The 135,796-nt window shown below is 44.5% G+C and overlaps 1 protein-coding gene and 2 long non-coding RNA genes across 7 annotated transcripts; all 3 read left to right on the forward strand.

Moving 5' to 3' along the window:
• The first annotated feature begins 25,063 nt into the window (after window positions 1-25,063).
• Window positions 25,064-79,136, forward strand: IGSF5 (immunoglobulin superfamily member 5). Of its 5 annotated transcripts, none has more exons than XM_070466791.1 (9): window positions 25,064-25,125; window positions 29,378-29,457; window positions 38,615-38,932; window positions 44,976-45,275; window positions 58,928-59,065; window positions 62,409-62,433; window positions 63,868-63,992; window positions 65,889-65,962; window positions 77,860-79,136. In XM_070466791.1, exons 2-9 carry the CDS (start codon window positions 29,397-29,399, stop codon window positions 77,953-77,955), a joined length of 1,137 nt encoding a protein of 378 aa, XP_070322892.1. In that variant the 5' UTR covers window positions 25,064-25,125; window positions 29,378-29,396; the 3' UTR covers window positions 77,956-79,136. The 5 variants fall into 5 exon arrangements, with proteins under 5 accessions (XP_070322892.1, XP_020724596.2, XP_020724597.2 ...); XM_020868937.2 differs by lacking the exon at window positions 25,064-25,125 and adding an exon at window positions 25,164-25,594; XM_020868938.2 differs by lacking the exons at window positions 25,064-25,125; window positions 58,928-59,065 and adding an exon at window positions 25,167-25,594.
• A 2,689-nt stretch (window positions 79,137-81,825) lies between these two features.
• LOC110121676 (uncharacterized) lies at window positions 81,826-93,565 on the forward strand. Its single transcript, XR_002309026.2, has 2 exons — window positions 81,826-83,842; window positions 93,372-93,565. It is a non-coding gene; the product is annotated as an uncharacterized lncRNA (long non-coding RNA).
• Window positions 93,566-100,699: 7,134 nt separating this feature from the next.
• LOC139034682 (uncharacterized) lies at window positions 100,700-110,336 on the forward strand. The gene is made up of 2 exons (XR_011487172.1): window positions 100,700-102,894; window positions 110,095-110,336. It is a non-coding gene; the product is annotated as an uncharacterized lncRNA (long non-coding RNA).
• The last annotated feature ends 25,460 nt before the right edge of the window (window positions 110,337-135,796 follow it).

Below are 135,796 nucleotides of genomic sequence, written 5' to 3' on the forward strand. Positions count from 1 at the left end.
TTTTTTTTTTAAAAATATGTGCTTTTGTTTTCAACTGGGCCACGTCATTCCAGCTTCCAGAAAATGTCAGTTCAAGTTATGGAAGTCCATATATGTATCTTCTCAATGTCAACCCTGCATTCATTCATTCTCCATTGAGCACTTATCTATGCCTGGTACTGTTCTAGAGGCTAACAAGACATTGGAAGCAAATAAAAAAATACATCCCTGTTCTTGTGGAGTACAAAAAATGTTCTGGCTAATTTTAGCCTGGATTATGAAAGTAGAAATACAATTTTATTCAATTCAAGAACAAAATATGGCTTGAGGATAATCATTCACAGATTTTAGAATTAGTGTTACAATCTTCTCGTATTCCAACTTTAAGGCGAGTGTTCATAGAATCACTGAGTCACCCAGTCTCAACGAATAAAATGAAGCGTGTGTGTGTGTTTATTGGGGTGGGAAAAGAACCAACCCTGGGATGTTACTAAGGTAATATTTTATATACCAGTCTTTCCATTCAGTTTATCACCCTGCAGTGCCATCTGGTGATTGAAGTGAAGAAAAACATCCCCGGGTACACTGAAATCGTTGTAGCCCAATTATTTGGTCTTTGTATCTGGAGGCTTAAGAGACCTGGGTACAATCCCTGGGTCGTGAAGATCCCCTGGAGAAGGAAATGACAACCCACTCCAGTATTCTTGCCTGGAGAATCCCATGGACAGAGGAGCCTGACGGGCTACAGTCCATGGGGTCACATAGAGTGGGACATGACTGAGCGACTAAGCATGCACAAGTACCTGAGATGAGGGCTTCAAACGTGGCACAGCAGTAAAGAGTCCGCCTGCTAATGCAGGAGGCTCGGGTTTGATTCTTGGATTGGGAAGATCTCCCAGAAAAGGAAACGGCAATCAGCTCCAGGATTCTTGCATGGAAAATCCCATGCCTGGTGAGTTACAGTCCATGTGGCCGCTAAGAGTGGGACAGGACTGAGCGTGCATGCATGCACCTGTGATGATCATAAAACTTATCATCTATATTGGGATAGTTTTGCATATAAAAGGGAAACTGTAAATAATTTCCCAGGGGCAACAGGCATATATAAGATTGTCAAAGACAAACCTGTGTATATTAGATACAAAGGTAATAATTGCAATACATCAGGCATTTATGGTATACCAATGCTTTACATGCATTATTTAATCAAACCCACATAGTAACATCATGAAGGGTAAATTCAATTACCCTCATTTTGCAGTTGAAGGCGTGGGGCTTGCAGATTTTCCAGATGATATATCAATTCAATTCAGTTGCTCAGTTGTGTCTGACTCTTTGCCACCCCATGGACTGCAGCATGCCAGGCCTCCCTGTCCGTCACCAACTCCTGGAGTTTACTCAAACTCATGTCCATTGGGTCGGTGATGCCATCCAACCATCTCATCCTCTGTCGTCCTCTTCTCCTCCTGCTCCCAATCCCTCCCAGCACCAGGGTCTCTTCAAATGAGTCAGTGTTTTGCATCAGATGGCCACAGTTTCAGCTTCACCGTCAGTCCTTCCAATGAAAATTCAGGACTGATTTCCTTTAGGATGGACCAGTTGGATCTCCCTGCAGTCCAAGGGACTCTCGAGAGTCTTCTCCAACACCACGGTTCAAAAGCATCAATCAGTTTTCTTTATAGTCCAACTCTCACATCCATACATGACTACTGGAAAGACCAGAGCCTTGACTAGACAGACCTTTGTTGACAAAGCAACATCTCTGCTTTTTAATATGCTGTCTAGGTTGGTCATAACTTTCCTTCCAAGGAGTAAGCGTCTTTTAATTTCATGGCTTCAATCACCATCTCCAGTGATTTTGGAGCCCAAGAAAATAAAGTTTGTTACTTTCCACTGTTTCCCCATCTATTTGCCATGAAGTGATGGGACCAGATGCCACCGTCTTAGTTTTCTGAATGTTGAGCTTTAAGCCAACTTTTTCACTTTCCTCTTTCACTTTCATCAAGAGGCTCTTTAGTTCTTCACGTTCTACCATAAGGGTGGTATCATCTGCATATCTGAGGTTATTGATATTTCTCCCATCAATCTTGATTCCAGCTTGTGCTTCATCCAGCCTGGCATTTGGCAGGATGTATTCTGGAAAATTCTGAAAGAGATGGGAATACCAGACCACCAGACCTGCCTCTTGAGAGACCTATATGCAGGTCAGGAAGCAACAGTTAGAGCTGGATATGGACCAACAGACTGGTTCCAAATAGGAAAAGGAGTATGTCAAGGCTGTATATTGTCACCCTGCTTATTTTACTTATATGCAGAGTACATAATGCGAAATGCTTGACTGGATGAAGCACAAGCTGGAATCAAGATTGCCGGGAGAAATATCAATAACTTCAGGTATGCAGATGACACCACCCTTATGGCAGAAAGTGAAGGAAGGAAAGTGATGACCAACCTAGACAGCATATTAAAAATCAGAGACATTACTTTGCCAACAAACGTCTGTCTAGTCAAGGCTATGGTTTTTCCAGTGGTCATGTGTGGATGTGAGAATTGGACTGTGAAGAAAGCTGAGCACTGAAGAATTGATGCTTTTGAATTGTAGTGTTGGAGAAGACTCTTGAGAGTACTTTGGACTGCAGGGAGATCCAACCAGTCCATCCTAAAGGAGATTAGTCCCAGGTGTTCATTGGAAGGACTGATGGTGAAGCTGAAATTCCAATACTTTGGCCACCTCATGCAAAGTATTGACTCATTGGAAAAGACCCTGATACTGGGAGGGGTTGGGGGCAGGAGGAGAAGGGGACAACAGAGGATGAGATGGCTGGATGTCATCACCGACTTGATGGACATGAGTTTGAGTAAACTCCGGGAGTTGGTGATGGACCGGGAGGCCTGGTGTGCTGTGATTCATGGGGTTGCAAAGAGTTGGACATGACTGAGCGACTGAACTGAACTGAACTGAACTCTGGATATGAGTTAAATAAGCAGGGTGACAATATATAGCCTTGACGTACTCCTTTTCCTATTTGGAACCAGTCTGTTGGTCCATGTCCAGTTCTAACTGTTGCTTCCTGACCTGCATGCAGATTTCCCAAGACACAGGTCAGGTGGTCTGGTATTCCCATCTCTTTCAGAATTTTCCACAGTTTGTTGTGATCCACACAGTCAAAGGCTTTGGCATAGTCAATAAAGCAGAAATAGATGTTTTTTTGGAACTCTTGCTTTTTCGATGATCCAGCGGATGTTGGAAATTTGATCTCTGGTTCCTCTGCCTTTTCTAAAACCAGCTTGAACATCTGCAAGTTCATGGTTCACATATTGCTGAAGCCTGGCTTGGAGAATTTTGAGTATTACTTTACTAGCATGTGAGATGAGTGCAATTGTGTGGTAGTTTGAGCATTATTTGGCATTGTCTTTCTTTGGAATTGGAATGAAAACTGACCTTTGAGTGGGGAGGCAAAAGTCTGTCGACTAAAAAATATAGACTGAAATGAAAGTAAATAATCATTTTATTTGTGGGAATGTTTAGGACTCTGAGCCTGGGAGACAGCATTTCAATAGCTCTGAGAAAACTGCTCCAAGAAGGCAGGAGGGGGAAGTCAGGCTATATACAAGTTTGCAACAAAGGGAGCAGGCAGTCTGGCCTTCAAAGAGCAGGTATCAAGTTAAGGAACCCTATGCATGGGAAGATGCAGCCTCTGGGCTCACTGAGTTAATTTCTTTCATTTGCTCCTTAGCAATCTGGGGGCCAGTCCTGTTTCCTTGTTCACCTTGCTTCTAGCATTTCCCCAGCTCTTCAGCAAGGAGGAATGGACAGCAAAAAGATCAAACCAGTCCATCCTAAAGGAAATCAACCCTGAATACTCATTGGAAGGACTGATACTGAAGCTCCAATACTTTGGCCACCTGATGCAAAGAGCCGACTCATTGGAAAAGACCCTGATGCTGGGAAAGATTGAAGTCGGGAAGAGAAGGGGACGACAGAAGATGAGATGGTTGGATGGCATCACCAACTCAATGGACATGAGTTTGAGCAAACTCCGGGAGATGTTGGGAAAAAGGGAAGCCTGGCGTGCTGCTGTCCATGGGGTCGCAGAGTCGAACACAACTTAGCGATCAAACAACAAAGCTCCTCAGCAATCACCATGGGGGTTGGTAGCATTTGCTGGATTGCAGTTTTGGGAGCTCTCATTCATGTTTGGAGGCCAGAAATGGCTGCTAGCTGTGACATTTCTTGGTTATTAGTGTGGCAGGAAATATTTTCTCTGTCCATGGGATTCTCCTGGCAAGAATACTGGAGTGGGTTGCCATTTCCTCCTCCAGGGGATCTTCCCGACCCAGAGATCGAACCCATGTCTCTTTTGTCTCCTGCGTTGGGAGGCAGGTTCTTTACCACTGAGCTACCAGGGAAGTCCCACAGTCACCTTAACAGAGAAGAATCTCAGTATAAAGTGGCTGATGAACTGAACTGCAGGTGGCAGCAATGCAAGCTGTAGAGGCAGACAGCTGAAATCACATCTTTCATTATGATGGCAGTTGTCCTCAGGAGGCGTGGGATTAGTGAAGCACCTTATAAACTTTATCATAAGCATCCTAATAAAAAGACAGCCCAGTAGAGAGGGAAGAGAACATGGAAACTTTGTTGTCAGAGACAGAGACAGAACTCCTGGCTTACTGATGGTGTGGCTCTTGGCAATGGAATGAAATGTCTAGAGTCTCAGTTTTAATCTCCAAAATGGGTATAATGCCCCCTCTCAGGACTGTTGGGCTGGTTAAAAGAGACCATGGAAACTGACACCAACACAGTGCTGGACCAGGGGAGGCAGTCTCACCAATCATAAGCCCCGTCAGGTGGGAATCACAGGAAAGTCACACTTGAAAGTGAAATTCTGTTTGTAAAATGTGCTTGATTGAATTAGTTTTCTTTCTAGTATGTATGCTATCTAAAACTGGAACACCAATTCAATATTTTATTGCCTGTTAACGATAATACCTGCCAATAATTGATTAAAGTCTGTTAAAAATTACACCCTCTGCAGTAAATTTCTGTATCTTTAATTCTTAACTTGGTTCACAACAGTTAATTAATTTCAAGTTTGGTATTGAAATTAGCAGTATATTACCAATTATCATGTATTCCAAATTGAAGAAATTTAAATCCACGAGGCTTTAATGTATAGTTAAAATCAGTTCAATTGCTCAGTCATGTTCAACTCTTTGGGACCCCATGGACCGCAGCATGCCAGGCCTCCCTGTCCAACAACAACTCCTGGAGTTTACTCAAACTCATGTCCATTGAGTCGGTGATGCCATTAAACCATCTCATCTTCTGTTGGCCCCTTCTCCTTCCACCTTCAATCTTTCCCAGCATCAGAGTCTTCTTCAATGAGTCAGTTCTTTGCATCAGGTGGCCAAAGTACTGGAGTTTCAGCTTCACCATCAGTCCTTCCAATGAATATTCAGGACTGATTTCCTTTAGAATAGACTGGTTGGAATTCCTTGTAGTCCAAGGGACTCTCAAGAGTCTTCTCCAACACCACGGTTCAAAAGTATCAATTCTTCGGTGCTCAGCTTTCTTCACAAGTCAACTCTCACATCCATACATGACCACTGGAAAAACCACGGCCTTGACTAGATGGACCTTTGTTGGCAAAGTAATGTCTCTGCTTTTAATATCCTGTCTAGGTCAGTCATAACATTCCTTCCAAGGAGTAAGCGTCTTTTAATTTCATGGCTGCAATCACCATCTGCAGTGAATTTGGAGCCCCCCAAAATAAAGTCTGACACTGCTTCCACTGTTTCCCCATCTATTTGCCATGAAGTGATGGGACCGGATGCCATAATCTTAGTTTTCTGAATGTTGAGCTTTAAGCCAACTTTTTCACTCTCCTCTTTCGCTTTCATCAAGAGTATCTTTAGTTCTTCACTTTCTGCCATAAGGGCAGTGTCATCGGCATATCTGATGATATTGGTATCTTGTTATTGGTATCTTATCTCCTGGCAATCTTGATTCCAGCTTGTGCTTCATCCAGTCCAGCATTTCTCATGATGCACTCTGTGTTTAAGTTAAATCAGTTCAGTTGCTTTCAGTTCAGTCGCTCTCAGTTCAGTTGCTCTGTCATGCCTGACTCTTTGCGACCCTATGAATCATAACACGTCAGGCCTCCCTGTCCATCACCAACTCCTGGTTCTTACTCAAACTCGTGTCCATTGAGTCAGTGATGCCATTAAACCATCTCATTCTCTGTCATCCCCTTTTCCTCCTGACCCCAATCCCTCCCAGCATCAGGGTCTTTTCCAATGAGTCAACTCTTTGCATGAGGTGGTCAAAGTATTGGAGTTTCAGCTTCTATATCAGTCCTTCCAATGAACACCCAGGACTGATCTCCTTTAGGTTGGACTGGTTGGATCTCCTTGTAGGCCAAGGGACTCTCAAGAGTCTTCTCCAACACCACAGTTCAAACGCATTAGTTCTTTGGTGCTCAGCTTTCTTCACAGGCCAACTCTCACATCCATACATGACCACTGGAAAAACCATGGCCTTGAGTAGACAGATGTTTGTTGGCAAAGTAATGTCTCTGCTTTTTAATATGCTATCTAGGTTGGTCATAACTTTCCTTCCAAGGAGCAAGCGTCTTTTAATTTCATGGCTGCAATCATCATCTGTAGTGATTTTGGAGCCCCCCAAAATAAAGTCTGACACTGCTTCCACTGTTTCCCCATCTATTTTCCATGAAGTGATGGGACCAGATGCCATGATCTTAGTTTTCTGAATGTTGAGCTTTAAGCCAACTTTTTCACTTTCCTCTTTCACTTTCCTCAAGGGGCTTTTTAGTTCCTCTTCACTTTCTGCCATAAGGGTGGTGTCATCTGTATACCTGAGGTTATTGGTATTTCTCCAGGCAATCTTGATTCCAGCCTGTGCTTCTTCCAGCCCAGTGTTTCTCATGATGTACTCTGCATATAAGTAAAATAAGCAGGGTGACAATATACAGCCTTGACATACTCCTTTTCCTATTTGGAACCAGTCTGTTGGTCCGTGTCCAGTTCTAACTGTTGCTTCCTGACTTGCATACAGGTTTCTAGAGGTGGGTCAGGTTGTCTGGTATTCCCATTTCTTTCAGAATTTTCCACAGTTTATTGTGATCCACACAGTCAAAATCTTTGGCATAGTCAATAAAGCAGAAATAGATGCTTTTCTGGAAATCTCTTGCTGTTTTGATGATCCAGCGGATGTTGGCAATTGCTCTCTGGTTCCTCTGCCTTTTTAAAACTAGTTTGAACATCTGGAAGTTCATGGTTCACATATTGCTGAAACCTGGCTTGGAGAATTTTAAGCATTACTTTAGTAGCATGTGAGATGAGTGCAATTGTGCGGTAGTTTGAGCATTCTTTGGCATTGCCTTTCTTTGGGATTGGAATGAAAACTGACCATTTCCAGTCCTGTGGCCACTGCTGAATTTTCCAAATTTGCTGGCAGATTGAGGGCAGCACTTTCACAACATCACCTTTCAGGATTTGAAATAGCTCAACTGGAATTCCATCACCTCCACTAGCTTTGTTCGTAGTGATGCTTTCTAAAGCCCACCTGACTTCACATTCCAGGATGTCTGGCTCTAGGTGAGTGATCACACCATCGTGATTATCTGGGTTGAGAAGATCTTTTTTTGTACAGTTCTTCTGTGTATTCTTGCCACCTCTTCTTAATATCTTCTGCTTTTCTGTTAAGTCTATACCATTTCTGTCCTTTTTTTTTTTTTTCATTTCTGTCCTTTATTGAACCCATCTTTGCATGAAGTGTTACCTTCGTATCTCTAATTTTCTTTCTTTTTTTTTTTTTTTTAAAACGCAAGAAGGAAGTTTATTGCTAGCTCGAGCTAGGGCCCCCGCTGTGTCCAACGCAGTGGCGCACAGGCTGAGAGCCCCGAGCCCGGTTTTCTACCCATATTTATAGAACATCCAATTTCAAACATAAGCAGGGGTCGTTTAGCGAAGCGGATTGGTTACATGTTCGCGGGGGTCTTTTCATTGGTCAGACATTCGCGCGCGCGGGATTCTAATTTTCTTGAAGAGATCTCTAGTCTTTTCCATTCTGTTGTTTTCCTCTATTTCTTAGCATTGATTGCTGAGGAAGGCTTTCTTATCTTTCCTTGCTAATCTTTGGAACTCTGCATTCAAATGGGAATATCTTTCCTTTTCTCCTTTACTTTTCACTTCTCTTTTTTTCACAGATATTTGTAAGGCCTCCTCAGACAACCATTTTGCCTTTTTGCATTTCTTTTCGATGAGGATGGTCTTGATCCCTGTTTCCTGTACAATGTCATGAACCTCCGTCCATAGTTCGTTAGGCATTCTGTCTATCAGATCTAGTCCTTTGAACTTCCACTCTATAGTCATAAGGGATTTGATTTAGGTCATACTTGAATGGTCTACTGGTTTTCCCTACTTTCTTCAATTTAAGTCTGAATTTGGCAATAAGGAGTTCATGATCTGAGCCACAGTCAGCTCCCGGTCTTGTTTTTGCTGACTGTATAGAGCTTCTCCATCTTTGGCTGCAAAGAATATAATCAATCTGATTTTGGTGTTGACCATCTGGTGATGTCCATGTGTAGAGTCTTCTCTTGTGTTGTTGGAAGAGGGTGTTTGCTATGACCAGTGCGTTCTCTTGGCAAAACTCTATTAGCCTTTGCCCTGCTTCATTCTGTACTCCAAGGCCAAATTTGCCTGTTACTCCAGGTATTTCTTGACTTCCTACTTTTGCATTCCAGTCCCCTATAATGAAAAGGATGTCTTTTTTGGGTATTAGTTCTAAAAGGTCTTGTAGGTCTTCATAGAACCGTTCAACTTCAGCTTCTTCAGTGTTACTGGTTGGGGCATAGGCTTGGATTACCGTGATATTAAATGGTTTGCCTTGGAAATGAACAGAGATCGTTCTGTCATTTTTGAGATTGCATCCAAATACTGCATTTTGGACTCTTTTGTTGACCATGATGGCTACTCCATTTCTTCTAAGGGATTCCTGCCCACAGTAGTAGATATAATGGTCATCTGAGTTAAATTCACCCATTCCAGTCCATTTTAGTTTGCTGATTCCTAGAATGTCGACTTTCACTCTTGCCATCTCCTGTTTGACCACTTCCAATTTGCCTTGATTCAAGGACCTAACATTCCAGGTTCCTATGCAATATTGCCCTTCACAGCATCAGACCTTGCTTCTATCACCAGTCACACCCACAACTGGGTGGTGTTTTTGCTTTGGCTCCATCCCTTTATTCTGTCTGGAGTTATTTCTCCACTGATCTCCAGTAGCGTAATGGGCACCTACCATCCTGGGGAGTTCTTCTTTCAATATCCTACCATTTTGCCTTTTCATACTGCTCATGGGGTTCTCAAGACAAGAATACTTAAGTGGTTTGCCATTCCCTTCTCCAGTGGACCACATTTTGTCAGACCTCTCCACCATGACCCATCCATCTTGGGTGGCCCCACACGGCAAGGCTTAGTTTCGGTGAGTTAGACAAGACTGTGGTCCTATGATCAGATTGGCTAGTTGTCTGTGATTGTGGTTTTAGTCTGTCTACCCTCTGATGCCCTCTCGCAACACCTACCGTCTTACTTGGGTTTCTCTTACCTTGTTCGTGGGGTCTCTCTTCACGGCTGCTCCAGCAAAGCGCAGCCGCTGCTCCTTACCTTGGACCATGGGTACTTCCTCACGGCCGCCCCTCCTAACCTTGAGTAAAATATGGTTAAAGTAATCAGGTGCTTAAACAATGGGGTGTCCTTTCCCCTACAGAATGAAGGAGGAACCAGACAGAGCTGGACTCCCTGTTAGGCCAGGCTGCGAACATTAGGCTACACACATGGCCACCCTGCCGATGGACACTGAAGTTTGTGCCCGGTGTCTACAGAAGTGGCAGACCGATGGGAAACCAGACCCCCGCACAAAAGAGCCTCAGGACTGGTACTTGGACTCTCCGTTGCCTAAAAGAATATGCTAATTATCTCTGTAACAGAACAAAGTTGTAAATTCCATTATGTTTATTGGGATATGACCACAGTCCTATTGGCAAATGTCCACTGTTTATCTAGTCTTGTGACACATGAATCATGGGTTAACTTTGATCGTCTCTCTCTTTTACCTTGTCCAGACTAGTTTCAAGGAATTTGGGGAGGTGGGTTTGAGCAAGTACACTTAGGGTATATAAGGTTTTCACAAAAACTGGTCGGAGTCCTCAGCTAAGAGGAGACTCTGCCTTGGGCCCACCGGTGTAATACACTGCACTCCGCTATCTGCATTGTCCTTCTGAGTGAGTTTGTTTCCCGGAACGCGTGGCTATAACAAGACCACACTCCTCTCCTGACAGTGTCAGGTCTGGGTCTTCCGAGGCAGCTTAAATACAAAGACTGTGTTTCTCCACTTGTTAAACCAGGTGACATACTCTTCTAGGGGAGCAGGGAAACTCACTTACAGAAAACCCTGGGAAGTGTGTTGTTCTAAGCTATTTTGTGGTAAGTTTACTACACAGAAAAATCTAACAACTACATTTCATATAAGTAAAATGAGAATAATTCACGTATAAGGACAAGTAAGGCTAACAATGCCTCCTCCAGCATATGTCGTGTGCTCAGTCGTGTCCACCGCTTTTGTGACCCCACGGACTAGAGCCCTCCAAGCGTCTCTCTCCATTGAATGTTCCAGTCAAGAATACTGGAGTAGGTTGCCATTTCCTCCTCCAGGGGATCTTTCTGTCCCAGGGACAGAACCCACATCTCTTGCATTGTCAGGCAGATTCTTCACCATAGTGCCACTTCATAGAGCAGAGTGGGTGCTGAATGAGATACTGCATAATTGCAGGTTTGACCAGGACCGAGGTTCATCTGAAGACTTGCCTGAGGAGGGATCCACTTCCAGGCTTATGTCGTGGCCAGTAGGGTTCATTTCCTTGCAGGCTGTTGGCTGGAGTCTACCCTCAGTCTCAGTTCCCTATGATAGATCTCTCCAACCTGACTGCTAGCTTTATCAAAGTGTGCCTGCTGAGAAGGTGATAGAAAGCATTGGCTAGCAAGGTGGAAGTTACCACCATCTTCAACCACAGAGGTGAAAGGTTCCTGCTGTGAGCCATGTGTTGTGCTGAGATTCATGACTTCTGGAGGAGAGGATTTCGATCTGGGGTCAGAGATGAGACTTGACTACTTGGAGCTTTTTGTGTAGCAAAGTTTTATTAAAGTATAAAAGACATAGGGAAAGCTTCTGACAAAGACATCAGAAGGCGACAGAAAGAGTGACCCCTTGCTAGTTTTTAGTAAGTTGTTTCATGTCTGTTAGAGGGCTATTAAGCAGATAAGAGGGACACCTCAAGGCTGAGGGAGTTTCACCAGGCCCGTCTCCCACAATATGCATTTTTGAGATAGGATGGCATGAGGTATGTCATCCCCTGGCCATAAAACAATTGACACAAATACTGGTTTGTTGAGCCATTATCAGCCCCGGGTTTGAGAAGAGAAAAAAAGTTAATCTTAGGAGGAACCGGTTTCATCAACAGAGAAGGGGGGAGAAAACATCTGCCACTTGCAGTTTACATCCTCCTGCTACTTGGGGACCTTAGGCCTTCCTACTTATTACCCTCTCAGAGGTGATGCCTTATCACTTTGGCTGTATCTAGTAGCTCAGACGGTAAAAGCGTCTGCCTACAATGCGGGAGACCCAGGTTCGACCCCTGGGTTGGGAAGATCTCCTGGAGAAGGAAATGGCAATCCACTCCAGTATTCTTGCCTGGAAAATCCCATGGACTGAGAATCCTGGTAGGCTACAGTCCATGGGGTCGCAAAGAGTCGGGCACAACTGAGCGACTTCATTTCACTTCACTTCACTATTGGTTAGAAGGGAGGAGCCTCAAGGTGTAGAGACTACACAAGGTCACACCAGGAAAGAAAGTGAAAGTGAAAGTTGCTCAGTCTTACCTGACTCTGTGATCCCATGGACTATACAATCCATGGAATTCTCCAGGCCAGAATACTGGGGTGGGTGGCCTTTCCCTTCATCCAGGGGATCTTCCCAACCCAGGGATCAAACCCAGGTCTCCCGCATTTGCAGGCAGATTCTTTACCAGCTGAGCCACAAGGGAAGCCCAGGACACCTGGAGGCAGGGGTTATTGAAACTATCTGGGAGCTTGCCTGCCACAAGGAGTTGTAAGTTCAGAGAAGGGACATTGCTAATACAGGGTCACATAGGAGGTAAGTCGTAAGGACCATGCTCCCCAGAAACTCCCTCACTGAGACATTACTCAAGCTACATGTGATTACAAATCAAAAAGTAGTTTGCTAAATGAGTTGTTTAGTCGTTAAGTCGTGTCTGACTCTTTTGCAACTCCATGGACTGAAGCCCAGTCATGTGTGACTCTTTGTGATCCCTTGGACTGTGGCCCACTTGGTTCCTCTGTCAATGGGATTTCCCAGGCAAGAATACTGGAGTGGGTTGTCATTGCCTTCTCCAGCAGATTTTTCTGACCTAGGCATCAAAGCCACATCTCCTGTATTGGCAGGCAGATTCTTTACCACTGAACCACCAGGGAAGCCCCACTAAGCAAGACGCAAACATGAAATTTATTCCCTAATATACATCCTTTAAAACAATGAGATCAGAAAGTTTAGACTCATTTTAAGAAAGAAATAAGCTTTTGATGGCATGTAATTATGAAACAGATTGCTTGGACCAAAGAGGACTTTGCTTCTTCAGATAAGCTGATCTTTTTCTCTCTATGCTGATAACAAAAGTCAGTGGAACTATTTCTATTCATACCTTTGTCCTAAGTCCTTTTACTTGGGCTAAGAATAGGCCCAGTTAAAAGAGTACATTTCTTTCCCTTATATGTGGAATCTAAAAGAAAATGATACAAATGAACTTACAAAACAGAAAGAGACTCACAGGCTTAGACAGTGAACTTATGGCTGCCAGGGGGATGAGACAGTTAAGGAGTTTGGGATGGTCATGTACACACTGCTCTATTTAAAATGGATAACCAAGAAGGACATATTATATAGCACAGGGAACTCTGCTCAATGTTATGTGGCAGCCTGGATGGGAGGGGAGTTTAGGGGAGAATGGATACATGAATATGTATGGCCGAGTCCCTTTGCTGTTCATCTGAAACTATTACAATATTGTTAATCAGCTATACTCCAATACAAAATAAAGAAGTTACAAAAAAGAGTACATTTCTCATCCTCCTTTGTAGGTAGAGCAGACATTTGACTAAATTCTGGCCACTGTGTTATGGGTGCCTCCTGGGACGGCGTCTCACCTGGTTAGCAGGTGTCTCAATTGAGCCAGCTAGGTGACTCAACTGCGCAGTGCCTCCTTTCTGCTGCCCCAGCCACCAGCTCAGGCTGCAGAGAAGAAAGAAGGAAGGACTCTGTGAACTGGTCCAGAATTTTTGCCTCTGGACTTTTTCCTACAATCAAAACACCTATTGCCTGAGCCCCTGTTTGCTGGGGTTTCTCTCCTGTATATTTGAAGCATACGTGGCAGCAGCTAATCCTCCCACAATAGGGAATATTTACAACCTAGGGATGTGTCATAAAGAACCAATTTGCCATCTCATCGGGTTAGCAATGAGGCAAAGTGTTCAGTAAGCCCCAGTCGGACTGTATTTTCTTTTCTGCCATATGTACCTGATTTATTGCTCATGTTTCTCCGCTCTTCCAAATAAAAAGATCAGGATTCACTTGCCTGGTGGCTTTATTGCAAAGCCTGCTTTACCTGTCTGGAATGTAAAACTCTGCTTTTGTGTGCATGTCAAGATGCTTATACATGTTTTAAATAGTATTTTTTGCAGTTATCAAACATGAGAAATGGTGACAGTTCCTAAATACTACTTGGTGATAATCATGTCAGATGTCACTAGGTTTACTCAAAAAGGAACCAGGATATTTTTTCTTTTGTTGTGTAAAGTCAAGCCCCTTTGTTCCCCAACATAAAAACCCCCAAGTGGTTTCCAGCATTTGAAAATGCTATTTCTTTCCTCTCTGCTGTGGTTGAAATAAACCTTCTAACACCCCCTAAATGTGAACCCAAAATGTGAGTTTTAAATACTTCGGTGGATCTAAAAGAAAACAACTTCCTCCTGCAGAGATAAAACAGGATTAAATATATAAAAATCTGACTTTTGGCCAGATGACCATTTTCTTAGAAGCAGTCCGTTAGATGATTCTAGGAAACACAAGCTCAATTTTAATTTTTGTAATTAGGACTTCAGTGTCAATCAGTAAAAAACATTATGAGAAAACCGTGGTCTTAATTCCACAGATATTATGATTTAGAGTGAGACTAAAGTAGGTAATGGTGTTTTAAGCTGGAAAATATTAAGTGAATGTTGACTGTGAATGTTGGCTGCCGTTTCAAAACACTCTATTCCATGGAAGGTAAAACGTGATGAGATGGCAAGAGTCTAAGGGTTCAGATGACCTGAACGGTCTCAGATTTGAGTGCAGACAAGGAGGGCCCCAGGGACTGGTCGATGCTTTAAGTCCCATCAATATATCTGAATGAAAGGAGATTAAAATGTTTAATATGAGGCTCACTTTGATAAGAGAATGATATGGGGGGGTGGTGGTTATGATTTTCCTCCACTGCATGTTATCTGCTGCCTAACTCCCTCTCATTACACTAATTTTTAACCTTACGTGTGTGAGCATGAGCATGTGTGTGTGTGTGCAAGTGCTCATGTATGTGTGCATGTTCTCAAGTGTGCCTTCAACTCAGGGGGGAGGGTTTGGTGCAGAAAGAGAACTAGAGAAACGGAGATGAAGAGGAAAGATCTTGACCTACAGGTATGGACTCTGAGAGCTTTCCCGCTCATTTAATCTGTGTGTGCATGCTAGGTCGCTTCAGTCATGTCTGACTCTTTGAGACCCTATGGACTATAGCCTGCTGTTCATGAGATTATTCAGGCAAGAATACTGGAGTGGGTTGCCATGCCCTTCTCCAGGGGATCGTCCAGACCCAGAGATTGAACCTTGAGTCTCCTGCGTTGCAGGCAGATTCTTTACCATCTGAGCCACCAGCAAATTAAAACATCAACCAAAAATTCAAAAAATTGAATGGAGACCTCTGGTGGAGATCTAGAAGATGAAGGATTGTCAGACCAGAGACGGGGTGCTCTGGACTGATTTGTGTCTCCACCTCCCCTTTCCAAAATTCATATATTGAAGCCCTGACCCCTAAAGTGATGGTCTTAGGATACAGGATCTTGGGGAGGTAACTGGGATTAGATGAGGTCATGACTGGGGATCCTCATGATGGATTAGCAGCTCATAAGGAGAGACCAGAGAGCTCTCTCTCTGTTCTGTGAGGACATAGTAAGAAGGTGACCATGTACAAGCCCATGCCTGCACTCTGAACTTCAGCCTTCAGAATGTGGGAAATACATGCTCCTTGCTCAGTCTTGATATTTTTTCCCTAATATTTTTTTTAATTGGAGTGTAGTTGCTTTCCGGTGTTGTGTTAATTTCTGCTGTACAGTAAAGCGAGTTGGCCACATGTGTACATATATCCCTTCTGTCTTGGATTTCCTTCCCATTTAGGCCGCCACAGAGCACTGCGTAGGCTCCAGGGGGTGCCAGTGGTAAAGAATGTGCCTGCGATGCAGGAGACTCTGATTCGATCCCTGGGTTTCGAAGATCCCCTGGAGGAGGAAATGGCAGCCCACTCCTGTTTTCTTGCCTGGCAGAGTCCATGGACAGAGGAACCTGGCAGGCTATAGTCGTTGGGGCTGCAGGAGTTGGATGTGACTGAACGACTAAGCACTGCACTGAACATTGAATAGAGGTCCTTGCGCTACACAGTATGTTCACCTCAGTTATATACTTTATTTATAGTGGTGCATATGTCAACCCCAGTCTCCTAATCCATCCCACCCCTCCGCCCTGCCTCGGCATCCACACCTTGGTTCTCTGTGTCTGTGTCTCTGTGCTTTGTAAGTGGTGTAGATGAACTTAGGGTGTTTTGTCATATCGGCCCCAGCAGCCAAAGACACTGGAGGCCCAAGGGAAAGGAATGTGGGTGGGCTTGGGGGAGCGGACATGCAAATCCTTGTGTCTCATGGTGATGTTCACCGAGGGTCTCTGTTGCACTACAACCAGTGAGACAGGATGACTGGTCTGCTGGGGTCAGATGGCCTCCACCCTCAGTCACCCAGTAATATGCAATGGCCCATGGGTGTAGCCAGGATGACAGGGGTGGGAGAGGTTATGCATGGCCCCCTCACCAAGGTTGACCTAGCCCCTGCCTCTGCTGAATGCTGGCTCCATTTGCCCGGGGACCAGCAGTCATTTGGTAGCAAATTGATCACATCAGTCCCTTAATTGCGCTGGGAGGTCAGTTATTCTTACTGGAGTTGACACCTAACATGGGTTTTCCTCTCCTGTTTCTGTGCTGCCAGCACCATCATTGGAGGGCTTCAGGATGAAAGATTCATCAAATAGGAACCTGCATAATGTCAGCTCAAACCAAGGAATTATTTTATGGACACAGAGGTCCGTCATGAGTGCATGACCATGGGGTTCATTGTCTCTACCAATGCATCACCCTGAAAATGACCAGCCTAAATCAACAATGAAAAGGCCAAAATGATACAAAATTGTATAGACAATAACATATTCTCTATGTAATACATAAAATGTATATGGTGGTTCAAGTAAAAGATTTCTGACAGTTAAAATATAGATGCACTTAATGTTTTGTTTAAAACTTTTTATTTTGTGTTGGTGCATAGCTGAGTAACAATGTTGTGATGGTTTCAGGTGAACAGTGAAGGGACTCAGCCATACACATATATGTATCCATTCTCCTCCAAACTCCCCTCCCATAACGTTGAGCAGACTTCCCTGTGCTGTACAGTGGGTCCTTGTTGGTTCAGTCCAGTTCAGTTCAGTCGCTCAGTCGTGTCCAACTCTTTGTGACCCCATGAACTGCAGCACGCCAGGCCTCCCTGTCCATCACCAACTCCCGGAGTCCACCCAAATCCATGTCCATCGAGTCGGTGATGCCATCCCACTATCTCATCCTCTGTCGTCCCCTTCTCCTCCTGCCCTCAATCTTTCCCAGCATCAGGTTCTTTTCAAATGAGTCAGCTCTTTGCATCAGGTGGCCAAAGTACTGGAGTTTCAGCTTCAGCATCAGTCCTTCCAATGAATACCTAGGACTGATCTCCTTTAGGATGGACTGGTTGGATCTCTTTGCAGTCCAAGGGACTCTCAAGAGTCTTCTCCAACACCACAGCTCAAAAGCACTCAGCTTTCTTTATAGTCCAACTCTCACATCCATACATGACCACTGGAAAAACCATAGCCTTGACTAGATGGACTTTTGTTGGCAAAGCAACGTCTCTGCTTTTTAATATGCTGTCTAGTTATCCATTTTAAATAGAGCAACAATTTAATGTTTAATAATCAATTATTTGAATAACTTATGGTCCACCCATTAAAGATAACACTTTTTAACTGCTTAAAATTATTTCATAGGAATGCATAAATTTATGGAAAAACATTTAACTCGTTTGGTTAAGTAGGAGTATTAGTCTCCTAGGGAAACTGTTATCAAGTACCACAGATTAGGTGCCTTGAAACAGCATACCTTCATTGCCTTACAATTCTGGAGGCTGGAGGTCTGAAATTAAGGTGGCCTCTTCCATCTCCTAACAGGTAGTCCTGGGCATTCCTTGGCTTGTAGTTGCATCTTTACCCTCTCTGCCTCTGTTATCACGTGGCCTTCCCCTGTACATTGCATAGTTTCTGGCAAACATATAATGACATGCGTTTCCTGAGATAGAACCATGCAGAGTATTTTCACTGTGTCCTAAAAATATTCTTCTCTGCTGTTCTATCCTCCCACCTGCCACTTCTCCCCGGCCACAGTCACTGATCTTTTTACTGTCTCCATAGCAGCTGTTGCCTTTTCAGACCTGATCCTAAGGAAATCATTACATGTTTATGCTCTGATCCAGCTATGATGACGTTCACCACTGTGTACAGTGGTAAAAAGCGCCAGTCATACAACATCCAACAGCAGGAATCTTGTTCAGATAAGTGATGCACCTTCCTTTCATGGGATTATGCTTTGTTATTAAACGTATGAGTATTTACAGGCTGGAGGAAGAGGCTTTTAACATGGTAAATAAGTAAAATCTGGCTTCTAAATATTAGATAAAATGAGAACATTTTAAAACCTTTTTATACATACATACGCCATGCTATTGACTACTTGTCTTTGCATGTTGGGCTGAAGAGAAATTTGTTTTAAAAATTTTCCTCATTTTCTGCTTGGGCTTCCCTTGTGGCTCAGATGATAAATAATCTGCCTGCAGTAAACGAGAACTGGATTTGATTCCTGCGTCAGGAAGATCCTCTGGAGTAGGAAATGGCTATCCATTGCAGTATTCTTGCCTGGAGAATTCCATGGACCGAGGAGCCTAGTGGGCTACAGTCCATGGGGTAGCAAAGAGCTGGACGCGACTGAGTGACTAACACTTTCACTTTCCTTTTCTGCTTACCTGAATTTTCCAATTTTTCTATGGTTAATTTACATTACCACTTCTAATGAGGAAAATAACAAACGCTATACAGTAAAAATTATGATGCTTATCTAGGGGTGATATATTCAGATGGGCTTTGTTTTCTTCTTTATATTAGCTTGAGCCTAATAGGAAGTTGTTATTTATGTAAGTGAAAAACTGTTAAATGTGGGCATTTTTGTAACAGGGAGGAACAAATCTGATTGCCTTTGGGATCTGTTTCTTTAATCTTTGTGTCGTATTGTTTTTGTTACGAGTTGATCACTAAAAGAATTTTGCCTATAGCCTGAAATATATAGGATAGTCCATTCTCAAGGCTCTGACCTTTAAAGGTATAACATTTTTCAAAAAATTCCTATAGAGATAAAAAGTTGAAGAACAGAGAAAAGCATTTGCCTTGTTACATTGTGACCAGACCTTTGTGTACAGGGGCAATAACAAAGGATTCCTACACCAAGAAGTTGACAACAACCCCACCCCCCCAGCCCTGCCTTTAGTATAAAAGATGCCTGAATTCTCACTTGGGTAAGACGGTTCTTTGGGACACTAGTCCATCATAGTCCTAGTCTGCTGGCTTTCTGAATAAAGTTGTTCTTCCTTGCCCCAGCAACTCATCTGATTTATTGACTTGTTGTATGGTAAGCAGTAGGAGTTTAGACTCAGTAAAACTTTAATGATTCGATTTGTTACTTTTAATATTTTAAAAATATTCCACAGAGATCGTGCCACTGGTTCACTTAATTTCTCAAAGGGCTGTTAAAGGGTCTAAGTTTTAGACCCTGTTAAAGGGTCTAAAATCATGGCTCTCATATGAATTGAAAAGAAACGTGTGTCCCAGATTTTATCTAACTCATTAATTAATGAGGGAATCAACAAGACATTACAACAGATCCAAAGGATGATTCAAGGGACACACATCTATGTGCCATCATGAAAGTTAAAACTTTTACAAATAGATGCAGAACTGGTCAGTAGCTGCAGGGCAAAAATCAATTGCATCTTTGGTCAAAGTTCATTTGCATTTCTAAATCTAGAATCATTTATATTACTTTCAGTTTCTTATAATTTTGTATTAGTCAGGGCCCTGCAGAAACAGCACCAATAAGTTATTTACTCATTAATCAATTATGAGAAATTGGCCCACATGATTATGGAGGCTGAAGAATCCCATGACCTTCTGTCTGTAGGATGGAGACCTGGAAGAGCTGGGGTCCAGATCTGAAACCCTGAGAACTGAAGTACTGATGGTCTAACTTCCAGTTTGAGTCTGAAGGTCTGAGACCAAGGAGGGCCAGTCTCTGAGAGCAGAAGAAGGCTGATGTCCAAGCTGAATAGTCAGACAGAGAGGAAATTCATCCTTCCTCCACTTTCTGTTCTTTTTAGGCACTCAGTCCTGATGCTGGGAAAGACTGAAGGCAGGAGGAGAAGGGAGAGACAGAGGATGAGATGGTTGGATGGCATCACTGACTCAATAGACATGAATTTGAGCAAACTCTGTGAGATAGTGAAAGACAGGGGAGGCTCATGTGCTGCATTCCATGGGGTCAGAGAGTCGGACATGGCCTAATGACGAAACAAGAACAGCGACAACAAAGTTAGATGAAGCTCAAACCTGCCTGCAATATAGGAGACCCAGGTTCAGTTCCTAGGTCAAGAAGGTGCCCTGGAGAAGGAACTGGCAACCAACTCCAGTATTCTTGCCTGGAGAATCCCATGGACAGTGGGGCCTGGTGGACCATGAAGTTGCAAAGAGTCAGATCCCACTGAGTGACTAGATTATGTGACATGATGTGACCCACAGTGGGAAGGAATCTGCTTTGCTCCAGTCTACTGATTCAAACGCCAACATCTTCCGGAGGTGCCTGCCCAGACACATGGAGAAAGATGTCTAACCAGCTATCTGTGTGCTCCCATCCAGTTGACACATAAAATTAAGAAACTTAGAGTTTCCAGAAGCTCAAAGACAGCTCAGGTCTTATTAAATCAGATAATCCCATAATCTTTTCTCTCCGTTTCAAAGTTTTCACCACTCTTCTTGATGTTTCTTTCTACATTAGACGTTAAAGACAAACCTCTTGTCTGAATCCTTGGTCTGGACCCTGCCTCTCCTCTGTGCTCATCCAAGGCCCTCCCGACCCCCTCCCCCAGCTATTTGCATTCAGGTCCCATGAGGCTCTTTAATGTCTTCAGGGTACAAGGCCTCCTGCCATTCATCCTACTGCCCAGATACACACTGATCTCTCTGTCCCAGAAGTGGTCTCCTGGGCCCTCCACCTTCCCACCCGATTCACTCCTTACACGCCTTGCCCACCACTCAACTGCGGCTGCTGCTGCTGCTAAGTCGCTCCAGCCGTGTCTGACTCTGTGCGACCCCATAGACGGCAGCCCACCAGGCTCCCCTGTCCCTGGGATTCTCCAGGCAAGAACACAACCGCATCTGAGCTCAAACCCAGAGGACCTCCCTCCCCACCCCAGCCTTCATCAAAGCTTCTTTCAGAGACTTTACCGCAATTGGAATTCCAGTGTGAATATGTTTTATGTAAATCTGAACTTTGTGATTTCAAAAGAGCACAGGCTAAAAATATTAATGAAATTTCTCTTTATGCTCAAACTTTGAAAGAATGCAAATCTTCCAAATTAAAAAAAAAAAAAAATCCCTCAGGACCACACAATTTGAGCTGCATTTCCAGTGACTGACTTGTTAGTACATTTCCGCTCTTGCCCCAGGGGAACCTCTCAGTAACAGGTGGACAGGAATACACCGGGCCAGGGGTCAGTTGAGGAGGACCCTGTATATTCCGTGGAACTTCTGACAGTGGTTATGGTCACTACATATGCAAAGGTGTTACAGCCTTTGTGGGGGACTAGAGCAGGCCAGTCCCAGAAAAACATTTATTTCTGCTTTGTTGACTATGCCAAAGCCTTTGACTGTGTGGATCACAATAAACTGTGGAAAATTCTGAAAGAGATGGGAATACCAGACCACCTGATCTGCCTCTTGAGAAACCTGTATGCAGGTCAGGAAGCAACAGTTAGAACTGGACATGGAACAATACACTGGTTCCAAATAGGAAAAGGAGTACGTCAAGGCTGTATATTGTCACCTTGCTTATTCAACTTATATGCAGAGTACATCATGAGAAATGCTGGGCTGGAAGAAGCACAAGCTGGAATCAAGATAGCTGGGAGAAATATCAATAACCTCAGATACGCAGATGATACCACCCTTATGGCAGAAAGCAAAGAGGAACTAAAAAGCCTCTTGATGAAAGTGAAAGAGGAGAGTGAAAAAGTTGGCTTAAAGCTTAACATTCAGAAAACTAAGATCATGGCATCTGGTCCCATCACTTCATGGCAAATAGATGGGGAAACAGTGGAAACAGTGTCAGACTTTATTTCTGGGGGCTCCAAAATCACTGCAGATGGTGATTGCAGCCATGAAATTAAAAGATGCTTACTCCTTGGAAGGGAAGTGATGACCAACCTAGATAGCATATTAAAAAGCAGAGACAACTGCTAACAAGTTACTTTGCCAACAAAGGTCCATCTAGTCAAGGCTATGGTTTTTCCAGTGGTCATGTATGGATGTGAGAGTTGGACTATGAAGAAAGCTGAGCACCGAAGAATTGATGCTTTTGAACTGTGGTGTTGGAGAAGACTGTTGAGAGTCCCTTGGACTGCAAGGAGATCCAACCAGTCCATCCTAAAGGAGATCAGTCCTGGGTGTTCATTGGAAGGACTGATGTAGAAGCTGAAACTCCAATACTTTGGCCACCTGATGCGAAGAGTTAACTCATTGGAAAAGAGTGATGCTGGGAGGGATTGGGGGCAGGAGGAGAAGGGGATGACAGAGGATGAGATGGCTGGATGGCATCACCGACTCAATGGACATGAGTTTGAGTAAACTCCAGGAGTTGGTGATGGACAGGGAGGCCTGGTGTGCTGCAATTCATGGGGTTGCAAAGAGTCGGACACGACTGAGTGACTGAACTGAACTGAGAGCAGGCCACCCTAAAATAGGCCTCTTTGCATATGGATTATTTTAAGTTCAAGATGATTGACAAACAGCTGTCACCAAACAAACTCCACCCTCCCCTCTTCTGTACCAGGAAGGGTAAGAGGATGGTAATCACTGGAGGCTCTTTATCAGAATCTACGGAGCAAAACTTATCATGAGAAGACTCATCTTTCTTTAGGCTCACCCATGTACTTACCTTCCCAGTTTGCCATCTCCAAACCTCAACTCCTTTTCCTGTCTCTTCTCTGGAGATTTATTTCCTTGTTAGATCCTAGACAAACCCATGTCCAAACGGCCCCTCTGAGTTACCAGGGCACTGAGTTTCTTCTGCATATGTGTGCTGCACACGTTAATAAATCCTTGCTAATCTCTTGTTTTTCTCTTGTTAATCTGTCTTTGTTAGTTTAATTTCCAGGGTCCCAGCCACCGAAGAGACTAGAGGAAATTTTTCTTCTTTCCCCTCCCCTAAACACTCTTTGTTATTATACCTTAAATTTTTCTAAGAAGCTCTAATGATATCGTACAGTAGTAGGGCTGAGGTTGAGCGTAGGGCTGGAAATGTTGGTTGATATTGTGCTCTGAGGGTTTCCCTGGTGGCTCAGTGATATAGAACCTGTCTGCCAATGCAGGAGATGCGGGTTCAATCCCTGGGTGGGAAAGATACCCTAGAGAAGGAAATGGGAACCCACTCCAGTATTCTTCCCAGGATAATTCCATGGACAGAGGAGCCCGGTGGGCTACAGTCCAGGGGGTCACAAAGAGTTGGACAACAGGGCCACACTCCCATTGTGATTTGAAGTCCAGTCCTCACAGCTCCTGGTGATTGATATTGGTTTTTTTTTAAGTTTTTATTTTGTATTGTGGTATAGCACATTAACAATGTTGTGATAGTTTCAGGTGAAAAGCAAAGGGACTCAGCCATACATACACATGTATCCATTCTCTGTGTATCTACATACATGTATCCAAGCTCCCCTCCCACTCAGGCTGCCACAAAACATTGAGCAGAATTCCTTGTGATATACAGTAGGTCCTTGTTGGTTTTCCATTTTATTTTTTAAATTTTTTGTTTCATTTCTAGTTATCCATTTTAAATACAGCAGTGTGTACACGTCCATCCCAAACTTTCTAACTATCCCTTCTCCCCAGCAACCTTGAGTTCATTCTCTAAGTCTGTGAATCTCTTTCTGTTTTGTAAGTAAGTTCATTTGCATCATTTCTTTTTAGATGCCACATATAAAGGATGCCTGGTGACTGATATTCTAAATGTCAGGATGGAAAGAAGCCAAGAAAACAAAAAAGCACATTAGGCAAAATGAGTTATGTTGGTCTTTGATTTTTTGTTCCTGTGGCTCATTGCCCTGGGATCGTTTGAGTTTTGAACTATCACAGCCCTTCAGGGTTGCAACTCCTAAATGAGATGCTTTAATCCTGCATATATTTGTGAGATATTTGACAAATATATTGATTCTCCAGGTCTACCTGTTTGTTTACCATTTTTCTGACCAGTCCCTAGCCCCAGAGCCTGGTTGAGAAGGAAAAAAAAAAAATCTTTTCTTCTATCCTCTTCTGTTCTGTCCCTGAGGCCCATGAATTAAACTGACTATAGCTGGATTAACAACAGAAAAGGTTTTGTATGCATATGGGAGCCAACAAAGGAGGTAATTGTCTCATTGTTTGGTTAAAGACTTGCATAGCTAACTTACTAGGAGAAAGGAAGCAGTTGAGAAAAGGTGCCTTAGGCAAAGAACACAGTTTTTTTTAGGATAGATGGGATTTAAGAAATTTGTGGTGACATTTGTCTACACAGGCATGAGTGGTCTTGCTGTTTTCCTTAGCATCATTAACTCCCCTGAAGACAGGATTTGGAGTAGGTTTCATTTGTGTTTTCTCTTCTGGGCATAGACCTATCCCAGAGAGAAATTTAAGGCAACCTAATTTCCCAGAAGGTGCTCTGTTTTCAATCAGAAAAGGGAAGCTCTGAGAAGGTTATTTCCACCCCCCCCTTTTTTTTGCATCTGTTGAATTTCAAGTCTTCAGCTTAAAAATAATCTTTATGCCAAAGTGGCATGTTTTGGGGTGGTGTGTTCTGAATCCCTTCATCTGGAAGGCACAGTGTTTCCCCTATATTCATTCCTTTCAGGGTCTTACTCTCAGTATAAGATCCACACCTTTGCCTTGAGTTCCATGACTGGATTAGAATGTGATGGAGACCAGCCAGAAACTCAGAAAGAACTGTTAAGAGAGTAGACAATTTGGTATGATGTTGCTCCATGATTTGGGGGGATGACCTCTTTTGGGAATTATCAATGCTCCAAAAAGCAAAGTTCCTTGATTCACTTCCAAGGGCCTGGAGCCTGGGACGTCTGTAGAAAACCTCTTAGCAGTTCTCCAATGAACCCTCCATGGGAAACAGGGCTTGACTTTTAAAGCTGGCTCTACTCCAGAGGACTTCACCCTCAGGACTTTGTTTTTTTTTTTACTTTCACAAGAGAAACCTGTTCTTGTGGACGTGGAGGAACCTGGCTGGGAGCAGGAACCGGCTTTGCCAGCCCCAGGTCTGTGCCGGAGCCCAGTGAGCAAAGTTGGCTGGCGGCCGGCCGTGTCCGCGTCCATATCTGTGTCCACGACCGTGGGCTGGAAGGGGCTGCTGTCCTCTCACTGTGGCAGGAGGGCTCGGGCCTGGCTCAGCTGGATGTGAGAAAGCTCGTGGGCGGGAACCAGGGGTGGGGGCCAGGTGGAAGGGCAGCCGTGGCCCTGAGGCGCGGCGTTGTCCGACTGACCGGCCCTCGGGCTGGCTGATGATTAACCGAGAGTCTGCTGCTCTGGGCCCGAGGCGGGAGGCCACCTCTGTGTGCACGCGCGGCCTGAGAGGTGATCCACTTCCTGGTAACAGCTGAGCACCCTACAGTTTCTCCAGTGGCCGACAGATTGGTTCCTGCGTTTGTGTGGGGAGAGCTCGGAGGCAGGGAAGAGGGGACCCAGAACCTTCGCTGAAGGCCCGAGAGGCAGATTCACCTGCCACAGGTGAGACACCCCGTGGGTCTGGTGTGTGGCCAGTGGACTCCCCGCAGGTTCCTGTTTCCCCCCGGGGAAATGGTGCTTAGCTCCTGGAGGCCCGCTCGCTGCTCTTGGGGGAAAGAGCAATCTGAGGCATATCTGTTTCCCAAATTCCACACAGTTAAAATGAAAACACTGGGCTGCCCTGTGAGTGTAGGAATTTGAGACAGTTTCTCAATTCTAGCTTCACTGGGAGCTGTTCTTGGGATGAGTTGAAAGCTGAGACTCAGCTGGAAAATTCCTAACATGCTTGTTATTCATCGGACAGACTTTAAATGATGTTTATTCTTTCCCAAGGCTTCCCCAGTGGCTCAGCAGTAAAGAATTCTTCTGCAATGCAGGAGATGCAGGAGACTCAGTCTTGATCTGTGGGTTGGGAAGATTCCCTAGAGGAGGAAATGGCAATCCACTCCATATTCTTGCCTGGAGAATACCGCAGATAGAGGAACCTGGCGGGCTACAGTCCATGGGGTTGCAAAGATTTGGACTCAATTGAGCGACTGAGCTCACACACATATCTTTCCCCAATGAGAGGTTTGAAGGAGAGGAAATTGCTCTAAATCTCTGGAAGTTCTAAGACTCCCCACATCTGGCTGGCAGAGTCAATGCCCCTATGAATGTGGGGGCGTCCTGAGCTGGGGTACTGGGTGGAGGAGGTGCCTGGGGGTGCCTTTGTCTGTGCACATAGAGGTTTGCAGACAGCCCCTTGTGTGAGAATTTAAATTCTCACTGTCTTCCTTGTTTTGGGGTTTAGAATTTATGCCGATGCCTAAAGACAGGTTGTATGCAGCCCCTGAATTTTGTGATATCAGGCTGTTTCCAAGAACCCAGCCATAACGTGTGTGTGTGTGTGTGTGTGTGTGTGTGATGGGTAAATAAACCAGATGATTGAATTCAACAATTTCCTTCCTGAGATGATGAGCTTGCTGGGGGCAGACAGGTCTGCTCAGTGATTCTGCCTTGTCTGGGCAGTAATGAGTGGTTGGCATTTAAATCCTGTCCTGGTGCAATTTAATAAGATTTAAGGCTTTTAACATTGCAGTTCTTCAACTAAAATTGTGTAACGCAAGTCTTCTGTGATAAAATGAATGAGAAGTGAGATCTCAAACTACTCCACCAAGATATGAACTTGCAAATTGCCTCGCAGAGATTTCCTTTAATTAAAGGGACTTGTCTGAGCTCAGTTACAACTTGAAATCAACCTGATCACAGTTCCTCTCCATACACACCCTTCAGATAGGGTCTGCTCACAAATCCACATCTGGGTTCCTGTAGCACTTGGGGTGTTTCTAAACCCCAGCCTGGGGGCTCCTATTGAGCTTTTAGGAATGGATTCATTCTGTCACACAGAGAATAAGTGAATTGTCATCTGGTTCTAGTTAGCAGCCCGAGTGACCCTGACCATCAGCGACTAGAAATACTTCATGGTGGGCCTTAAGCTCTTGCTGCAGTTTCAGTGATGCTGGGTCCACACTTCACATTTATTGCTTTTGGTAAAATGTGTGACTTTTATAAACTCAGCAGCTCAATTTCCCCTCCACCCTCTGCTCTGGCCTAGGTTCTAGGTGACTCGCCCAGCAACTGACTTGTCTCCTGTGTTCATCGAACCTTGAAAAAATTAGTAAATGATTTATTTGGTGCTTGGTAATTTGGGATCTCGGATCAGTCTGGGAAGCCCGTGATTTTAGCTTGTGTTCAGCTGCTGAACAACTTGGTGAAAGTGAAAGTGTGAGCTGTTCAGTCATGTCTGACTCCGTGACCACCAGGGACTGTAGCCTGCCAGGCGTCTCTGCCCACGGAATTCCCCAGGCAAGAACGCTGGAGAGGGCAGCCATGCCCTTCTCCAGGGAAGCTTGGAATCGAAGCGTATTTGCAGGGATTTGCAGAGCCTGTTTTCGATGATGGAAGAGGCTGAGGTGGGATGGTCCTGCCCCACAGGTACCACAACCCCTTCCATGACACAATTGCACACGGGCAGATGTGGTTTCTTACACAGGCGGAAATTCACTTTCCAAAGTCATCAGAAAACAGAGGTGGAAATCCCACGTTCCTTCTCGTGATCTCGTGAGCAGCCAGTGACATGCTACCATGTCAAAAGGGGGTCATGGGCCTGGGGGTCCTCAATCCTTCCCACCCCAACTCTGTTTGATTCAGCAGCTTGTATGCAGTGCCTTTCGCAGCTAGAGGTGATGCGGTTATTACCTGTGTCTATTTCAGTTCTCGAATTTCTGCTTGTGGGTGTTGTGGGGCCTGCCTCCTATGTCCTGTAAGAGAAGATAGGATGGAGCCCAGGGTGGGTGGGTCAGCTCATCACAGGACCCTGTGCAGGGTCTCTGGTGGAACCCGTTGCCTCCCAATTTGGGGGGATGGGTTGTATCCCTCAAGTGGAGGTTTGAAATCTGTGTGGATGTCAGAGTGAAAACTCCTGGCAGGTCAGGTCACTGTGCTAAGGATGGGTGAAATAAAGAGCCCCTTTCCTGGGGCTGAGGAGCTGGTGTTTCTAGAGACAACTTCAGAACACATTCAGTGGATGACTTAAGAGCTTCAAGCAGTGCTGGTGACAGTCTTGGACAGGCCTGGCCCAGGGAGAAGGAAAAAATTAAACTAAAAATGAGGGGATAGGGAGAGAGCAAGAGAAAAAAGGATGGGCCGAGATAAGTGCATGACAAGATCACCCTGTGCTGCAAGGGGCCAGCAAGGCCTCACTCGGTCTACACTGACCACTCCCCTTCCACTCACCTTCGCTCTCTGCCCAGGCCCCAGAGTCTCTCTGTGGTTCCACAAATGAACATGGAGGCACAGTCCCACCCCAGGGCCTTTGCACCTGCTGTTCAGCCTGGGAGGCCCTTCTGCACTTACCCACCTGTCTGTCACTTCACTGCCTTCCCCACTCATGGGACACCGTCTTGGGAGCCTTTCTCCAATCTCTCCTTTGAAACATCAGCCAGCACATCCCACACACCCCCTCACACACGCTCCTCTCGACTGTTTGCCTTCATACCTCTTACCACCTTCTCATAAGCTTATGATCTAGGTCTTCCTTTTGCTCTTTTTTCTTCTTATAATGTAAACTTATGGGTAGGATTGTTTTTTCTCAGTGATTAAAGCATCATAATGGAAGGGAATAACAGTAAACCCACACTCAGACCTCACAGCCAGTGATTCTGTGATTCATAGTAGAGCATAGCAGGTGTTTCCCTGATTTCTGCATGGGCTTGGGAGCTAGATCACTTAATACAGTGATTCTCAGACATTGAGCATGTACCAGAACTGGGCCCATGCTTAACGTTGGGCAGAATTCTTCCTGCTCACCCCCTAGACCTAATCCAGTAGGTCCAGGGTAGGCCTGAGAATCTGCTTTTATAAGAAGTTCCTTGGTGGCTCAGCAATAAAGAATCCGCCTGCAATGCAGGAGACCCCTGCGAGGCAGGAGATGTGGGTTTGATCCCCGGGCCAGGAAAATCCCCTGGAGAAGGCAATGGCAACCCACCCCAGTATTCTTGCCTGGAGAATCCCATGGACAGAGGAGCGTGGAGAGTTACAGCCCATGGGGTAGCAAAGTCTTGGACATGACTGAATAACTAAACCACCACCACCAGGTAATCAAACCACTGACAAGTTCCCGGGTGAGGCTGTTGCCGCTGCTGGTCAGGCTGAGAAGTGCTGATTCATCTTTCCAGGGACACGCAGAGGGTCCCTATGGGTCTCTGCAAGGAGACAGACTGTGACCTGCCTATTTTGCTTTCTCAGGTGAGGAGGAACATGTGAGATGGAGGGAGCTGCTGAGAGAGGCGTCCTGGCCATGCTGGTGGTCCTGGCTGGGCTGGCAGGTAGGGACCACGGGGCTTGGTGGGATGTTCTGGGGCATCCTCCTGGGGTGGGCGGAAGGCCCCTGGAGGAGGCCACCGGGGAGCGTGGCTGCCTGAAGATTCTTGGTCGAGCTCTTTCCACTGGGTCCCCTCCCCCCCTCCACTTCCTCCTGCCTGTGCCCGTGTGTACTCAGTCATGTCCAAGTCTTTGTGACCCCACAGACTGTAGTTCGCCAGGCTCCTCTGTCCATGGAATTCTCCAGGCAAGAATACTGGAGGGGTTGCCATGCTCTCCGCCAGGGCATCTTCCTGACCCAAGGATTGAACCCGGTCCCCTGCATTGCAGGCAGATTCTTTACCATTCAGTGGAGTCCATTGCCTGCCATGTCAACCCTACTCCAGAAGGGTCCTTCATGTGCACGTGAGCCCACAAGTCTTCCACATCCGGGTCCTCGCCTGGGGAGTCTTGCTGTGGTCCCTTCCCAAAGTCACTGCTCTTGTTAAAGCATCCCATTCTCCTGCCTGAACTTTTTCCTCCTCTGATTCTATCTGGTCTTCAGGGAAGACCTGACTCAGGCATCACCTCCTCTTCTGAAGCCTTCCTGCCCTTGCAGTTTTCAGGGCAATCATCCCAGTTCCCATTAATGGCAGAGTAATGGGCCTGTTGCCTGTGAGACCTTCTGGTCCTCCTAACAGCTCCTTCTCAGCCTGGAACTTTCCCAGGGTGTCAGTCAGAATGGACTCCAGGTGTCCCAGACAAGGGTCTCTCGGTCAGATTCTGCACTGTAGTAGATGGAGAATGCAGACCCCGGGGTGCTTAAAGTAACCAGTTTGTACTCCAGCTTTCTTTTGACTATGCCTTGTGCTGATTTCATCTCTTCTGGTGTGTTTTTCTTGTTTTCCTAGCTAGTTCTAAACTCCTCAGGGTATTCTTACTGCAGTGATCTTAAGGTGCTGTATTGAAGAATACAGAAAATTGTGCAAGTCGTAAAATTACAGCTTGATGAAATTTTACAAACTGAGCACTTTTGTGTATCAACAAGAAGCCCAAGAACACTTCACAAATGCTTCCTTCAGCCTCTCCCCCACGCCTTCCTAGAGTGACTGTTATCCTGACTTCTAGCTGTGTAGATATTTTGCTTGCTTTGTGCCACACACACCTGTGGGCTTCTCTGGTGGCTCAGGCTATAAAGAATCTGCCTGAAATACGGGAGACCCATGTTTTATCCCTGGGTTGGGAAGACCCCTGGAGGAGGGAATGGCTACTCAATCCAGTATTCTTGCCTGGGGAATCCCATGGACAGAGGCACCTGGGGTGCTACAGTCCATGGGGTTGCAAAGAATCAGACATGACTGAGTGACTAATGCTTTGACTTTGATATATACCTATAAGCTCTGTTTCAGAGGGCTAGATAATGTTGTTGTTGTGTTTTAAACTCTATCCATGACAGCAGTGAAAACACAACTAAAACAGGAATGAAACAGTATAGGGATGGTCAGAGTGTGTGAGGTGCAGTCAGGACTGTTTCATGAATTTTGGTTTCGGGTGTGTTTACACGTTAAGACAAGGGCAGCTGGCTCCGGGGTGTTAACATGTATTCGGGGACAGAGCTGTTTGGAAGCCTCTGTCTTGTGTAGGGTGTTCAGCACTTTTTTAGGTGCTTGACGTGCATTTGTCTGTAGGCTGGAAAGAAGACATTTTCTCTGCTTGTGCAGAACTTAGGGACTCATGGGGTGCAGAGCTTAAGCACGCATGGGGTTAGCAAACCAGGCTCCACCGTATTCCCAGGATATGGCTCCCACATGTCTTTCTCAGTCACAGTAGCAAAAACCTCTTGCAGTGGCTGAGCAGGAAACTGTTAAACTCCATATCTACAATTCTTCTGAGCCATTTACCCTGAAGTTCTGTTTTGAAGGCAGGATTGGCTTGGGTTGAGACTTGGGTATGGCTATTCCAAGAGGGGAGAAGTTGTTGTTCAGTCGCTAAGTCGTGTCTGTTTGTGATCCCATGAACTACAGCATGCCAAGCTCCTCTGTCCTCCACTGTTTCCCACAGTTTAATTTATTCATGTCCATTGAATCAGTGATGCCATCTAGCCATCTCATCCTCTGTAGCCCCTTCTCCTCTTGCCTTCAATCTTTCCCAGCACCAGGATCTTTCCCAGCACCAGGATCTTTCCCAATGAGTTGGCTCTTCACATCAGACGGCCAAAGTATTGGAGCTTCAACTTCAGCATCGGTCCTTCCAGTGAGGATTATGGGTTAATTCTAGAGCCCCATGGTGGGTGGGGATCCATTGCAAAATTCTGACCCCCTAGGAGGCTTGGAAAGTTTCGGGTAGAGACTCCTCCTTTCGTAGATGTAGCTTCGAGTAACTAAGGGCAGCCTCCACGTGTACCCAGAGCGCTCCTGCCAGCCCTTTCCCCTCCACCTTACCCCCAGCGTGGTGGATTATACAGAACTCGACCATCCTGTTTCTTCACTTGCTGAATATTCACTTGGGGCTCTTACGTGCCCTTCAGTTGCAGGCACAGGATGAGCAAAACCGAGCAGAGTCCCTGCTAACCAAGAGCTTAGACATCAATTGATAGAAAAATCAATATGAAATAACCACCGTGACAAGTGCTTCACTGATTCAAAACCCTGTTCTGGATAATTTGCCTTGTGTAAAGTGGTCTGGGAAGGCTTCCTGAGGGGGAGACTACTTGGCTGGGAGCAGAGGTGTAAATGAGACTGGATCTCCGGCAGTCTCTGCCTGTGCAAAGGAAGCCGGAAATAGCTGGTAAGTTTGGTAGATGAAAGATGCTCTGGTGGTCAGAGGGTGGAGTTTGGGGAACAATGAAGTGGATGTGAAACTGAGCAGGGTTTTAAGATATGATAATGTTAAGGATGATCTGGTCTATATTCTAAAGGGTGGAAATATTTTAAACAGAGTCTGGGGTGGGGGCTAGGGAAGGGTCCCTGATCATATTGGCGTGTTGAGATCTGTCCGGCTGCCACGTGGAGAGCAGTCTTGGGTGACGGTGCTGACAGTGATGCTGACACCTCCTGCTGTGTCAGCAGGACGTGGCGGGCAGCTCAGATCCACCTCCGGACCCCTTCCTCACTCCTCAGTTTCCTTCTGATGGTGCAACCCTCCTTGAGGTTTTCCTTTATTTGAAAGTCTTTTTGATGTGGACTGTTTTTAAAGTCTTTATTGAATTTGTTACAACATTGCCTCTGTTTTAGGTTTTGGGTTTTTGGCTGCGAGGCATGTGGGATCCTAGGGGCTTCCCTGGAGGCTCAGGTGGTAAAGAATCTACTACAATGTGGGAGATGGGGGTTCGATCCCTGTGCTGAGAAGATCCCCTGGAGAAGGGAATGGCAACCTGCTGTAGTATTCTTGCCTGGAGAATCCTATGGACAGAGGATCCTGGTGGGCTACAGTCCATGGGGTTGCAAAGAGTCGGACACGACTGAACAACTAACACTTTCTTTCATGTGGGATCTTAGCTCTCCAACCAGGAATCAAACCCATACTCCCTGCATTGGAGGGCAAAGTCTCAACCATTGGAACAATAGGCAAGTCCCCCACCTTGATATGCTTTGACGTCCATTTTCACCTTTGGATCTGCCTCACCAGGGCCCTTCCCTTCTACCCTCTCCACTTTATTTACCTTGCTCCATTCTACTTTTTTTTCTCTTTATTTATTTATCATTATTATTATTTTTTATTTGGCTATGTCTTGGTTGTGTCATGTGGGGTCAAGTTGACCAGGGATCGAACCTGAGCCCCTTGCATTGGGTGGACCCTTGCAGTGGGTGGACCGAGTCTTAACCACTGGACTGCCAGGGAAATCCCTCTCTTCTGCTTTTAATTGTCTGCTTTTCTATTCATTTCCAATGTTAAGTAACAGTTGACAGGAGTAGGTTAGGGGTCTACAGGTATAGGAGGGAAGCTGGAGAAGAGGTCAGTAGAAGACTAGAGGGTTTGGTTTGGGCAGACTCACTGTGCCCCCCATGGTTGGGAGACACCAGCTGCTACCTTAGGGGGCTGAGAAGAAATCATTGTAGAAGAACAGTACTCTTGTCCAGGATCTATCCATGGAGGACTGGAAGGGGCTGGGCAGCTGGCCCACGTGTACCTGTGTGAGTGATTTTAGTTTTGCAGATGTTAGTGGGGTGGCAGTTCAAGCGTGAGTTGGAAAAGAGTTTCCAGACACAGGACATTTCAGAAGGGAGTGAGTTTATTAAGAACCAAGAGCAGAGATAATGTGGGCACCGCGAGTACAGTGAGCCGGCCTCCTGATAGACCAGGGAGAGTCAACAGTTTTTGTGGGTTAGCAGTCGATTTTTACAGCCTCAAGACAAAGAAAATTCCTGCTGGAAGGTTGGTGTTAGGTGAGTAGTAGGGCACTACCGCTGAGCACTGGGTGGGTATTTTTGCCTAACGTGGGGTCAGGGAGCTGGCTGGTGATGATCAAGGGGGTTTTGGGCAATGGTTACAAAGGGGTTCAATCAGTTTTGGAGGTGACCTTGCTTCTGGCTCCACTTCTGTGGCCTTGGGGCAGGACTCCACAGTTAGGACAGAATGAGTGGAAGGGGAACTTCTCAATCCTGAGGGGCAGCCAGCCATTTACATGGAGATGCTTGGTGGAGCGGGGTTTGCAGAGCAGGAGGTGGGCAGGGCTGGAGCCCTGGATTTGGAGTTGAAGGTTGTAGATGTGACAAGCATCTAACAAGTGGGTCAACTCCTGCAGGGGAGGACTCGGTGTTGGGTGACCCCCGGAGCTGGTCACTGCAACCACCGAGTAGGTGGGGACACTGATGATTCGTCCCATGGCTCTGCCCGTGGTTTGGTCCTTTGTTCTACAAACTGAAAGAGCAAAGGGGAAGGCGAGGTTTTGCATCAAGATGGGGAGTGTTTGTTGACAATTTTCTTATGTTTGTCGTGTGTGGGGCAGGTTACACACACCACAGCTGATAGGATGCAGGTGAGGGAGCAGCGAGAATTCAGGGCCTCACGTCACCCACAATAGAGCTTCTGAGTCACAGGGCAGAGCTGGAGGGGAGTCAGTTTGTGGTGGTAGCAAAGATCACTGGCAATGATGTCAGAGGAGTCTAGTGATTAGGGTTCAGTGCCACCTGTTTAGCTTAAAAACCAAGTTCAAATGGGAAATCTCCGTTTGGCCCAGGTCCCTTCCTCGCCCTTGCTTCCCTGCACAGTAAGGTCTGGACCCTCATGCATTCTTATTCCCACCTGCAGTCTGCAGGGAATTTAAAGACTGTTTTGGAGTGAGCAGGGTTTTGGAGTGAATAACTTTCCTGGTGCCGGGCAGTGATGGGACCAGAGTTTCAGATGCTTTGCTTAATCCAGTTGGAGTGGCCTGGACTGAGATGCTGGCAGGGCAAGCCTGGGTCTCACCCACTGCCCTCCCACATTCAGCCCCTCAGGCTGTGTCCGATCTGCTCATTCGGACCAGAGTCTGAACAGGGAAGGATGCTGTTAACCATAGTGTGGAGTATGACCATGTGTCTAGTCTTTCTTTCCTTGCAGCGTAGATTTGGCCTTTTCTTTTTCTTTTGTGCTTCTTCCTAAGATGAGATTCAGGGCTCGTGGAAAGACCCAAGTTGGCACAGAGGCTGTGGCTTCCCTGGGGAATAATTTCTGACTTTCCTTCCTCAGGCTTTCAGCCACCCCCCCCCCCTTTTTTAAATCCCGTATCAGAGGGATCCTCGGATCAGAGAAGTGTGCCCACGGGTAAGGGAGAAGGCCCACTCTGAGTTATTTAGGATCTTACTTTATCTCTTTTTATCATGCCCAGAGGCAAAACAAAGAATAGTGATCATGTTTATCCCCATCTGGGATTAGTCTAGTTAAGTTTGACCTTCTCTTATTTCTGCCTCTTTGAAGCCTTGGGGGCCCCCTCCTTGACTCCACCCCACAGGCATCTGGGTCCCTGTCTCCCATCCTCTCCAATGGACCTGGCCCTGTGGTGGGCACATCCCCTGCAGGGCATACTGGGTACTTCAGTGAGTGGTGGGCAGGGAGGTTCCTCCCCAGAAATCTTTCATACAGTAATTAGATTCCTGTAGAACCTTCCTTGCAACTTGACCTTGTAAGATTGGAAAGGGGGGCGCCTACAGTTCCCGAAGGTGATAGGGACACGTAGTCTTTACTGATGGTGGCAGGCACGGCTGGGAAGAAACCAAAGGTGTGGGCTGCCAGGGGGGTCTGTTTGCCATAAACTCTGAGTGAGATCAGAGAGGAAAGAGTGGGAAGAGGGAAACTTCAGAGTGGGAAGAACTGAGTTTATGTCCCAGCAACATCTCTGTGCTCACAAGTCCCGAGATGTTGCTGGTCTTGATTTCTTCACTATTAAAACCTAAGAGGGTACTTCCTTGCTGGTCCAGTGGTTGAGAGTCTGCCTCTTAATGAGGGGGACACGGGTTCAATCCCTGGTCCAGGAAGATCCCATGTGTCTCGGAGCAACTAAGCCTGAGAGCTGCATCTACCGAGTCCACATGCTACAACTACCAAGCCCGTGTGCCCAGAGCCTGTGTTCTGCAGCAAGAGAAGCCACTGCAACGAGAAGCAAATGCACTGCAGTGAAGAGTAGTCCCTGCTTGCAGTGGTGAAGACCCAGTGCATCCAAAAAGACAAAGAAAAAAACACACACACACACAAGAGAAATCTCAAAGACTCTTGGTTGCTATGCAAGTTCTACTTTGAATTATTGCTACATACATGGGAAAGTCTAGGAAAACTCTGGCCACCACTTTGCTTTTCATGGTGATAGGAAAATCAATCTAAATGACCGAAAGATTCTTGAGTTCTTCAGGAGCAGAACACACTCCGTGTTGAGTGATTCTGCCTGAGTTCCTGTGAGCTAGACTGGTCTCGGTCCCCTCCCTGGGGAAGGCCAGTCAGGAGTTGTCATTTCAGTTAAAACCAGTGTCAGAATGCATCTGGTGAGGGAAAAGTACAATGCTGTGAAAAGTGTGATGGAAATAATTTTACTTTCCTCTATGATTTTCTTGGTTTTCTTGCGAGTCACATAATGGTGACTGCTTCCTGAATGCTTAAGTGTCATCTTAAGGGCTTTACATGGATTGTCTCATTTGGTTCTTAAAACCAATTGCTGTGGTGCTGTAAATCAGTCTTGGGTCTGTTTGCCTAGCACATAGCCAAGCCAGGCTGCTGACGCCAGGTTGTGGTGAAGGAAAATACAGCATTTATTGCAGGTGCTGAACAAGGCAAACAGGCAGCTAATGCTCAAAAGACCCAAACTCCCTGATGGCTAAAAGGCAGTGTGAAGCGGGGAGGTCGCAGAGTACATGAGCAGCTCATGGACATTCTTCTGATTGGCAAGAAAACAGGGTGGTATTTCAGGAATCAATATTATCAACCTTTTGGTTCCAACTGGTCTGCGGTCTCTGTGCTTGTGGGCAGCAAGCAGCTAACTTCTTTCACCTGGTGCGGGTTTTGGACTCTGCAGAACAACTCAAGAATTTGGCTCAGAACATTATCTAGAAGACTCTTGAGAGTCCCTTGGACTGCAAGGAGATCCAACCAGTCCATCCTAAAGGAAATAAACCCTGAATATTCATTGGAAGGACGGTTGTTGAAGCTGAAGTAACCATACTCTGGCCACCTGATGTGAAGAGCCTACTCGTTGGAAAAGACCCTGATGCTGGGAAAGATTAAGGACAGGAGGAGAAGGGGGCAACAGAGGATGAGATGGTTGGATGGTATCACCAATTCAATGGACATGAATTTGAGCACACTCTAGAAGACAGTGAAAGACAGGGAAGGCTGGCATGTTGCAGTTCATGGGGTGGCAAAGAGTCAGACATGACTTGGTGACCGAACAACAACAACAAATTATCTATAGCCCTGGAGGAGGTGCTAAGGGTCCTTGACTTTGTTTTAGGGCTAAACTATTAATATTTTGTCTTGTTTGACTGCTTTCCTTTGTGTGTGTGTTTTTTCACTTCTCTGGTTAAATCTGTTCTTTGGGACTTGGGCAAGGCCTAGGAGGCTAAAGCTTTACTACAAACAAGAGGAGGGGGTGGGGGGAGGGGAGGCCCTGTACCTGGGGGGACCCTGCAGCATCCTTCTGGGTTTAAGTCCCAGTGACCTGCCCTGGTTTACAGTGACAGGAGTGGCCAAGGAGTTTACTTGCTCCGGAGTCCATAGTCTTATGCTCTGGAACCACATGCTCACCTGCGGGAGTTTTTTTTTCTTTTTCATTTATTTTTATTAGTTGGAGGCTAATTACTTTACAATATTGTAGTGGGTTTTGTCATACATTGACATGAATCAGCTATGGATTTACATGTATTACCCATCCCTATCCCCCCCCCCACCTCAATGAGATGGATGAAACTGGAGCCCATTATACAGAGTGAAGTAAGCCAGAAAGATAAGGAACGTTACAGCATACTAACACATATATATGGAATTTAGAAAGATGGTAATGATAACCCTGCGGGAATTTTAAACCCGACACTAGCTGCTGTGAAACTCTATGAGGCTGTGAATGCCTTCCTCGAGTGTTCTCATTGAGGGATCCCGCTCTCCAACATCCTTCTGTGTATTTTTCCCCTCTGTGTCTCCCCCATGGGTCTCTTCTCATCTTTGGAAGAGACCTGCCCCAGTGACGGGTGTGTCCTAAGGATGCTGGGGGAGTGTAGTGGACCATGATCATGGCAAGCTGGGGTCTCCACCCGCTGTGCGAACAGACACTTCCTTGCACTTCCCTCTTTGAGCCTTGAAATCTCCTCAGAGGTGGAAATCATATGTCTTCCCCATTTCAATGGGAGGAAAATTCCCACTTTGTAGTGAGGCTGAAGACCTTGCCTGAAGTAACAGAACTGGGTTAGTGGTGTCTCTCTGGACAGGCTGGGGTCAGATACTTCAGGGAATGTTCCCTCTAGAGGAGGGGCATTGCTCCCCCTCATCCCCAATCTTGCCGGGATTTCCATGGACTATGGAGTTGGGAGCGAGGGGGTGTGGAAAGGAGGGCATGGACATGGCTTCCTGTCCACAGGCAGCTCCTGATCTACTGGGAGCCCTGGTGTTGGGGCCAGCAAAACACGGAGTCTGAACCATTGGATGGTCCCGACTAGTACACAGGGTACAGCTGACGTCTGTAGAGTTATCCCTTCCCCACTTGCAAAACTGGTTGTCTTTCAGCCTGTGGATCTGGCAGCGAAATCATAGAGGGTCCCAAGAACGTCACGGCCCTGAAGGGCTCGGAGGCTCGCTTCAACTGCACCATCTCCCAGGGCTGGAAGCTCATCATGTGGGCTCTGAGGGGCACGGTGGTGCTGAGCGTGACGCCTAATGGGTCCATCATCACCAGTGACCGCTTCACCTCTGCGAGCTACCAAGAGGGCGGGAACTTCATCTCCGAGATGATAATTCATGACGTGCAACTCAGCGATGCCGGGCAAGTCAAATGCAGCCTCCAGAACAGCGACCAGGATGGAGCCGCCTTCCTTTCCGTTCAAGGTGTGTATGCAGGCAACTCTGATGAGGAGCACTTAGAGTCCTCTGGGTAAAACATCAGGTTGCAAAGAACCTTCTGAAGTTCATGTCATGTGGGGACATCTAGGGTTAGTCTTCTCTTGGTACTATGCTTGGAATTATTCTGAACTGATGGATATTTAGCTGCTTATTTGTCACCTCCCTCTCTCTTTCCCTTCTTCCCTGCCTTCCTTTTTCAGTGTGTGGACTTGCCTTTGGTTGACATTATGCTTAGAATTTTTCTGAACTGACTAGTGTTTGCTGTTTTGTCTTGTGTTTATTTCTCTCCTCCCTTCCTCAATCTTTCTACTTTCTTTCTTCCTGCTTCTCTTCCTCTCCCCTTCCATCTTTCCATTCCTTTATTTTCCATTTTCTCTTATTAAGGCTATGAAAGACAGTTTTTTAAAATCACTTTCCCATCTGACCAATTTCAGCATGAACAGCTTTTCTGGACGTATATCCTGGAATTCTAAGGCCAGTTGTGGCCGTTCGTCTTTGACTTAGAGAGAGAGTTGGCAATCATTGCCCTTTTTCTAGTTTTTCATATCCTGCTTTGTTTCTTTGCCTGACATCATTTATCAGCTTTGAATCATGCTTTAACTTTTTCCTCTTTCTGGCTGAATTTTCATAATCTCTTTCCTGCCCTTAGTGATTCTTACAAAGGTGCATGTTCACTCAACCCTACCATGTCTTTTAGAGAAAATAAAACAGTAACAAAATTTATAATAATGGACAACTTATTTTTCCTTTTATCATTCATTTTCATTATAGGAAAGTTGTGGCATCAAAGGTAATTTTGAGGTGCTGAAGATTATGCTACATAGTGAACAAAATAAAAGGATACTTTACAGGGATTCAGAATATCTTTATCAGAGTTTACTCATTTTGCATTCCTTGAAAATGTAACTATGTAATATTTATAGATGTATTGGAGCTTTTAGAGTTCCTGATTTCTATGGCAGCATCTCTTTTAACAGACTACATTGTGGCTTTGAAATTTTTTCAAATTTGTTAGTTTAGGAAAAATTTCCAATGATCTGGTCTATATTTGCACTGCTATCAAATAAAATTTGATAATGTTTGGTGGAGATACAGGTCTACCTATTTCGACTTGCTTATTTTTAAATTTAGCCAAATTGTTTTATCTTTATTTTTATGTGTCTTTGATTTTGTGTGGTTTAATTAAGGGTACAATGATATTCTCTAAAGAAGTGATTGTTTGAGGCTACCTGGATTATTGGCTTAGTTTGCACGATGAAATTGTTATTCTAATAATTTGTGGTATAAAAGAAAGAACACAGGACAAGGAATCAAAGATATGAGTTCTGGTTTTGCTTCCATCCCACCTTGGTGACCCCTGAAATGGCTCGATTTCTTTATATTTAAAGTGGGGATAAGGCTCCCCCGCTCACATCACAGGTTTACTATGAGGATCAGATGAAAAACTGACTGAGGGTGGTTTGAAGACTTCCATGCTCTGTCTGTTTCAATTTACTGCATATGAAGCTGGAGGCCAGAGAGGCCTGGGGCGTGGGAGCCTGGCTACCAGGTCAAATTCCAGTTTTATCACTAACTGTGTGACCTTGAACATATTACTTAGTGACCTTGTGCCTTAGTTTCCTCATCACAGGGCAGCTGTGAGATCAGAAGAGTAGGTCTATATAAAAGCCTTTAGGACAGCACCTGATTCATAGCAATCTCCATGTAGTCATTTGCTATTATGTATTGTGTTCCCAATAGGACCACACCATTACTTTAGGCATTTAAGGAAGACTCAAAGGCAAGTGCAATAAGCCACACTCCTGTCCTCAAGAAGAGTAGATAGGGTCTTCCCCGGTGGTCCAGTGGTTAAGAATCCACCTTGTGAAAGAGAGGACTGGGGTTCACTCCCTGGTTAAGGAACTAAAATCCCACATGCCATGGAGCAACTAAGCCTGCCTGCAACAACTACAGAATCTGTGTGCCACATGACAGATCCTGCAGGCTGCAACAAAGATCCAGCAACAAGGATCCTTTGTGCGGCAACTAAGACCCAACACAGCCAAATAAATATTTACAAAAAAGAGTTGATGCCGAAGCTGAAGCCCCAATACTTTGGCCACCTGATACGAAGAGCCGACTCATTAGAAAAGACCCTGATGGTGGGAAAGATTGAAGGCAGGAGGAGAAGGGGGTTGGCAGAGGATGAGACGGTTGGATGGCATCATTGACTCAATGGACATGAGTCTGAGCAAGCTCCAGGAGATGGTGAAGGACAGAAACGCCTGGCATGCTGCAGTCCATGGGGTCACAAAGAGTCAGACATGACAGAGTGACTGAACAATAACAATAACAACAACAAAGTGGATAATGCAAGGACATAAACAGCAGTGGTGCAATGTAGATGCTGGCCAGTGCAATGAGAGGGAGGCAAGGTCAGCTTCAAATTGTGAAGGGAGATGAGGGACTCATGAAGTATTCTAGGTTGGCTCCAGGGAGCAGGTGCCATATGAGATGTGCTTTGAAGGTCTGTAGAAAACAGACAAAATGGAGAAATACCTCTGGATCAAGGAAACAGGGTCAAAGGCATGACTTACTGTTGCTATGCTTATGGCATATCAGATTCTTAAGTCCATGTGGTTTTATAGCATCTTGCCTGAAGCTATGCATCTATAAAGTTGCCTGAATACTGTAAACAAGCATTTTAAAAAAAAATATTGATAGTTACTGTAGCCTTTGGTTTTTAACACAGATGGAAGAACAAGCATCTAGAGAAGTTACAGTCTTCCCCAAGGTCGTGTGGAAGGAACCTACAGATTGAAACAGAACTCCATCCATTTACGCTGGTTGTATTGGTCTGAATGGCACTTCATTCAGGTCACTTCAGAAGACTGTTTTTTTCCCTTCTTGTGTATCCACAAGAAAAATAAAGAGAGCTCACATAACTGCATGTTGAGTCATCCAAAATCTATGAGGATGTTCTACCTATCACCTTGTGAAAAGTGTTTTTCACACCACTGGATGACCTTTGTGAAAGCCAGTGAGTGGAAAGAAGTGGATCACATATACATACCGGAAAAGAAAATGCTTCAAATTGAGTTTGTCTATTTACTGCCCAATCCACCAATTAATCACACACTGAAATCTAGACCTCAGGTGTTTTGAGGGCCACTAAGACTGGAGTACAAGATCACTAAAGCAGTGATATTCCTCTCCAGTTCCTGTCTTCTTAAACATCTCCATCATGAAACAATGAATGAAATGAAAAGAATAAGCACAAAGCACTGCAGCCTGCAGAGGGACAAATCCGTTCCTCTCTCATTATATTTACCGTAATCCTTGAGATAGCTAATGTGCTTCACTTACTCTAAGACACTATTCAAGAAAGAAATAATGGTAAATCTAACATTTCAGAGTAATAAGGGCTTTCAGAGCTGATTCCATTCAGTCAAGTCTGGAAACTCCCCAGGGTCTTCCCAGGATCTTTCAGGGTGGTTTATGAGAATACCTGTTTCCATAGTCATATTAAGATGTTATTGCCTTTCTCACGCATCGTCATGAGTATACAGGGAGCTTCCCACTGTACACTGGGAAGGTCTGCATAATTTAGTGGACTGGTATTTTCCAAGTGACTGATGTATGATACAAAATCATGCAAGGATAAAAGATCCATTCAAAGTGCCAGCTAGAGCAATGAATTCTAATGTAACAGAATGAAAGTTTATTTGTGTGGTTTCAGTTTACAGCGTGTGTGAAAGTCGCTCAGTTGTGTACGACGTTTTGCAACCCCATGGACTGTAGCTAGCCAGGTTCCTCTGTCCATGGAATTCTCCAAGTCAGAATACTAGAGTGGGTAGCTGTTCCCTTCTCCAGGGGATCTTCCCGACCCAGGGACTGAACCCAGGTCTCCTGCGTTGCAGGCAGATTCTTTAATGCCTGAGCCACCAGGGAAGCCCTCCACAATGTAACTGAACTTTAAGAAAACACTACTTGTCAAGTTTTGGAGTAGTATTAAAGAATAACCATGATGCTCCGAAAAGCCTCCTTACCACTCTAAACATACATCTGCGTGAAGTTAGATTTTCATATTTTCTTTATGTACTCCAAAGAAAACAATATATGGCAACAGATTGAAGGCAGCCACATGATATTAAAGAGATTTGAATAAATAGAAAACAATGTCATTTTTCTTACTAATTTATTTTGGGTTAAATATATTTTTTTCATAAAAATATGTTAATCCGTATTAACCAGCAAAAGTGTTAGTTGCTCAGTTGTGTCCAACTTTTTGTGATCCCTTGGACTGTAGTCCACTAGGCTCCCCTGTCCATGGAATTCTCCAGGCAAGAATACGAGAGTGGTTAGCCATTCCCTTCTCCAGGGGATCTTCCTGACCCAGTGATCAAGCCCGGGGACTTCTGCGTTGCAGGCAGATTCTTTATCTTCTGAGCCATCTGGAAGTAATGGGTTACTAATGTTATTTTAAAATATGTGTTTGAAAATAAGCAAATATTTAATTCTAATTTCACATATGGGAAATATAGATAGACCCCACCTAAACCAAAGGTCTTTGGTATCCTCTGTGGTTTTTAAGAGTAAGAAAGGTATCAAAACCAAAATGTTTGGGAACCACTGATCTAAGTTAAAACCTCTTGCTCGCCAGGTAGTAAAAAGAGAGCCTGAGAATTTCAGTGATCTCCCCAAGGTGATGACAATTTTGTGGGAAAGCCAGGATCCAGAACAGATTCTTTGATTCTTAGTCCAGTGTTTTTTCCATTATAAAATGTGAGAGGGAGATTTAGGAAATTTTAATTTGAGTGTTTCAATGTCTATGTAATTCACTATGGCTGTGTCTTTTCTGGGGCCATTCCTCAGGTTATTTGAGTAATAATAGCACATATAAGTGCCATTTTCAGATGGTTTATTTACAGTGTGAGCCCTGGCACATGCAAGGGAGTCTTTATTAAAAACTTTAAAATAATTGATCTAATATATTCTGATACAGGATTTAAGGTAGTTATTTCTATAATTAGATTAGATTTGTATCTAATTTGTACCTAGAAACATATTTTAAGGCAATATCATAGGAAATAATATTTTAAAATCTGTTGTCCCAAAATAAAGAAAAATGAATCTAATTGATCAAAGAAAGGCCAGGAGAGACTTGCTTCCATCATGAAACTCTGAGATGTGTTCTCTCTACAATGAAAAGAATGTAAAGGTTCTTTTCCTTTTCGCATTGGTTCTTAGGGCAGCCCAGGACAAGTTTGCAACTCCATTGCAGTGATCCTGTAGCCCTCAGTGGTGGGCGCATTCATCCCATCTTTCAAATGTAATTTATATTTCCCTGGATCCTGATTTTTTTTTTTTAAAGAAAATGCTAATTGTTTATTACCTGTGAAAGTTAATAAGGATATTTTCAAAAGGTAATAACAGTCAATCAGAGAAGGTTGCTTTAAGACAATTAAGAAAACCCTTAAGTGAAAAAATGAAAAAACATGGAAAGATGAGAACTACAGATCTGTTATAATTAACAACAAAATAAATGATCAGTTAACATGAAAGACAAACCCCTAAAATTTTCCAAGAATTTGGTGAAAGAATACAATTAAACAGAAATATAAATAGATAACCACTTGAAGAATGAATCCCAGGGTTTCTATATGCGTATAACAGAGATTCTAGATACATGGAATAGAACAGAAAGAGGAAATGCAATCAAAACTAATAGAAGAAAATTGTGTGTTGAAAGAGAACACAGTGTTTGAATTAAGTATGCTTCCCAAGTCCCTGGATCCTGATTTTTTATTTATTCATTTTCTCTGGAATCTATATTTTCTGGTGAGCCACCTCCCCTTCTTCTGTGAACGTGACAGGTGTAAACTAAATACACAGATCAAACCTGACTTATGGTTTCCGGATACAGACACAGTCAGTTTGGGCTGGGGAAGGCAGTGCTCATGCAATGTGATCTGGAGGACAGTTTTTGGAAAAATCTGGCCCTGAGAGGCATAATCATCCCCTCGAGCATTTCTCTTCTCTCCCTTAGTCGTGGGGCAGTTGCTCATTCCTGGAGGCAGCCTTGTAGTCACTGAGGACAATCCTTGTAACGTAACTTGCCGTGCGCTGAACTGGACCCCGCTCCCAGGTCTTTCCTGGGAGATAGGGGTTCCCGTGAGCCATTCGAGCTATTATTCCATCCCGGAGCCTGAGGACCTTCAAAGTGTAGAGAGCATCCTTGCTCTGACGCCGCAGGGGAACGGCACTGTGACTTGTGTGGCTGAGATGAAGGGGCTGGACGTCCGTGAGTCTGTAACTGTCCGTCTCACTGTGGTTCAGCCTCCCTTGGGTAAGTGAAGACTTTTTGCTTCATCTAAAGTGAATTATTATTGCATGCTTTACATTTTATATGCTGTGCTTCTTAATCAACGATGCCCAGGAAAATCGTATGGTGACCTTGATCTCAGGAAGGGATGGTGATGGAGACAAAGGACTTGTGCCAGCTTCTTGACCCTGTAATTTCACATTTAAATTCCCTCTTCAGGTATTTCTCTCTTTTCTACTTACACATGGAAATCACTGAGAACCTTGACAGCTACTTATAGAACAGCATTAAGTTTTCAGATATAAAGTCTTGAACTCAGTGCTTTTCTCTAGCTCTCACCCGTTGTTCCTGTCTGATCCCATCCCCTGTGCCAACAGGAAAGGAATTCTTCTAATTTTTGAGGAGGGTATGCATATTCTCAGGGATTCCTTCCAATCTTAATGGAATTAGGAGGGATCATTTTTTCACACAACAAATCCACACTATGTCTGAAAGTACCAGGTCTATGCATTGTTAAAAAATGTACAAAATGACAGAAGTTTAAAATCTAGGTCCAAAGAGAATCTGCTGTAGGGTCCTTGTTGTTCAGTTACTACGTCATGTCAGGCTCTTTGCAACCCCGTGACCCCATGGATGGCAGCACGCCAGGCTTCCCTGTCCTTCACTATCTCCTGGAGTTTGCTCAAGTACATGTCCATTGTGTTGATGACGCGATCATCAACAGGGCCCTTGGTAAATGCCAGACTCTGACCACATATCTTCACGGGGCCCCTCTGAGCCTGCTTGAGCTCAGAAAACACATGGGTGGGGGCTGGAGGTTTGCTTTCACACCTACACTCTAGAAAAGTGAAAGCAAAGTAGGCCCAGAGAAGGACTGCACTCTGTTCCAGGTCATATGATGATGGTGCCGAGGGATCCTGAAGCCAGGAAGAGTTCTCCCATGGTCCATAACTCTTCCTGCTATGAAAACATCTTCACTTAAGATCTTCCAAAGTTTGGAACAAAGTTACAGCCATAGCAAGATTAATAATAACAATAATACAAATAAAAAGCAGCACTACATATCACTTATTAAGTAAAGACTATTTTTTTCCAGCTCAGTGTTTCCTTTATTATTTTTTAAAAATTTTTATTGGTGTATACTGATTTAAAATATTGTGTTAGTCTCTGCTGTACAGTTAAGTGAATCAGCTATATGAACACATAAAAAGCAATGTATCTCCTCTTTAAATACACTCGTTTAGTTCAGTTCAGTTCAGTCGCTCAGTTGTGTCCGACACTCGTTTAAGTGGTTCTCAAATACTAACCAGATTAACCTGTGCAGCTTTCTCATGAGTGGATGCTGTTATATTCCTGTTGTAAAGCTGAGACAACAGGGGAGCATTGTTTGGAACGTGTCCGTCTTTATAGTAGATGGCAGAGATGGCCTTGCCAGTGTGTGTCGAATCTGCTTACCTGTCCTCTCCACTCTCCAGTCCCCTTTGCCCTCCCTCTGTGAGCAGCCCTGGTAGGTGTGTGAGTGTCCTGGGTCTGTGTAACCTCAGACTGGGTGCTTAAACAACAGGCATGGTTTCTTTCAAAGCTCTGGAGGCTGGGCATCTGAGATCAAGGTGTGGGCAGGGTTGGCTTCTTCTGAGGACCAGTCTGTTCCAGACCTCTTCCCCGGCTGTGACTGAATCCAAGCTCACTCTGCTCACCGCACAACAGCTGAATAAATCCAAGAGATGTGATATTGAGGCAAGGGATATGACTTTATTCAGAAAATCAGTTGACAGAGAAGGTGGCAGACTAATGCCTCAACATAACCATCTTACTGGGGTCTGGATGCCAGGTTGTTTTATAGAACAGAGATGGGGGGAGGTGAGGAAACAAAGTAAAGAGGCCATTAATCTTGCAAATATCTCCTAGAATGGCAATCCTCAGGCAGGGACGTGTTTATTTCTTTCATCCTGCCACCCACAGGTGGACAGGGGCCTGAACAAGGGCATTTTGGTTTAATAGTCAGGTAGAGGGGCAGGGGTTTCTGAGGCAGGCCACTTTGCATGGGCAGTGTCCTTTCAGTGAACAAAAGCAGCAGGAAGCAAAGGTTAAAGAAAGAGATCCAAATGGAGCTGTAATTGGCTCTTCCCTGTAACATAGCTTCTGGTGGTTTGCTGGCCATCTGTGGTGTCCTTTGGCTTATGGACACTGCATCACACTGATCTCTGCCTTCGTCTTCACATGATGTTCTCCCTGTATGTGTGGCTGGGTCCAAACTCCACTCCTTTCCTTTTTTAAAATAATTAAAGACACCAGTCATATCGGATCAGGGGCCACTCTATCCAGTATGACCTCATCTTAACTAAATTCCATCTTCAACAACACTGTTTCCAAACAAGGTCACATTCTGAAGTTCTAGAAGATAGGACTTTAACAAATGAATTTTGCATGTGTGCATGCTAAGTAACTGCAGTCCTTTTCAACTCTTTGCAACCCTTTGAACTGTAGCTCTCTTCTCTGTCCTTGGGATTCTCCAGGCGAAAATACTGTAGTGGGTTGCCATGCCCTCCTCCAGGGGATCTTCCAGACCCAGGGACTGAAACCAGGTGTCTTATGTCTCCTGAATTGGGAGGGGGGTCCTATACCCCTAGTGCCACCTGGGAAGCTTGGGGAGAGACAATTCACTGCACAACAGATGATGTCTCTGTGAACCTGTAAAAAGCCATATAGAGCCTAAGCGGTGTTTAGATCTTGCTATCCTGAACTTTACACTGCAGGGAATAATCCCTAATGTAGTACCAGCACAAGCCCGTGCTCTTGATGTTTGGCCCTTGTCTCCAACTCAGACATCCCCAGAGACCAGGCAGACAACAAAAATGAAAGCATGGGTGAATACACGCATCAGGTAGGAGGCAGATTGTAGGGGCTTGTTAGGAATCAGAGAGCATGCCCCATCCACACAGAGCAGGTGGACCAGCACCAACTGGTGGTTGCCAACAGAAACGGGAGCTCGGACCTGCCAGAGCTTTGACCTGCTTCTGTGAATATCTGTCTTTTTGATGGTAAATATCACAGAAATCAGTGTTCTTTGGTTTTAAGTCAGGGTTAACTTATTTCAGCTTATGAGATTCCAAAGGATTTAGCTTATTTCCTACTAAGACTGTATATGAAAAGGAAGCTAGAATTCAAACCTAACTTGCTTTTCTTACTAGTTTGGACAATTAAAAACCTTTAGAAAAGTCGCAAGAATAGTACAAGGAGTACCAATGTATCTTCACTTAGACACAGCAGATGTGAACAGCTTTTCACATTTGCTTCTCTCTCTCGGCTTTTCTTTCCCTCCCTCCCCCCTTGTCTTCCCCCTCCTTGTCTTCTGTCCATCCTTCCCTTGCTCTTTTTACAATTTTTTTTCACTCTTTTTCCTTCCTTCCTTCCCTTCTTTCCCATTCAAGATTTGCTTGGAGATTTATGACACTTTACCCCTAAATACCCCAGCATATGTATCCTAAGAACAAGGACATTTTAATTAACCCCAATGTTCTTGGAAGTCAGGAGCTTTAACATTGATACAATACTATTATACAATATTTGGTTCATATTCAAATCTCTCCCATCGTCCTTTCTAGATGTTTCTCCCCCCAAACCAGTATCCATCTAAAGACCATGTGTTACCTTTGGTTGTCATGTCTTCTTTGGTCTCCTTTAATATCCAGTGGTCCCCCCACCTTTTTTGTCTTTTCTGATAAAAAACATCTTTGAAGGATCCAGACCTTTATTGCAAGAAGCCCTTCAATATGGATTTGTCTGAGTTTTCCCAACACACTTGATGAAGATCAAATATTTTTGCCAAGATACGAGTAATGTCATTTGGCCCTGTGATGCCAGTTTTCTTGATGACTGGTAATACATTTGATCATCTGATTGAAGCAATGTCTCCCAGATTTCTCTATTGTAAAGGTACATTTTAGCTTTTATAATTAATATATAATCTACAAATACTGTGTGAATATCTGTTTCTTGACAGTCTTTCACCTAATAATATTTGCGTTCATGGATAAGTCACTGCCCAAATTGCTTATTTCTTTGGTGGTTGTAAAAGAATGATTTTCTGGTTCCAAAATTTTTCTATATTTTTCAGTTGTCATTTTTCTGTAACAGGTTTCCCAGGTAACACAGTGATAAAGAATCTGTCTGCCAGTGCAGGAGACATATGATACATGGGTTCCATCCCTGGGTTGGGAAGGTCCCCTGCGGTAGGAAACGGCAACCCACTCCAGTATTCTTGCCTGGATAATCCCATGGACAGGGAGCCTGGCAGGCTACCATCCAGGGAGTCATAAAGAGTTGGACATGACTGAACAAATGAGCACACACATTCTTCTGCAAAGAAGAAACATTGCTGTCTCTTTCTTCCTTTTCTTTCTTTCTTCTTTTTTTTTTTTTATAGTTTGGTGTGGACTCATTTTTATCCAATACATTGTAATTTACTCCCACCACTATCCGTTTTGATATTCCAATTTTGGCCAGGGGAAATCCTTTTCATCTGGCTCTAGTGTCCTTCTGACATGTCCCTCTTAGTTTCTGAGCACTTGTCTCATTAAGATGTTCCAAATTTTCTTTGCATTTCCCCTGTTCCGGCCTAGAATTGCCTATTTCTCCAAGGAGCCAACCCAGCTTGCTTTCAGGCAATTTAAATGTGACAAAGTATGGTCCAGGGTTTGAAAGGGAAGATTGGAAAAAAAAGTTCTATTAGCACCAAATGGAATGAAAGTGTTCAAACCACACACTTTATTAAGGCAATATAGCAACAGAGAGTTCTGGTCTGACTGATGATGCCTTGTAGAAATGGTACTGGAGATGAGCTTGTCTGCAAAGTTTGTCTTTTGTAGGGAAAGGGTAAGGGGCATTCAATTTCCCTTGATGGGCTTTAATTCGGCTGAATTCTTCTTAGCCCGGGACCAGAGAAGTGAGCAGGCTTAATTACGGCATCTGGAGTTCCAACAGCTTCACAGAGGAGAGCGTGATGGGTATGTTGCAATGAGTCCCATTTTATTGGACTCATTTGGAGAACTGAATTTGTTTCTAAATTATTCATCAAGATCAAGAGCAGCTGGTGGCTGGTGGTGTGTGTTTTATGCAAGTTTTAGTAGCTGAAGACCTCGTTACCACCTGGGCTAGGGGAGCTGGCTTCTGGGAGCCAAGCCATGTTTCTGAGAATGCATGAGGCTGTGCTTGATCAGATAAAAACGTCAGTCCTGTCACCCATTTCCTAAAAGTGCAAGGAGTTTGTGTTCATTTTGGGGGCAATCCTTTTGAGCCCTTGAGGAAAGTGACATTGACAGCTTAGGAAGCTTGATGAGTTCAAGCCAAAAGGTTGCATGAAGTGCTTATTGATTCTCTAAAGAAAAGCATATTGAAAGGCACATGCTGGTGTCTTTTTAAATTGATTTTCTTGATTATAGAGGTAACACAGACTTTAAGATCGCAAACGTACAGACAGTGAGAAGGTGAAAGCCCCCTTCACTCCTGCCTTGAGCCAAGCTCCCTCAACCCTCTGTCTGACTGCCTGGGTCATTTTCTCTACAAATTTACAAGTATGCAGGCTGTGGACAGTGCAAGTGAAGCCATAGTTTTAGGACACATGATTGCCTTGTAGACTGTGGTGATTCCTGGTGAGATCTGAGTTCTGTGGGACATGGTCATTTTGAGAACAGACAAGAGTGGTGGGTGTGACCATCCTTGTTGGAATTTGGGCACTAGTTTTGTGACATTGGGCAAGTCCTTGGCCTTCATGGCATAGTTTTCTTGCGGGTCAAATGAGGGGAAGGAAAGAGAATAGGACATGCATTTTCCCACCTTGGCTGCTTGTTAAGGGAGCTTTAACACATATGCTTATTCTCAGGCCCCACCGCAGATTTCTGTCTCAGTCTGTATAGAGTCTGGAAGTCAGCATTTATTATTATTTTTTTAAAAAAAGCTCCAAAATTACTGAGCAAGCAGGATTAGGAACTACTGAAATGGAGCCTTTCTAAGGCCCCACCTCCCAGCCCAGCCTCACCAGATGCTACTCTTCACAGACTTGATGCCAGACAGCATGGACTCAATTCCCAGCTTGCCTTCTTACTCACTGTGTGACATTAGGCAGGTGACTTAACCTCTCTGAGCCTCAGTTTTCTCATCTGTGAAACAGATAATAATAATAATCCCTACCATCTAGGGTGGTTGTTGGTGTGAGAAGTGGGTTAAAACATCCAGTGCCTGCACCAGAGCCTACAGGACAGGAGAGTGAGCCACAGTTCTCACTTATTTTGTGGGTTCAGTGATCTCCCATGTCCTTTCTTGTCCACATAGGAGCATATTTTGCACATTCTGGTAGTGACATTTTGCAGTCATCCTGCTGGTTTTTTTTTTTTTTTTTTTTTTTTTTTAATTTTTATTAGTTGGAGGCTAATTACTTTACATCATTACAGTAGTTTTTGTTATACATTGATATGAATTAGCCATGGATTTACATGTATTCCCCATCCCAGTCCCCCCTCCCACCTCCCTCTCCACCCGATCCCTCTGGGTCTTCCCAGTGCACCAGGCCCGAGCACTTGTCTCATGTACCCAACCTGAGCTGGTTATCCGTTTCACCCTAGATATACATGTTTCAATGCTGTTCTCCTGAAACATCCCACCCTCTCCTTCTCCCAGAGTCCACAAGTCTGTTCCATACATCTGAGTCTCTTTTTCTGTTTTGAGAAAGTCTATGTGCCCTTTTAAAACTCCGAGCACTTCTGTGTGAGCACCTGGGATCTATTTTCCTTTTCTTCACAGATGGAAAAAGGACAATCTCAGAGCTGAGATAAAAGTCACACTGTAAATTCAGTCTTGCAGTCCTTGTGTGCAGGCAGTTATAGGAGGGAGGAAGGCAGGTGGTGTTGAACTTGGAGATAACCTTACTTAGTCACTGTTTGTGCGTAACAGGTATAGTACACCCAGGGATTGAACCTGGGTCTCCTCCACTGCAGTCAGATTCTTTATCATCTGAGCCACCAGAGAAGCCCATAGTATATTCATCCTCACCCGCAAATCTGTTTTCCATCTTGAATCATTGTGCCCACACCCTTTGCTAAGACACAAATCAGGGACTGGTGTCCACTGAGAGTCCCTGATTCCTACAGGGTATGGGCTGCAACTTTCCAGGCAGGGATTTTCCAGATTAGAGACCCAACGTGGTGGAATAAAGAGTCAGAGACTCTGGGGCTTCCCTGCTCTGAGCGCCCTTGGCTTACCTTTAATGGAGCTTTATCCTGAGTGTCTTATTTGCACGACGAAGGGGTTGGGTAATGGATGAGATCATTCCAAGATTCTGTTTTCTGTCCACTGTCATGATTTTCACTTTATCAATATAGGACTATTGTTTCTCTTTCTTTCAACCCACTGTAAATGTGCTCATTTAAAAATTGTTGTTGTTTAGTTGCTCAGCAGTGTCTGACTCTTTTGAGACCCCAGTGGACTGTAGCTGGCCAGGTTCCTCTGTCCATCCAATTTTCCAGGCAAAAATACTGGAGTGGGTTGCCATTTCCTTCTCCAGGGGTCTTCCTGACCCAGGGATTGAACCATCATCTCTTGCTTTGGCAGGTGGATTCTTTACCACTGAGTCACCATGGAAGCCTTGCTCATTTAAAAATTAGCCTCATGCTAAACATAGATACCTGTGATATATATGCATGTGTGTACATATATATATATATATATATACACTATGAAATCAATTAAAAGTTATTATTAAAGTAAGAAAGGAAAGCTATGATTAACCTAGACAGCATATTAAAAAGCAGAGACATTACTTTGCCAACAAACGTCTGTCTAGTCAAGACTATGGTTTTTCCAGTGGTCACGTGTGGATGTGAGAGTTGGACTATAAAGAAAGTTGAGCACCGAAGAACTGATGTTTTTATGTGTCTTTTTTTTTTTTTTTTGAACTGATGCTTTTAAACTGTGGTGTTGGAGAAGACTGGAGAGTCCCTTGACTGCAAGGAGATCCAACCAGTCCATCCTAAAGGAAATCAGTCCTGAATATTCGTTGGAAGGACTGATGCTGAAGCTGAAACTCCAATACTTTGATCACCTGATGTGAAGAACTGAGTCACTAGAAAAGATCCTGATGCTGGGAAAGATTGAAGGTGGGAGAAGAAGGGGCCAACAGAGGATGAGATGGTTGGATGGCATCACTGACTCGATAGACATGACTTTGAGGAAGCTCCGGGAGTTGGTGATGGACAGGGAGCCCTGGTGTGCTGCAGTCCATGGGGTCACAGAGAGTCGGACATGACTGAGCGACTGAACTGAACTGAAGGAAGTTTCCTCTGTATGGCTCCAATCCTAAATTACATCTGTTTACAATGCACACCCCACACTTTTCTTGGGGTTCCCCTGGAACAGAGAGAGGGCATAAGTTTTTCTTAGGTGGGAAACTCTGTGGGAGATTTGACCCCCGGGGTAGCGAGGTCACAGCTAATAGGAAGCAAAAATCTGAGCCGTGTGGTTCCTGATGTAAGTTGCCATGTTGGTGAGAGCCTGGGGCTTTTAGGTGAGTGCAGGCAGCACTCTTTTGAACTTGGTGGTTGAATTAAGGACATGAGAGGCAGGCAGGGTGCAATATCACCCTCTCTCTTTCTTGATTCTGTCTCCCATGCCAGCGAGGTGGCCTCCCTTCCTTCAAATAGGCCCTCCCTAGAGTTATCTTTCTGTGCAAGACTGGGGGGAAGATTGTCATGCTAAGAAACAGCTGACCCAAGTTGGCATGCTGAGAGTTTTTTCCAGCAGCAAAAGAAAGCCCCTGATAGAGTGTTTGAGTAAGTCAACAGTGTGTTGACTTTTTCCAGTAAGAATTTCAAGCCTTTCTCTTGAATCTTAAACCAGACCCACCTCCGCTGGCTCCCTTCTTATAAGAGCTCTTATTCTTTTCAAACTTCAGTTTGTAAAAAGAGTTCATCAGACCGAATTTATGATGAACACTGCAATCTGGAACATGTGTGCTGGACCTCACAGCGTTTGGCACTTTGCCCATGCCTCTTGAGTTTCTGAACAGCCTGGTGGGGTGAGAATTGTTACTAACATATGAGCCCAAAGCTCAAGGGAGCGTAGGCACATGGTGGTCATGAAATTTGATTGGTTCTATTGACACGGAGCCCGAAGCACTCCAGGTCACAAGGCTTTCCAGGAGTGGATGGACTGTGAATATCCTAAAGCAGCTCTGGGTTTAATAATTTTGTCATCATATCAGTGGGAGGGAGAATATAGGGGTTCCCTGGAATGTGGCAATCTTGACTGCACTCAGGAATTCTCAAAACATGGATCACTAAACCACCCGCCTCAGAATCACCTGGGGTACCATTTCAGACCCCTGACTCGGCATCGAGGGAGCTGGCTCTGAACCCATGAGCACAGCAAGTATTTCAGGTGATGATTGGGAGTCTGCTTTCTGTGGAGCAAGGGGACGAGTCATGTTACTCTCTGGATGTGATTGACGTTAAGAGACTGGCTTGTTTTTTGACCATATACTGTATTTTATCTCATTTTTATTGTCTTAAATTGAAGAGTAGATGATTTACAATGCTGTGTTAGTTTCAGGTGTACAACACAGTGATGCAGGTATATATTCTTTTCCCGATTATCTCCCCTAAATTATTATAAAATACTGAGTATAGTTTCCTGTGCTATACTGTAGGTCCTTGTTGTTTATCTATTTTATATATAGATATACACATTTGAGTACAGAGTTCCAAAGAATAGCAAGGAGAGATAAGAAAACCTTCCTCAGTGGTCAGTGCAAAGAAATAGAGGAAAACAATGGAATGGGAAAGACTAGAGATCTTTTCAAGAAAATTAGAGATCCCAAGGGAACATTTCATGCAAAGATGGGCTCAATAGAGGACAGAAATGGTATGGACCTAACAGAAGCAGAAGATATTAGGAAGAGGTGGCAAGAATACACAGAAGAATTGTACAAAAAAATCTTCACTACCCAGATAATCACGATGATGTGATCACTCACCAAGAACCAGACATCCTGGAATGTGAAGTCAAGTGGACCTTAGGAAGCATCACCATGAACAAAGCTAGTGGAAGTGATGGAAGTCCAGTTGAGCTAGTTCAAATCCTAAAAGATGATGCTGTGAAAATGCTGCACTCAATATACCAGCAAATTTGGAAAACTCAGCAGTGGCCATAGGACTGGAAAAGATTAGTTTTCAATCCAATCCCAAAGAAAGGCAATGCCAAAGAATGCTCCAACTACTGCACAATTGCACTCATCTCACACAGTAGTAAAGTAATGCTCAAAATTCTCCAAGCCAGGCTTCAGCAATACGTGAACCATGAACTTTCAGAGGTTCGGTCTGGTTTTAGAAAAGGCAGAGGAACCAGAGATCAAATTGCTAACATCCATTGGATCATCGACAAAGCAAGAGAGTTCCAGACAAACATCTATTTCTGCTTTATTGACTATGCCAAAGCCTTTGACTGTGTGGATCGCAACAAACTGGAAAATTCTGAAAGAGGTGGGAATACCAGACCACCTGACCTGTCTCTTGAGAAATCCGCATACAGGTCAGGAAGTGACAGTTAGAATTAGACATGGAACAACAGACTGGTTCCAAATAGGAAAAGGAGTATGTCAAGGCTGTTTATTGTCACTGTGTTTATTTAACTTATATGCAGAGTATGTCATGAGAAACACTGGACTGGATGAAGCACTAGCTGGAATCAAGATTGCCAGGTGAAATATCAATAACCTCAGATATGCAGATGACACCACCCTTATGGCAGAAAGTGAAGAGTAACTGAAGAGCCTCTTGATGAAAGTGAAAGAGGAGAGGGAAAAAGTTGGCTTAAAGCTCAACATTCAGAAAACTAAGATCATGGTATCCAGTCCCATCACTTCATGGCAAATAGATGGGGAAATAGTGAAAACAGTGAGAGACTTTATTCTGAGGGCTCCAAAATCATTGTAGATGGTGACTACAGCCATGAAATTAAAATATGTTTACTCCTTGGAGGAAAAGTTATGACCAAACTAGACAGCATATTAAAAAGCAGAGACATTACTTTGCCAACAAAGGTCCATCTAGTTAAGGCTATGGGTTTTCCAGTATTCATGTATGGATGTGAGAGTTGGACTATAAAGAAAGCTGAGCGCCGAAGAGTTGATGCTTTTGAACTGTGGTGTTGGAGAAGACTCTTTTGGAGAGTCCCTTGTATTACAAGGAGATCCAATCAGCCCTGAATATTCATTGAAAGGACTGATGTTGAAGCTGAAACTCCAATACTTTGGCCACCTGATGCAAAGAGCTGACTCATTAGAAAAGATGCTGATGCTGGGAAAGATTGAAGGTGGGAGGAAAAGGGGATGACAGAGGGTGAGATGGCTGGATGGCATCACCGACTCAATGGGCATGAGTTTGAGTAAACTCCATGAGTTGGTGATGGACAGGGAAGTGTGGTGTGCTGCAGTCCATGGGGTTGCAAACAGTTGGACATGACTGAGTGACTGAACTGACTGATGTATTAATCCCAAACTCCTAATTTAAGCACTTACTTGTTTTGAAGCTCCATTTATGGGGCTAGGGAGGATGACATGTGGAGTGATAATTCTCTTACCTCCCCCTTCATTTTTGTGGGGGTAAATATTTTCTTACCTCTATCTGTCCCAGCTTATCTCAGAAGAATAGTGGCTGATGTGGAGATAGATATTAGTTGACTTTTCTAAAGTCCTATAATCCTTGTCCAAACATCTCAATATGAGGAGAAAGGTGAGTCCCAGTTTTGGCTCAGCTGCAGCTGACAGCCTAGTGTACAGATTTCTCTTCTCCATGTAGAGTCAGAAGGAAACAGTCTCTTCATCTCTCCATCCATCCTTCTATCCATCCATCGATTGATTTATTGGTTCAACATGCCCAATTTTAGTATGCCTGTTGCTTGGTGTGTAAGGAGAATAAGACACGGTCCTTGTGGGGACAAGTCTAGTTTATATATGAGCAGAAGTGTAGGAAGAATGGATCTTACAGTGGCCAATTTCACAGACATTTGAGGTGGCATTGAATACGAGATGTTAAAAAAAGAAAGAAATATAAAAAAGTTATCATAGGTAATGCAGAGAAGCTTTGCATGAAGGACAAAAGGCAAATATCTTTTTATATTATATAGTTCTTCAAAATTCAGAGTTCTCTGGATTTCAGTGCTTGCTTTGAGATAAGTCTGTGGATTATTCTGCAGTGGGATCCTTGCTCATCCAGAGGTCAGCACTCAGAGGTCAACACCAACGCATTAGCTATCATCTCTAACCATTCATGCAACTTATTCTGAGCCTTTAACTTGAAACTATGACTTCAAGGAAAACTCTAAGTAAGATCATCCAAGAAACATTTTTCAGCTCTAATCTCTGGTTCCAGAGTGTGGGGAGGCCATTGACTTACAAGAAAATCCTATTTTTCTTCATAGAAAGTCTGTTGTTTTAATATTTTTCTAATGACTTATATCTAGTAAAATAGCACACATTTACACTGAGATGCTACCCAAGCACCCAGAGTTGAGTGACAGACTTTCTTGAATAGCAATTCACACTTAAACAGATCAACTTAAACATGTTGTTATAAAATTATTTTTTAAATTTATGCCCAATTATAGGATAATTGCTTTACAATATTGTGTTGGTTTCTGCCATATATCAACATGAATCAGTCATAGGCATATGTATGTCCCCTCCCTTTTGCAACTCCTTTCTACTTCCCAAACTGTCCCACCCCTCTAGGTTGTTACAGAGCATGGGGTTTGAGCTCCCTGATTCATACAGCAAATTCCCATTCACTATCTGTTTTACATATGGTAATTTTTTAAAATTTTGTTTCCAAGCTACTCTTCCAGTTTGTCCCACCTTCTCCTTCCCCCACTAAGTCCATAAGTCTGTTCTCTATGTTGGCATCTCCATTGCTGCCCTACAAATAAAGTCATTGGTACCATCTTTCTAGAGTCCATATATATGTGTGTTGGTATGTATTTGTTTCTCTCTCTCTGACTTACTCCTGTAATAGACTCTAGGTTCACCCACCTCATAGAGCTGACTCAAATGTGTTCCTTTTCATGGCTGAGTAATATTCCTTTGTATGTAGTACCACATCTGCTCTATCCACTCATCTGTTGATAGACATTTAGTTTTCTTCCAGTCTCAGCTATTGTGGCTAGTGCTGCTGTGAACAAAGGGGTGCATGTTTCTTTTCAAATTAGAGTTTTGATCCAGCAATCCTACTCCTGGGCATGTATCTGGTCAGTAAGCATTTCTTGAGTAAGTAAATGGTATCAGGGCATGGAAACCACTGTTCCAACCTTAGGGAGTGGCCCAGCCCAGCTTATCCACCTCTTAGGAATGTTAGAGGTGTTGACCAGAGAATGTTTGGACTGTGTTACCAGGCAGTTATATATTGGTAGCAATAAATGGATGAGACAGTAATGGAAGATACTGTAGAACATTGAATATTTAATCACACTGAAGGGAACTTGGCCTTTGACATCTGGCTGTAGCAGATCCAATAGTTACAACATTGTTGGAAAATGTAATCTGATTTATAGTGTGGCAGATTCAGTGATTACATACCCTTGACAATGGCAAGCATCACTAAAATATATATTTTTTTCTCCTTTCTACCTTATAGACAGTATTGATAAACCAGGTACATCATTGCCTACCTGGGCCATAGTTCTACTTGCTGTGTCATTGTCATTGCTTTTGATCCTGATCATTGTTCTGATTATAATATTATGCTGCTGTGTCTCCAGGACAGAGAAAGAAGGTAATTTACTTTTGTTCACATAGATTTGTGTTTTCTAATTTTTGGTACAAGCATTTGTAGTTCATTAGCTCATCCACTAATCTTTCAAAAGATACATTGGCTTTTTTTGGAAAGAAGCCTGAGCCAACCCTTCAAGGGAGACAGATCTTCACACCCTGAGAAGGTTAAGAGATGGTTGTGTGTTTATTTGCAAGGTGTGTGTGCTCAGTCATGTCCAACTCTTTGAGACCCCATGGACTGCAGCCTGCCAGGCCCCTGTGTCCGTGGAATTTTCCAGGCAAGCATACTGGAGGGGATTGCCATTTCCTACTTTATTATTTGCAAGGACATAAGGCTACTTTGATGTGTCATTCAGATGCTACGCTTTTTTTTTTCTTTCTAGAATAATATCTACCTATCTGAGCACATCAAAAGATTATTTTCTATTTTGTAGGATTCTGACTCTCCTTTTCTAGGTGAATATCGATGCAGTGGTAGAAAAAAAAACATGGTCTTCTGTTAATAAAAATAGTACAAATAAAATTAATAAATATATGTACACATCTCCTAAATGAAATCTTTGAGATACTCCAAGATATGTGAAGGCAGTGGCCTTGTTTGGGGGCAGGCTCAACCTACGGGTGAGTTAATCAATGTTGGGGTGGGAGTTAGTTCATGATTTTGTAAACCACAGGCACTTTGTTGTGTGGGTTCAGGACTACCCAAGTGTTGAATGTGTGTCTATCTCTGTCTTTCTTTCTCTCCTAAAACCTCCAAATACTCCTATTTGAATATTTGAATTTTTTTTTTTTAAGTCAGAGGTTTGATGTTTGGCTACATGTCAGTTTGATTGTACTGTTAATTTTGCTAGCACGAGGTGATTTGATGAGCACTTTCTGCATGTCTGCCAGGCACCATGTTATCTACCTCTTTTACTTGGAATTGCTCTCTTAGTGAGATATTTCACGTGACGTCCATTGTCCTGCCTTCACTAGGCTACTTGCCTAGATTTAGCTCCTGCATGGGTTCAGTTTGCCCTTGGAGAATTACTTCTGTGCTATACCTTTATTCAGACTTTTGTGGTGGCTCAGTCACCTGCCAATGCAGGAGACACGGCCTCGATCTCTGGGTTGGGAAGATCCCCTGGAGAGAGAAATGGGAACCCGTTCCAGTATTCTTGCCTGGAGAAGTCGGTGGACAGAGGAGCGTGGCGGGCTACAGTCCATGGGGATGCAAAAGAGTTGGACTTAGCAACTAAACAATGACATACTTTTATTCTCTAGGAAACAGAAATGAAAAGCAGTGAACCCCTGTTGACCCATATTCGATGGAAATTTGTTTTTCCTTGGGAGTTTTCCTGTATGTCACAGATAAATTATTAATCCCACTGAATTTTAATGGAAACTATGGATAACTTTAATTTTAATTCAAAACAGACTAGGATTGCTTGTTGCCTTCAGATTATTATTTTTGACATTAGCTATTGTGGTATGGTTGAAGAACATTCTGGTTATTTGGACTTCTGCATCTCCTAGGCTTTTGTCTGCTCCGCACCAGCCTAATAAGAAGGTCTGGTCCACATGGGTTGTGTACCCAGGGATCCTCTGATTCTTAGTTTCCTCATTTACAAAATGACGATAAGTCCTATCCTAGAGATTGGTTGCTGCTGTTGTTGTTGCTGCTAAGTCGTGTCTGACTCTTTGTGACCCCATGGACTGTAGCCCACCAGGCTCCTCTGTCCGTGAGATTTCCCAAACAAAAATACTGGAGTAAGTTGCCATTTTCTCCTCCAGGCCGACTCAGGGATCGAACTCACATTTCTTGCTTTTACAGGTGGATTCTTTACCACTGAACCACCATGGAAGCCCAGAGACTGGTTAGGAGAATTAAATAAATTAACATAATAAACGTTTATGTGATCTGTCCTAGAGTTTATTGTTTATTTATCTCTGAAAAGCTGATCCACAATGGACACTACACTTCACCTTAAACATAGAGGATCCCGCAAAGTCTTGGACTTCCACATGATAATTATTTCCATGCTTAAAACTGTTAAAATTCAAGGATTTAAAAAAGTATTTTAGGGAAACTTCCCTGGTGGGTCCAGTGGTTAAGACTCCGTGCTCTCAATGCAGGTGGCACAGGTTCAATCCCTGGTTGGGGAGCTAAGATCTTGCATGCCACATGGTGTGGCCAAAAAAAAAAAATAAGTAAATAAAAACAAAAAAATATTTTCTGGTGCTCTGCTTTTTTGGTGCCTGGAGAATTCTCAGTGCTCTGCCTGGTTTCTCGGGACTGACTGAGGATGCCTGGGGACCCCACTGCATGGCCTGGAGGCTTTGGGAATCCATGCTTCTAGAGCAGTGGGGCCAGGGGTCCCTCTCCTTCAGACTGAACCTGACAGGAACACAACGGCAGCCTCTATCACCACGGGGAGACCAATCTCTCCCATTCAACTCAGATGAGATTGCTTCTGAGGTTCAATTTGAGGTGTCCATCAGCAATGTTGTTAGAACTGAAAATAAGTGAGAACATTAGCCAAAAAATAAGGAAAATGAATGTTTTTTGGATCTTGATAAAGCAAGATGCATAGAGGCACTAGAAAGGAAGGTGAAGATGCAAAGCACATTGGTTTTAGCACCAGATGGGCTGGGTCTATTGTGGGGGCTCTGTTACTCCCCATGTTGAAATGCTAGATTCCTTCCAGCCCAAGAATCCATTGACTAAAAACACTAGCAATTTAACACGAGCTTTTGAGGGGTGGGCAGAACTGTATGAATTGATACTACTGGTACATATTGACAGAAAATGTATTTTAGAATGAAGAACTATAATGCTTAAGCAATGTATTTCCTTATCTGTTAAAAACATAGTTATACTTGTGCAATAGTATCTAGTTTGTTTAAAATATGATAATGCTAGCACTCACCTCTTGGATTGTTGGAACGATTAAAGGAAATAACAGCTTGCATAGCCCTGGCATGATGTCTGGACAGGTGAGCACTGAATGACTGACAGCAGGGTCTGGGAACAGAGTCCTCATGGTGAACAAATGGAGTCTCTACAACCCCAGGAATCAGATTCAGTGCTCACTAAGTACATACTGGGCACCTACTGTATTTCAGGGACCCAGGCATCATAAATACTTCTATTTATGATAGTGAACACTGAATTCTACATTCCTTATGTTTGAGGTCATTTGATAGTTCACTGCTGGGGAACTAAATACCTATTGGATCACAAACACTCAGTATTGTGAGCACTTAAAATCAGGGGGCCTATAAAAATTGATGCGATTTTATTTTTAGATAACTACCCTGATTTTGCTAATGTAATTTTGTTCCTTTTCTTTCTCTTTTTGCAGAACCTAGTTATCAAAGTGAAATAAGGTAAGTCTACGATCACGTCAATTTCCTGAAAATAAAAACAAATGAAAACCAACCCACACACACAGCTGTGGGATTTTAGGACTATATTACGCAAAATAAGGCACTAAAGGTGGACAACTCTGAAAAACACCTATGCCAATCATCAATTCGTAGGGCGATATTAACTGTAGAATAAAATAGGTGGGTTCCTACTGCCTATGTTTGACTTGCTCACTTAGGAAAGTGGAGTAGATTTTTATTGGTGTCTGGCATTTGCCACTCTTTCCACAAGAGGACACTCTGTACCGTGACTGGTGCCCTCTTGCTTTAAGTCATGGCTGGGGATCTGAGGACCATTTGAAGAATCAGGCAGAGGTCCTACTGGAACTTCCAGGTCAGTGGAGACAGCGAGATCAGCTGGGTTGCTTAAGGCAATGAAGCTGACTAGGCAGATAGGTTAGGAGTGTTCGCTGCTCACCACCCCCCCTTCCCAGGGGGAGGGATGGAGACATTCCTGCCCTTCTCACAGCTGTCCAGATATAGCTGCAAGCATTTTTAAGGTAACTACATCAAGGACTTATAATAAACAGTTTAAATGTCTGCAATATTTACATAATTATAAATGCAGTCAAGGGAGGAATTTCTAGACAGTGGTGGTTTTGTTGGGAGTGTTAAAACCACATCTAGTTTTCAGTATCTTATTAGACAATTTTCATATGCATAATGCTGCAATTTAAAATATCTTCTGGCTACATGTGGTGAAGGAAGTTGTATGTAATCATCATTAGCTCATGAATGAACATCCTTTCAGGTAAATATTTGCACATACCCTTGCTTATTTCCCTTGCTTGATAATCAATTCTTAGTGGTAAAGCATAAATATTTAAAATCTTTGGATATCTACTGCCAAACTTCCTTCCCCTGGGACGCTGCACCAATTTTTGCTTTATTTCAGAGGCGTACTTTTTCTATGGAGGGCCAGAGAGTAAATCTCTTTGCTTTTGTGGGCCACATGTTTTTTGTCACAGCTACTCAACTCTTGCTCTAACAGGAAAGCAGCCACAGACAATATGGAAGCTGACGAATTCCAACAAAACTCTATTTATAGAAACAGATGGGGGCCCAGATTTGGTCTGTGGGTCATAGCTGGCCAACCCTGCTTTATGTAGTCACTGCTGTCTGAGAGTAGAGTATCAGCCACCTGGGGATTGGAGTCCACGGACGTGCCATGATAAAATTCCATTTCTTTCCCATGAGGGGAGCGTGCGAGCATGCAGAACTCTACACAGCCATCCTGGTGGGTATGAGAGCCCATCCTGATGCTGGGCACCCTCCCGGAGCCAGGGCCTGGACTTCAGCCTTGTGTTAAGTTCTTTGTGAATGCACTGGGTGGATAGTGAGACCCCAACATCCATTGCTGATGAACATTGGCTTTTTCAAATGGTCTAATTCTAGGAAATCTGCAACTGTGAAGACAAGCAAAGACACTCTAGGGACAAAGTTGGAAATTGGAAATGAAAACTATGGCTACCATTCAGATGAGCCAAGGACCATACATGAGTGGCTGGGTTTGGACACCGGTAAGATCTGGAAGGGAGAGTGTCAGAGGAGGACCTGGCCCACCGAACACCAGATCAGCATCTGCTTAGCTGTTGGCGGTCATTATTTGGGGTGTAATTTTTAGAAGAAGTCATTCCAGAACTAGAAATAGTCTAGGAGACAATAACAGTAAAAATCCACCTATTTATCTAAAGTTAAAAGAAATTAAGGTGAAAATTTGTTTTTAAAAATAATTTTTTTCAACATTTTCATTTTTTAAAAAAAATTCTTCTACCTTAAAGTGTGTGAGGAGGCATTTTAATACACTGAGGGTAACTTCCCCCAAACTTCAGTTAAATCTGAAACTCAGCAAGAAATCTTTCCTTTTCAATTTGACAGTCATCATAATGGGTTGTCTTTGAAGCCACTGTCACTAGTGAAGGACAGGTAGGATTTGAACCAAGATCCTTTTCAAGGAAGTTGAGAGAAAGACTGTATAAATTACCCCTGGCCCTAACAATTTGCTGGCAAAAGTTGGGGACTGGCTCTAACAATTTGCTGGCAAAACAAATTCCACAGGAAGATTTTTGGTTAATCGATTCTTGCAGAGATGCTCAAAACTGTTTTCTCCACTGAGACTGGGACTCTATTCTTGGTAGCCCTGTTCTTCGCATTCTTTTGTGTCTCCCTCCTATGTACATTCCAAATTGTATGCTTGAGATTCAAAGGAATATCACCAAGCATGGACAATTTCCTCTAACAATCCCATCATAGTCTCTTGCAAAATTTCTTGTGATAGAATATTTATTCATTAGTAGTTAGAGTGATGAATCAAGTCACTTGACCAAAATTGTGGCCCAAACTGAATCTCTTTGGCCCCTTTTCCCCACTGTGTCTATTTCCCTCCATCAGCCATTAAAGCGATGGATTTGTCTTGTTTCTGAATGAGACTAACCTCTCAAGTACAGCCACTATGGAAAACAGTGTGGAGATTTCTTAAAAAGCTGGAAATAGAACTGCCATATGACCCAGCAATCCCACTTCTGGGCATACACACCAAGGAAACCAGATCTGAAAGAGACACGTGCACCCCAATGTTCATCGCAGCACTGTTTATAATAGCCAGGACATGGAAGCAACCCAGATGCCCATCAGCAGACGAATGGATGAGGAAGCTGTGGTACATATACACCATGGAATATTACTCAGCCATTAAAAAGAATTCATTTGAATCAGTTCTAATGAGATGGATGAAACTGGAGCCCATTATACAGAGTGAAGTAAGCCAGAAAGATAAAGACCATTACAGTATACTAACACATATATATGGACTTTAGAAAGATGGTAACGATGGCCCTATATGCAGAACAGAAAAAGAGACTCAGATGTATAGAACAGACTTGTGGACTCTGGGAGAAGGCGAGGGTGGGATGTTTCAAGAGAACAGCATCGAAACATGTATATTATCTAGGGTGAAACAGATCACCAGCCCAGGCTGGGTACATTAAACAAGTGCTTGGGCCTGGTGCACTGGGAAGACCCAGAGGGATCGGGTGGAGAGGGAGGTGGGAGGGGGGATTAGGATGGGGAATACATGTAAATCCATGGCTAATTCATTTCAATGTATAACAAAAACTACTGTAATGATGTAAAGTAATTAGCCTCTAACTAATAAAAATTAAAAAAAAATTTAAAAAAAATTAAAAAAAAAAAAGAAAGGAATCAATTTTGAGTCCTTTTGCTATATTTTTATTTCACTAGAAAGATAAATCTCTAAAAGTACGTCCCATCAAGTAAACTTTAAAAAAGCCGTTTGTGGTTAGGAATGATTGATGCCAGGGGTACTACATAAAAGTATTTCTTTATGCGTCAGAGTGGTTAGAATAGGCAGTGGGGTTTGGGTCACTTCTGACTCTAAAAACATCTTTCTGTTGCAGAGCCAGCTTCCCTCCATGACAAGTCCTCTGAAGCCAGTGTTCCAGAACAACGCAGCAGTAGGCAACCTCATCAGGTGATTCAGACCTTCTCCCCCTTTTGGACTTTTTTTTTGGGGGGGGGCCATTAAACATCCTTGCCTCACAGCAGGTGATTATGTTATGTTCATGTTGGACAGATGTGGCATTTGCCCACCTCTGAGTCAACGGGACAGTGTTGGGAAACAGGGCCAGAACATGTAGTATCTCTCCCTGTGGAGCAGGTTTTTTGGGAAAAGACCAAAAGTGTAATTGGTGACTGGTAATATTGAGGAATCTGTTAGATGTCCACACAGAGATGTGGGATGTGCAGATGGTTGTGTGAGCCTGGGGCACCAGGAAGAGCATGATTTTTTTTTTTTTTTTTTCTCATATGTTTTTTAGAAATTAAATTTAACTGGAGGATAATTACTTTACAACATTGTGATGGTTTTGGCACACATCAACATGAATCAGCCACCAGTACATATGTGTCCCCCCATCTTGAACTCCCTCCCTGCTCCCTCCCCACCCTATCTCTCTGGGTTGTCCCAGAGCACCAGCTTTGAGTGTGCTGCTTCATGCCTCAAACTTGCACTGGTCATCTATTTTGCATATAGTAATATACATGTTTCAATACTGTTCTCTCAAATCATCCCACCCTCGCCTTCCCCCCACAGAGTCCAAAAGTATGTTCTCCTTTGCTACCTTGCATATAGGATCATTGTTGCCATCTTTCTAAATTCCATATATATGCATTGCTATATAGTATTTGTGTTTTTCTTTTTGACTTACTTCACTCTGTATAATTTGCTCCAGTTTCATCCACCTCATTAGAACTGACCCAGACTTGTTCCTTTTTACAGCTGAGTAGTATTCCATTCTGTATATGTACCACAACTTCATTATCCATTCGTCTGCCAATGGACACCTAGGTTGCTTGCACGTCCTAGCTATTGTAAACAGTGAGGGCAGAGCAAAACTGATTGTAGGTATGTCTGGTTGCTAGGCAACTGTTGATGGGCACTGCCCTTCCAAGGGATGTTATCATAAGGGAAACCATCCATGAGGAACCGTGGAGACACAGTTTGTCATTTTCTGACCCTGAGTCAACATTGGTTATCACTCGAATGAATTAGAGTTCATAAGCAGAATACACGGTTCTTTATATCCAAAAATCATATTAAACAAATGTGTACATGTCAATCCTAATCTCCCGATTCCTCCCACCCCCTCTTCTCTCCTTGGTGTCCATAGGTAGTTCTCTGTATCTGGATTTATATATATATATATTCTATATTTATATATATATCCTATTGATACTATGTGTAAAATAGACAACTAATGAGAACCTACTGCACAGCTCAGGGAACTCTACCCGGCACTCTGTGATGACCTAAATAGGAAGGAAGTCCAAAAAAGAGGGGGTATATGTACATGTGGGCTTCTCAGGTGGCCCAGTGATAAGAATCTGCCTGCCAATGCAGGAGACACAGGACATATGGGTTCGATCCTTGAGTTGAAAAGATCCCCAGGAGAGGGAAATGGCTACCCACTCCAGTACTCTAGCTTGGGAGATTACAGTCCATGCAACTGCAAAGAGTCAGACACGGCTGAGCAACTTAGCACACATGCATATGCATACGTATGGCTGCTTCACTTTGCTCTACAACCGCAATGAACTCAGCATTGTAAAGCAACTATACCCTACTAAAGATGACTTCAAACAACAAACAAAATGCAAATGTGTGTACAACCAGGACCGTTTTCTAACTTGTGCATCTTCAAAGGAGAAGCACTTAGAGGCGATTCTGCCCACATGTCCCCAGTGGGTGTTCTCCTCTGTTAGATTTTGGGAAAGCCAGACTCACAGACTGGGGCTCCGACAGCTTGTGGATCACACAGCCTTAGCTCTATTTGGCCTCGGAGTTGGTACCTGTGTGAGGCGCTGCTGCTGAGTGCGTGCCTTCGGAGCCCCATCCTTCTATCCTGGCGTGGATGTTCACTTCAGCTTCCAGCTGGCTGCCGGCTGTAATATCCCTCCCTGCAGTTGGGACCCAGCTCCGTACGTACATCTTGCCAGAGACATGTGCCTCCCAAGCCTGTGCAGGGAAGGGGACCTTGATAGATGCTCAGCCCCATATCGAGAGGAGCTAAATGATGCTGTTAGCAGCAACCAAGGTAGCCAGGCGGGAAGATGTATGAGGGGTTCGAGGCACAGAAGCAGATAGATCTGCGTGACAAATTGTGAGCTTCTGGTATGAGTTTGAGCTACTGCCTCAGGCTGGGTGGCAGAGAATAGAGAGGTAAAATTCTTCCCATCAAGCTGCTCCTGTGGGCACATGTATCTTTTGGTTGTAGCGATGCAACAGTTTCCCCTTCCAAAGGCCAGTCTCTTGACTTAAGAGGTGGTGGGTGAAAGGGAGCAATTGCCAGGCTGTGATGGGCCTTTCCTGTCCAGACCCCATGACTGGACCTGAGTGGGCACTGCATGCTGATGAAAGGGCTCTCCCTTGGGGTCAAGCATGGTCACCCCAAGGACACATTTAAGCCAGTCATTACTTCAGTGGCCTTTCTGGGGCTACATGGCATGTGTCTTTCCACCAGAGAAGTCGCAGTGCTCAGGTCTGGGTTGGACGACAGGGCAGGGAGGAGGAGATACAGAAGGGGGTCATGTCCCATGTCCCTGATATAAAGGAGGAGAAAGGGGGACTACGGATGTGCTTGTATACAGGAGGATGGCATTCGGAGCTCTGAGTGCACACTCAGTTCAAGGTGTTGTTTTGAAAATATACAGGGAGACATTTCATTTAGTTTGTTTTCCAATTTCTCCATCTCTTCCTTTTTTTTTTTTTTGATGTTCTTTCTCAAGCACAGTAGAAAAGTTTTTTCATACATATATAAATAGTGTGTATAATATATATCTTAGAAAACTTATGAATTTTTGGCTAAAAGATTTATGATATTTCGACTCACTTGTTTGACTTAGTATAAATGAAATGCTAGATTCCAATTAAAAAAAAATAGATGTGCAACAAGCAACAAAGGTTTACTGTATAGTAAAGGGAACTAGAGTCAATATCTTATAATAACCTACAATGGAAAATAATTGGAAAAATAATAATATGTGTATATGTATAACTGAATCACCTTGCTGTGTATCTGAAACATTGTAAGTTAATGGTACTTTGATGAAAAATATATATGATGAAAAAAATATACAGGGAGAGAAATTTAGGCTGTTTCTTCTTCTTAAACGTGTAACAAGTTGGATAATCTATTGGTTGAATAAGAACAGTGGCCATGGAGATGCTGGGCCCTGGGGGCTGTTAACACACCCCCACGCTTCTTGAAGTGTTTGTAAGGTTTCTAGGCAAGCACGGCACCTCAGCCAGAGCACCAGGTTTCTTAAGAATTAAAGAGGGTGCAAGGAAGATAAACTATTTTTGCCTGAGCTAGAAACTGACAAAAGGTTTTTAAATAGCTGGATTTTTCTAAGCAAGGAAACGTAGGACAAGCACATTTCTGAAAAGGCCCATCTTTGATCCTTAAGCAAAAGGAGCCTTGCAGGTGCGGGTCCAGGCACCGTGTCCTCGTTGCCCATTTGGGAAACCTGGATGTGAGGTGTACCGTGGGTTATGCTTCCCATGAGGCCCTTAAAGGAGGGAAGAATTGTGTTAGTCTCTCAGTCGTGTCTGACTCTTTGCGACCCCATGAACCACAGCATTCCAGGCCTCCCTGTCCAGCACCAACTCCCGGAGTCCACCCAAACCCAAGTGCATTGAGTCGGTGATGCCATCCAACCATCTCATCCTCTGTCGGCCCCTTCTCCTCCTGCCCTCAATCTTTTCCAGCATCAGGGTCTTTTCCAATGAGTCAGCTCTTCGCATCATGTGGCCAAAGTATTGGAGTTTCAGCTTCAACATCAGTCCTTCGAATGAACACCCAGGACTGATCTCCTTTAGGATGGACCGGCTGGATCTCTAGACCATTCAGGCAGTAATACTGGAGTGGTAGCTATTCCCTTCTCCAGGAACCTCCCTGGCCCAGGGATCAAATTCTGGTCTCGTGCTTTGCAGGCGATTCTCTAAAACTGAGCCAGCACAGAAACCCTTAAGGAGGGAACAGACAAATACCATGTGATACCGCAGCCATGTGGAATCTACAAAACGATGCGAATCAACTTGTTTACAAGACAGATTTGCAGACCCCGAAAATGAAACTATGGCTACTAAAGGGGAAAGTGAGAGGAGAGATAAATTAGGAGTTTGGGATTAACAGATACACACCACTCTATATAGACAACTAACAAGGACCTACTGTAGAACACAGGGAACTATATTCAATATTTCATAATAACCTATGAGGGTAAAACATTTCACACAAAGATGGGCTCAATAAAGGACAGCAATGGTATGGACCTAACATAAGCAGAAGATATTAGGAAGAGTTGGCAAGAACACAGAGAAAACTGTACAAAAAAGATCTCCATGACCCAGATAATCACAATGGTGTGATCACTCACTTAGAGCCAGACATCCTGGAATGTGAAGTCAAGTGGGCCTTAGGAAGCGTCACTACAAACAAAGCTAGTGGAGATGATGGAATTCCAGTTGAGCTATTTCAAATCCTGAAGGGTGATGCTGTGACAGTGCTGCAGTCAATCTGCCAGCAAATTTGGAAAACTCAGCAGTGGTCACAGAACTGGAAAAGGTCAGTTTTCATTCCAATCCCAAAGAAAGGCAATGCCAAAGAATGCTCAAACTACCTCACAATTGCACTCATCTCACACACTAGTAAAGTAATGCTCAAATTTCTCCAAGCCAGGCTTCAGCAATATGTGAACCATGAACTTCCAGATGTTCAAGCTGGTTTTAGAAAAGGCAGAGGAACCAGAGATCGAATTGCCAACATCCACTGGATCATCGAAAAAGCAAGAGAGTTCCAGACAAACATCTATTTCTGCTTTATTAACTGTATCAAAGCCTTTTTGTGTGGATCACAATAAACTGTGGAAAATTCTGAAAGAGATGGGAATACCAGACTACCTGACCTGCCTCTTGAGAAACCTATATGCAGGTCAGGAAGCAACAGTTAGAACTGGACATAGAACAACAGACTGGTTCCAAATAGGAAAAGGAGTATGTCAAGGCTGTATATTGTCACTCTGCTTATTTAACTTATATGCAGAGTACATCATGAGAAATGCTGGGCTGGAGGAAGCACAAGCTGGAATCAAGATTGCCAGGAGAAATATCAATAACTTCAGATATGCAGATGACACCACCCTTATGGCAGAAAGTGAAGAAGAACTGAAGACCCTCTTGATGAAAGTGAAAGAGAAGAGTGAAAAAGTTGGCTTAAAGCTCAACATTCAGAAAACTAAGATCATGGCATCTGGTCCCATCACTTCATGGCAAATAGATGAGGAAACCATGGAAATGGTGGCTGACTTTATTTTTCTGGGCTCCAAAATCACTGCAGATGGTGATTGCAGCCATGAAATTAAAAGACGCTTACTCCTTGGAAGGAAAGTTGTGGTCAATCTAGACAGCATATTGAAAAGCAGAGACATTACTTTGTCAACAAAGGTCCATCTAGTCAAGGCTATGGTTTTTCCAGTGGTCATATATGGATGTGAGAGTTGGACTATAAAGAAAGCTGAGTACTGAAGAATTGATGCTTTTGAACTGTGGTGTTGGAGAAGACTCTTGAGAGTCCCTTGGACTGCAAGGAGATCCAACAAGTCCATCCTAAAGCAGATCAGTCCTGGGTGTTCATTGGAAGGACTGATGTTGAAGCTGAAACTCCAATACTTTGGCCATCTGATGCAAAGAGCTGACTCATTGGAAAAGACCCTGATGCTGGGAAAGATTGAGGGCAGGAGGAGAAGGGGACGACAGAGGGTGAGATGGTTGGATGGCATCACAGACTCAATGGACATGGGTTTGGGTAAACTCCGGTAGTTGGTGCTGGACGGGGAGGCCTGGCGTGCTGTGATTCATGGGGTTGCAAAGAGTCGGACATGACTGAGCAGCTGAACTGAACTGAACTGATGAGGGTAAAATAATCTATGACAAGAATCTGAAAAAGTGTCTGTATAGGTGAATCACTTTGCTGGAACCTGAAACTACAGAACATTCTTATACTCCAATTTAAGCAAAAGAGGAGGAGGGCAGGAAGAAGATGGTCCATAGAGGAAAGGGCTAGGCCTTCAGTAGTTCCCTTCCATGTCCTTGTTCCAAAGAGGACACAGTCCTGCATGTGGTCATCTGGCCCCTGGAAACCCATCAGGTGGTCAAGCCACGGCTAATGGGAGCAGGTCTAGGCCACCTTTAGCGAGAGGTTCCTTTAGAACTTGCCACAGCCAGGCCTGCACCTGGTCTGTGTGGCTGCGTCTCCCACTCTGCCGGTGGTGGGGACCCTCCTCAGAACTTCTTAGGCCACAGAGCAAGGACGTGCACTCTGTGCTTCCTTGCCTTGTAACTTTTCTCCGTGTGCAGTGACCCCTGCTCCCTGGAGGGCCCAGGACAGGCAGCTGAGAGTCATTCCGAGCCCCGTCCCTTGTCCTTCTGTCCTGCCCTTCCCTCCGCGTGCCTCCCTGTGACTCAGTTTGTTCACTTTGCTGTCTGTTCTGCTGTGGGGTATTGTCACCCACCTCAGGGGTCCAGAGCAGGTGACCAGGGAGACTCCTGTCCAAGAGCTGGCTGGTTAGACTTCAGGGTGGTTGACTCTGGATGGCACAGTTTTATAGAAAATCTGAGCTAGGCTCAGGTCCTGAGAAGCCTGTGAGTTAAACGGAGAGATCTCAGGCTGTGAGTCAGCCTGCAGCAAAAGCGTGGCCTGGGCTCCTTGCCACGGAGCTGGTTGGGTCAGATGCCTGTCCCGTGGATGGAGACAGGGCGTGTGTGTGAGATCTGCTGAGGCTCCTACCCTGGGTCAGCGGGTCTCAGAGCAGAGCCATCTTGCCTTTGACTAATCCAGCATGTCATGAGTCCACCTGTGTGTGTTCTCCCTACACCACCTTCTCATCTCAGCTGGTGTCTTCCTTACCCTCCACATCTTCAGGAGGTCTTAGGTAGTGGAAGGCTGAGGGCTACATGCAGTCTGGTACAGAATTCTGGGGGCTCATTAAACACTAATTCCCTCTAGTGGAGAAAGTCCTCAAAACCCAGCATTACGCTGTTACCAGTAAAGTGACACCAGGAGCCTGAGTGCTTATAGACTGCTTACCACAAAGTGATCTCGACAAAAATACCATTTGACCGGAGTAAATGAGTATGCAATGTTTTGTTTCGGGTCCTTGAAGAAAGGTGCATGATTCCAGGTCAAATGGCCATCTTGCTCCTTTGTAATTTTGGTCCCTCAGGGTTTCTTCAAGGCTTTCTTGTTCAAAGATGATCCAGGGAAGGGGGAGCCTGAAGAATCGTGGGTGCAAGACATAGGGCAGTCATCAGTGTGGCCTTTGGGGTACCCAATTTCCTGGTCCCCCCCACCGTGGATCTCTTGGCTCAGTCCAGCTGGTGGTGGGGCAGCCTGGGCATCTCTGCACTTTAGAGCCAGTGGAGGGGTTTCTGACACGTGGCTGGATTGAAGGGTTATTGCCTAAGACGGAAATGGCCTTGTAGGTGGGGAGAGTGGGATGTTGCCAAAGATCGACTAGGCTACTTTGTCATTTCACCCTGGGCGATACTTATGATTTGCTCAGAGTCCCAAGACATTCATGCTAACTGCACTGGACTTGGATTTACTGGACTGCTCTCCAGCTGCGGTGCTGCCTGCATACCATGTGATTCCCAGGTGGCTCAGCGGTAAAGAATCCGCCTGCTAGTGCGGGAGACGCAGATTCCATCCCTGAATCGGGAAGATCCCCTGGAGAAGGAAATGGCAACTGGCTCCAGTATTCTTGTCTGGAGAATCCCATGGAAAGAGGAGCCTGGTAGGCTACAGTTCATGGGGTTTCGAAAGAGCTGACATGACTGAGCGACTACGCAGAAGCAGCAGCAGTCTTGCTGGCATCATGTGGACCCCGCCACAAGGACAGGAGGCCCTGGGGTCTGTGACCACATCCGCTCAGACTGAGCACTGGCGCCGCCGAGGAGCAAGCTGTTTGGGGAGTTACTTTCACCCTCCCTTCAGTCCCACCCAGAGTTCTACCATCTGTATCTACATCCCCAGGCTGCTGAGAGCATCCACATGCTGTGTCCTCATCGTGCATCACCAGGCGTGATTTTAATTACAACCTACGCTCAGCAGTTACCGAAACAGGAGCCTGCATCCTTAATACTTTGTGTGTGTGTGTGTTAGTCACTCAGTCATGTCCAGCTCTTTGCGACCCCATGAACTGACCCCAGGATCCTCTGTCCATGGAATTCTCCAGGCAAGAATACTGGAGTAGGTCACCATTTCCTTCTTCATGGGGTCTTCCCCAAACCAGGGATTGAACGCAGGTCTTCCACATTGCAGGCACATTCTTTACTGTCTGAGCCACCAGAGAAACCCTCTTCATACTTTGAGTGAGTGAGTGACAGTCGCTCCATCATGTCCCACTCTTTGTGACCCCATGGACTGTAGCCTGCCAGGCTCCTTTGTCCAGGAAGGGGTAAAACCCTATCTGCCGTGGCACCAGCCCCCGTAACTCTCACTCCTTCGACACTCTCCCTATTAAGGTCCAGAACACTGGAGGCCTGCACTGCCATGGGAAAGTCAGCATAGCTGTCATGGGGAACCCCTTTTTTCAGATCCCTGGCTGTCTCTGGTTCTTTCGGTGCTGACGGTCCTTGAGGACTTCAGAAGGGGTGAGGGCTCAGCTCTGGGGCACTGCCACTGGGGACAAGCCGTGGGCTGGAGGTTGCCTCTACATAAGACCAGCCACTGTGGTCTGGAGCTACCAGGGGCCATGGTTGGTGTAGGTCAGGTCTACTGTGAGTCGTAGGCTTTTAAACCAAGGGAAGTGGCCCCCGCTAGCCTCCTGGAGCACCTCCCATGCTCATCCCCACCTCTCAGCCCACTGCCCTGCCGGGTCCCCCCGAACTTGGGACTCTTTACCCAGGGTTCAGAAAGTCCTTATTACTGTCACAACTGGAAGAAATGGGGGGTATTTCTCCTGTATTCTGGGTCCCAAAGAATGCTCACTGAGCGTGGAGATGAAGCCGGCACCTAGAAACACGTTAGTCTGGGTACCAGTGGACTGAGCAGTGGTCCTCAGGACAGAGACTCACTTCGGGGGCTTGTTAAAATGCTCCCTTCTGAGTCTCTTCCAGACTTTCTGGGCCAGAATCTCTGGGAGATATGGCTGAAGAATGGACATTTTTACTGTGCTCCTGGGCAATCTGCTTGGAAGAAAATTCGTTTGTGGCTCAGTGTGAAAACATAACAGACACGCATTGCATTGTTCCTAAGGGGATGTCATCCCTGAGTTTCAGAGCTTCACTTGCATCTGTGCATTTGGAATGACCTGTGTTCATGACCCCACGCAGGGAGCTTGCTGCGGAGCACAGAGGATTCAAGATGCTTGTTGGGGGCTGTGAGGAGGGTCATATGGAAGTGTCCTGATGTTGAAATACTCCATAACCATGAGGCATCATAGTTGGGGAACACTTTTTAAATCTCCCGTGTTTTATGTGGGTCCGAAGGCACAATGTTTTCAATATGAATGAATAAAAGAGGATTTTAGGCTGTAGAAATCCCAGATCAAGCACTAAATTTTAGGAAGCCTCAGAAGGTGAAAACCTCAGAAGGTAAAAAAAAAATGCAAATTTCAAAATTTGCATTAATCAAAACATGACACTTTTCTTCCTGATTATTTCTATTCTGGTTGCATCTCCAGTTAAGATATATAACACTGGTGTTATTTTCCAGACAAGAATTTCTGTTGATGAGGTACAGTTAATGTAGGTGTCACTGTCCATTAATTCATTAGCACAAAACTGATAAAGTCAGAAATTTCTTCCTGAAAATTGCAGTCAATGAGAAAGGAAAGCTTTTTTTATTTTGATACAAAACCATGGGGTTTGCAAATATTTTGCATCATGATAAATATTTAAAACAAACAATCCTCCTTTTCCTCTCCTTGACTCACTGGCAGTCCATTTTTTTCTGGTTATTTCAGGCAATTCTGTGTCTTTCCTTCCAAGTCTGTTAGTTTTGGGGGATGAACTTATGAATAATTTGAAACCTGGGTTATGTCTTCCCTGCTTATCTCTTCCGTACTGAGACCAACAGAAATAAACTTGATAAATTTAGAAAACAACATTGGTTGGTGCAACCATGTCATGGGGAAAAGGCAAACAACAGCAAAATCCCAGGCATCATCACAACAGAAGCAACATCCTTGTGGCACGATGTAGCCCAGTCAGCCACAAGGTTCTCCTTGTGTGACCGGGAATCAATGAATTAAGACCAGGGGTCAGAGTGGTGCCATCCGCAAGACTCGCTGCCGTTCCATTGTGACGTTAATTATTCATGGTGGCTGGTTACATTATTTAAGATGTTAAATGCAGCTCCGGGGCCCTGCAGTCTGAGCCAGCATCTTCAGGATGGGCAGGAAAATACACTGCATGTAATTTATTTGTTATTTTATTTTTTAAAACCTTCTTATTTTGCATTGGTGTACGCATGTGTGCTGTCACTTCAGTCGTGTCTGACTCTTTGCAACCCTATGGACTGTAGCCCACCAGGCTCCTCTGTTCATGGGATTCTCCAGGCAAGAATACTGGAGTGGGTTACCATGCCCTTCCTTCTCCATGGGATCCTCTGGGCCCAGGGATTGAACCTGCATCTCTTACGTCTCCTGCATTGGCCACTGGGTTCTTTACCACTAGCGCTACCTGCGTAGACAATTAACTATGTAGTGATAGTCTCAGGCGAACAGGGAAGGGGCTCAGCCATACATATACATGTATCCATTCTCCCAAAACCCATCCTCCCATCCAGGCTGCCACATAACATTGAGCAGAGTTCCCTGTGCTATACAGTAGGTCCTTTTTGGTTATCCATTTTAAATATAGCAGTGTGTACATGCCCATCCCAGATGCCCTAGCTGTCCCTTCCCCCTATCTTTTCCTCTGCTACCATAAGTTTGTTCTCTAAGTCTGTGAGTGTGCTTCTGTTTTGTAAGTTCATTTGAATCATTTCTTTTAGATTCCACGTCTAAGGGATGTCTTGTGGTATTTCTCCTTCTCTGTCTGACTTATTTCACTCAGTATGACAATCTCTAGATCCATCCATGTTCCTGCAAATGGCATTATTTCATTCTTTTTAATGGCTAATATTCCATTGTATTATGTACCTCCTTCTTTATCCATTCTTCTGTCGATGGACATTTAGTTTGCTTCCATGTCTTGACTATTGTAAACAGTGCCGCAGTGAACATTGGGATGCATGTATCCTTTCAGATCATGTTTTTCTCCATGTATATACTGCATGTATTTTCTCCAGATATACTGCATGTATTCTAACAAGGAAGCACTCTTCCACAGGCATTGGCCCCTTGGAGGAGTGAGTGTTCTGCTTGGGAGCACATTTCAGAAGGGGAATGTAAGAACCAGGAAAACTGTCTGAGGAGATAGATGGGTGATCTACATGGAGTCAGCTCATCAATTTTGCTCCTTTCCTTTAGGAAGGAATGTGTTATTTAAAGAAGGTTGAAAATATTTTATATTTTCACATAATGGTGAGAATTTGGAATATTAAAAAACAAAATCATGAATTTTTGCTGTAATTTGCCTTCATACACATTCTAGATTCTTTGAATTAGATCTCTCTTTAGGCCCTGAATTTGGGAAATGTCTAGAGTGTTGTACTGAAAATCATAAAGGAAGGACACATGCTAACGTTGTATTCCTCTCTACATCCTCATTTTATCTTTGCTGATGAGTGGAGATTTCTTCTCAAATGTGCCTTTTATGGTGATCTCAAGCAACTCATTTCATCCTTTTTTTTCCTTTGTCTTCAGGAGTCTAATCACCGCCAACTGGGCCCAGCAAATCACCCACCGGTTTCCTTTAACATGGGCAGTCCTAAGAAGGTCAGGAATGTGACTTTGGTATAGTACAGACATCCCTTTGGCTTCACATGGCTCTTGACTGAGGACCTACATCTCACTGCTCACGATGTCATCATCGCTTACTGTGATGTCATCACTGCCATCACTCTAACGCTGGGCTCCCACTTTGCAGCATGACCTGGAAGAAACAGTTTTGTCATCATCAGAATGGATATTTTATTTTGAGAGGAAGGACTCCATTTTCCCAACTTCTAAAGTGGAATTTGACTTTTAAAATATTTCAAGATTTCAGCGAATTCCATAGTTACTAAGTAAAAGTTGCACATTCATTATGATAATGCTTCTCATCACTCAACACTCCTGCTTGCTAACCCAGCAAATGACAGATATGTCTACATCCCATTGTGACGTTTAAGAGGTCTTTATTATCTACAGTCTCTTGAAGATAATATTTATGATCCAACCAGTCCATCCTAAAGGAGATCAGTCCTGGGTGTTCATTGGAAGGACTGATGCTGAAGCTGAAACTCCAATACTTTGGCCACCTGATGCAAAGAGTTGACTCATTGGAAAAGACCGTGATGCTGGGAGGGATTGGGGGCAGGAGGAGAAGGGGATGACAGAGGATTAGATGGTTTAATGGTATCACCGACTCAATGGGCATGAGTTTGAGTCAACTCCGGGAGTTTGTGATGGACAGGGAGGCCTGGTGTGCTGCAATTCATGGGGTCGCAAAGAATTGGACACGACTGAGCGACTGAACTGAACTGAACTGAACTATGTGGGTATTATTGCATATTATCTGTGGAAAAAAAGAGGATTAAACATTAGGATCCATCAGATGACTGAAATTGCCCAGAAAATCCATAAGTTGTAGGTTATAACCTACATTCTAAAGCAGAAGTGCACCTTGAGAAATATCTTATTATTGGATGTTGACATGAAGACATTCATTTTTATCTGCTCCCTTATCAATCTTGTTCTCATGTCCTCAGGTGAGTTACATGTGGATTTTGCTGTTTGGGGGATGTATCTCCAGCCATGAACACACTGGATATGGGCAATAACGTTCTCTCATAAATAAAAGGGAAGACACCAAAAAATCTTTTATTGTTCTTCTTAACTCTTTACTATTTAAATGTTTAAATAATCATAGAGTTTAAGAACCAGGCATTTTCCAAGAAACAAAACAGGAGACCTCTATTAAAAATTCTTTTTTCATTTTCTATGTAGAGATTCTCAGTGCATTTTGCTGACAGCCCCATCTCTTCATATTTAATGTAGAGGTTGGCCTATGATTTGACTGAGCTCTGCACTGGCTGGTGAAGATTACTGCGATGTAGTAATTAGCAACTCCCCTGAGCCCCCCAGGCCCAACCATGCTATTGTCAAGATAGAATTTGACTTTTCAGAAGTATTAGGATTTTATGGCACCCCACTCCACTGTTCTTGCCTGGAGAATCCCATGGACAGAGGAGCCTGGTGGGCTGCCGTCTATGGGGTCACACAGAGTCAGACACGACTGAAGTGACTTAGCAGCAGCAGTGAATTCCTTAGAGTTACCTGGTAAAAGACACACATTCATTGTGATGATGATGTTTCTTATCATACATTCCTGTGTGCTAATCCATTCACAAAGAAGTCTGTACAGGCAGACCTCAGAAATGTTGTAGGGTCGGTTCCAGACCACAGTAATAGAGCAAGTCACACAATTTTTTTTTTTTTTTTTGGATTCCCAGAGCATGTGAAAGTTATATTTACATATACTGTAGTCTATTGAATGAGCCTTTGTGTTATGTCTAAAAGAACAATGCACACATCTTAATTAAAAAATATTTCTTGCTAAAAAATGCTCGCCATCATCTGAGTGGTCAGTGAGTTGCAAGCTTTCTGCAAGAGTCACATCAGAAATCACTGATCACAGGTTATCAATTGAGAAAAACTGCCCAACCTAAAAACGGAGAATTTTTTAATTTGGCAAATTTTCTAAAGCCATCAAGCCTAGAAGGCAGCCTCCTACTGAGCTCCGAGGAACTGCTCCCAAGAGGTAAGGGAGGAGACAGGATATGGAGGAGTTTTTGCAACAATGACCAGATAGTCATCAAAAGGAGACCGTTAATTAAAGAAAACCAGACATCTCAAGTTAAGCAATTCAGTGTTTTTCTATGTATGGGGAGATACAAGAGCCTGTGCTTGCTGCAATCATTCCTTTTCTGTGCATCTCAACTGTCTGGAGCCAGGATCCAGTTCTTTCCTATCCTGGGTCCCCTCAGGGCTCACCTTCAGGGCTGACTGCAGTGGCTGATGGCTTGATGGCCACAGCATCCTTTGTTTGCTGATATGGCAGGCAACAGCAAGTATAATAATAATGAAAGTTTGAAATACTGTGAGAATTACCAAACTGTGACACAGAGACAGGAAGTGAGCAAAGGCTGCTGGAAAATGGCACTGATAGACTTCTGCTGGGTGTCACGAACCTTCAGTCTGTAAATGCAATATCTATGAAGCACAATAAAGCAAAGCATAATAAAATGATGTGTATCTGTATACTAATACTTTTTTTAATCTTAAATTACAGTCAGCTCCTACCCTGGACCCTCTTCTATGAATTGATGACTAACTCAATTAGTCAGATTTGCTGGCACAACATGGAACTGTGTTCTGCTCTGTACCTGTTCTGAATGGCTGGTTCCCATATATTATCCGTTCTGATTGGTTGATGTACATACAAATATCTTCTCTGATTGGGTGGTTCCCATGCACTGTGCATTCTGATTTGCTGGTGTACCTAGACTAATTATTCTGATTGGGTGGCTTTCCTGCTTTCAGTTCAGTTCAGTTCGGTTGCTCAGTCATGTCTGACTGTGTGCAACCCCATGGACTGCAGCACGGCCATGCTTTCCTGTCCATTACCGACTCCTGGAGCTTGCTCAAACTCATGTCCATTGAGTCGGTGATGCCATCCTACCATCTCATCTTGTTATCCCCTTCTCATCCTGCCTTCAGTCTTTCAGGTTGTCAAATACTTTGAATATCACCACTACTTAGAAGATCCTGAAAAAAATACCTCTTATAAGACTGTCCCTAATGTGAGGGAATTGGTCACCTATGTTCTTGAAGGGTGAAACTAAAAGTGCAAAATTTCAGAAAGCCATGAATATTGCTATATCACTTTCCTGAGAGTCCTTTTAATGAGAAACATTAGATGGTTTTAATGAGAAACATTAATTGCCAATACAACTGCTTAAAATTGAGACTCTTGTTTATTATCAAGACTTCTTTACTTCCTGTCAACATGATTCTGTCTCCCGCCTCCATCCCTGAATGAGAAAGAAGAAAGACCAGAGTGTTCAGGAGGCCCTTTAAGCAGAGCTGTTTGATGAGTGAATTCTGTATTTTTCACTTCATGGTTTGCTTTCCTTAAATTGCCACAGAATTTGGATCCTGGGACAAGGCAAATATTATGTCATTTATGCCTTTTGTAGCCTCTACAGAATCTGGCATTCTGTAGGCATTGAATGAATACTAACATCAAATAGGTCAATATTGAAAAAGATAGTATATGGACATTTAATGAATATTTGCCATCTGTCTTCTATAAGTATCATATTCTTGTGGTTATTTTAGGAGTTGGGGGGGGGCGTTGCATGTAGAATACAATTGAACTTTAAGTTTCAAACTCTGGAGAATGATGCCAAATGATCTCCATAGAAATCTCTCCAACTTGCTACATGCTTGGTGAATCAGTCTATAATATTTTTTTCATTCATTAGATTCTTGGAAGTTTTCCTATATTATGAGTAAACAGGTTCTAACAGTAGCTTATTCCATGAGTAAGCTTTCTCAAAGGGATCTTTGGCTAGTTTATTTAAAAAAAAATATTTGTTTATTTATTTGGCTGTGTTCAGTCTTAATTGCAGCATGGGGCATCTAGTTCCCTGACTGGGAAGGAAACCCAGGTCCCCTGCATTGGGAGTATGGAGTCTCAGCCACTGGACTACCAGGGAAGTCCCCTGGCTAGTTTTTATCTTACAAGAGGAATGAACATTTTACAAATAGAACTATCTAGAGTTGACCTATCCAATACTATAGACACATGTGGCTATTTGCATTTAAATTATTTGAAATTAAATGAAATATGATTGATTTCCTCAATCCCAGTGGCCACATGTCAAGTGCTCAATACCATGTGTGGCTAGTGGCTGCTATGTTGGACATGTAGGTTACAGATTTCATTGCTGCAGAAAGCTTTTTGGATAGTGCTGACCTAGAACTATCTACTTGGAAATGACCTTGGTGTGTCAAGGATGGGCTGTTTTACACAAACACGCAGTCTGTGTTTGCTCGCAGTGTTATGTCTGTGTACTTGCCAGCTTCTATTTAGGAATCCTGCAAACCCCAGGGCAGCTCTCAACTGATAATGGGATTTTGCTGATGTGATAAACCTCTCTCACCCCTGCAATGCACAGAGCTGAAGCAGGCTTGGGGGAAGGGGTGAGGGAAGTTAAAGCATCGTGTCCAAGGACGTTTCTCTGAAAGATACATATGCCTCCCTGCCAATGAAAGACCAATGAAGCTACAGATGCATTTAAACAAGTGTCCCTCAAAGCCTTGAGTCACAAAATGAGAGCCAGGGAGACCGCACCTGCCCATCCTTTCCGGGTTCTTTGACCTTGGTTACACTGTCAGATTCCAAGCCTGCCCCAGGGAGTTAAGGATCTTCCTTTGTTTACTTAGGGCTTCCCTGGTGTCTTAGCTGGTAAAGGAGGACTCAAGTCATTCAGGAAATCAGCCTTGAATTTTCATTGGAAGGACTGATGCTGAAGTTGAAGCGCCAATATTTTGGTCAGCTGATGTGAAGAGCGGACTTATCAGAAAAGACTCTGATGCTGGGTAAGATTGAGGGCAGGAGGAGAAGGGGATGACAGAGGATGAGATGGTTGGATGGCATCACTGATTCAATGGACATGCATTTTGAGCAAACTCAGAAGAGAGCGAAGGACAGGGAAGCCTGGTGTGCTGCAGTTTGTGGGGTCACAAAGAGTCGGATATGACTTGATGACTAAACAACAACAGCAACAACAGCAACATGCCCTTTGGAAAGAACATGTGTCCTGTGCAGAGACGGAGGACAGTCCTCTTTGTGGGTGGACTGACCCAGGTGAGACCCAGATGAGAATGTGGGTTTCAGATGGAGGAAGAGATGGGCTGTTCCAGGGGAAGGGGTTCGGGGAGGTAAAATGGGATAGATGGTGGTCCAGCAGACCCTTGCAGGACATTTAGGTCACCATCCACAGGACTGACGGGGCACGAGAGGTGGCCAGGCCTGCACAGAGAAGGCCCCTGACAGTTGCTGGGCCACAGGTAGAGGGACACGGCCAAGCCATGGACAATTGGCTGGGAGGGAGTCAGGTAACAAAGACACAGTCTCCTCACTCTGCTGCTCACCAAGCCCGACCAGAGCCAGGTCTCCAGAGAGCTTGCTGATGGCATCCACGCAGGATGGAGAGGGGTGAGTGTGGCTGATGGGTGGGAGAGGCAGGGAGAAGACCCTTGATGACATTTAGGAAACAGAACTTGAGGCATCGAGAATGTGCTTGTGATGTCACAGGGAAAGATGTTGTGCCTGGCAGGGTTCCACTTCTTCTTCTTGGGGTGAATCCATTTACCCCAAGAGGACACATATCAGAGGAAAGGAATTTGGCTGCATTGAACTTTAGTGGGTTTTATCTTTGGTGATGCGTCAGTAGAACAAAGGGGTTGAACAGTGAACCCCTGAAGTCCCTTCTGGAGATGCCCACCTCCCCAGTCCTCTGACCTGTGCTCACCAGAATGGTCCACTTCTTAGGACCGAGGTCGCCCTGCTCCGAGTTGCGTGCAGACTTTCCTCATCCCTGCAGCGTTTGGAAGGAGCCTCGTTCCCCTGCAGTTGGTAAATATTTAATTCTCACCCTGCACAGCCTGTAAATCATGCCACAGGCCGCGGCCTCAGGTGAGGCTCACGCTGTAACTCTTATGAAGCAGGTGCTCTGGCTTCTCAACTTGGGAAAGGCAGAATTTGAAGAAGCAGCCTGGGTCCAGAGCTGAAACAACCCCACAATCGTCTTCTTTTGTTGAGTGAGACATGTTATTTCTAAGACTATAATGAGATTCTGACCCTGTGGGCTGGTGGGAAGATTTGTGAGAATCATCACTCACCCTATGGCTTCAGACGGAGCGGTTCGTGCCTGGCCTCATAATCATACTGGGTTGACAAAGCAGACAATTTATAAGATTCTAGTAGTGTCTATGGGGGAAATGTAGCATAGGATGTATTAATTATATTTCTCTACAGAAACCTTAAGAATGTAGGATGTTTCACAGAGTAACTGAATTTAGCAACTCTTGGTAATGCTCCAATTTCATGGCTAATAAAGTCTAAGGTAGTTCAATGAATAGCACATGATTGTCTAAATCAAAAACTAATTTAAAAAATTACAGTTGCTCTAGTTTTGTTTGTTTCACTCAGAATGGACAAACTGGACTGAACTAAAAGGCTGTGCAGTCAGCCTGGAGGCTTAGAGCAGCTTCTTCACAGTTGTGCTGTGTGTGTGTGTGTTCTGGCTTTGTGCATGTAACTGTATGACGTGTGTGTGTGCTGTGTTTGTGTGTTTATTTGTATGGTGTGTATGTATGTGTGCTGTTTTTGTATATGTGAATGTATCTGTTTGTGTTCTGTGTTTATGTATGTGAGTGTATGTGTGTGTGCTGTGTTTGTGTATTTGTATGGTGTGTATGTATATGTGCTCCTGAGTCAAGTTCAGCTGCTGCTAAGTTCTATTATGGCCCATGAACTAAGGACGGTTTTTGCATTTTTAAATGGTTGAAAAAAAGCAAAAGAAGAATAATGTTTTATGAGGTGAAAATTATGTGCAATTCAAATGTCAGTGTCCACAAGCGGGGTTTTATCAGAAGCCAGTCACTGTGGACGTGTTTTCTGGGGCTATATTCAGGCCTGAAGAAAGAGTTGAAAAGAGCTGTGACCGAGACCATTCGGCCCGCAAAGACCGACACAGTCACTCTGTGGTCCTTTGAATCAGCAGTGTGCTGACCTACCTCCACACAAGGACACTTTCCTGGGTTATGTCAGTGAGTCCTCGCTTAGTCCAGTGTGGTCCCAATGAGCCAAGTGAAGTCACAAGATACAGTCACAGACAGACCCGTGTGTCTTCTGACCCCAGGCCTTTCATACTGCAGGGTAGGTTCTCTGCCTGCGGTGTGTTCTGGGCGACTCTCCCCTGCCTCTCCATCGCTCTTAGGATGAAATTTCAAACCCTGCCATGGCCTCCGAGGCCCAGCTGGGTATTCCCCCAACCCTCCCTGGCCGGGCATCACTCTCCACACTGGTCACTGCGGTGCAGAAGGTACCACAGGGATCTATGGGTCCGCCCACCCCAGGGCCTTTGTACCTGCTTGGATCATCCACTCCCCCCTTCCTTCACTTTATGCAACTCCAGCTGATCCTTCAGCTTCTCTTTGGTGAGGCCTCTGGATGCTTCTGCACTGTTAGTTGGCTACTCTGTCTGCTGTGGTTCCGGGTGGGAGCTGGCCACACAGAAAGATGCCTGCAATTTGGGAGGCGGACATGAAGGCCCAGTGATGGTGCATGAGGAAGTCCAGGTGCCCTTGGACTTCACCCCTGCCAAGGTTGGCCTGCTGCAAGGCCTTCTGGCTTGCCCATGACCCTTTCCCCTGCTTCTCTGGGTCCTGGCAGGTGTGTGAAGCTCTGCAGGGAAGGTTGCTGGCTTCTGCAGGGCACCTGTGTCGTTGGGGTGCTCGAGCTGAGAGTAAGGCTGTGTTTCTTCCCAGGTTCTAGTTCATGTGGCTGCTGACTATCACTTCACATCTCACTCCTCTCCTGTGGCCCAACTGCAGGGGCCATGCTCACCTGGGCTTCTCAGCTTCCCCTCACAGGCCCTGCATAGGGCCTCTTTTCTGACCCTCCAACCCTCCCCTTCTGGGCCTTTCCTTCCCCAGCATGTCCTGTGATGTGGGAGGTGGAATTCTGATGATTAATCCCTTATTCTGATGTTTGAGAATCTCTTGGACTGCAAGATCAAACCAGTCTATCCTAAAGGAAATCAGTCCTGAATATTCATTGGAAGGACTGATGCTGAAGCTGAAGCTCCAATCCTTTGGCCACCTGATGCGAAGAGTTGACTAATTGGAAAAGACCCTGATGCTGGGAAAGATTGAGGGCGGGAGAAGAAGCGGGTGACAGGGTGAGATAGTTAGCATCATTGACTAAAGGGACACGAATCTGAGCAAACTCCAAAAGATAGTGAAGGACAGGGAAGCCTGGCATGCTGCAGTCCAAGGGGTCACAGAGTTGGACCCAACTGAGCGACTGAACAACAACATTCTGAAACAGAGTTTCCTGGTTCCTTGATGGAACTCTGATTCCTTCCCTGCTGGGTTAATGACTCGACACAATTAATATGTCACCTTCGCTGTCTCCTTCATTGCACTAATGATGTAATTGTGTAATTAATTACTGACTGGCTACTTGCCCATTAAATTCCATGAAGGTGGGCTGGCTCCTTACCCACCAGCTCCCTGTGGCCCTGGCATTGTTCCTATCAGGGCAGGTGTGTCCCACGTGGTGGATACACTCCTGCAAAATGAATGATTCATTTCAGAAGCAGCGTGGGCACATGGAAATGGGCTTTGCTCTTCTGCTGTGGCTCACCTTGTTTTCAGAACCTCCAGGCTCTCCAGGCCCATTTTGACTAACGCATGTTTAGTGGCCACTCTCTCTTCCTTGGCTCACCTGGTCCCGCACTATCTCCAGTCAAGGGGACACAGGCACCGAACTGTGGCTCAAAGAAATCACTGTGATTTATTTTATTTTGGGGGAGTCATTACTGAGTTAAATTTTCCCTTTTTTGGAGACTAAAAAGTGAAAGTGAAAAGTGAAGTCGCTCAGTCATGTCTGACTCTCTGCGACTACCAGGCTCCTCTCTCCATGGGATTCTCCAGGCAAGAGTACTGGAGTGGGTGCCATTTCCTTCTCCAGGGGATCATCCCAAGTCAGGAATTGAACCCGGGTCTCCTGCATTGCAGGCAGACGCTTTAACCTCTGAGCCACTAGGGAAGACTTAGAGGCCTCTAAAAGCCTGGTGCAGGGGAAAACAGCCTGCAAAGAAGCGACGGCTCGCAGCCAGCTTGCTCTGTGACCCTGGGCACATTGCCTGGCTCCTTTCAGTTGTGGCCTCTTTGGTCAAAGGTGTGACCCTTCTTCTTGGGCAGGTGCAATGCTTGAGCTTCTTAGTGACTGACATTCCTGGAGACTTTCAGTTGAAGGTGGGTTTCTAGATTTCTACAACACTAGGGAAAAGTCTGCAATATGTTCAAATGTCTCAGCAGACATTCTACATAAGTGATAAATTTGTATCTTCTACATAAGTGATAAATCTGTATCATCAAAACTCCACAAACAATGAATACTGCAGAGGGTATGGAGAGAAGGGAACCTTCCTACACTGTTGGTGGGAATGCATCCACTATGGAGAACAGTATGGAGGTGCCTTAAAAAAACGAAAATTAGAGGTTCCTTAAAAAACTAAAAATAAAGTTGCCACATGATGCAGCATTCCTGCTCCTGGGCATATATCCAGGGATTAATTTAACCTGAGCCTATTTTTCACTATAAATATCTCACAATAAATACAATCATAAAGTATATTTATCATGCATGTAAAGTACATTGACTTCTCTATAAACACAGTTATCTTGACAATCAACAGAAGATTAAAGTTGGTTTAGGGAGGAGCTTCCTCAAGACTTGTTCACCATTCTGGAAAAGTGCATCCCAATAGCACCGCTATTCTGAGTATTTGAGTTGCTCATACAGTGCCCAGGGATCCGTCTGGATTTATAGCTGCTGCATCCTGGTAATTCTCAGCATGGACTCAGGGATCTGATGACTTCATATGTCTTCTGGTTTAGTTCTGTACTTGTGTGCTCAGTCGTGTCCGATTTTTTGTGATTCTTTGGACTGTAGCCCACCAGGTTCCTCTGTCCATGGGGATTCTTCAGGCAAGAATACTGGAGTGGGTTGCCATTTCCTCCTCCAGGAGACCTTCCCAACCTAGGCACTGAACACGTGTCTCTTGCATTGCAGGCAGATTCTTTACCTGCTGAGCCATTGGGGGTCCTACTAGGCTTTATTTTGGTAGTCTTATAAATGACTTCCCTTTTATATCACCTTAGTTAAAGATTTATCTGATTAAAGTATAGTTGATTTACAGTGTTGTGTTAGTCTCTGCGATACAGCAGAGTCATTCAGTTATACATATACACACATTCTTTTCCATGTTCTTTTCCATTATGGTTTATCACAGGATATTGAATATAGTTCCCTGTGCTATACAGTAGTACCTCATTGTTTATCCATTCTATATATAACAGTTTGCATCTGCTAATCCCAAATGCCCAATCCATCCCTCCCTTCTCCTTAGTAAGCACAAGGCTGTCCTCTCCATCTGTGAGTCTATTTCATAGATTAGTTCATTTGTGTCATATTTTAGATTCCACATGTAATATCATTTGATATTTGTCTTTGACTTACTTCACTTAGTATGATAATCTCTAGGTCCACCCATGTGGCTTCAAATGGCATTATTTCATTGTTTTTTATGACTGAGTAGTATTCCATTGTACTACATACCACACCTTTATCCATTCATCTGTCGATGGACATTTAGATTGCTATCATGTCTTGGTTATTGTGAATAGTGCTGCTATGAACATAAAAGTGCATGTATCTTTTTGTTTTTTTCTTTTTAACTTATTTTTTAATTGAAGGATAATTGCCTTACAGAATTTTGTTGTTTTCTGTCAAACCTCAACATGAATCAGCCATAGGTATACATATATCCCCTCCCTTTTGAACCTCCCTCCCATCTTCCTCCCCATTCCACACTTCTAGGTTGATACAGAGCCCCTGTTTGAGTTTCCTGAGACATACAGCAAATTCCCGTTGGCTATCTATTTTACACATGGTAATGTAAGTTTCTGTGTTACTCTTTCCATACATCTCACCCTCTCCTCCCCTCTTCCCATGTCCATAAGTTTATTCTGTATGTCTGGTTCTCAATTATTGCCCTGTAAATAAATTCTTAAGTACCGTTTTCTAGATTCTGTATATGTGCATTAGAATATGATATTTATCTTTCTCTTTCTGACTTACTTCACTCTGTATAATAGGTTCTAGGTTCATCCACCTCATCAGAACTGACTCAAAGGTGTTTCTTTTTATGGCTGAGTAATATTCCATCATGTATATGTACCACAGCTGCTTTATCCATTCATCTATCTAGGTTACTTCCATGTTCTAGCTGTTGTAAATAGTGCTGCAATGAACAATGGGATACATGTGTTTTTTTCAATTTTGGTTTCCTTTTTCATAATTTTTCAGTTATGCCTAGGAGTGGGATTGCTGGGTCATATGGTGGTTTTATTTCTAGTTTTTTAAGGAATCTCCATATAGTCTTCCATAGTGGCTGTATCCATTTCATCTCTTCCCATCTGTCATTTTTCTTAACTGTTTACATCCTCCTTGGAATAATTCTGAGTGTTGGAGAATTATCAGTGATATCAGAGCCTCATGGTAATTATAGTTCTGGGCTTGATGTTTCTTGTTTGCAAAGCTTATTTCTTCTGGTGCTGAATTCAGCATTTACATGCAGCAAACACATCACTTAAAATTGGATGTGGGTCCCACTTCTGCCTAGGGTGGAGAAAGCTGGAAAGAACATCACTCAGACTTTCAGGAGAAGAAGCCAGATAAGCCACAAAGTTGTAATTTTTCCTGAACTCATCATAGGGCAATCAAGTAGCCTCAATTTCAAGGGGTGAAGTTCTTCCCTCCAGTCACAAGTACTGCCTCAGAACAGAGATGAAGTCACTCCTGTCATCAGAGTGTTCCAAAGAATTCAGCAAAATTTTTAATTAATTGCTACAAACCTAGTGTGGACTAACATGGCAGCAAAGAGACCCCTAGACTTAATGGGACTTGGACCCGCCCCCAGACTCTTTCCTATGGAACTCCATCACTCCAGGCAGATTGGGTTAGGCTGGAGAGAGCCCAGTTGGTGATGCAGGCCTGCAGACTATATTAGATACCATTGCAGGGGCAGAGTGAGGGGAGGGGAGCAGTAACCTCACCCTAGTGCCTGACCCATCACTTGAAGCCTTAAACCGATGTGTTCAGTTGCTCAGTCATGCCCAACTCATCGTGACCCCATACCATAGCTTGCCAGGCTCCTCTGTCTGCAGGGTTTTCCAGGTAAGAACACTGGAGTAGGTTGCCATTCCCTTCTCCAGATAGGAAAGGAGGCAGTGGGGTTTGTAGCCTCCGAGATGCAGATACACACCAGTTGATGCTGAAGGAAGGAAAGAAGTCAGACCCTCTACCTGGAGAGACAACTCCTCTACCTGGGAGTTGTTGTTGTTCAGTCACTAAGATGTGTCTGACTCTCTGTGGCTCTGAGGACTGCAGCAGGCCAGACTTCCCTGTCCTCCACTATCTCCAGGAGTTTGCTCAAGCTCATGTCCATTGAGATGGGTGGAGAGAGCACTGGCCCAGCATCCTACACTCACGCCACTAGCATCTCCTGTCGCTGGGGAGGGCAGGGAGCGCTCTTGTAGGACTCACTGACGATACAGAGCAGCTGGACCTTCATGGGAAGGAGGTTCAGGGATACCTGCAAAGCTCCACCCTCAAGTCCCAAGCCCAAAGGACGATCTGAGGCTGATGCTGGGCTGGGCGATGAAGACGCTCAATCACACCTGCCAGCCCAGCAGGGACAGGGAGCAGGGGAGGGAGCAAGAGCTCCCAGAAGCTCAGGAAACTCCGAGAGGCAGGTGTGCAGGGTCGGGTGAAAGCTGAGGATAGGGCCTGAGCACAGAGGTAAACCTTTCTGCACTTCAGCTCCTACCTGAGCACAGAGCATCCGAGGGATTATCAAGTCTTTGGTTCCGTGAGGGTAATGGGATCAGTCAGCTTGGACTGCCATAACAAAGTACCACCGACTTGGTGGCTTAGAACTACAGAACTTTATTTTCTCACAGATGTCAGTGGGGATGGTTTCTCCCACGACCTCCCTCCTTGGCTTGCAGATGGCTTTCTTCTGGTTGTGCCCTCAGATGGTCTTTGTTCTGTGCAGGAGCATCCCTGGCACCTCTTCTTCTTCTTCTAAGGACACCAGTCAGGTTGGATTAGAGTCCACTCTTGTGACTTCATTTAACCTTTATTACCTCTTTCAGATGCTTCCCTGGTGACTCAGATGGTAAAGAATCTGCCTGCAATGCAGGAGACATGAATTTGATCCCTGGGTCGGGAAGATCTGCTGGAGGAGGAAATGGTAACCCACTCCAGTATTCTTGCCTGAAGAATCCCATGGACAGGGGAGCCTGGTGGGCTACAGTCTGTGGGATCACAGAGTCGGACATGCATAGTGACAAGGACGCATACACACACACACACCCTGTAAAAGTCCCATCTCCAAGTGCAGTCGTGTTCTGATTTACTGGGGGTGAGGGCTTCCTTTGTAGCTCAGTCAGTAAAGACTCTCCCTGAAATGCAGGAGACCTGGGTCTGATCCCTGAGTTGGGAAGATCCCCTGGAAAAGGAAATGGCAACCCACTCCAGTATCCTTGCCTGGAAAATCTCATGGACAAAGGAACCTGGTGGGCTACAGTCCATGGGGTTTGCAGAGTCGGGCACAACTGAACGACTAACACTAGGGCTTCCTCAAATGGGTTTTTTTTTTAGGGGGGGACAAATCAGTTCATAATGGTAACAGTAACTGAGAAAACCCAAAGCCAGTTCAATCCCAGAGCTACTTGATCCTTCATCTCTTTTTAAAAAAGCACCTACCATTATAGATGTTTTTCTTGTTGCTGTATGATCTTTGAGTTGCCATGTTTAACGGCTACATAACATTTCTTTTTCTGGCTCTGTCATTCTTACGTCCTTACTATTGTTGCATATTTTAGGTTAGTTCTGTATATCTTCTTACAAGGAAAATTCTCTACATACATGTTTTCACATAATTTGGAATCATTCCTTTGGATAGATTCTGTGCTCAGTCACTTCAGCAATGTCCAACTCTTTGCAACTTGTCGGCTGTAGCAAGCCACACTCCTGTGTTCATAGGATTCTCCAGGCAAGAATACTGGAGTGGGTTGCCAGTGACCCCCTCCAGGGATAGATTCTAAAAAGATACATTATAGTATCAAAGGGCATGACGCCTCTCATGGATGAATTGTGTCTTCTTCAAAATTCTTGTGTTGGAGCCTTGACCCTAACAGGATGGTATTTGGAGGTGGGGCCTTTGGGAGCTAATTAGGGTTAAAAGAGGTTGTAGGGTAGGGCCCTAATCTGATGGATTGGTGTCCCTAGAGGAGGAGGAGACCCCAGAGAACTCTCTCACTCCGAGCACACCTGGCAGAGGAAGGGCCACGGGAGAATAGGGGGAGAAGGCAGCCGGCTGCAAGCCAGGAGGAACGGTCACCAGGAATCACATTTCCTGGCACTTTGATCTTGGACTTCTGTTACCAGTCAGGGCTCTTCACCTTTCCCAATTGATAGAAATTGACTAGAGGCCACACAAGAAATTCAGGCAGGGCTTTGCTGGGGTCTCTGCTGCAGCAGGGCAGCAGGAGAACAAACCAGTTTCCCTTGCTTGCTCTCTCCCTGGGAGGCGGGTGGCAAGCTTGTTTCTTGCACCCGGTGAGGATAGAGGTTTGTTCAGGGATCAGGCTGCAGGGGTGGCTTAGGGGTCTGCCCACTCCTTAGGTGGTGTCCAGAGCAAGGGGCACACACAGTACTTTGCTTTTGCTCTGCGCTTTTTAAAAGTAGCAGTGTGGTTTTTTGGTCTCTTTGTGTCTTTAAGGTCCAGAATTTGCCCCAACTGTGCATACACATGGCTATTTTTAATCCCAGAGAGTTTTCTTTTATTTTGTCCTCCACGAGAGGTATGTCCAGATGCAAACACTACAGCACTGATGCAAAGGGTCCCAGGTCCCAGCCTGTCTCACTTGCAGCCTCTAGAACTGGGAGAAAATAAATTTCTCTGGTAAGGGCCACCCCTTCTGTGGCCTAGTGTATGCAGACTGAGCAGACTATTACAGCCCCTTCATACACATGCACTACTTAACCTGCAAGGGTCCCAGTTCACATTAAAAGTCATCTGCTTTTATGACTATACAGAAACTTTTCTTCTGAATGAACTTTTCTGTCATCTGTAAACCTAAGATATTCAAATAAACTTTCCTCCTTTAAATAATTTTTGGAAATCTATTTCAGATCCTAACACTGATATTCCATAATTCACAATTATAAATTTTGTATCTTTAAGCTTACCAATAACAAAGTCATACCCTAATTCTGATATTTATTCCTCCCTTTGTTTTAGATTATCCCTTTTACACAGCAGGAAACAAAAAGATGGCCAGATGAATAAATAACAAAAACAAGAATCTCCAAACACCCCCAACCAAACACTCTAGAGTTATAAGAATTCATCCTTAAACTCTATAAATATCTTTTAAAATAGACATTTTCCAAAGTACATTTTTATATCTTAATAAAAAATGACTATTATTTAAATACTTGTTGCTGTGACATGAATTGTGTTCATTCAAAAAATAGGGGAAAACTTTGGTAAAACATTTTTCTGCCATGTGAATCAGCAAACATGGTAAGCAAGAGATATATAAAATTTACAAATGAATAGTTGAGAGGGGATTTACTTACCATCCCTGAGTGATCTGACTTTTGAGATAAACACTTGGCTTGCTCTTAGACTTCTCTGGGACTACAGAATTATCCCGCTAATGGAGAACCAAATTTGCTCCAGAACCTTTAATTTGCTATCTTCAATTGAAGTTGAAGAGTCAGTCAATAAGCATTCATTGATTTTTTCCAAGGCTCCTTAGGACACAAAGAATGAGATACTGTCCACATCGAATTTTCAACTCACTGGTTTGTCAAAGTCTTGTTTTAAGGTTGGCTGCTGCTTATGATGGTCTCTTTGTGGACCTGCATTTTGGCTCTCATAAGCGCTAATATTACCTAAGAGACAGAAATAGCTTTGCCTTTTGGGTCTGTCTACTTTATATTTCTTCAAAGAATGGCTATATTGCAGATGTACAGGCCAGGACTTTTCAAGGAATTAGGGAAATTTTCAGATAATCCAATATTGTCACTTAAAATTGGCTCATAAATTCAGTTAACTCATCACCCAGTTTCTTGACTACACAAAACTGATGGGGTGAAGGATAGAGTTTCAGCTTAAATCTCTTCCACAGCCAAAGAAGGTGATTCTAGGAGTCACGAGTTAGGGAGTGGGGAGAGGGAGGCGGGGGAGGGGAAGCGAATATGCAGGTATGGATGTTGCCAGGCAATGCAGGAGACCCCGGTTCACCATGTAGGGCAATGGACTGCCAATCTTATTACTTTTCATTATGCATACAGATGATTATATCATAACTGCACTGGATCTAAAACAGACCTGCCACATGGTCCTGTGAGGTTATCCTCTCAGGGTTTATTTGAAATAAACTCTGTGAACATGGGCTTCCCTGATGGTTCAGTTGGTCAAGAACCCACCTGCAATGCGGGAGACCCCAGTTTGATTCCTGAGATGGGAAGATCCGCTGGAGAAGGGATAGGCTACCCACTCCAGTATTCTTGGGCTTCCCTTGTGGCTGAGCTGGTAAAGAATCCACCTGCAACGTGGGAGACCTGGATTCGATCCCTGGGTTAGGAAGATCCCCTGGAAAAGGGAAATGCTACCCATTCCAGTATTCTGGTCTGGAGAATTCCATGGACTGTATAGTCCATGGGGTCGCCCAGTTGGACATGACTGAGCAACTTTCACTTTCACTTTCATGCATGCATGCTAAGTCACTTCAGCTGTGTCTCACTCTTTGTGACCCTATGGCCTATAGCCCTCCAGTGTCTTCTGTCCATGGGATTCTCCAGGCAAGAACACTGGAGTGGGATATTCAGGGTATCTTCCTGACCCAGGGATTGAACCTGCATCTCTTACATCGTCTGCTTTGGCAGGCAGGTTCTTTACCACTAGCTCCACCTGGAAACCCAGTCTCAACTATAAAGCCAGCCGAGGTGCTGCTGAGCTGGAAGGGCCAGACTGGGAGCTCCTTGGAGGAACCCCTGGAAAGACCCCTCTCCCTGAAGAACAGGAGGTTGCAGCTGTCATTCCCCGACTCCATCCCCATGATGAGAGGGTTAATTTTTTCCTCCTCCTCTCCCAGCTCCTCAGAAGCACAGACAGGAAAAGATAAATAGTGACTGCCTGAGTCAGGAGGAGTGGGGGCTGCGAAACACAGGATGAGTCAGAGGGCTCCCTTAAGTCCTCAGATGGGTAGACAGTGGGTTGAGGGACTGGGACGCGGGGCACTGGAAGGCATCTATATGCCAAGGAGCCGCATCTCCCTTTTCCTGTTGATTGCTTGACTTCACAATCAAAGACATGAAGATCAGGGAGGAGGAGAGGAGGAGGACTTGGAAAATCTCAGATTTGATGAATACATCTCTGATCCCCAGAGTTGAACACTAAGTCTTTCTGCTTTTTTGGCAAACTGCCGAGAAATTGTGCAGAACTTGCCGCTACTCTTTGATTGTGATAGTTCTGAGGAAACGAATGAATGAAGACGCCCCCAAGGGTATTGATGAGCATGCTTCCCTTGTCACTGAGACACAAATGGTTCTCTCCAAGGTCCGCGGGAGTAACTAGACCCAAAAATGAATGAATGAGACAGGCTTTAAACTTGCTTATCTTTTCAGGGTCAATGTGGGCAGCTGGAAGAGCCACCTGCAAAATGTAAAATGCTAATCTATTCTCTGAAAAATGCATGACTCTAAGCTTCAGTGACCAAATGGAAGACTGTGATGAGAGCTCACTGGCTACAGTTGGTCTTGTGTTGGGTTATCACCAGTGTATTCTTTTTTAAAAAATATTTATTTATTTGGCTTCTTCAGATCTTAGTTTTGGCACAGAGGATCTTTGATCTTTGTGGCATGTGGGATCTAATTCCCTGAAAGTGAAAGTGTTAGTCACTAAATAGTGTCTGATTCTTTGCGACTGCATGAACTGTAGCCCACCAGGCTCCATGTCCATGGAATTCTCCAGGCAAAAATACTGGAGTGGGTAGCCATTCCCTTTTCCAGGGGATCTTCCTGACCCTGGGATTGAACCAAGGTCTCCTGCATTGCAGGCAGATTCTTTACTGTCTGAACCACCAGGGAAGTCCCTACTAGGGATCAAACCTCCCCTAGCATTGGGAGCACAGGGTCTTGCCACTTGACCACCAGGGAAGTCCCACTACAAATCTACTCTTGAGTTTTTATTTCATCAAGATAAAAATAGTTAACATCTGTCTGAATGTGACACTACACTGCATAAAGATGTGATTGATGCTCTCTTAAAAGATTAAAACAGAACAGACTGAAGAAGTGAGAGACTAAATAATGTAGTATCTATTGTGTAAACATTTGAATGAATGTTTTAAAAAGTGAGATGTTAGCTTCATTACCAAGTAGCAAGGTTGTGAGTGAGGACAGTTGACTTTGGGAAATGGGGACTGGAAGATTTTGCTATTGTGTCAAATGGCAATAAGTGCTTTGGAAAAAAATGTATCTCAAGGGCTTTTCACATTTAGGAAGAGATAATAATCACAGCGGGGATCAAGGATGGCTGAACTGGGACTCCAAAGATGACTCAGGCATGGAACTGTGGCCAACAGTCCATCACACACGTTTTCCAGAGAACACATCATTTAAGCAATCTAGGAGAAGGCAATGGCACCCTACTCCAGTACCCTTGCCTGGAAAATCCCAAGGACAGAGGAGCCTGTTGCAGGAAGAGGAAGAAGCATTGCCCATGGACCTGGATGTGGCCCAAGAGATGCTCTGGAAGCAGACACGTGGTTTAGGATGAGCCGGTTCCTATGAGAAACAGGATAAAACTTGGCATGGACAGGGTGGGAAACGTTACCAAGGACCCACCCTTGGGCCTGGTCTTCCGTGATTTGTGGGGCATGGAGATCTTCTCAAAGCTTTTGTATGGCCAGATTCTCTTCAGGGGACATTGACCAAGAATCATCTTCCATTCTGTAATGGAAGGTGCTGAGTTTTACCTCCCATTTTCTTGGTACTAAGGTTACTCACTGGTGACCTGAGCAGAATCTGTGTGGTCAGTGTCCCTGCAGCCCCATCGAAGGGCACAGCCAGTGGTTCCTGCTGGAGGAGCTGCCTCTCCTGTGCTCATGTCTCCTTGAAATATTTAAGGAGACTTCCCCTCTCCAGACTCCTGGCCCATGGATGGAATTAGAGCTGTTTAGTCACCTTCTCCTGAAAGGCCATCAGAGATCATGTCATCGCTTCATATGTTCATCTCATTTAGATTAGCCTCCACCAGCAGGCTAAGCCTTTAGGCTGGTCTGTTTTTTCCCTGTCTGACTTGTGTCCCATAAGTTTCTTTATATCCCTTAGTAGGGTTCAGTCTCCTATCCCTTCCTTACCACTCAGAACCTTCCTCTGTGTCCTCTGGAAAAGTCTGTCATCCACAAAATTCCCTGGACCTCATCTCTTCTCAGAAAGTTTGTTTCTTTCTAAGAATGAGATCTGCTCTCCCCTGAGGAGACTGGAGCCCTTGTGGTGTCCGTTTCTTCTCCCATTCCCCATGGAGCACAGGCTGGGAGGTGGGACAGCCTCCTTTCTGCTTCTCATTGTTTCTTCCTGACCATTTTCTCCCTACTTTCTTAAAAACTTCTGGTCTTTTGAGGTAACTGCCATTACCATGTATATTAATCTTGGATTTTTCCAGAAAAGCAGAACCAATGAATATATTTGTATATTTATATCTCCTATAATAAAATGTATTATTATAACATTATATATATTCAATATTTAATGTTTTATTTAAAATATGTAGTATATATTTACTATATATATATATATACACACACACACTAAAATTTACTATATATATATATTCTAAAATACTTATGTATATTTACTATAAGGAATTTGCTCACACCATTGTGGAGGCTGAGAAGTTCCAAGATCTGCAGTAGGAGAACTGCAGACCCAGGAGAAGTGAGGGTGAAGTTCTAGTTTAAGTTCAAAGGCATGAGAACCAGGAGAGCTGCAAGATCCTGTCTGGATTCAGGCCTGAAGGTAACAGGAAATGGCTGCTCCAGCTCAAAGACAAAGAGGTGGAGGGAAGGAATTCTTTCTTACTCAGCATTTTAAGCTATTCAGATCCTCAGCAGCTTAGATGAGGCCCACCCACAGTGGGAGAGCAACTTGCTTTAGATCTAACGACTCATTCAAAATTTTTCTCACTTTCTCACATATACACTTATTTCTCCCGTCCCATTAGATATATGTGTATCAATTGAAGATTCAAGGGATTAGATCTGATAGACAGAGTGCCTGAAGAACTATAGATGGAGGTTTGTGACATTGGACAGGAGGCAGTGATCAAGACCATCCCAAAGGAAAAAGACATGCAAAAAGGCAAAATGGTTGTCTGAGGAGGCCTTGCAAATAGCTGTGAATAGAAGAGACACAAAAGGCAAAGGAGAAAAGGAAAGATATATTCATTTGAATGCAGAGTTCCAAAGAATAACAAGGAGAGATAAGAAAGCCTTCCTCAGTGATCAATGCAAAGAAATAGAAGAAAACAATGGAATGGGAAGACTAGAGATCTCTTTAAGAAAGTTAGAGATACCAAGGGAACACTTCATGCAAAGATGGGCACAATAAAGGACAGAGATGGTATGGACCTAACAGAAGCAGAAGATATTAAGAAGAGGTGGCAAGAATACATGGAAGAACTATACAAAATTATTCTTCATGACCAGATAATCACGATGGTGTGATCACTCACCTAGACCCTGGAATACATCCTGGAATGCGAAGTAACGTGGGCCTTAGGAAGCATCACTATGAACAAAGCTAGTGGAGGTGATGAAATTCCAGCTGAGCTATTTCAAATCTTAAAAGATGATGCTGTGAAAGTGCTACATTCAATATGCCAGCAAATTTGGAAAACTCAGCAGTGGCCACAAGACTGGAAAAGGTCAATTTTCATTCCAATCCCAAAGAAAGGCAATGCCAAAGAATGCTCAAACTACTGCATGATTGCATTCATCTCACATGCTAGTAAAGTAATGCTCAAAATTCTTCAAGCCAGGCTTCAACAGTAAGTGAACCGTGAACTTCCAGATGTTCAAGCTGGATTTAGAAAGGGCAGAGGAACCAGAGATAAAATTGCGAACATTCACTGTATTATCAAAAAAAAGTGAGAGAATTTAAGAAAAACATCTACTTCTGCTTTATTGACCATGCCAAAGCCTTTGACTGTGTGGATCACAACAAATTGTGGAAAACTCTGAAAGAGATGTGAATACCAGACCACCTGATCTGCCTCTGTATGCAGGTCAAGAAGCAACAGTTAGAACTGGACATGGAACAACAGACTGGTTCCAAATCAGGAAAGGAGGACGTCAAGGCTATATACTGTCACTCTGCTTATTCAACTTATATGCAGAGTACATCATGAGAAATGCTGGGCTGGAGGAAGCACAAGCTGGAATCAAGATTGCCAGGAGAAATATCAATAACCTCAGATATGCAGATGATACCACCCTTATGGCAGAAAGCGAAGGAGAACTAAAGAGCCTCTTGATGAAAAGTCAAAGAAGAGAATGAAACAGTTGGCTTAAAGCTCAATATTCAGAAAACTAAGATCAGGGCATCTAGTCCCATCACTTCATGGCAAATAGATGTGGAGACAGTGGAAACAGTGGCTGACTTTATTTTTTGGGGGCTCCAAAATCACTGCAGATGGTGACTGCAGCCATGAAATTAAAAGACGCTTGCTCCTTGGAAGAAAAGTTATGAGCAACCTAGACAGCATATTGAAAAGCAGAGACATCTGCTTTTCATCTAGTCCATCTAGATGGTCCATCTAGTCAAAGCTATGGTTTTTCCAGTAGTCATGTATGGATGTGAGAGTTGGACTATAAAGAAAACTGAGCACTGAAGAATTGATGCTTTTGGACTGTGATGTTGGAGAAGACTCTTGAGAGTCCCTTGGACAGCAAGGAGATCCAACCAGTCCATCCTAAAGGAAATCAGTCCCGAATATTCATTGGAAACACTGATGCTGAAGCTGAAACTCCAATACTTTGCCTATCTGATGAGAACTGACTCATTTGAAAAGACCCTGATGCTGGGAAAGATTCAGGGCAGGAGGAGAAGGGGATGACAGAGGATGAGATGGTTGGATGGCATCACCGACTCAATGCACATGAATTTGAGTAAGCTCTGGGAGCTGGTGATGGACAGGGAAGCCTGACATGCTGCCGTCCATGGGGTCGCAAAGAGTTGGACACGACTGAGTGACTGAATGAACTGAACTGATTAATTGAAGTAGAGTTGATTTACAGTGTTGTGTTAATTTCTGCTGTACAGCAAAATTATATATATATACATATATGTATATATATACACACATATATACACACATACACACATATATACATGTTATACATGTATAACATATATGTATATATGTTATATATATAGTTATGTTTATATATATATATATATATATAGTTGTTGTTTAGTTGCTCAGTGTCTGACTCTGCAACCCCATGGACTGTAGCCTGCCAGGCTCCTCCATCTATGGGATTTTCTGGGCAAGAATACTGGAGTAGGTTGCCATTTCCTTCTCCAGGGGATCTTCCTGACCCAGGGATTGAAACTGTGTCTCCTGCATCTCCTGGATTGAAGGTAGATTCTTTATTGCTGAGACACTGGGGAAGTCCTATATACTTAAAAAAAAATCTCATCCAGAAACTCTCTCAGAAACACACCCAGAATAATGTTTAACCAAATGTCTGAGCCAAGGGGTGCTTTATTTTATGTTGACACATAAAATCAGCCATCACACCACTCTTACTTCTCACTATCCTTCTTGTTTACTGAAGGTTTGAACACTTAGTTCTTTCTTATTATCTGGGAAACTGTAGAAAAGATATTTTTACATTTTTGTACAGAGTTTTTTGAACAAATTTCACTGAAATTTGGGACCTGTGCTAAAGATCAATGCTTGGAAGATGAATGGTGATGAGAAAGTGAAAGACTTTCCTGAGAGAGCTGCCTCCCTGGAGGGGTGTGTTTATTTCAAGGTGGGGTGAGAATTGGGACCTTTGCAGGTCCCTGGGTTCTAAAGTTGGAGACATTCACTTCCTCTCCTCCTTGGAGTCATTTATTTACATTCCAAAGAAAGAATTTAGGGCACATTCCAAGGTGAGTTTATTTCCCTAGGGAGTGACAAAGATATTCTCCTTAACCATTTTTATTCAGGCTCCTGCACCTTCTAGATCCATCTGTGCCCTTCCTTCTAGGAGCCAGTTTTGGCAAGCAACTTGCCAAGTTATTTTAACCAGAAGCCCCCTGCCTTGACATACGATCAGATTCCTCATCTTCCACTGTCCCCCAGATAATGCCTGATCACCCCAGACTGCCTTCAACAAGAGTTCTGAGAGGTTAATTTATTCAGAGCTCCCCTGGCCCCTGATGCTTCCTTTTAGTCATTATCCCTCCACTGCCTGTACCTGCTCCTCGGCTGTGACCCCCGATTGCCCATGCTGTACTTGGAGTTGAGCCTGGTACTGAGATCTCCCTTTTTGTAAAATCTGTCTTATCACTTTCCTGTCCAGCTCTTTGTTTTTCTTACAGAGGAGATGAGTTTTAGTTTTATTTTTCAAGAAAGGGAAGAAGGCTACAATGCAAGCCATCTCATTTAACTGCTTAGATGCAGATTTCCATTTGCAAATGCAGGATGTATTCAGAGACATCTGATGTAGCATTCTTTGCATCATCCCAGGGGCAAGGATGGAATGTGAGGAGAGTGTGGATATGATAGGTGAGTAAAATTAATTTGTTCTTTCTCTGAAAACTCATATCTCCCACCAACATAATATGAGCAAATATAGATATTGAACACTTCACATTGTCTTCATCTCTGACCTAGGTTCTTGTTGATTCAACATTCACATCAAATCCTTACACAAAGGCTTTTTAGCGCTTTCATTTCCTCACTGTTTACATGCAAGGTTTTCTGTTTCACCTCAGCTGCTTGCTCCTTTGGCCATTTCTAAGACCTCTGAAAATTTAATTCTAAGCATATTCCTTTCAAACACCACACTTCTTATCTTTACTTGCTTGAGTGCTATGTCCTCACAATGCTGAGTCTATACTGGGACCATCCATTTATTTGTCCTCCTTTTTCACTGAACATTAATCTTTTTTAAAAAAAACCCAGTTTAGAGTTCTTGGTCCTTAGCCATAATTACTCCCTTGTGAACACCCTCAGCTCTTGGCCCTTCTTGGCTTTGCTTGGCAAAACTCCAGCCTTGGCTAAAGTAAATTTTCTGACTCTAACACCTGCTTCCAAGCAACCAAATGTGCAAGAAACAATTGTCAGCAGTGACAACTGGTCCCGCTTTGAATTCATGACATAACCTGACTAAATCCCTCAATGCTACCCAGCTACCCTGTTACTTCCTCTGGTCAATTCTTTCACATCCAGAGAGAACTATTTCATACTTTCGCCTCCCTCCTTGAAACTGCTGATATCTTTCTGCATCAGTCAGTTTTTACTGTATAACAAGGGAGTACAAATTCCCCATGGCCCACAGCAGTAAGAATCTGTGACTGCACCTACCAATCTCTGGATCAGCTTGGTTGCTCATTCCATGTCTCTCTTTTTGTTCCAGAGGACCAGAAAACATTTTTTTCATAACAATGGAAGAAGCAAAGAGATCAGGTCCAGCTGGGCAAGGTCATTTCAATGTTCTGTTCACCTCACATTCACTCAAGTTGCATTGGCCAAGGTAAGTCACAATGTGATGGGAAAGTCTATTCCTCAGATAAGGGGCTCCCCTGGTGGCTGAGATGGTAAAGAATCCACCTGCCAATGTGGGTGACTGAGGTTTGATCCCTGAGTCAGGAAGATTCCCCTGGAGAAGGGAATGGCTACCCACTCTAGAATTCTTGCCTGGAAATTCCATGGACAGAGGAGCCTGGCAGGCTACAGCCCATGGGATCACAAAGGGTCAGACATGACTGAGGACGAACACACACACTCCTCAGATGGAGCTGTTGGGGGAAGTAAATATTTGCTGAAGGATAATCACTTCCAGTTGATGATCTTGCTTTGTTTCACAGAACAATCAAAAGAGAACTGCCTTGTATTTCCCCCAATGAGTTGCCAGCCCAGCAGTAGCCTCTGCCTGACTCACGCCCTTGGCCTTCTTTCTTGTGATAAAGGGTCTGCTGTGTCTAAACCCAGCCTCTCCAAGATGCCCTGGATCCTCTCTATTCTGGCTATGGTGGGTGGCTTCCCTGCACCATCAATTTTTCCTTTTCTCCTGGATCATCCCCAACAGCAGACATGCTGACTGGCTCCCACACTGAAACATTGTCCTGCTTTGATTGTCCCACTTTGTCTCCAGCTCAACTTGCTGATCTTTATAGCAAAACTCCTCAAAAGAGTTGCCCAAATTACAGTTCTCACTGTCTCGCTTGTTGATTCCAACAAGCTTTTATCTTCCATGTTAAGATCACAGTGGTCAAGGTCAGCAACAACCATCATCTTGTCAAATCTAATGGACACTTGCAGCCTTCACCTTGCTGGACCAGCTGGTGGGATTTGGTACATTGCTTGCTTCCTCCTTGAAGTCTCTCATTTGGTTTCCATGAGGCTCCCTTCTCGTCCTCCTGCTTTACTAACTCCTCTTCCCCTGGTGTTTCTTATTTGTTGTTTACAATTCTTCTCTTTTTGTGATGTCTAAATGTTGGTTCATTTTGGACTGAGCTTTTGATTTCCTTCTGTGTCTACAATTGCTCCCTAGGTAGTTTGCATTTCACATCGTCTTGTGGCTTTAAAAGACATGTACAAGCTGATTGTTCCACATTTTTATATTTGTCCTTGACTTTCCCCCTAAGCTTCAGACTTGTTATCCAATTTATTACCTGGCATCTCTCTTAGATATTGAATAGACACCTAAATCTACCCATCAGTACTAGATTTTTCCCTAAGCCCACTGCTTCCCATTTAAGTAAGTGATGCCACCTAGAGTCAGGCCACCTGGTTTTGGTTCTCCTCTTTACATCTCTCTGCCATTGTATTGTTGGAAATATCTTTCAACTATATCTGGAGTCCACCTATTGTGACCACCTCTGTGATTGAAAGAATAATGGCCCCTCTTCAAAGATGTCCATGCTCTAATCTCCAGAACACGTGGATGCCATCTCACATGGCAACAGGGACTGTGTAAATGTGATTAAATTTGCAGACCTTGGATGGAAGATTATTTTAGATTACCTGGCAACCCAATCTAGCCATGTGAGTCCTTACAATTGGAAGATAGAGGTAAAAGGGGGTAAGAAAGATGTGATGTGAGAAAGACTTAACCAAAGTTGATGGCTTTGAAAATGAAGAAGAGAGGCCATGAGCTGAAATATGTGGCAGCTTCTAGAAGCTGGGCACAGCCCTCATTTTACAGCCTGAAGGAAACAGAGACCTTGGTTCTTCAGCCGCAAGGAAGTAAATTCTGATGACTTAATTGAACAGGAAATAATTCTTCACTAGAGCCTGCAGAGAGGGATGAAATGCTGCTAATACCTTGGTATTAGCATCATTAGACTATATAGGACTTCTCACCTAAGGGACAGTGAGGTAATAAATTAGTGTAGTTTTAAGGCACTAAGTTTATGGTAACTTGTCACAGAAGCAGTAGAAAACTAATGTGACCTCTCCTAGAAATCTATCCAGAGAAAAACATGATCAGAAAAGATATTAATACATGCACCCCGATGTTCACTGCAGCACTGTTTATAAAAGCCAAGACATGGGAACAACCTAAATGCCCACCAACAGAAGAATGTGTAAAGAAGATGTGGTGTGTGTGCATGTTCAGTCATGTTTGACTCTTTTGTGACCTTATGGGTTGTAACCTGCCAGGTTCCTTTGTCCATGGGATTTCCCAGGCAAGAACACCGGAGTGGATTGCCATTCCAACAATAGAGTATTATTCAGTCATCAGAAAGATTGAAATAATGCCATTTGCAGCAACATGGATGGACCTGGAGATAATCATACTAAGTGAAGGAAGTCAGACAGAGAAGGAGAAGTATCATACGACATCCCTTACATGTGGAATCTAAAAAGGAATAATACAAATGAACTTATTTACAAAACAGGAAGAGACCCACAGACTTAGAAACTGGACTTAATTACGGTTGCCAGGAATAGTTATGGAGTTTGGGATGGACATGTACACACAGCCATATTTAAAACGAATAACCAACAAGAAGCTACTGTCTAGCACAGGGAACTCTGATCAATGTTATGTGATGGCCTGGGTGGGAGGGAGTTTGGGGGAGAATGCATGCATGTTTGGGTATGGCTGAGTCCCTTTGCTGTTCAGCTGAAACCATCGCAGCTTTGTTAATTGGCCATACCTCAGTACAAAATAAAAAGTTAAAAAAAAAAAGAAAACTGAGACTTTCCAGGAGTCTGGTGGTTGAGACTCTGAGTTTCCAATGCAGGGAATACAGATTTGATTCCTTGATCGGGGAACTAAGACCCCACATGCTGTGCAGTGCAGCCAAATTAAAAAAAAAAAGAAAACTAATACAACCTTTGTTACTATCACCCTATCAAAGGCACCACCATCCAGTTGCTTATATTTTGCAAAATAACCAAAGTAATATTTTAAAATAGAAACCAGGTCATGCCATTATCCTGCTCCAAAGCCATTCTTCTGCTCTAAAATCTTCTCAACACATTTAGGAAAAATCCAAATTGTTTGTCATGACATATACATCTCTACATATCTGATGCGTGTAACTTAAGAATCTTGAATTCTTTCATGCTTCTTCTTTCTCATTTTGCTCCAAACACACTCATCCTGCAGTGTTTAAAACAGACCAGGATCATCCCTGCCTCAGAGATTTTTATCCTTGCAGTAACTTTTAAATCCTTGCTCTTTTCCCTGGTATTCACCAGGTTTGTCCCTGCATTTTATCCAGTTCAGTGCTAGCACGGCACGTGCATGGGCAGGACTCTTGCTTGGTCAGATCTGTAATCATCCCATCTTCCACTCCTGCCACCTCTGTTTCTTCACCTGTTATATTCTTTTTGACAGCATTCGTTGATATTCAAAATGAGTTTTATAGTCTCATTCCTTTGCTGGTTTATTGCTTGTCTCTGCCACTAGAAAATAAACTTCACAAAGGGTCACAAAAGTTTGTCTTGCATGTTGCTGTTTTGTGCTTTGCTGGATAGAACACTTCTGGCACATAATAAAGGCTCAGCATATTTTTGTGATGACTTAGAAGGGTGGCATGGCAGGGTGGGAGGAAGCTTCAAGAGAAGGTATATGTTTATACTTATGGCTGATTCATGTTGTGCAGCAGAAACTAACACAGCATTGCAGAGCAGTTATACTCTAATAAAGATAAAACAACAAAAAAAGAAAAAAAACCTTAAAAAGAGTAAAGGGCAGATTGCAGTTAGAGCATCTGAGGCTTTGACTCAGTGAATTCATCTCATCTGCACCTCAAATGCTCAGAGACGGAATGGAGACAGAAGCTCTCAACTTCTACATGATTACTTCTTTACCAGACAGATCGGCATGTCAGTGGGCTCACTGGGTGAAGGGTCTCTGAAGAGCTTGGAAGGCAGTGGGGCTGAACTGGGCTAGCATGTTGCTTGTGTCTCAGAACAGTAGATTCAGAGCCCCAGGGAAAAGGCAAAAAGGCAGAGCATCTGATGTGACTGATCAGCTGTAGTTTCAGAATTTGGGGACTCAGTTGCAAGAAGTTATAGTATTTTGCTTGCTTCTTTAGTTTTCTGCTGAACGTACATAGTTTTTGAATATAATGATGACTTGAAGAAGGTTCTCTTCTCCTCCCACATACAGAATGATCTGCTACCATGCTGTTACAGCCTGCGGGAGAGGTCACAGAGCATGACCTGCCAACTAAGTCACACAGCTAGCATCTCTCATTTTTGATGACGTTACTGAAGTGCTGAGATATCAGAACATGTGATATTAAAAAAAGACTTACTCATAGAACAACTTCTTCATCTACAGAGATTAGTCCTTGGGTCCACCTGGCCCACAGAGCTCCTCCAAATCACCGTGTGCTTCCTCCCACCCATGTTTTAGGACCCAACTGACACAGCAGGACTCAAGCTGTAGCTCCTTCTTTTACATCATGAGTCTTCTAGTATTCTTGACCAAATGTTTCTTTTTTTTTTTTTTAACTATGATTCAAAAATAGAAATTTCCATTTTTAAAATTAAAAGATACTTTGTTCCGGTCAAGTTCCTCTGCTGGTACCCATTTCCTGGATGAAGTAACATTTTTGAGTGCAAGTTAACTTTAGAATTTCCATCTGTAGCAACCTACAGCTTAGGACTCACATGGAGCTCACAGGAACCATGCTCTGTGATGGCTAATGACACATCCTCTCATTCACTAAAGCTTACTCTGTGCCTAGCTCTGTGTGAATAATAGCACTTTATAATCATAGTCCTTCTTCCCCAGGTCTCCTTTGATCCAGTCCAGCTTCTGTCCCCAGCACAGCCAGGAAACAGCTCATGGCAAGGTCACCAATGACCCCCATCTTGTCGGGATCCAAGAGATCCACATGGGTCCCCTCACAGGTCCTCTTGGTGGTGTTAGATCCAGTTGACCACTTCATTCTCCTGAAACTCTTTCTTCCCTGGTTTCCAAAATGATTCATTCTCTTGATTTCCACCTCCCTCAAATTGCCTTCGTTAATGCTGAATTTTACCAGATGACATGTTGGCGAACTCCTCGTGGTTGGCCTTCCTTCTTCCTTCATTTGAATTTTCCCCTTAGGTGGTTTGCTATGGTCCTATGTTTTTTAAGACCATCTAAATGCTAATGACTTCCAAGTTTATGTTCATCCCTGAATTCTTCCTTGAGCTCTAGTCTCATATATGCAACTGCCCCCTTGACATCTCTATTTCAATATCTTTTAGGCTTCTAGACCAAAAATTCTGAAACAGAACTTTTGATCCCTCATTATAATAAGAAAAAAAAAAAACTAGAAGTAATCCTTGATTCTTCCCTTTCCATTATTGACACATCCAAATCCATCATCAACTCCTGCCAGATCTACCTCCATAAGGTACTTCCCCAAACTATCTACTTGGTTTGTCCCCACAGGTCCCTTGCTGGTCCAACCACTTAGTGGTCTCTTGGAGTTGATGAAGTCAAAATGAATTATAAATCATCACTATCATCTTTGAAGAAGTTGCAGATGAATAAATAAATGATCATAATAGTGTTTAGTAAGGGCTGTTTGTCATGGGCAAACACAGGGAATCTTCTTGGGCATATATTAAATCAGGTACGTCTTGGACTGTATTGCATGAGTCTAATAGAATGAGAAATGCTGGGCTGGAAGAAGCACAAGCTGGAATCAAGATTGCTGGGAGAAATATCAGTAACCTCAGAAATGCAGATGACACCACCCTATGGCAGAAAGTGAAGAGGAACTAAAAACCCTCTTGATGAAAGTGAAAGAGGAGAGTAAAAAAGTTGGCTTAAAGCTCAACATTCAGAAAACAAAGATCATGGCATCTGATCCCATCACCTCATGGGAAATAGATGGGGAGACAGTGGAAACAGTGTCAGACTTTATTTTGGGGGGCTCCAAAATCACTGCAGATGGTGACTGCAGCCATGAAATTAAAAGATGTTACTCTTTGAAAGGGAAGTTATGGCCAACCTAGATAGCATATTAAAAAGCAGAGACATTATTTTGTCAACAAAGATCTGTCTGGTCAAGGCTATTGTTTTTCCAGTGGTCATGTATGGATGTGAGGGTTGGACTGTGAAAAAAGCTGAGCACCTAAAAATTGTTGCTTTTGAACTGTGGTGTTGGAGAAGACTCTTGAGAGTCCCTTGGACTGCAAGGAGATCCAACCAGTCCATCCTGAAGGAGATAAGTCCAGGGTGTTCATTGGAAGGACTGATGCTGAAGCTGAAACTCCAATACTTTGGCCACCTCATGCAAAGAGTTGACTCATTGGAAAAGACCGTGATGCTGGGAGGGATTGGGGGCAGGAGGAGAAGAGGACGACAGAGGAGGAGATGGCTGGATGGCATCACTGACTTGATGGACATGAGTTTGAGTAAACTCTAGGAGTGTGTGATGGACAGGAAGGCCTGGTGTGCTGCAATTCATGGGGTCACAACGAGTCAGACACGACTGAGCGACTGAACTGAACTAAACTGAACTGAATAGGAGAATGTTAAATAATCACAGATGAGAACCAGAACAAAGGGTATTTGCAGTCTTCATCCTAAAGGCATCAACTTCCCATAGATTTTTCAGCTACAAAATGGTACATAAAGTGTAGCATGCACTTCACCAAGTGAACTAGAGTAGAGACTACTCAATCTAAATTTTTCTTGAGCACTTATACTGTATGCCTAATGCTGGGCTAAGGCAAGGTCAGAAAAATGCTCCTCTGATCTCCTCCATGTCTGCCTTGTATGAATGTTCACCTCCTAGTGCAGCACTGGTAAAAATATGGCATATGGCACCCATGGTGTCTGTTGCATCGCTATGGGATGGTGGTCTTTTTCATCTTTGCATATGGTACCCGTGGCTCCAGGCAGACACTACCAGCCAATAGGAGTTGGTGTTGGAAACTAAACCCATTTGCTATTTGTTTGCTTCAGGTCTCTGTGTATAGGAAATTTAGGGGGTCTATTAGTGTCTGCTGTTTGGAGGGGAGAGAAATTGGGGGATAGGGAGTGACATCAGAGAGTCTGTCCTCTTGGGCTTAGATCCTGGTGAGTCAAGACTCCTACCTCTTTTGTTTTCCTTTCTGAGTTTATAATTTCTCTGTTTTCATATTATGTTTTGAGAGTAAAAAATTCAGTGTGCTTACCCCTGAAAAGAAAAATTATTGGACGGCAGGCTTTGATTTGCTTGATGAGCTCACACATTTGTTGGCATCTTGTTCATCTTTCTATTCCAAGCTCCCTCCTGCCACAGCACCTGAGACATGAGAAGTGTTCAGAGAATGTGAGCTGGATGAACGACTGAGTTGGTAGGAGGCCAGAGTCTGGAGCCTCCCCATTTGGTGAAATAACCGATGACCAGTCAAGGAGGAAGACTCTGAGACACAATGACTCCTCTGTGGGAACCAACATGTATTCATTCAATACATATTTATCCTTTACTTTTCTATTTATTAGAAATAAATAGATTATTTATTGGATTTCTTTTCCATTGAGATCACTACAGAGCACTGAGTACAGTTCCCTGGTTGAAACTCAACATTAAAAAGACTAAGATCATGGCATCGGGTCTTACCACTTTATGGCAGACAGAAGGGAAAAAAGTGGAAACAGTGACAGATTTTATTTTCCTGGGCACCAAAATCACTGTGGATGGTGACTGAAACCATGGAATGAAAAGACACTTGCTCCTTGGAAGGAAAGCTAAGACAAACCTAGGCAGCATATTAAAAAGCAGAGATATCACAACAACAAGTATATATATGTCAATCCCAGTATCCCAATTTATCCCATCCTCCTCCTTCCCTTGGTATTCATACATTTCCCCCTCTACATCTGTGTCCCTATTTCTGCTTTGCAGATAAGTTCATCTGTATCATTTTTATAGATTTCACATATCAGCAATATTGTATGAATAAAGGTTAATCCTTTAGACTAGCAGCATGATCCCCCCCTTGGAACTTCCAGTCCAGTTGGGGAGACAAACAAACACATAATTATAAACTGATTAATCAGGAAGGATGCAGCTTCGACGGTTCCAGAATTGGCTGGTGCAGAGGTGGGTGGGGCTCTGCACTCAGTCACTCACCTTGCCATCCTCCGAGCCATGTCACAGGTGCCCGGTGGGAAGAGCCCAGGGGTGCAGTGAGCAGGTGCTCAGTAGAGTCCCTGGATTCTGAATGTAAACTCCATGAGTGAGAGACCTGCTATTTAACAGGCTCCGTTGGCACAGCCAGCGGTGAGAGTGTAGTGTGCTTTCTAACACCATGAAAATTTTATCTGCCCAGGCTTCAGTTCCAAAGAGGCAATACACTAAATATTTAAGAGTGCCCCAAATTAAAAGTGACAGACAGACCCAAAGAAGTCTCCTACTTTGTAATGATAAAAATTAGCATAACTTCTACATCATAAAAATGTACACTTACAGGCTTTATCGGTTTTCATTTTATGGTGGCTTAGCTAAATCTGAGCCCTCAGAGGTGGGGTTTTTAAAAATACTGTAAAAATAGTGACTTCATTCTCTTCTTTTTAAAGCTTTAATTTCTTTTCTCCTTCTTATGAAGTGATGGTCCAGTCTCCAAATCCTCCTAAGACTTTGGAATGCTTATTTGGTTGGATAGGCTTCCTTTCTTGAGGGTTCGTCTCTCTGCAGAATATAAAATTTGAGCCCTAAAATAAAACCCCAAAAATCAAGCAGTTAAAAAAAAACAGTTAGAACCTGTATTCTCTTTACTAACACATTCCATGTAGTATTTGGAGGATACTGCAAAGGAGACCGCATAAAGCCCTCTCTACCAATATGCACTGGAAGGACTGATGCTAAAGCTGAAGCTGCAATACTTTGGCCACTTGATGTGAAGGGCCAACACATTGGAAAAGACCCTGATGCTGGGAAAGATTGAGGACAGGAGGATAAGGGTCGACAGAGATTGAGATGGTTGGATGGCATCACCGACTCAGTGGACACGAGTTTGAGTAAACTCCAGGAGATGGTGAAGGACAGGGAAGCCTGGTGTGTTGCAGTCCATGGGGGTCACAAAGAGTCAGACACAACTTAGTGACTAAAGAACAGCAACTGTCAATAAGGATATTATAGAGACCAAAATGTTTAAAGGTTTTGTATTAGTAACCCTCTCTTCTCATGACTGTAATATTGATTTCAAAAAAGGAAATCAACATTGTTAGTTTTCCACCTGCTCTTGTATAGCCTTCTCTCGTTATTCATCCCTGATCTGTGAGTTCTGTGGCTCCTTTCCTGTGTCATTGGCTTTGAACAGTGTTTCCCAAATTTTCCTCTCGGAGTTCTCTTTGCAGAAGAGAGAGATATGTGTCTCTGAGCTTCTGGAGGATAACCCAGAAGGGCTTTCCAAAAGCACAACATTTTGGGGTAATCTCCTATTTTGTTTTATCTTGTTGCATGGCATGCAGGATCTTAGTTTCCTGACCAGGGATCAAATTTGTGCCCCTGCATTGGAAACATGGAGTCTTAACCACTAGACCACCAGGGAAGTCCCTGTAATCTATTATAGTTTCCCATCTACCCCTTTGATTTACATTCTTACCTTATTCCCACTTGTTTTACTACAAAAATGTGTATTTCCCCAAATTTGCAAGTCACATTGATGTTTTCGAATATTTTATAGAGCACACGTGCCCTACAGCTGTGTGGCTGGGAGTGGGGGTACTCAACCCGGATGAAATGCATAGTATCTGGGGATGAGTTTTAGCACCATTGAGTGCTCCATTCAACAGGGTGAGGCCCAGACCCTGGCTTTCTCTTGTCACCCCAAGAAACTAGCAACAGTTTGCCCTGGTAGTTTTTTCAGCCTCTTCCTGCATCTCCAAATACCTTATCCTTCCTGAGGTCTCCATTGTTATCCCAGTTAGAGGAAGAATCTCCCTTTCCTTCACATCCATGTGGCAAAAGCAAAACAGAACAAGATGAAAGGAGGAGACAGAATTAGATGGCAAATGATGGAACTAGGAAATCCTTATTCGGCAATTATCACTCTAATGAAATCAGGTGAAAGTCATGGGATGAAAAATTACAGGGCTATAGGATAGACACAAAGACTCAGAATAACACTCCTTGGTTATTCATTAATTGCAAGGGGAAACTTCCCTTCACATCCCTGGCATCTATCAGCGTAAGTGTCATGGGAGGAGCTGACATCATGGGCTCTTGTCCTGATGCAATAAGAAGGGCAGAGCATCAAATATTTAGCATTTCAGTTGGATTTATTTTAACCTGAATCTAACACTGGGGACACAGTCAGATTCAATCAGACTGTAGGACAGTCTGAAAAACAACTGGCCTGAACTCAAAAAAGACGCTGCAAACAAAAACCAAAAATAAAAACATAGACAAAGGCTCTGTTCTAGGTGAAGGGTGGATAGAGAGGCACAAAGATTAAATATGCTGCATAATCCTTGACAGAGTCTGGAACTCCTGAGACATTTGAATATGGATTATATATTTGATGCTATCATCAGTATTAAATTTCTTGGATGTGACAATGAGAGTCAAGTTATGAGGGAAAATATCCTTTGCTTTAGAAGAAATATTTGGGGATAAAAGATTTGGGAATGAAATATTATGAAGACTTTAACTTTTTTTTTTATGGAACAGACTTGTGGACTCTGGGAGAAGGCGAGGGTGGGATGTTTCAGGAGAACAGCATTGAAACATGTATATTATCTAGGGTGAAACGGATAACCAGCTCAGGTTGGGTACATGAGACAAGTGCTCGGGCCTGGTGCACTGGGAAGACCCAGAGGGATCGGGTGGAGAGGGAGGTGGGAGGGGGGACTGGGATGGGGAGTACATGTAAATCCATGGCTAATTCATATCAATGTATAACAAAAACTACTGTAATGATGTAAAGTAATTAGCCTCCAACTAATAAAAAAAAAAAAAAAAGCTGTTAAGTATTAACCCTATTTATTTATTTTTTTAGCTTTTTAAAAAATTTTAATTGGAGGATAATTGCTATACAATACTATGCTGGTTTCTGCCATACATCAGCATGAATCAGTCACAGGTATACATAGGGCCCCTCCTTCTTGAACCTCGCTCCCACCTCCTACCTCAACTTACTTTCAAGTGATAGATAAAGAAGTGGGGGCGGGGGGGAAGAGAAAGCAGGAGAGGAAGAGAGGGAACGCCAATGTTGGGAGGATTTAATTGGTGAAATGGAGTCCAAGGTGGTGTTGTAATCTTTGACTTTTTCTGTAAGTTTGAAGTATTTCTTGCTTCTGCAGAAACAAAAAATCCACATAGCAATGTTCATCTGTAAGTGTCGTTTGGAAATTTTAATCTTGTACTCTAGTCGTTTGTGGGTGTCCTATTGTCTCTAATGAAAAGTTGACTTTCCTAGAATGAAGACCCAACTTGTACATTCTATAGGCAACTCAGTTCAGTTCAGTTCAGTCACTCAGTTGTGTCTGACTCTTTGCGACCCCATGAATTGCAGCACGCCAGGCCTCCCTGTCCATCACCAACACTTGGAGTTTACTCAAACTCATGTACATTGAGTCGGTGATGCCATCCAGTCATCTCATCCTCTGTCATCCCCTTTCCTCCTGCCCCCAATCCCTCCCAGCATCAGGGTCTTTTCCAACAAGTCAACTCTTCGCATGAGGTGACCAAAGTACTGGAGTTTCAGCTTCAGCATCAGTCCTTCCAATGAACACCCAGGACTGATCTCCTTCAGGATGGACTGGTTGGATCTCCTTGCAGTCAAGGGACTCTCAAGAGTCTTCTCCAACACCACAGTTCAAAAGCATAAATTCTTAGGCACTCTATAGGCAACTACTGAGGCTAATTCATGGCTTTCCACACCATGTGTGTTCAGTACATATCATATCACTTACATGAACGTAGCACACTAATTCCTTGAAGACTGAATGAAAGAATGCAGCTCTCAGCCACTCATCCTAGAACAGTGCAATAGTCTCTGTTGGAGGGTTATGAAGATCTCATGAGTGCTTCCAGGATGCAAGCCCCACATTTAGGATACTAGACTTCTTGGCCTTGAAAGCCTGACCTTTATCTATACAAGATGATAAGATGTGTGTGTGTGTGTATGTCTTGTGTGAGGGAGCTGCCCAAATAATTTGAGAGCTTTGCAATAAGAATGCTTTTATGATAGAGGAGGATGGTATGCAAAGTTACAGATGATAAAGTTTTTATGAAGTGATGTTTTAAGGATATAGGTGAACAATAGAAAGGAAGTACACATTGAAGTCACACTTTCCAGATGATATATATATATATATATATATATATATATATATATATATCCAAGGTCTGGGAACACTGTGTTTTATCTCACGTTCGTTTGATTTGGGAAGCCCTGGTTTATCTTCCAGAGGGTCTCAGAATTGGGGAAGAGGGGCTGTAAGCCTTCACATGGCCCTGACCATGTTTTACTGAAGCCGTAATGGATGGAGATGCAGGCGGAGTTTCTTCACTGAAAGGTCAGGTGGATTTCAGGAGATGCTCCCTTCCCCTTAAGAGGTTGGCCTTTCTTCAGTGTGGTCCCTTCCTGAGGCTTGGATTCTGAGAGACTCCAGATTGATCTGGATGCTGGTGGAGAAGATTGCTGTTACTGAGGCCATGAGGGGAGGGTCAGCACTGTCAAGGGGGTGCACAGGAAAGCAGACTCCCCACCTCTGGTTCAGTCTGACCACCAGCCAGATGGGCAGTTGACTGCCTTCTTAGCTCACCTGTAAAGTCAGCACCCCGCCGAAGTAAGTGCTGTTTCTTCTTGGTGACAACGTAGTTGGTCTCACCCAGTGACATCACGTCACTCCTATTACAGGACCTCCTCATGGCTTCTTGCAAAAAATGAGCTCTGGCATCACCGTGCCCAAGTTTGTCTGGCTTCTTCCCAGGACCAGCTTCCATCACAGGTGCCTCCTTGCTGGCTGTGAACAAGTCTCTCTTTGCTCACAAGGAGGAGGACGCAGCTCCAGTAAGATAGTTTTACCTCCAAATCTTCCCCCGTGATTGTGCAGTGGCAGCTGCGGGGGATATAAAAAAGCGACACCATAGTCCCACACTATGTGCCACTCTTTGTTTCTGTTTTTCCATTTTGATTCCATTTTGAGCTGTTGGGACGTGGAGAGAGTGCTCCCTTCTCTGCCCACTTTGTAAACATGACGGGGAGGGGCAGATGGATGTAATTCCACAAGTCACACTGTTGTCTCTCTCATTCTGGGTCCCACTGTGTCCCAATGACTGACCTAGTTGAAAGTTTAAATTTTCCTTTATATAAATTTATTTGAACAGGAACTCCATTTGCATGACTTGAACACCAAAGTAATACAAAAGTGTACACTGACACGTCTCCACTCAACCCACCTCCTACCCACCCTGAGCCCTCCACTTGCCCTTGATGGTTGTTCTCCACCCTCTGCTCTCTGCTCAGCCTGGAGGCTGCCCATGTAGCACACTCATCAGGCTTCTCTGCTCCATTCAGCCAGCGGGAGATGGTGACACAGTCTCCTGAAATGTTGGCCCTGGTGGTTGACTTCCTCTGCTGCTTTGTTAATTGTGCCTACAGTTGGGTACACCATCTCAACAGTAAGCCCTTGTCTGTTAAACCCATCCAAGTGAACCAAGAGCTTGTGGTCAGACCCAAACTGACTGAAGGAGGAGAGGCAGGGCTCAGAGGGGTCACTTGGCTCTCTTAAAGTCACACAGTTTACTTGTGGAGCAGAGTTCTGATATGAACTGGATGTTTGTGTCCACACTTATCCCTAATTCACATGTTGAAGCCCTAACCTGTGATATGATGGTATTGGGAGGTGGGGCTTTGGGGAGGTGATTATGGTTAGAGGGCTTCCTTGGTGGTTTAGACAGTAAAGACTCTGCCTGCAATGCAGGAGACTCAGGTTCTATTCCTGGGTTGGGAAGATTCCCTGGAGAAGGCAATGGCAACCCACCAAGTATTCTTGCCTGGAGAATCCCATGGTCAGAGGAGCCTGGCCAGATACCATCCATTGTGTTACAAAGAGTTGGACATGACTGAGCCAGTACACTTTTAAGGTCATAAGAGTGAGGCTCTGTGATGGGATTCAGTTCAGTTCAGTTCAGTCGCTCAGTCGTGTCTGACTCTTTGTGACCCCATGAATCACAGCACACCAGACCTCCCTGTCCATCACCAACTCCCGGAGTTCACCCAAACCCATGTCCATTGAGTCAGTGATGCCATCCAACCATCTCATCCTCTGTTGTCCCTTTCTCCTCCTGCCCTCAATCTTTCCCAGCATCAGGGTCTTTTCCAATGAGTCAGCTCTTTGCATCAGGTGGCCAAAGTATTGGAGTTTCAGCTTCAACATCAGTCCCTCCAATGAACACCCAGGACTGATCTCCTTTAGGATGGACTGGTTGGATCTCCTTGCAGTCCATGGGACTCTCAAGAGTCTTCTCCAACACCACAGTTCAAGAGCATCAAGTCTTCAGCACTGTTTTCTTTAAGAAGAGGGAGAGACAAGAGAGTTCTCTCTCCACAGGTATGCTCTGAATAAAGGCTGTGTGAGGACTAAGAAGGTGCCCCTGCAAGCCAGGAAGCAATTCTCACCAGGCACAAATCTGCTTGCACCTGATCTGAGACTTCCAGTCTCCAGGCTGTGATGGATCAGTGTCTACTGTTTAAGCCCTCCAGTCTGTGGTGTTTTGTTATGGTGGCCACAGTGACTAAAACAATTCTGAAAGCCAGGAAGCCCTGAATTAGGAAACTCTGACTTCCTGAGAAGGGCATTGGGGTCAACAGGGGCTTGGGGTTCAACATGAGATGCTTTGGAATCAGGAAGAAGCCTGCGGCCTGGTGGTGGCTCTGTGGATATGTGAGGTCTTCGGCCAGAGGATGCAGGGCAGAGTCCTGGAGGAGGTGGCGATGGGGGAGGTGGACGGGACACTCAGGCAGCTGGCAAGGTGAGGGGGGTGCTCCACACTGAAGGACCGGCTCATGGGTGCACACATGAAGGAAGGAAGTGTCTTTGACCCCAGTGGGTGGCTGTCCTCTGGTTTCACCTTTGCAAAGCTTCCTCCTCAGTCCTTTGGTCTATAAAGCTTGAGCCCTGGGGAGTCCTCAGTTCTGTAACCTCAAAATGTGCTTTAGGTCCAGCAGAGGAGCTAAAAAATGACCTACATTGAGGTCCAGCAAGTGAAAAAGAAGTTTTTGCTATAATCGACTCAGGTTCTAATTTATTCATGGTGTGGATGGCCTCTCAGCATGTTGCCATTTGACAGGGCCCCATCAGCTTCATTGGAGAAGGCAATGGCACCCCACTCCAGTACTCTTGCCTGGAAAATCCCATGGATGGAGGAGCCTGGTAGGCTGCAGTCCATGGGGTCGCTAAGAGTCTGACACGACTGAGCGACTTCAATTTCCCTTTTCACTTTCATGCATTGGAGAAGGAAATGGCAACCCACTCCAGTGCTCTTGCCTGGAGAAACTCAGGGACAGGGGAGCCTGGTGGGCTGCCGTCTCTGGGGTCTCACAGAGTCAGACATGACTGAAGCGACTTAGCAGCAGCAGCAGCTTCATAGGAGGGACTGGAAGTCTTTGACCTCTGTCTCCCGGCCCCCACCAACTTTCCATTCTCAGTGGCTGATTTATTCTATCAAATAAATGTTACCAGTTCGATTTTTCTTCCCAGGAAAGAAAGGAAGAAAAGAAAGGGCTGGATCTGAAAAAATGGGCAGAATATCTCAGAAGGAGATTTTAGAGAGAAAAAAAATTAAATCACAAATATAAATAACTGGAAGAGCAGTAGAGAAGCAACACTCTCCCCTGGGTAGCCCTGCCATGTGAGGTCTGTAAGGTGATGAGAGAAGAGCTGGCCTTGTGTTCCTACCTGGGAAGGTTTTTCTTTGAGCTCTAATAAGTTGGATGGCATCACTGATTCAATGGATAGGCACTTGGGCAAACTCCATAGTGAGGGACAGGGAAGCCTGGCGTGCTACAGTCCATGGGGTCATGGAGAGTTGGACACAAGTGAGGGACTGAACAACAACAATGACAACTTCTTTATTTTTATTTATTGGCTGTTCTGGGTCTTCATTAGGTGCAGTGAGCCTGCTTCTTACTGAAGTGGCTCCTCTTGTTTGGAGCACAGGCTCTAGGGCATGTGGGCTTCAGTAGTCGCAGCATGGGGACTCAGTAGTCGCAGCGTGGGGACTCAGTAGTTGCAGCATGGGTATTCAGTAGTCGCAGCGTGGGGACTCAGTAGTCGCAGCGTGGGGACTCAGTAGTCACAGCGTGGGGACTCAGTAGTCACAGCATGGGGACTCAGTAGTTGCAGCATGGGGACTCAGTAGTCTCATCATGGGGACTCAGTAGTCGCAGCGTGGGGACTCAGTAGTCACAGCATGGGGACTCAGTAGTCGCAGCATGGGGACTCAGTAGTCTCATCATGGGGACTCAGTAGTTGCAGCATGGGGACTCAGTAGTCTCATCGTGGGGACTCAGTAGTTGCAGCGTGGGGACTCAGTAGTCACAGCGTGGGGACTCAGTAGTCACAGCGTGGGGACTCAGTAGTCGCAGCGTGGGGACTCAGTAGTCACAGCATGGGGACTCAGTAGTTGCAGCATGGGGACTCAGTAGTCTCATCGTGGGGACTCAGTAGTCACAGCGTGGGGACTCAGTAGTTGCAGCATGGGGACTCAGTAGTCTCATCGTGGGGACTCAGTAGTCGCAGCGTGGGGACTCAGTAGTCACAGCATGGGGACTCAGTAGTCGCAGCATGGGGACTCAGTAGTCGCAGCGTGGGGACTCAGTAGTCGCAGCATGGGGACTCAGTAGTCGCAGCATGGGGACTCAGTAGTCGCAGCGTGGGGACTCAGTAGTCGCAGCGTGGGGACTCAGTAGTTGCAGCATGGGGACTCAGTAGTCTCATCGTGGGGACTCAGTAGTCACAGCATGGGTATTCAGTAATCGCAGCGTGGGGACTCAGTAGTCGCAGCATGGGGACTCAGTAGTCACAGCATGGGGACTCAGTAGTTGCAGCATGGGGACTCAGTAGTCTCATCGTGGGGACTCAGTAGTTGCAGCATGGGGACTCAGTAGTCTCATCGTGGGGACTCAGTAGTCATAGCGTGGGGACTCAGTAGTCGCAGCGTGGGGACTCAGTAGTCACAGCGTGGGGACTCAGTAGTCGCAGCGTGGGGACTCAGTAGTTGCAGCATGGGGGCTCAGTAGTTGCAGCATGGGGACTCAGTAGTCTCATCGTGGGGACTCAGTAGTCACAGCGTGGGGACTCAGTAGTTGCAGCGTGGGGACTCAGTAGTCACAGCGTGGGGACTCAGTAGTCGCAGCATGGGGACTCAGTAGTCGAAGCATGGGGACTCAGTAGTCTCAGCTCCCAGGCGCTAGAGCACAGACACAGTAGCTGTGGTTAATGGGCTTAGTTGCTCCTCGGCATGTGGGTTCTTCCGGGACCAGGGATTAAACCCTTGTCTCCTGCAATGGCGGGTGGATTCTTCACCACTGAGCCCCCAAGGACAGCCCTCTAGCAACTTCTGACTGTGGAGCTGACTGTGTGGCCTTCCTAGCTACATATAGAAAGCCAGGCTCTATGGGGAGCAAAGCAGGAATAAACTTTAGAAAAGAACAGTCTGGAAGGGAGTCTAGGTGGGGACCAGCTTCCTAAGGTGACCAGCCCACCAACACCTTCCCTTTCTGCTGGGCCGGGGAGTGGTGCCCTTCCTCCTGAGGTTTTCTACAATGGGGCTGTTACGAGCCTCATGATCTATGGCCTGAGCTAGCGGGGCACCACAGTGGGGTCTTTAAATCTCCAGCCCTACTCCAGGAGCTGGGAACGGCTGCCCTGGCACCCAGGTTTCCTGAAGCCAGAAGGAAAAAGTGGAGGCAGAGATATACTTTATCATCATCCCTTTTCTAAAAGGCAAGAAATAATTATTGAGGTCTTTTTTAAACACATTAATTCCCTTGTCTGAATAGAGATTGAAATTTGTTAACCGATAATTAATGTCTTTTTTACCTTTTAATTAAAAGTTAACTGCCAGTGGAAAGTGCCAAGAAACATTCTCTCTCTGTACCCAGGCAATTTATGCTCTCGGGTTTTCCTGACCTGCTGGTTAGTTGGAGGGCCAGAAGGTGGCATTTGTATGCAAGTGATTAGGGACTTGGGGAGCTTGAGAAAAAAGTTATTTCTTTTATGCAAACTGATGTGAAAGGTAAGGCTGAGACAATTAAAAATGAAGATCATCTCCCGATCCAGTCCCTTCAGCTACAATCCCAACCCCGCTTGTCTGATTCTGGAGGGGAGAAGGCTTTATTTTGTCTTGCTGGGGCTGACTGCTGAGTCACCACAGATAATAGCTTCCTCCAGTATCTTCCATAAACGTAGGGCAGCTGGCCACCACGCTCTATGGCACCGCTGGGATGCCGCCTCCTTGTCGCTCTTCTGAGTGTCATGAGCTGTCACAGATGGCATTTAACTACAATTTCCCTAAAGGACACTTTCTTCCCACCACTGTTTATAGCTTCATGGGTTGTATTCTGTCCAAGGTTGGGGGATGGGGCACAAAGTCCTTAACTAGAAGTAACTTTTTAATTGTATTTTACACAATACAAGATTAATTTGCATCCTTGTAGGATTTCTATGTATCATTTATCGAGCTCTTGTAATATGCCAGGCATGGTACTAAAACTCTGGGATGTCGGCCTGAACCCTATGAAATTGCAGATATCCAACTCCGCTGGCCAATGCAGGAGATATGGGTTTGATCCCTGGGTCGGGAAGATCCCTTGGAGTAGGAAACAGTAACACACTCTAGTATTCTTTCCTGGGAAACCCCAAGGACAGAGAAGCCCAGCAGGCTATAGCCCATGGAGTGGCAAAAGATTCGGATGTGATTTAGCAACTAAACAACAACCGAAATTGACCTACAAAACTAGACATTTCCCATGGTTTAATCTACTACTTAATTGCACTTAATTCTCACAATAAGTCTACAGGGAGGTATCATTAAATTGATTTTTTGTATGATGAGGAACCAAGGTTCAGGGAGGTGAGTGTATTTGCTTAATCTTGCAGAACTAGGAGGCTGGCAGAGACTGCTGTCTTATGCTAAATAGCTTGCAGTATTCTGCACCTTATTCTGGGGCTTGGGGACCATATCGGGTGTTTTCAAGAAGTTTGGACTAAAATTCAGTGCTTTTCAATAGCATGCAGTGCTGTGCTCTGAGAAGGCATTTAAAATAAAATTTCAGAGTCACAGTGATGGGGGAGGTGTCCCTTTGGCATTTACTGGGTGGGCCAGGGGTGCTAAGCATCCTATAAGGAGTGGGGTGGGCCTGACCCACATCAGTCATTCTGTTCCAAGGGCCAGTTGCTTCCTCCATAGGAACATGGGCTGGGGTAAACCCCAGGTTTCTTTGGCAATAGAACCCAATCATTCTGAGTCTTCAAAGAGAGTGTTTCTTTCTGTGCATAGCTGATGAGCTGTCTGAGCACCCCCTTTTTGAGGATGCGCTGGTCCTGTCAGGCCCAGGGTGGGCTCCTGGGGAACATGATTCTGGTGTGTGACCGCATCCTAGGCATAGCTGGTTCATCCAGGGGTGGACACCTAGCCAGACTGATTCTGGGAAAGCTGACCACATGTACAGACAGAGACCACATGTGGCTGGGATCACTGCACATGAACCTGGGCTTGCAGTGGTCGTCTTCCATCCACATGGGCCTTCAGCAGCCAAGAAGCTCATTTTTTCCCCTTGAAATCCTTCTTTGAAATTAGTCTTGGTATTTGTCTGGAAATAGATCCAGTATTCACCTATTTGTCAAGTGGCTAATTTTAACAAAATGGACAAGCATAATTATAATTGGACAACAATTCAAAGTAAGAGCATGAGTATTTTCCACTTCAAATGACTATGATCTGTGGGTGTTTTTCATCTCATTGATTTTATTGTGGGCGCTGAGAGCACCTCTTTCCCTTGTATTTCGATTGTTACCTCTTAAGAATCCAGCTTAATTATGCTCACGGTTTTATCTTCATAAAAGCCACTAAACTGCTTGGAAATAATACTTTCAGCATTATATGTGAAAGAATTCTATCCTCAGACACTGAAAGGAATGATGACAGCAAAAGACATCTACACGATGCTTCTTTTCTTTTCATAATTATTAGATCCCATCATTATGAAAAATAATATACTTACTTTATTTTTAAAAATGGATTGTACCTGTTACATAATGGGAAAGAGATTCTCAGCTCATCAGTCACTGGGGGAAATTCTTTGAGATATGAGAATTTTCTGGAGCTTTTTTTCTGGAGTTGACTTTCAAGGTGAATTGTCAGGATTTCAGATAAGTTCCGGTGTTTTGGGACGGAGCCTAGCTCCTACAGAAGGCCTGGCTTCAGTCCACATCTTGATGTGGGTTATTCATGTCTGAATCTACTTCATTCATGATCCCAAACCTCACCATGGCAGCAACATATAGGAAACAATAGGGAACCAAGATAGATGGGTCACTTCAATTCTCTGAACCTTATGAGTTTTTTTTTTTTTTGTATTTAAAATGGGCTAATTATGCCTAGATCAAAGTGGGATTAAATGTCATAAGGCAGGAGAATGTGCTTTGGAAATGAAAATACGACGTCTGGCAGCTGAAACCTTGGCAATCTGACCTCTCCGTGACGCTGAGAGGTCATCTGTGTGTAACCACAGAGCAGAAACACAGGCGTCCATTGCTTGACTTCTGGTTTTCCTGCTGATGCTGTCCCTTTGGATTTGTGGGGCTTACGTCTGAAAAGCAAGCAGATGAGGACAAAGGCAATGCACACAGACTCTGAAGATGAGCAGGCAGGCTGGCTGCCGAGGCCCCTGAGCCAAGGCAGAGTCCCACAGTGGTGACCTGAGGCTTTGGAGAGAACCGCCCCGCCTTGAAACAATAGCCGCTGGCTCTGTTCAGTGGGCTGTGCTCAGCGGTGGCAAGCCTCACCTTTCTATTCTTGGATGCCACTTACCTAGTGAGGATGTGGTGAGAAGTGAATGAGATCGTGTGTAGGAGAGCTGGTCATTTATTACCTGCTTCCTGGAACAAGCTGCCACTCCCACCCTGGCCCAGGGTAAATCAGGGATGGAGGTGTCAGGCGGCTATGTGAGTGGGGATAAAATGGTCCCTTTATCTCTCTGGGGGATGTGTCAGAGATGAGGGACAGATTCCTTCCTGTCTGCTCCAGAAATGCACTCTAGTTTTCTTGATTTCTGGATGCGAGTGACCCTAGCTCCTGCCTGGCTCCAATGATAACCACTGACCCATGCCCTGGATGGACACAATGGTTAGTAAATGAAGATGCATACCTGGGGAATGTTCTTTGGGTCAGCTCTCAGGCAGCCAGTGCTAATGCCCATGAAATCCCTCCTGGGCAACCCCTTAGCTCAGCCCAGTTCTCATCTGTAAGGATCCTCCACGAATAACAGGACAATCCAGTGTCTAAGAAGCTGCAACTTTTCCTCGTTAAATCAATGTCCAGAATCGCCTCCTTTCTCTACCTGGCTGCCTGACTCCAAGGTCCTGATTTCGCTGGCCCTGCGTAACTCCCCTCACTTGAGGCACGATGCATTTACACATAATCTCCATTTCCATCCTTGGCTCTGGACCTCTTTCCCTCTCCTCTGGCACCCAGTGATTCTTTAGGGGACCTTCTGGGGAACTTTTACTTGCTCCTTCCTCCTGTATCTTGACTCTGCCCTCCCTCCAGCCTCTCCTGGTCTTTGGTCCTCCCCAAGACAAACTTTACACAAGGTGAGAGTCATCTTCCTCCTCATTGTTAGGGGTCCTCCCTTCTTCCAGGGGTAAGCCCCTTCCTGTAGCCATTCATCAGGTCTCTTTATCTCTACCCACCCTAGACTGGTATCCTGCAATGCTTCTGGCTGCTCTTTCAATAGTTCAAGTACTTCAAGAAGTTTTAGATAGCTTTCCATGGCCGTAGGGATCAAAGGATGCACAGGCTCTGGAAGAATTACATGTCCCCAGAGATCTTATTGATATTGAAGAACTGATGCTTTTGAACTCTGGTGTTGGGGAAGACTCTTGAGAATCCCTTGGACTGCAAGGAGATCCAACCAGTCAATCCTAAAGGAAATCAGTCCTTAATATTCACTGGAAGGACAGATGCTGAAACTGAAGCTCCAATCCTTTGGCCAACTGATTTGAAGAGCTGACTCATTAGAAAAGACCCTGATGCTGGAAAAGATTGAAGGCAGGAGGAGAAGGGGAAGACAGAGGATGAGATGGCTGGATAGCATTACCGACTGAATGGACATGAGTTTGAGTAAGCTCCGGGAGTTGGTGATGGACAGGAAAGCCTGACATGCTGCAATCCATGGGGTCACAAAGAGTCAGACACAACTGAGTGACTGAACAACAAGAGATCTTATTAAAGGCATTTATATTACTGTTAAAAAATATGTGTTTATGGGAGAGTGTGCAGCAAGCTCGGGAGTGGCTATAAATGACATTTTGGCTTTTAGACTATTCAGGCCAAAATAGAGTCATAGAATAGAAAGTTATCATTCAAAAAAACAATTAAAAAAATAGTTTTGCTTGGTAGGCACCTGTTTGCAAAAGCTATTTTTCATCGGATGAATGAAACCTTTTATTCTGGTTAATTTCTTTACGTAATGAAAATGACCTTGCCTTTTGAGATCCAAGTATATGATGGCATTCATGCATTTTTTAAGCTTCCTTCTCCACAATTATGCCTCAGTCAGAATATCTCATTTATGAGCTTAGTGACCCTGTGGCCACTCTGGTGGAAACATTGCCTCCACTTCTGCAGCTGCTTAACTAGAGAATTAAATTTTTCTAAAGACTTTATTTCACTGAATTTAACTGACTGAGATTTTTTTTTCTAATTTTTGCTGTATCAGTATTAAGTTCTTTGGTGTGATTCAGTATTTGGAATTATTTAAAGCAAGTGCTTATATTAAATGGAGTGAACTTATCATTTTTAATGCTAATGTTTCGCAGTCCTGAAATGATTAAATGGCAGGAAGGTTTTGCAGAGGTCAAGTGTGAATATCATTTTTGTGTTCATTTTGAAAGATTTTAGCACAATTACCTGTCGTCTATTGACATATACATTAGGCCCAGTGAGCGGGCACCATATATAATTCTTCCATGACCCATTTAAATTGTTTTCAGTTTAGGTGGTACCTCTGGGAATATGCTATGATTGTGTACTTTCTGTCTTCCCTTTTCTCCAGCCTGTAGCCTTGAGACAGACAGACAGACAGACAGACACACACACACACACACACACACAAAATCTTTATTTTGTTGGTTGGACCAACACAACCCTGGTACAAGGAATGTACTCTATTGAGTTTTGAGGGGCTGAGACAGTGGGGTCCACAATTTTATACACTCAAGATCAAACACTTATACACTTATACACTCATGATCAAATTTAAAAATTTTACTACCATATAAACTATTCGTTTTCTCAAGGGCAAATAGTTGGATGGTCTGAATACAGGGAATTGAAAGCTATATTGTGGCTGAGTAGCAACGATGAAGTGACATATTCCCTGGTATTTAACTTCTGGATCACTTGGGGTGTCTCATGGAGACACTGTGTGAGATGCAAGACCCATTTCATCCCGCGGAACTCATGAGGATGTCTCCCAGGTACCCTCGTGACCATGGGCTGATCATGTAGTATTCACAAATCCTCCTAACTTCTCACCCCTGGCAGACATTTCCCGACCCCAGTGAATCTAGGCATGTTATCATATTTTGGACACTCAGCACACAGATTTCCGACTGGGCCAGCCCCCAGCCCCAGGTGAGTCTGCTTTCTCCCACTGCCCCCAGCACTTGTATGTCAGGCTGTACCTGTTTATACGGTAGTAAAATTTTTAAATTTGATCATGGTTTTTCTTCTTGAGTGTATAAAATTGTGGACCCCACTGTCTCAGCCCCTCAAAACTCAATAGAGTACATTCCTTGTACCAGGGTTGTGCTGGTCCAACCAACAAAATAAAGATTTTGTGTGTGTGTGTGTGTGCGTGTGTCTGTCTGTCTGTCTGTCTGTCTGTCTGTCTCAAGGGTACAGGCTGGAGAAAAGGGAAGACAGAAAGTACACAATCATAGCATATTCCCAGAGGTACCACCTAAACTGAAAACAATTTAAATGGGTCATGGAAGAATTATATATGGTGCCCGCTCACTGGGCCTGATGTATATGTCAATAGATGACAGGTAATTGAGGTGGAGGTTAGAATGCTCACAGGGTGATGGGGTATGACAGGTGTCCTGTTACCACAGACAAGTGGAAATTGTGACTAACGTTTCCCCTGCCACATGCTAAGCAAAGGACGCTGCAGTCATCAGCTCCTACAGCCACGCCACCGGTGAGCCCTGAGGGCACTCAGGATGAAGATAAACCGGTTGCCAAGCCCTCACCCCTAGCAGTCACCCTGACTGTGCACCCTGAGGGGATTCAAGATGGAGAAAAGCAAGATGCTGGCTCTAGATATTTAAAGTGAAAAGCGAAAAGTGTTAGTTACTCCATCATGTCTGACTCTTTGCGACCCCATGGGCTGTAGCCCGCCAGGCTCCTCTGTCCATTGAATTGTCTTTGCAAGAATATTGGAGTGGGTTGCCATTCCTTTCTCCAGGGGATTTTCCGGACCCAGGGATGAAATCTGGGTCTCCTGCATTACAGGTGGATTTTTTTTTTTAACCATCTGAGCCACCTGGGAACCCCCCCCTAGATATTTAAGGTGCACACGAAAGGAGTGATCTCCATGAGCCTACACTCTTGCATGTTCCCATACATACAAGAGTGCTAAAGTTATCAACCTGAGGTGTTATCTTTAATGAGTAGTCATCTTTTGGTGTTCTGACTACCTGGTCTTTGTAGCAAAAACTCCTATATATCCTGGTTTCCCCTGTTACCTCTTCAGAGCAGTCCCTCAGAGCTATCTGAGATGCTGTGTCCCAGGCTTAAATGCTCAGCTTTGTTTGACATGTAAAATGTAATTCTCAGTTTTTAGGTTGTGCACTTTTTTTTGGTCCACAGAGTGAAGGCCAGGGTAGGACTGGGGTGGAGGATGTGGGCTGTGGTTCCAGCAGACTCACAGGAAGTTTCAGAGCTGGGATGGAGGACCCTGGAGAATTGTCCCGAATTGGGCGAGGGGTCCAGGCCTTTGTTGGATGTGGACGTGTCATTAGAACAGCACTGTGTCTTTGGATGAGGCAGCTCCCTTGGGCTGAGGGCAGGCTCCCAGGGGACTGAGGGCAGAGCTGGGTTCATCACCATCATTGACACTCAGTGGCTGGGGAGTGAGACTTCAGTACTGGGAGGGCAGGGGTCTGAGGGCAGCCGCCCGAGCATCTTCCACAGAAAGAACCTCCGCCATGGTCCAAGTCTGCCTGGGCTTTCATGATAGAGGACCACGCAGAAGGTGGCTTAAACAGCACACATTTATCGTCTCACAGTCTGGAGGCTGGAAGTCCAAGGTCAAAGTGCCTGCAGGCTCAGTGCCTCCAGGGACCTCTCTCCTTGGCGTGTAGATGGCCATCTCCTCCCCATGCCGTCACGTGGTTGTCCCTCTGGATGTGTCTGTGTCCTGACCTCCTCTTCTCATAAGGACACCAGCCACATTGGGCCAAGGTCCATCTATATGACTTCATTTTGCCTTCATCCTCTCATTAAATGCCCCACCTCCAAAATACGCGGTGGGAGTAAGAGGTGGGTGGGGAGCACAATTTAGGCTGTGACACCAGACACGTGGGCTGGCTCTGCAGAACCACTGATGTGAAATTTCGAGGACAGTGTCTGGAGAGTGAATTGGGGGAGCTCACCTGTGGAGGAAGGAAAGACAGGGGAACTAATTAAGGGCTGAACAAAGCACAATTCCGAAAGTTGTCACTGTCGGCCTTAGAGAAAGGGCTCTTTGAACATAAACACCTACTGACCTTTTCAACAAATAGTGAGCTGTGGGGGGGTGGCACACCGGCTCTGGGAACCTTCCAGGAGGCTTCACCCTGGGGGCTGACTCGCACATTTAATTGGGCAAAAAGGGACTGCAGGTTGTAAGATGACCTTCTCGTCTGTAAGCAGGGAGTGACTTAGACTGAGAATACTAGTGGCTGCAGGTGAGATTGCGGCAATTAAAACTAGAAGATGAGATGACAGAGGTCCATGGAACCGTGGCCGAAGGACTTAATGCGTACCAATCCCATTCCTCTAGAATCTCCCTTTTCTCCTTCTCAGGGAGCCTTTGTAAGGAAAGAGTGACCTCACCGAGGGTCAGGCAGGGTGGAAGTTTGGATAAGTAAACTCACGTTATTTCAAGTGAGACAGAGAGACACAGCATGGGTGGGAGGGAAGAGAAAGCACAGAGTCAACAAACCTGCAAGGCCAGGATGGCAGCCGTGTGACATTTGCTAAAACACTGGAAGACCACAACCGAATATTTCCATTAATCTATTTTTTTTCTTTAAAAAGGCAATAAAACACAGGTCATGGAGGTTTACAACAGATTAGTCATGCCAGCAATTATTTATTTATATTTGTTTATACTAAGTCCTTGTTGGTTATCTATTTTATTTTTTTTAATTAAACTTTTTATTTATATTGGAGTATAGCCAATTATGGGCTTCCCTGACGGCTCAGACAGTAAAGAATCTACCTACAATGTGGGAGACCCAGGTTCAATCCCTGGATTGGAAAGATCCCCTGGAGAAGGAAATGGAAACTCACTCCAGTATTCTTGCCTGGGAAATCTCATGGACAGAGGAGCCTGGCGGGCTATGGTCCGTGGGACTGCAAAAGAACTGGACACGACTTAGGACTAAATAACAACCACAAAAACTCAAGGAGAGACTAAATTTTTGCAAGCAACACACACATGACTAAAGCATCACGATTAAGAAATGCTTCCAGGAGAGGTTTGTCAAATAAGGTTGCATTTCCACACTTGTAAATACAACCAGATCGAAGGCAAGAAGAGAAGGGTATGGTCAGAGGATGAAATGGTTGGATAGCATCACCGACTCAATGCACATGAGTTTGAGCAAGCTCTGGGAGTTGGTGATGGACAAGGAAGCCTGGCGTGCTGCAGTCCATGGGGTCACAAAGAGTTGGACAGGATTGAGCAACAGAACTGACTGAGATACAACCAGGATAACCTCCTGGCTCTGGACCATGTGACATCTAGAGGTTGGAGATAGGTGGACTCTGTAGGAGGGATTGTTAAAATTGAAGGTAGCAGGAAACAAGGTGGGCGATCAAAGACTGGAGCCCACTGAGGCCTCCCATTAAGGTGGAGATGCTCAGACTCTGGGTTGGGGACCTCCAGTCACCAAGGGACCATAGTTGGCTTGTGGTTGTAGAGCAATAAAGGCAGAAGGAAGGGAGCAAACCAGTCACTGTTGCTGGGCTGGTGAATCGCTCCATCAGAGTTGCACATTTCCTGTGTGTCCTGAAACCTTCCATGGTTAGGGATTAGAACAGAGCTGTGAGTGCAGATGGCAGCCACCAAAAGCCACAAAGGATTAAGAGGCAGAGAAGCGAAGGAGGAGAAATGAAAGAGGAGATGGATTTTCTTAAAGTCGTCACACCTCCTGCCATTGTATGCCAATGATGCATTGGGTATGAAAGTCTGATGAAAAGCCTTAGGTCATCAATATATAGTCTCCCTATAAATAAGCCCAAAGGAAGATTTGAAAGATTGCCTGGCCCAACTCTGCACCTTCAGGCAGGCCCAAGCTTCCAAGAAAATGAAAATAATCTGTCCATATTATATATTTTTTCATAAATTGCAGAACCACATGTCTGTATTTTAATTCAGCACGGCTGAAGAATTCCTCCAGATCTAATATATGAAGCTGTAGATCTAATTCTCCTGAAGTTCTTTCAAAATTTATTCCCCTGCTCAATATATTTAGTGTATATATTTTTGCTTAGGTTGGCAGATGTGAGGTTTCAATATTTCTATATTACTAGTGCAGGAAATGAGACGCTGAGGAATGCGGAGGCTTGGCCAAGGTCATAAGGCAAACAATTGCTCACGTCAAGGATTAAAGTTCTAAGCTTCTGTTTCCTGGCTCCATCTACCATGTAAGACGGTGTTTGGTTGACCTAAGGAGAGTCATTGAATAGGGATGTGTTGAAGCTATTTAAATAAGATTGCTATTAATACATGTAAGAGCCAGCAATGACTATGCACATCCTAACAGGGGATAGGAGAAGTAGGGGCAGGTGGTAAGAGTGAGTCTGAGAAGTTGGGAAGGAGTGAGTGATGTGTGTGTGTGTGTGTGTGTGTGTGTGTGTGTGTGCTCTCACTGCTTCAAGCAGTGATTCTCAAACTTGACTGCTCATCAGAACTACATTATTGATGTTCAGTCACTCAGTCATGTCCGACTTTTTGTAACCCCACGGGCTGCAGCACGCCAGGCTTCCCTGTCCTTCACTATCTCCCTGAATTTGCTCAAACTCATATCCATTGAGTTGGTGATGCCATCCAACCATTTCATCCTCTGTTGCCCCTTTCTGCTGCCTTCAGTCTTTCCCAGCATCAGGGTCTGTTCCAATGAGTCGGCTTTTCACATCAGTTGGCCAAAGTATTGGAGCTTTAGCTTCAGCATCAGTCCTTCCAATGAATATTCAGGATTGATTTCTTTTAGGATTGACTGGTTTAATCTCCTTGCAGTCTGAAGGGCTCTCAAGAGTCTTCTCTAGCACTACAATTTGAAAGCATCAGTTCTTTAGTACTCAGTCTTTTTTTATCATCCAAGACCATACATTTATTATCTATCCCTTGTCCTTGGGGAGTCCAAGACAAGGGTCATGGAGCCTTTGCCATCCTTGGTCTTGTGGCTGGTTGTATTGGGGTGCCACAGCCCCAAGAGCACAGATGTGGCTGGCTGGGAGTTGTGGTCCAAAAGCCCACCTAGGGACGTGATGGAGGAGCACTCAGTGCCAGGGTCCTCATGGAGCTGGCCAGTGATCATGATGGAGACTTGTGGGGTGCAGCCTCAGATGCGTCCTGTGTCACTCGTGGGGACTGACTTCTCACGGATGGCTTAATTTTCCCTCTGTGGCCACATTCAGCATCTGCCTTGTGTCTTCTTAAACAGACACAACCTCACAACTCATTAACAAGAGATAACTATTTTACTAAAGATGCCCTGGGGAAATGGTGGTGGTTTAGTCGCCAAGTGGTGCCTGACTCTTGTGACCCCATGGACTGTAGCCTGCCAGGTTCCTTTGTCCACTGGATTCTCCAGGCAAGAATACTGGAGCGGGTTGTCATTTCCTTCTCCAGCCCTGGAGAAATGAATAGTGTTAAGCTGTGTGCCATGTCCACACAATGAAATTCCCCGTAAGATTCTTCTAGCCACTCCTGGAGAGTCTTCCCCAAGTGCTTGTTAGGTCATCCATGTACTTGGTTGAGTTATCATAACAACGTACCACAGGGTGGGAGCTTAACCAACAGAAAGTTGTTTTCTCTGTTATGGAGCCTGGCAGTCTGAGATCAAGGTGTGGGCAGGGCTTATATCTCCTGAGGTTTCTCTTCTTGGCTTGTAGATAGCCATCTTCTCCCTGTGTCCTCCTCTCTGAAATGGGACTGGGTCTAAATTTCCTCTTCTTATAAGGCACCAGTCCTGTTGGACTTGAGCCCACCCATATGATCTCAATTTGCCTTAGTTACCTCTTTCAAGACCCTATCTCCAAGTATAGTCACATTCAGAAGTACGAGAGGTTAGGACCTTAATATATGAATTTTGTGTCTTTGCTTAGTCACTAAGTCGTGTCTGACTCTTTGTGACCCCATGGAATGTAACCCACCAGGCTCCTCTGTCCATGGGATTCTCCAGGCAAGAATACTGGAGTGGGTTGCCATGCCCTCCTCCAGGGGATCTTCCTGACAGGGATCGAAACCACATTTCTTACATCTCCTGCATTGACAGGTGGATTCTTTACCACTGCACCACCTGGGGAGCCATGAATTTTGGGGGGATGCAATTCAGCCTATAACATCATTCATCCTCTCTTTCAGTTCAGTTCAGTTCAGTCGCTCAGTTGTGTCCGACTCTTTGCGACCCCACGATCCACAGCACTCCATGCCTCCCTGTCCATCACCAACTCTCGGAGTTTACCCAAACTCATGTCCATTGAGTCAGTGATGCCATCCAACCATATCCTCTGTCATCCCCTTCCTCCTTCTGCCCTCAATCTTTCCCAGCATCAGGGTCTTTTCCAATGAGTCAGCTCTTTACATCAGGTGGCCAAAGTATTGGAGTTTCAGCTTCAACATCAGTCCTTCTGAAGAACACCCAGGACTGATCTCCTTTAGGATGGACTGGTTGGATTTCCTTGCAGTCCAAGGGACTCTCAAGAGTCTTCTCCAACACCATAATCCCCTCTCTGGTTTGTCCCAAACAGTTGTAGGTTCTACTCAGTAAAGCCACAGCCCACAGTCTGGGTACCACAAATCCTAGCCCCTCTTCTTGGAAGCTGCAGCAATGACGTACTCACTGCTTCTCCAACCCCAAGCTCTTGCACTTCTGTATGTGTGTCTGCACTAGCGTCAGGGCAGCAGAACACAGGCTGGTCCTCCGTGGCCCTTCTCTTGTCCCCTCTGCCTGAGCACAGCCTGCAAACCACAGGACCCGCCAAGACTGCCACTGGGGTAGCTCCCCTCTCACTCCAGGCACCGGGTGCTCAGAATTCCCACCCACTGAGGCGTCCCTGCAGAGGGTGTGGTTCTGCACCTCAAGGGGGGACAGAGCCCTGCCCTCCCTCCTCCGGTCTGCGGCACATTAGTGGACAGCACTGCTGACCTGGTTCTTCACCTTGACCTTCCTCTTCCCAACTCCCCTTCCTAAGCCCCTGGGGAATCAAAAGCAACCTGCCTGGGTTCTCCCGTGTGTGAAATTGGGGACAGAATTTTGAGGAGTATGCTGTCAGGATGGACTGGCAGGCAGATGCTTTGAGAGCTTGAAAATGCTTCGTGTGGTTAGGATATGTATGTATATGCTTAATTTATATATTAAACCCATTTATCTTGCTCTGTGAAATAGGAATTATTATAATGAGTGTACCAATTTTCCCACTGAAAGGGGACTTTCTATAGACACAGTTCCCACGTAAAGTGACCATAAATGAACAAGGTGGGTTCACAAGCCATAGAAGACTCCTGCTTCTTTCTTTTTCATAGTCCTGCTCACTGGTGTTCACAAGGCTCAGGTGAGGGCTCGGACCCAGTGCTTCTGTGTCAGCCTCCTTGGGCAGCCTGTGCTCGATGGTTCTGAAGTTTCCATCCAGCACTCACACCGCTCATTGTATTTATCTGTCCTGTTTTCATCTTGAAATGTGCATTCTGGCTCCAACTCTCTGCAAAAACCATGTACAAGCCTCTTCTTAGATGGTGCCTAGAGGGGGTCTGTTCTCTCCTTTTACCTCACTTTTATTCTTTGATATGAAGCTCATCAACCCTCCCCTTGGGAACTGGGAAGCTGCCAACAGGGCCAGGACCAAAGTGGCCCAATCCTGGTGCCCAGGGCACACAATTTAAGGAGGCACCAGCTTTCAGGTTTGAACAAGTGCAGGGCTGACATTTGCAGAAACCTGAGAGTTTGTACCTGCCCTGCAGTCACCACTTTTTACTTCCTTCTCCAAACTCAGAAAGTAGCTTCTGTGGATCCAGCTGGTGGGGATTCAAACAGTAGGTCACCCAACTATTCCTAGGTCCCCCTAGGGCATCTGCATTTCAGGTCTCTGCTATGAGGCAGAGTTGGGGGGACCTCACCCCCAGGCAGTCACTATGGGTCATCCCCAGGCAGTGAGTAAGGATGATCAGGGAAGAACTTGGAGAGGATTAGGGTTTACATGATTTTGGGGGTGGATAGGATGGGGTGCCTGCTGGGAACAGAAAGCCTGGAGAAGGAGGGCATAGAGGTGGTAAGAAAGCCCTCTGGGGTGTCAGGTGAAATAGGGAGGGGCTGTGGAGGGGGATGTTGGAGAGAGAGGTTGCTGGGGTGATGGCTGGATAGAAACTGATGGAAGAGAGAGACAGGGCTCTGATTAGCATCAATTCCATGAGCAACTGTGGATGGAATGTCTTTGCTCCGGGTGACAGGTGAAGCCCATGCAGCATCTGAGGATCATACTATGGTACCCAGATCCTCATTTGTTTGTCTACACCAGCTGTTTGGTAGCCATCACTTGGATATGCTTGCAGCTCTGGTGGGTCCTTTGCATGTGAGGAGTTACTCTTATTCTTTGAAGTATTTGCCATAAGGCATTCTTGTTAGCACGCTGAGGCTCCTACTTGAATCTGGACCCAGTTGAAGCCAGCAAGTGGCAGGCAGGTGTCCTGACTAGTGATGGACAGGTAGCCACATGTATCTCAGGTCTGAGGTTTGGCTGCATTCCTTTCTGTAACATCTGCCTTGTCAAAGTCAAGGGCCCACATGGATGCTGCTCAGGATCTTAGCAGTCCAGTTCAGTTCAGTTGCTCAGTCGTGTCCGACTCTTTGCGACCCCATGGCCTGCAGCACACCAGGCTTTCCTGTCCTTCACTATCTCCCGGAGCTTGCTCAAACTCATGTCCATTGAGTCGGTGATGCCACCCAACCACCTCATCCTCTATTGTCCCCTTCTCCTCCTGCCTTCAATCTTTCCCAGCATCAGGGTCTTTTCCAATGAGTCAGCTCTTCGCATCAGGTGGCCAAAGTATTGGAGCTTCAGCTTAGCAGTCCAGACCTAGGCAAAAGGATCTTCACTGCCAGGCTGGATGGGCAGATTCCAGGGTCAAAGCCAAGTCTTCTCCAGCACTGGTGAGGCTATCATACCCACAGGCATAGCTGGGGAGAGGGGGATACTCTCCTCTGAGGAATCACAGTGTGGCTCTCCAAGTCCCTGACCCTAACTTCTCACTTC

This window comes from Odocoileus virginianus, chromosome 4, assembly GCF_023699985.2.
Source record: "Odocoileus virginianus isolate 20LAN1187 ecotype Illinois chromosome 4, Ovbor_1.2, whole genome shotgun sequence".
Lineage (NCBI taxonomy): Eukaryota > Metazoa > Chordata > Mammalia > Artiodactyla > Cervidae > Odocoileus > Odocoileus virginianus.

What these genes read in the sequence shown, in the direction of transcription:
- IGSF5 (XM_070466791.1), top strand. Translation starts at nt 29,397, where the DNA reads ATGGAGGGAGCTGCTGAGAGAGGCGTCCTGGCCATGCTGGTGGTCCTG. An exon ending in TGTGGTTCAGCCTCCCTTGG is followed by an intron (nt 45,276 to 58,927) that starts GTAAGTGAAGAC and finishes TCTACCTTATAG; the next exon opens with ACAGTATTGATAAACCAGGT. An exon ending in AGTTATCAAAGTGAAATAAG is followed by an intron (nt 62,434 to 63,867) that starts GTAAGTCTACGA and finishes GTCTAATTCTAG; the next exon opens with GAAATCTGCAACTGTGAAGA.